We start from the raw sequence: 144,179 nt of genomic DNA, 5'->3' as shown, positions 1-144,179 counted from the left end.
TACACCCACCGGTCATTGCATCAATGGGATAATAAATAAGATGATGACATTGCTGTAAATAACGATATAATTTTTACACCAATTGAGAACATATCCAATGTAACATTTATTATTTACAGTGGATGTTTTGGCAACTCATATAAATGTTGGTCTTGTACATCGGTTATGGTAAATAACCGGTGATATTAATATGAACATCGGTAAACTGAAGAAATGAGCCTACTTCTTTCATTTTTATTCCCCTGAAATATTATGTTTGAAGTTGAAAAGTCATCATGTTATGTTACTGTCTATTTAACTAAGAACGCAACTATTCTTCTCCATCGTTTTCTTTGTTCATCTCCATCCCCTTCACAACGGTGAAGCACTAGAGGACCTTACGTGTTCGTCCACTATTCCCTCTTCCTCCTGCATTGCCTTCACCAACTCCTCCTCCCCTGCCTCGCCCACACCTCCTCCACTGCCTCTAGTACCATTCAATCAGTTGCTCACAAAAGTAGCAGCCACTGAATGTTGCGTCCGCCGTCTCGCTGCCGACCACTGTCCCCTCGATGCAAAGGTCAAACCTTGTTCTTGATGATAAGGATATCGAATATGATCTTATGGATAACCTTTCTTCCGCCTCCTCTGTTTCCTCTGGTTGAAGAGGAATACAAATGGGGTTTTTTTTTCCCAATATATATATATATATATATATATAAAGTAATCCTTTTTTTAATATATTTTGTCCCCCTACTAGTGATCCACGAAAAAAAATTATTTTGTGTTTATTGTGGCTGTCATTTTGTACTTTTTTTTGTTTATCTGCTAATGGATCCATCGAATGAAATCTGGATTTACTTATTTAAGAACAAGATGAATGAAATCTTGGTTTTCTAAGTTTTTACGTTCTAATTTATGAATTATCATACGTTAAGTTGCAAATAACATATTCACTAGATAAGGATTAAACTTCTGAAGTTCATAGGCAAATTTAGACTTTAACCCTTTATAAAAGTTATTCCCAACGAATTTGTTAAGAAAACCAAAAAGTAACTTTGGTAATGTTCCACTAATTAATTAGTTTTGAAAGATTGGTTTAAGTTAGTCTGATTCACCTCAGATAAGCTCTATTGGTTAGGTCTTTTCATTAAATTTTTTAAACTAAAATAATTTTGCATCTCGTGCAGAATTATAGTTACTAGCTCCCACTTGAAATTAGAGCTCAAAACACATACAGGTTGGTTCGTGAATTGTATGTGTTGAGGTGATCACCTTATGTATATCGTCAAGATATTTACGCTAATAATAAAAATAAATTGTCCCATCAATTGGATTATTAGTAGGTTGTTTCTTTGTCCCCATACTCTGTTTTTACCTTTTTCTGACGATAGATATGGAAAAGCATAATCTGAAATAGTTGTATTTGCTTACAAGAAGAGGCCAGGAAATAAAGATTGGAAAGAAATTAAAATTTACTTAGAGCAGAACATTTCAATAGAAATCTTACCTCTTTTTCATACGTTCCTGGCTGCCTATCAATAATCTCTGTGATATGAACAGAGTTTCTGTGTTCTTCAATGAATATGATAAGAGTCCTTTTATCAGATAGCGTAACCAATCAACCATTCTGAAGAGCCAAAATCAGGATATGGTTAGCCAAGGGGAAATATACAAGGACAATCGAAAAGAAGACTTGGAAAATTCTGATGACGTTAAGAAAGATGTTAAGCAAGACAATTTTAAGAATGTTTATTCTTTGAGGGGAGAAAAATTAAAAAAAGGTCAGTTTCTGCAGCTATTTTAGCAGAAAGCAAAGGTAAGAAGCCAAAGTTTGTGAGCTTGGAATGGTAACCTCGAGCATCTTGACAAATAAGGGCATTGTTTGTTCTTAGATTGGCATGAGGAATCTTTTGTGAAGGCAAAGAGTGATGAAGGAAGGCTAGACTTCTTGCTATCTCTTTGAATATAGCCAGCCTTGCGGACCGATGAAGAGGAGTTCATCCAACTCCTCTGCTATCTAGCATTAGCAGATCAGGAATATTAGGATTGAATCATGTTTTGAGGAGGAAAGGAAGGAATTAAACTAATGAAGTAGCTCAAACAAAGAGCAATTAGGGATAAACTGGGCATTTACAAAGAGATGACTTCAACCGGGCATTTATAAAACCTCTTCTCAGTCAAACATTCTATATTTTTGCTCAAACCAGTCTTGGCCTCTTTCCTGCTATTGTATATCTGAATGAAAAAGAATAGATGGGAATGGGGGTTCCATTAAAATCCTGCAATTTGATTTTTTTTATTTATATTTTTTTTCATTTCTCTCAAACCGGGGAATTTTGCATATGGAAGTTTTCCTGGGGTATAGACGAAAATTATCTTTTAGCCATCCCTTTTGTTTCCTTCGAGAATGGACTGGGTTTTGGTGCTTGCTTATCAAGTGATGACAGCGAGCACTCATCACTTGATACATTTGAATCGTCTAAATTTGATTTAAACAGTCCAGATTTAATATTTTTAATTAATTTTATATAAAAGTTTTTTTTTTTAAAATGACTGTTGAGATATCATTTTTTTTTAATTCTATACTCATTAAGATCATTATTTCCAAAAAAAAATAAAAATAGAAAAGAAATTACGGTCCAAGTCTGATGATGATGAGTTTGGAGGATGATGAGTACCCAAACTCATTCCCTTCTAACCCTTTTTCATTTTACTTAGATTCCCTCCCTTGTCTTTGCTTCTAAATTCCCAAACACACCCTGACCGTTCATATAAATAAATAGCATGTCACATGTCTCAGAGATGCCTTTCTCGGAGATTAATTTCTGGTTGTTTCTTTTTCTTGAACCCGCGGCTATGATTTAGCCCAACTTTATTGGGATTTAAGCCTTCTAGGCCCCTCTCTTTTTGTTTTCATGGGCCTAAAGTCAATTTCAGATTCCCCAAAGTCAAAAAGCGCTTTTCTTTTTTGTAACGAAAAAACTTGTTTCATGGGCTTAGGGTGTAGGCATTGCAATTTATGTGGTTTCCTTTTCAATGAGCTCTGCAATTGATTCATTGCTCAAAATAATAATGTTGAAACTCCAATACTTCATAAATTAATCAGGGATTCGATCAAACTTTCAAATTTTAAACGTTCTCTTGCAAAATTTTCAATTTAATTATGCATTTCATGTAAACTCCTTTGCTGATTTTTTTTCCGTGTAATGTTGACATATTGGTAATTAATTGGTTATATATTCTTAGTATTTATGTTTCCTAATTATTTTTCATCACTGTGCATAATTTGCTATCAAATGAATTTTTTTCTCGTATCATGGAATATTCGTCAACCTCTTCTCTTTCTTTTTTTTTTTTTGTGCTTTCTTGCTACGTGGATGTAACTGTCTAATTGAGAAAAATGAAATTCCAATAATTTAAGATTCTTAAGTGTAATTAGGTTTCAAAACTCTCCATTATATATATATATATATATGTATGTATATATGTATATCTGTGTGTGTATATTCTCAACAGAACGTATCGTTACTCGAGTCTCTTAAAAAAACAAATTGAACAAGGAACCAACTGATTTATCAAGTTTATTGACCAAGCTATGATCAAATTGATCATAATTAAATTAGTGCATTTTTAGTTTTACATATTAAATATGATATAAGAAGCGATGCTTTATGAAGCATTATCTTATAATGGACTGTATAAAACATATAAATTTATCCAACTTAGACTTTGTTACTATTAGTACTCGCAATTATTATTAATAATATACATTATTGATAAAATTAATAGCAAATCGTATTGTTTATATAAATTATAAATAGTAAAACACATTCATCAAATTTTACACCACATGATATTGTTGATAAATTTTTGCATTTTTTCTACGTTTATACGGACTCTAACCCAATATTCAATCAAAATTTAATTGGCAGAAGAGACACTAATGTATTCCTAAATGATAAAAGGTAGCAGCATTCAAAGCATGTAAGAGTCAGATAATTAATTTATAGATATTAAAAAAATTAGTTAAATTGGTTATCTATAACAAATAGACATTAGATTTTCTAAATTATCATATTTAATTATGTATATTAAAACTATCCCTTAATGAGAACTTTCTTAGCATGTACGATCAATAGGGATACTTTAAAAAAAAATAATTAAAACTTAAAAAAATAAAATATATTGAAGTATTATATTTATGACAAAATTCAAACCATAGTGAGCTCTTAAATTAAAAAGAGGAGGTACTGGTTGAAATTGTCGGCAATGAGTTAGGCTCCTTGATTTTAGGGTGAATTACCCTATGCCCAAATTGAAGGGCTCTGTATAGCCAGCCATGTATTGCTTCATTCTTTCCTAGAAGATTAGATATTTTTGTTGCCTATTCTCATATAGTTATTTTCATCCAACAAATGTGCCTAATTTTACATCTTCAACTTTGTCTCTTCTAAGATTCCAATGATATGATGCCCCACTTCCAAAAGCAAAAACAGGTCCAAAGTTGAATATTCCGAAATCCCAAGTTATATGGACTCCACGATGTTCATAGCGTCACATTCTTAAAAAATAATTGTCAATAGTATATTCAAAAGATATAAAGAAAATGAGATTATGAGAATAAAGATGAGATACAAACCCCTTTACTATATTATATGTAAATAAATGTAAAGGATCCAATCTTTTTGTTTCTATCAAATATTATCATAACTTTAATGATTTAAAATGGCAAAAGCCGTCCTAACATTCTAATCTTAATTATTCGTGTTGGATTAGGAATAATGGGACAAGGAATAACAGGTCTACTGCTCAAACTTGGTATTGGAAATGCAGTAATGGTTCGGACTTTCCTACATAGGCAACCTTATATTTATTCAAATTTAAACTCAGAATTTTACTCTCTCATTCTTCACTTTGCTCTTTCCCCTATATTAGTGTGTAATATATGTATATATATATATCTTTGATATTTTATGTAAATTACATTATTCATAAACCATTGAATAATGTATTTTCTTTCTACATATAATTCACCATTCACAAATTATATGAAGAATACAGCTCGCAACAGGATCCCTGCCCCTTTCTATTTGTCGTCATTATTTTCTATTTTTATCTATTTTTGTTTAAATTACAATCTCTAGATTTTGGATCAGTTGCATATAACCTTTCTAACATTTTAAAATTTAAATTAAACCCCAACTTTTTATATTTTTTCACCATGTCATTAAGTTACCATTATCTTCTTGACAGAAATTACTAGATTAATAGAAAACACGCGTCATCTATGTGGCATCCTATATAAGATATTAATTTTATGAAAACCCTAACTTTTTTTTTTGGTAGAAAAAAAGTTTAGGTGAGTTTGGTCCCAAGAGCTTATCAGGGCCAGGACATGTCTCCAGGCTCAAAGAGCACTTGCAGAGGTACTTATAGATCGTTCACCAACAAGGTCCTCACATTGGTAGCAGGATTCAAATTCACGACTTTGTGGGTTATGAGCCAACTCCTTACCAATTGGACCAACTCTTATTAGTAGAAAAACCATAACTTTAGATAAATTGTATATAACCCTCTCGACATTTTAAAATTTAAATTTAATATCATAATGTTTAGGGGGTTTTATGCAACTAACTTAAGTTCATGAGGATATTATAAAGTTATTAACTTACATAGGATGCTATGTAGGATGCTATATGTCTTTTATTTGTATTTATTTGTATGACATAATAACTTTTGTCAAAAAAGATAGTGGTCATCTAACAGTAAAGGTTTCATAATTTAAACTTCAGAATATTAGGAAATTATCATTACTAAGAAAAACAATTTTCACGACACTAATTTATGATGGTTAAAAATTAAAATGCTGTTAAAAAAAAGAGGTGGCATTTTTGTAATTAAATTATAGTAAATTTTGACCTTTTACGGTAGTTTCCTTAATAACAGTAGTGTAAAGTCAAACCCAATAATGGCCATGTAAAGTCAAACTGTGAGGTAAAAATCCAGTGTTGACATTTGAACTTACCACAACATTAACAGAGGTTAATTAAATAATTGTCGTGAAAAATATTTTTAATGGTGGTTGACTAAATAGTTGCCATTAAAAATCATTTCAAAATATTAGCCTACCCCCTCTGGCGTGATAGCTCTTACTTTTTCACAAAATGTCGTGGTTCCTCTCTTTGACCCACCATTGTTGAAACTTCCTCCTCCCACTATTTGTGACCAATGCCTGTCGTTTCCACTATCTTCTGCCATTGTATCGTCATGTTCCACCATTCGTCATTGATCTCAATGTTGAAAGAGGGCTTTTTTTTCACTCTCTTCTACCATGTTATTATGCTCTAACTTATTTGTCTTGGTTTTTTCGATCGTTTTGCTTGTTTAATGGTTGAAAGTACTTATATACTAAATGGGTTGCTTGATTTCAATTTTAAGACTTTCTTATTGCTTCTTTTGATTATTGTTGCTATTTGGATTGTTGAATTGCATTTTGAATTAATGTATATGGCATGTTGAGTGTGAAGACATAAATTATGTGATCCGCTATCTGAATGATATCATTGAGATAAGGGTTATTAAGAAATTAGACTAGGTAAATAGAAGTTACATTATAATTCTTCAATTTTTTCATTTTTTTGATTTAGTTGATTAATGACTTTGTTCTTTTTAATTTACAGGCATTTTGAGATAGTGTGGAATATAAACCCGATGAAATCAACTCAATAAGGGATGCTTTGCCAAGAATATTACTTGAGAATGTGGGTTAATAAACATTTTGAAGATCAAAATTTTGATACTAATAGTTGAATATAGGTTTTTTAGTTTATTGTTTATTAGGTTTAGTTGAACTATAGATTGGTTAAGTTGTTGATTGTTAGGTTTAGTTGAATAAGGATTGGAAACTTTAGTTATCTTAGAGTTACATTTGAGTTTTAACATTGAATTCATTGAATTTTAGTTTAAAGGAAATTGTATTTTAGCTTTAAATTGGTTTTGCGTTATTCTGGTCTGTTTTGTTGGCTGAACTTGGTATGTTTGTTTTGGTATTACAGAGAGGTTGCATACAAATTAAAATAAATTTATATAAAAACTTGAAATTTTCATGACGGTTATATATTTAACCGTCATGAAAAGAATTTTTTACAACAATTAAATATGTAACCGCCATGAAAGTGATCCCCATAAATGCTGTTTATTTAATACTTTTTATGGCGGTTATTTCTTAGAAACTACCATGAAAATTTAATTTTTCACGAGAGTTAGTAATCGCAATGAAAGGCTATTCTTTTTATGTTGATAGTATTTACTGTGTTTCCAAAATTGCCATGAAAAGTATTTTTTGACCATCGTAAAAGATGTTTTTCTGTAGTAGTGTATATACAACTAATCCAAAATTTATCAAATTTTATATAATTTAGCCTTCATTGTTTATCTGATAAGTAAGGACGAATTAAGTTTAAAGAAAAGTGCTATCGACACCTTAAAAATATTATGTACCACTTTCTTTTTCATTTTTTTTCTTGTACTCTAGAGGTCCATTCCCGCCACCAATAATCTCGGTGAATGAATAAAGGCATGCTTCATATTGGTCAAGGGAAAGGAATAAAGAAAGAGAGAGAGAAAGTAGAAGAAGCATGAATTAGATCAGAGCATGAGATATAATTCTTGTTTTATGAAAATATTCCTATTTCATTTACACATACTCATGCAAGGTTAAAAAAAAAAAAAGACTAGATTGACTGGTTCAACAAAAAATCTGGTGAACTGGTCTCTAGTTCGGCTAAGTCTAGTTATTGGGCTAAGGATTAATTGAACCAATAGCAAATCGGTTTAATCAGTAAAAATTGGTGTTAAACAGTGTAATCATTGCTTGGGATAGGTTAACTAGTTTAAATTTTTTTGCCTCCTAGATAGCCTAAAATGACATTGTTTAGTTTAAAATATAAAAAAAATCTTCCTTCCAAATCCCCTACGGCCCTCCCCCAAATCAAAAAATCGCCTTCCTTCTCCTCCTCTCAAACTCTAATCATTCCCTCCCCCGAAATCCCTAGCGTCATGGATGGCAAACCTCCAAACTCAGTTGTTCCCTAGCCTACTAGTCATAAATCTAAGCTCGCAAGTCTCCCTTAACCTCATCACGTCTTGCTTTGCCACTTGCATTTGCAAGTCACAAGTCGCAAGTCTAAGCTTGCAAGTCTCCCTCAAATCCAAGTTGATTCTATCCCTTCAGTGCATTGAGTTGTAGGTAAGCTTGAAACTTTCCCTTTTAGCTAGATTGTGTTTTTATGATTGAAGAGTTGCCTTTGTTCATTCTTTCTCTGTGGACTATCGAGAGGTTTGGGAAGGGAGGAGATGAAAAATTTTTGTTCTAAACACTTGAAGTATGAGAGGAAACTTGATAAAAAATTTTTTACTGAAATAATATAGATTTTGTTTCCTTTAAATTAAATTGATTATGAATAAATAAACACTCTCGAGCTTGAAATCGAAGAACCTCCAAAATTGTATGTTTCGAGTATTGATTATTTCTTGTGCCTACTATCTCTTATATCTATTTATGTTTGTAACTTCAAGCATTTCATCATGATTAACATACCGGTTTATGGTATTGCATTAATGTTGGGGCTTTATGCTGCTGTGTAGTCTTTGATATGTTTTCTTGTTATTTGCATAGTAAAGGACAAACTTACTTCTATAGCAAATCATGCTTCTATCTCTTATGCTGCTGTTTTTCTCCTTGTAATTACTCACATCAACTCTGGATAGATAAATTGATTTTGGATTAAATTGATTTTATATAGATTTTGTTTCCTTTTGAAGAGTTTGAAGATGCTCAATCTAATTTTTATTATTAGACAACTAGTTTTTGAATTGTTTATGAAAAACTTATGAAGATGCTCATATGTTTAGAGTTGGAACTGATCTAAAGTCTAACTGATTTTTTGGTTGCAAATTATCTCTTTCATTTAGTAGCGGTGATGATATTCCAAATAATTAGAGTTCTGAAAATGACAATGTCACTCCTAATACTAAATCTTCCACTTCCAATCCTCCTACACCTATTTCTTCATTACGTGCCAAAACTAATCTTGTATGGGCATATGTTGCTTACAAAAAAAAAAGGGCACAAAATGTATACACATGCCTTTTGTGGTAATAGCTATTGAGGAGGTGGGATAAATAAGATGAAGTAGCGTCTTGCTGGTCTCACCAGTCAAATATCTTCTTGTAAAAAAGTTTCATATGATGTACGTCATAGAATGATAGAGTCTTTGAAAGAATGTTCAAAGAAAAAAATTATTGAAAACATAGAAGAGGAAATTGAAGAAACTCATGTTAATCCACCAATTGTCATGCGTAGTATGAAGAAGAGGAAAGCTACTCAGAATATGGATAATTATTTTACTCCTAGAACAACTCCTGATTCCTAACTAGCTATTAAAGGTGGATTAGCAAGTAAAGAAGAAAAATGCAATATGAAGATGTTGATTGCTCAATGGGCCATTATGAACTGCATTTCATTTAAGGCATTTGATTGCCCTTTATTTCAAGAAGCAGTGAATGGTATTGCTTCAATTAGGCATAGGTTTAAAGCCCTTAGTGTTTATGATTTCAAAACCAATTTATTGAGTGATTCGAGAAAAGAATGTCAGTTACTTATTGATAGTCATTAAGCTAAATGGAAAAACAATGGCTGTATTCTCATGGCTAATGAATGGACTAATGTTAGACAACATACTTTGATACACTTCTTAGTGTATTCTACACACGGTATGGTATTTGTAAAGTTTGTTGATGTATCAGATCTAAGTCAAAGATGCTAAAACTTTATTTGTACTATTTTGTGATTGGTCCTAAAAATATTGTTCACGTAATGACTTTCAAAGTAGCCAATTATGTGGCATGTGGCTAATTGTATTATTGATCAATGTTGCTCATTGTTTGAATCTTGTATTATTAAAAGACTTTTCTAGCATGCCTTATGTGTCAGACCTTACATCAAATGCATTAAAGACAGCCACTTTTACATACAATCACACGGTTTTCTTATCATGGCTGAGAAGAAGACTAAGTTGGAAAGAAATCATGCATCCTAGTGTCACAAGATTTGCTACTATATTTATTGCATTGCACAACAAATATATGCACAAAAATGACTTGCAAGTTCTAGTTGTTAATAAGCACTTTGTGGACCACAAATTATCAAAAACTAAAGCAAGAAAAAGTTTTAGTGCAATCATACCAAATAACTAGTTTTAGAATGATTGTTATCAAGTTATGAAGATTGTATCTTCTTTCATAAAATTATTGAGAATTGTGGATTCATATGAGAAGCCTTCATTGCTTTATGTTTATGAAAGCATGTGAAGGGCAAAAATGGTGATTAAGAAAATGTTTAAAAAGAATAAAGAGCTGTATAACCCCTACACAAGAATCATTCGAGTTTGATGGTACATGCATTAGAAGACCAATCTCCATGCAACATCATATTTGTTGAACCTTGCAATCGCATATGGTCTGAGTTGCCTTGACAAGTCAAAGTTAATGATGACTTTAATTGATGTGGTAGAGTCTTACTCAGAAGATGTTGATGACTTCATAGTAACAAAATAATCAACTACTTATCGTGAATGTAAGGAATCTTTTAGTATACCCTCACATCAAAATGCTGTATAAACTATATGTATTTTATTATGTAGATGAATGGTAGGCGTATTATAGTTGGTTAGTTCTAGAATTGCAGCATGTTGCAATGTTTATTCTTAGTCAAACTTCTACTTTTCCTGGTTGTGAGAGGAATTTGAGCTTGTTTGAAAGAATTCATATGAAAAGAAGAAACAAATTAAAACATAAAACGTTGAATGATTTGGTTTTCACAAACTATAATCTATGATTGAAGCATGGGTAATCTTGGAAATAATTAATACTTTTAGTCTTTTATTTTAATTAATTTATATTTAATTGAAATTTAATTTGTTATTAAAGAAGTACGTTGAAGAAGAAGAAGGAAAATTATGATCCAATTAACTACAAAATTATTGACATGGTGGTTTTTTGAATAGTTGAAAAAGATCCCACTCCAGAGTTTCATGACAAAGATTGTGGTTACACTTGAAAGTGTCCTTAATAATAAAGACGTTGCAATTTCACCAACTCTTGAGAGAGATAATGAAGGTTTATATATACAACTAAGAATCTATTCATACAAATATAGAGTTATTTGCATAATCATTAATATTGATTATTGTCTCGTATAGTTGATGAAGATATTGATATTACTGATCCTTCATCTTTACATGATGATCTTATCACTCCTACTTTTCCTCATTCAATAGTTGATATCTCAGTCCATGCCAATGATCATAATAATGATTTTGTTTTTGCATAGTGATGAAGATATATATTTTATTAATGTTCGCTTGGTATAATTAAATATTTAAACTACTTTTGTAGCTCCCTATATTTTTTTTGAATGATTATTATTTATGAATTTTGTTCTATTTTAATGTTGTGAATTATATTGTATTACTTTAATATGATTGGTCTGACTCTGGTCCAACTAGTGATCATTAACCCACTACTATCTCGATCAGTTTAATTCCCAGTCCAGTTTTTGGTTCCTTGTGGTCATACACTTTCTTTCTTCTTTACCGCACAACTATGTCGGAGATCTTTGACTTTGACAAACTATTAGGTGAAAAAAAATTTTGTATCTAAATTAAAAAAAAACTACACGAATCTTGCAGTATTTTTTAAAAAAAAATCATAAAAAATTAAAAACTATATCATTTTTTCATAAGTTATCAAAATTTCACTCATTTTGTACAGAATTTAGTGATAAGAAAAACAAAAAAAAAATGGAAAGTAGAGAAAAATGAAGAATAGCAAAAGTAATAACTAAGGGGTTGCTGACATCCAAATTCATGTTTTCGCTTGTTGGCGTTGAATTCTGAGGGAATGGTAACCATCATGTCTTCTTGCGAAAAGCTTCCTGTGGCCTGTGATTTCCACCTTGCTCTATGGTAAGTCCATGCCAAAACCTAATTAGATTGGAGGTAATAAAAGTCATCTCTAATTAGATTTGGGATAATAATTAATTTCTGATTCAACTAAAAAAATGCCAATGCCATGATTTATGTTTGAATTTTGAAATGATTTTTCTATTTTATCATGACTAAATAGAAGAGTTATATGCATAGACGTTTGAGGGATTTTATTTATTATAAATACACTTAAAGACAATCATCCAATGTGAAGATCACAATTCTGCTTCTTGTAGGCCATTTGTTTGTTCAATGGGAAAAAGCTTGATCGTGGAGATTCTGTTCTGTATTAAAAGATTTAGGCAAAATTTCTAGTTGATACTTACTTTCTTAATTTTTTTCAATACGATTTTCTGAATATATTTCAATTGGAACTATGTTGCTCCTATATTTTGTGGGTTCAATTCACTGCATAATTCAGACCCACCAAAAAAAAGGTTCACCGCATAATTTCAATTTTGGTGTGAAGCATTGAGAAATAGGAATTGAGATTAAGATCGGATCAGATCAGAAATAAGAAAATCTACGAACAAAGTGTTTGGTATGAAAGGTTGATTGTTACTTATGATTGGATAAATTAAACCCATGTAAGTGAAATTTGAAAATACCATAAAGAGGTAGTATTACAAAATTTAATCATGGGATTACGATTTTTCAAATCAAAATGCCGTCCCTTCCTTTCGGATAACATAGCAAGGACTTTTTAGTAACAAAGTTGTTGTGATCTTTTTACAATCTATAATTAATTTACAAATTAAATTAATGCAATCATTCCTTCCAAATATTAATCCACACTAAACATTATTTTAACAGTCAATTCCATTCCTAATCCCACTTTCACACCCGATGTCATTCTTATTCCCAATCCATCAAAATTGAGACGCAGTACCAAACATGGCCTTAATGTCGCGCAAACGTCTTTTCCCCATATATGTACAACAAAAAACATAAACTACACTCGCACTCTTAAGTCTTAGTTCAAAGAAAAATATGTGTAGATCCTTTTTATTATTATTCTTATTAGATTCTTTACTATTATAAATTTAATTAAGCTTTAATTTTCTTTGTCCCCATATATAGAACCAAAAATGTATGTCAATTCTTTATTAATTATTAAGTATTATTTTTCCCCATAAAAAATATAAATGCAATCGGTAAAATATCAGTTAAGAGTGCCTGCTATGGCTGTAAATTATCAACTGTGGGGAAAAAATAGTGATTATAATATACAAACAAGAAGAAGAAATTTCCGCAAATAAAAAACATTATTAAATGAAAATATGTACTTAAAGAGACTAAACTCAAATTATTTTATTTATAACATATACAATTAAATTTATTTACCAGGAATTAAAATAAAATCTTTAAGTCTTTTAGATAAATTCCAATTTTTTAAAATAAAAAATGCATACAAAAGGGGTGATAGAAATACTTTTTTCTATAGGTTAAAAAAATCACTAGGTCTAATATGCCGTGCCTTTATCCGCACTTTTAAGCCAACATTCCCATTTTCTTTTAACTAACATTCGGCAAGGTTGGAAGAGTGTGGGAGGGGGAAAAAAATGGGAGAATTACAATCAAGTCCTATAAAGAGAAATAATTATTAAAAGATCCCAATAACAACCTCAACAGTCAATAATGACAAGTCCTATAGTGAGAATGATAACCTTTGGGACTTGTTTTTCAATTGTTTTCCTTGCTTTAAACCTCATTGTAATTCTCCAAAAAAAAATTCTAAACTAAAAAATTGAATCACATTCGCATTCTATCACTAGAAAATTCTCAAAAAAAATATCTCTAAAATCTTAAAATTTTAAATCAGGAATAACTATAAAGATGTGTTATCATTTACTTTTCAAATGTTGTCAATTGTTATCAAAATATAGTGAGCAAGACTGCTATAACAAAATTTTAAAATTTAAAGGTATTTTTTTGAAATTCTCACTTTTACTATTGTGTTCTTTCATTTTGTAAATGTACCAAAATCATTGTAAATTAAAAACTCACAAGTTTTAAAAATAAATAAATTACATATATTAAAATTATGAAGATTAATAAAGAAAAACATTGATTATTCCCACTATTGGGTCATAGACGGAATCTTTAAAAAAAAAAAAGTGTTTGGTTTAACCCAAAAACACTTTTAAAAAGTATTTTCATGTATATTGAGATAAAATTTCTCTCATATAATTATTTACTTCATATACCATAAAATCATTTTTAAAATCATAGTCTAACTTTTTACCTCAACACCTCCAGAATTTCAAAGAAAAATGAGTTAAATGATTTTAAGAAGCACCTTACTTTAATACTTAAATTAGACACCCCATTAAATTTTTAGTATAAATCTATTATTTTATCATTTATTTATTACAGTATAGATGATTGTTTTTTTAAAGGTATATATATATTAAATAAAAATAAAGTTAAAAAGTTGTTAGGTTTTAAAAAAGAGTTAATGTAGTTTAAAATTTTTCTTAATATATGTGAAATATGTTGAAAGTACTCTATAAATATGACTCAAAAAGTAAAGTTTAGTATCAATAAGTTCATTGAACTTCATGTTTTTCTATCTACATTATTTAAGTCAAGGGTAAGCTTGAAAAAATTATCAATTTAGAGTAAATCCACCACTTCAATTAATGGGGTAATTTATTGTTTTATCATGGTCGGATCCGCTAATTATGGATTTAGAGTAAATCCACCACTGCGATTAATGGAGTAATTTATTGTTTTATCATGGTGGGATCATCCGCTAATTATGGACTTCTTGCTGAGCATACGGCAGTCGCCTTTTTCAAAAACGCGCCCTTCGAGCCATTTTTACTTTTATAAAAGTTTTTTTTTGGAGGAATTGATGATTGTAGAATCTAAAATATTTATTATCATACTACTATTAGTTAGCTAGACCGCCTAGACTCCATTAGTTATTCATAGTCATACTACTCCCTCCTATAAACTTCAAAATAACTAATTCAATAATAATAATTAATTAATTAAAATTTAATTAAAAGTAATAAATAAGTTAAAAATATGTTTTTATTTTTAAATATGCTTCTATAATAAATAAGAAAAATGATGAAAGAAAATATGTAGAAAAATATGATAAGAGAGATTATGAGAAAGGAGAGAGGATAAATAGTTAAGGACACAATTTAAAAAATGTATTAAATATTAAGACAAATCCAAATTAAAACTTATAAAATGATACATTTTTTTAAATTTAAAGTTTGTAAATAGGACCAGGGCGAGTATCATTTACATAAGAGAGAGAGAGGGTTGGCCCAAAAAAAAAACATAAGGGAGATAGGAGTATTTTTAAAAACGTAATACTTATACCAAGTTATATGTATTATATCAAATTCTCTAATTAGACATAACCATGTGTCATATTTTTAAAATATTAGCATTTAATAGCTTTAACTATAAATTCATATGAAACCAAAAAAAAAAAACAAAAGGATACATGATCATGTATAGTTGAAGAATTTGACATAATGAATATAAGAATTTTGATTTAAAATTTTTTCCTTTTTAAAAATAATTTATATTTTTAATATATTCATTACATTAAATCAATTCTAATAATGTTTTACGTAATTTAATTATTTATATATATTATTAAGAGGACCTGATAAAATATTATTTTATGAGATCAATTAACTTTTCAATTAATTAGTTTTATGTTTAAGATTCAATCATTTATAGATGTGAGCATTCGGTTTTTCTGTTCAGTTATCAATGATAACCGAATTAACCGAATAGAGTAAATTTTAAACATCGAACTGAAACCGATTAATTGAACTAACTGAAACCGAATTAACCGAAAATTTCGATTTGGTTAACCGATTAACCAAAATATATAAATATGAAAAATGATTTTAAATTAAAAATAATAATAAAACGCAATTGCAACTATTAATTAATAAATATTTCTTAATGCATGTTAAAAAATGGTTTTTCGACACAAACTATTAACTTTATTTGACAAATATATAACTTTTTTCTCAAATAATCTCATTACTTATATACATTAAAATTAAAGATTAATTTATTGATTTTTTGACACAAATTATAAAAAATATTTTATAGCAATTAACATACCTTTATTACAAATAACTAATTTAATGAATTCTTTTAATCTCTATACATGAATTTTCTGATTTATAACAAGCAAATTTCTATTTCGGTTTTAGTTCTAAATTGCCTTCCCCCCCCCCCTTCAAGTCGCCCTGTGATTGTGTTGTTTGTAGTATCTTTTACATGATGTTGCAAATGAAACAATGGACCTTCAATGTAAAATCGTCTAAAGGACCCTCTGACACCGTTTCAAGATAGAAAGTCGTTCAGTGGATGTAGGCAAACCACACGCCAATCTTCTATAGGACCCTCTAACACCATTTCAAAACTATTTCTGATCATGATAGCCTCGATGACAATATGATCAATCTGAGGTTTCGGCAACAGTTGAACCTCATTATTTAGAGCTGAGAACTGCATGTGTAAAATTATTTCTTCCATCCAAAACAAAATGGTCATCAGGATCTTCAGTGTTGCCAGCCACGTTGTTAGTCTCTTCTTCCATGTCAGCGCGCAATGAAGTTGGTGAGTCTTGAAATGGAAAATCCGGATTCTGGCTTGAAGTATAATCTCTTAGTACGAGCTTAACTAATTGTATTCTTGTGCTTCAGTCGACGCGAATACTTGATAGACTGTGTTGACTTTAATTATTTGTCAATGTCATGCTAGTCTTTCTCTCTTTCTCCCATTAATTTTTCAGGGTCTTGTTGCATGGCAAAGAGGCAAGACAGAACTAAAGGTATTTGGTGAAAAGGCAATAAACCTCATATCCCAAAAAGGAAAAATGTCATCTTAGATAAATACATATAAAAAGCTTGGATGTCGAGAAATGATATGGTGGAGAGAGAGAGAAAGAGTGTGTGTTGACTCTGATGAGGAAAAGATAAATCTACTTAAAAGTGGGAATGAGTAAAAAGTAAACATAATATTTAGTGGGACTCAAAAGAATAAAGTTAACAAATGTTTATGAGACTTGATAAATTTTGTTGTTTTTTTTCCTCTTTTAAAAAGTTCATGTATGTTTTTATACCTAAATAAATTTTATAATGTCCGGTATCTATTAGTATTAGCCTAAGATGCACCTTAAAACTAATTTCGTAAACTCCATATATATAAACTAAAAGATGTTAACGATATTGTTATTTTTATCCCCTCTTGACAAGTTCAAGTATATTTTTGCACCACAAAAAACTTTGTGGTGCTCATTGCATATTGGTATAAACTTTGTTATTAAAATTACATGTTAACCCCTCCTTCTATGAGAAATCGTTTGGATTTGATCTGAACAATATGACAATGATGTGTGTGTGTGGACTTGAGGAACTTTATTGACAGCTAGGTCTACTGTGAAGGAGTATATGGAACAAGTTAATTTGTTTTGCCACTGCAATAGGTGTGATACTGCTAACAGGTTGGTAAATAAAGTGAAAAATAATGAGGGTTACACTTTAAAAAATGTGAACGTTGTAGATTGTGGCTGGGCTTTTGTCTATTCTGAGATATTGTTTAATTTCCTTCGCTTTGTCAGTTTAACCCCTTTCTAATTCTTATTAAAAAAAAGTACCATAGTTTTAATACTATACAAGGCATGTGAGAGGTTGGGATAAAGTAAGATGCAGACTAATTTCGATAGCGTGTATGATTTACTTGTGGGAAACTGAATTCTCACTAAATTGTTATATAAAAGTTATAATCTTATTCAATTTATGTTCTGTGTATATAAATAGCTCTCCAAATTCCTAATTATATGTAAATAATTAAGCCAATATATATGGTATAGATAGATTTAGAAATTAAAACTGAAAATTAAATTAAGAACTATATAATAATTTAGCAATTCAAATAAAATAACGGGAAAAAATAAAAGTGAAATCATTTTATATCATTTATGAGTACTAGGACAAGAAAACAGGAGGCGGGCGTAAGATTTAGAAAAGTAAAAGTGGATTATTTGACCAAGCGGTGACCTGTGAACCTATGGGCATGTGAAGAATATTAAAAATAATATGGGAATAAAAATGGTCATCATCAAATTTTTCTTTTCTAGTTTCCTGGCTGCTTGCGTGGTGGTCGTCGTCGATCTCCTTCCTGTCGCCTGCAACAATCTTGCTTTTAAATCTAACCCATTTCACTTCTACTTCCATTCTCCTTCCTCCTGCTCGCGTTTCCTCTCCACACACCACCCGTCTGCGTAGCTTCTTTTTTCTTTTCCTTCTCTTTCCGTAATACTCTGTTTCTTGGTTCAATCTTACACCCATTACTTGAATGGCTCCGCCTACATCTTCAGGTTTTTAATCTTCTCCCACATGTTTAATTGTTCTGTTACTGTGTAAGGTTTATGTTATTTATCTTCTCTTGAAGAAATTCATATATATGGATTGAAACTTGACGTCGTGAGCTAAAGATCGTGTCTTTTATGATTTTATTACGGGGGTTTCCTCCTCGTCGGCACAATACTTGTATTAGAATTTGTTTTTTGAATCATTTTGGAGATCTTTATTCTATATATTTATTTGAATTTTTTCCCTCTTGACTGAATGCGTCGTGTTTTTTGTTTGTAAGTATTGAATTCTTTGTGCGAATAGTAACCATCACGTCTTCTTGCAAAAAGCTTCTTGTGGCATCTGATTTCCGTCCTTGCACGGAGATAAACAGAACTATAACGTTAGGGTCTCTGACTACCACAAAGAACTTATCTCAGATTACTATTCGTGTCCTCCATGGATGTCGATGCCCAAACCTGAATGGATTGGGAGTAATAAAATTAATTTCTGATTAGATTTGGGATAATAATTAGTCTCGGATTTAACTGGGATGGTTGAAAAAACAGTTCGATGCATAAATTGAGTCTCGGTTTCGGGATCGAACGTTGTTGACAATGCAATGGGGAGAAGAGATAGGTAAATTGAAAACAGAACAATTTGAATGACTAACTTGTGTATGCTGTAGACTTTTAGATGATGGTTTACAAAATTTCACTTACATGCGTTATGTAGTTGGATGCCAATGCCATGCTTTATGTTTGAATTTTGAAATGATTCTTCTCTTTCATAATTAAGTAGCAGAGTTATATGCACGGATATTTGAGGGATGTCATATTATAAATACACTTAAGAAAATCATCCCATGTGAAGATCAAAATTCTGCTTCTTGTAGCTTTGTTTGTTCAATGAAAAAGAAAACATGATTGTGGAGATTCTGTTCTCTATTAAGAGACTTAGGCAAAATTTCTTGTTGATACTGATTTTTTTTTTTCAATATAATTTTCTGAATATATTTCAATTGGATCCATGTTGTTTGTATATTTTGTGTGTTCATTCCACTGCGTCACTTCACTTCCTCTACTCTTTAAGGGGAAACCATTTCAGTCTTCTTGAAGGATTGCTTTTGATTAGTTAAGAATATATTTTCAGTTACCTTGTGCACCAAGCTTAGGAAAACAGAACAATTTCTATAATGAACACCATGAAAATCAAGAAAATGTATCCCAGCAAGCTGTCTTCTGTAAAACAATTGGAGCCATATCACTGGCCTAATTACATAATAATGTGGCTTGAAATGACTATTGTTAATTCCTCTGCATTCAGTTATAATGCATTTATTTAAGTGGGTTTAACAGTACAGCTTTTGTACAGGTAACGGAGAGTGCAAGGACACTGGTTCACTGGTTGTTTGCTTTGGTGAAATGTTGATTGACTTCGTACCAACAGAAGCTGGAGTATCACTTGCTGAAGCATCTGCTTTTAAAAAGGCTGCTGGTGGTGCTCCTGCCAATGTGGCTGTTGGTGTATCTAGACTCGGGGGTTCATCTGCTTTTGTAGGCAAGGTATAGTTAGACATTCAAGTTTGTTGATCCTGTTGGTTACATGGATTCTTTTTGTATTTTCCTGTTAATGATTTCTTTGTCATAGGTTGCATGTTCGGGTGAATTTTTTTTTTCTTAGACGATTGTGTTTGTATCCCTGCACCCCCTGGAAGAAAAAAAGAAAAGAAACTCGAAAGGAGTCAATGGATGTATAGAGAAATGTATGTGTGCATGAGCTACTTGACTCAAGTTCAGACTAAAATGTATTGCTATTTGTCTTGTAGGTTGGAAGGGATGAATTTGGATACATGTTGGCTGACATTTTAAAGCAGAATAATGTTAATATAGCTGGCGTGAGGTTTGATGCTGATGCGAGAACTGCACTAGCTTTTGTTACTCTTAGAGCTGATGGTGAACGTGAATTTTTGTTTTTCCGACATCCAAGTGCTGATATGCTTCTTCATGAGTCAGAACTTGATCAAAATCTTCTAAAGCAGGTTTTTCTTCCTCTTTTTTAATGTCTCATTTAAATGTGGTCCAATATCTTTCATATATGTTTTGATATCTGCATGTTGTTTGTAGGCTAGGATCTTCCATTATGGTTCCATTAGCTTGATTGATGAACCATGCAAGTCTGCTCATCTTGCTGCCATGAGTATTGCCAAAAGATCGGGTGCTATTCTATCTTATGATCCAAATTTGAGGTTGGCCCTATGGCCTTCAGCTGAAGCTGCTCGAAAGGGCATAATGAGTATATGGGACCAAGCAGATATAATTAAGGTATAATATACGCTAATGTTTTCTTTTTCTACTTATATCAACACATAATTTGGATTGAAGAACATTTTGACATCTCACATCCCGACTACCAAAAAAAATATTACAGCTGATTTGGTGCTTTTATGTGCCTGCAGATAAGTGAGGATGAGATCACATTCTTGACCGGTGGTGATGATCCCTATGATGATAATGTCGTGTTGAAAAAGCTTTTTCATCCAAATCTTAAGCTCCTAGTTGTTACTGAAGGATCAGAGGGTTGTAGATATTATACCAAGGTAGACTCATCAAAATCAAGTGTCCCATAAGGGACAAAGCCAATAATTTATTCATTTGCTTTACTCTTTATCAGTGAGTCTTCTTGAATCTACATTGAGTTGACAATATCCGATGATGTATAGCATCTTCTATATGCTATCCTTATTCTGAGAAGTCGTGAGTGTGCTAATGTGATAATTGTGAGTTAAATGGAGCTAACTGATGTTAAGCAATATAATATTCTGTTGTTTGTTAATTACCCACATTCAACTAATTCTGATCACATTTGTTCAGGAATTTAGAGGCAAAGTTGCTGGTGTTAAAGTTAAGCCTGTTGACACAACAGGTGCTGGTGATTCATTTGTCAGTGGGTTGTTGTACAATGTAGCTTCTGACCCAAGCATTTTTCAGGTATCTCAAAAATTTAACAGAAATTGATTGTTAAATAATTCTGCTCTCACATGTCTCCTATACATTTGCACAACACCGTTGTTGTCACCACTAGTTTCTGGCTAATTTCTATTCATGGTGCTGTGGAAACCTGTATAAAAGTGAAGCAAATAGCTCTCAAAACAGAATCAGGGAAAGCCGCAAACTTCATTTAGTACTCAAACACTGTAACTTCACCACTCTCCTTTTCCTTATCTTCTGTCTTTCCGCCCATACCTTCGTTTACAGGGGAATTGGGGGGCCAAAATGAAGAAATCCAAAAAATTGAAGTTGGAGAAACTGTTTTAACTAGTATTGAAAATTAACGTTAATTTGATAATTAAAAAATTAAGGCAACCTGATAAAACCTCTAAACATGGTCCTGACGTGGCAACTCACCAATAGGAAGATGTTTGCTTGAGGTGAAGTTGTCTCAAAGAACAAATTGTATCATTTACATTTAAGCATATACATATATACATACACACACACACACACACACACACACACACACTCACAGGTACATAGAAAGAAAGGATACACAAAAGAATGTAATTGCTTATGAGGTCCACATCCCATCTTTATACCATCGTCTCTTCCTTGTCTGAATATATTGTGTGCATTCCCTTTTGTGAATGTAAAGAATCCGAATTGTTCAACATGATAAACACTGCAGATGTTTCTTTCTCTTTGGGGTGTTTGATGCAAGGACTTGAGATTCTTTCCACTTTCTGCAAACTTGGCCCTGGAGGAATTAACATATTTATTCCGTGTGGCAGGATGAGAAGAAATTAAGAAAGGCACTGTACTTTGCCAACGTATGTGGCGCCCTCACAGTAACACAGAAAGGAGCAATTCCTGCACTACCCACAAAAGAGGATGTTCTTCAATTCTTGCTTGAAGCAGCAACGATTTAGTACCTAGGAGAGTTTTTGTAAAACATCATTTGACTCTTTGATGTTCTTGTTAAGCTATGTAGGGCTTAGGTCATGCTGAGCTTCTTTGCATCTCTTTTTGGTTTAATCTGCATTTCTATTATGTAAGTTCAGTTCAGTTCAGTTTGCTGTTATGTCCTATTGAGGTATTCTCCAATTCTTTACATAAACTTTCAAGGCATAATAAGATATACTGACAAGCTTCCACTGGTTTTGTTTTTGTTTTTTTGGTGATTAAAATTTAAAATGAAATACTTGGCTTCTTGCTGTAGATCATGGTAGCACTCTGGGGAGGTTATGATCATACAACTATTTGAAGATCATGCTATAATCATTTGTGCAATCAAACTTTGTTCCAGATATTTCTAGCCTACTAATTTAATCTTCTATTACCAAGATACATGGCAAATGCTTAAAATAGAATGTAATTGAATTCCATCAAATAAATAATTATTGGTAAATATATTTCACAAATCTCACCAGAATTGATGGCGTGCGGTTGCAGAGCAAATAATTAAGAAAATAGTTGCTAATCATCTAGCTGCTCATCAAATCTAGAACATGAAGAAATATGAAAAATATTATTTGTTACTGATATAAATTATTCAAGAGTTAGAACTTCCAAATTTTTCAATCACCAAAAGTCACAGATTACAAATTAAAAATCCAATTTTTTTCAAATAAAAGATTAGATGAAGCAGATTATTATTAGGATCCTAACGAGTGAATTTTTTAAATTTGGAATGGTCAAGGCTCAAACGGCATAAAATTCCAGTGCTTCCAGAAATAAACACCGTCCTGGGCACATGTATAGACTTTGTGGCCTGTGGATAATACACGACTCTGATTTTCAACTGGGGTTTTTTAAAGCTTTCCGCCAAAAAGGCTTGGCTCTGCCATTTTGTTACCTTTTGTTTTGGTTCCTTTTGGGTATGGTTCAACTTTCCATTTTCAGCAGGCTCTCCACAGTGACCAGAAGCAAAATATGCCTCTTCGCTTGTGTTAGGCAACTTGACGTTTCCAAACAAACGTCCATTGGATTGGAATTGTCATGTTTGGGCCTAAGTCTAGGATGTCCATTTGAGGGAGGATCTTGAACCCTACATAGGATCGGATTAGTTAAAATTCCATCTCATTTCTAAGGGGTTCCCATGAAATTTCAAACTTGTCTTACTATTCGTAGACTTCCCCCTACCATTTCTGTTTTTTCAAAAAAGATGTTCTTTGACTTTAGTTTGACTTTACCCCATAGTTTTCTTTCCTATTAATCCCTTATCCAATAAGAATTTAAATTATTAAATTTTAAATTAAGTTAGGTTTTGGCAGCACTTGATTTACTAATATTATTCTCTAATACAGTTTTATGAATATTATGCGCATTTTGAGTGGGATACAACAACAACAACAAGCCTTATCCCACTAGGTGGGGTCGGCTACATGAATCACATGATACTATCGTGTTCTGTCAACAACCCAGTCCTTAGATATGTCGTTGATTGGGATAAGTCAAGTATATCAGTAGTGATCTAATTTTATTTATTCTAATTTATATATTAAAAATATAAATAAAAATAAAAAATTGACAAAAAATAGTGAAATTTAAGTACTTGTCCTATTTATAAGGCAGAATCATTATATTAAATTTTTAGCATGAATGTACTATTTTGTCATTTACTTATTATAGTGTAGATAGTTATCTTTTTTAAAAAGTATATATATATTAAATAAAAGTAAAGTGAAAAAGTTATTATATTTTAATAAAAAATAATATAGTTTAATAATTTATTTAGTCTATCTAAAATATATTGAAGGTACTTGTATAAATAGGATGTAAACTAATCCCACATATACTCCTCCGATCCTTAATATAGAATCTAATTATTGAGTTAATTTGGATCTTAAATATAAGACCTATTTCTCATATTTATCAGTTTTTCTTAAATTATTTATATGGATCTAGGAAAAGAAAAGAGGATATCAAGTAAAATGATTATGGTGTTTTAAAAAAACATATCATATTTTTTATAATTAACTAACTTATCTAACTAATTAAATTAGTTAAATAGATGATATATTAGGTACAGAACATTATATATTCCCGGTTCTTTGTTTTTCACTTTTTCTTTATTTATTTAGGCGAAACGGAGTCTGGTACGGACCCAATTCGTGCTGCGTCATTTTCTCTGATGAACGTGGTTGCAATGTGCAGAATGGGAGCGTTTCCGGAAAAAGACACAAACGTTCATAGCTAAAGCGAGGCCAATCCTTCTTCTCGACATTCACATTGTCAAATTTACAAGTCTGTTACTGGCCGAATTCAAAAGCCGACGACGCGTTTCCTTCTTCAGATATGGCTTCCAATCCTTCGCTTCTCCCTGAGATCGGACCCGATGGTCTCCCTAGAGAAGCTCCTGTCATTAGCTACACCGAGAAGGTTCTCTTCTTCCTCTCTCCCATTACTTAATTTCCTGAATCTTATGCTTCTCTCTTACTTACTGGATTCTATTGCAGATCATCGAGGCAGAGCAGCTTCAATTAAAGAAGTAACTTCTCTCTCTCTCTTTCTCGTTCTTCCTCTTCTTTCCCGCACTCTAGTCTGGATCTACTAGGTGTTCATGCTGGACTTTTATTCATTGTGTAGTTGCCTCTTGAACCTCTGATCTCTGTTCATATACGCTGATTAATCTACTCCAAATAAGAACCGCGCTAAGATTGTTTTGTTTTGAGAAGGAATTTCAGTTTGTCTGATTGTATCTTGTTCAATGAAGAACACGTCTTTAATTATAGTTGAATTATCGGTAAGCTGCATAAGTTCTCTATTATTTTCAGATACATTGAAGAGAACTACTCTAAAATTCGTGATGTGGAACGCGAGCTTGCAAATCTCACAATGGAGATGAAACTCACTGCTGGGCCAAAGAAAGCAGGTTTCTATACTATCATTGTTATGTGCTCTTTCTGGTGCAAATGATACAAATAATTCTTCACTGGTCGTTATAGAATTATGACATTGCTTCTCTTTTATAATGATGCATACTTTTAAGCACTCGAACTTCTGAGGAAGAAAATAGAGGCGTCAACGGAGAGAATTCGTGTGGCCAAGCAAAAGGAAGAACAAGCACGAAAGGTGTGCTACTTGTATACTCAACTCTTCCCCACAGTTGTCATATCATAAATGCCTTTAGTGGCATAGATGCCTATGCCAACAGCGCCACACAATTTTAGTGGGCAACTCCTGATCTTATGTTTACAGTTAACTCATTGATCGGACTCCATAACTTCTGCGTACATAAGTAGACAGAAAGGACAAAGGGAAATTTGGAAGTTATTTACTCCTCCGGTCCTATTTATAGGACAGAGAGAGAAGGTATTTTTTGGTCTTGTTTATAGGGCACTGAGAGAAATTTTTTGTATGGATGTACAATTTAACCCGTCATTTATTAGTGTTGACTTTGTTTATATGAGGTATAATGTATATTAAATAGAAATAAAATTGGAAAGTCATTAAATTTTAAATGAGAATTAATAAAGCTTAAAGTTTTTCTTGGTCTGTATGAAACATGCTGGAAGTGCTTTATAGATAAGACGAGAGGAGTAACTTCTTGTGTATATGCTGTCTGTATTTTATTGGCAGTCGAATTAAAAAAGTACTGAAGAATGTATTCAAAAGGAAGGCAATGAAAATTCATTGATTTGTATCTCCCTTGGCTTTTGAAGATTTATGAGTTAGATTCTGACTCATATTTCCTAAAGATTCCTTACCCTTTGAAACCTATGGCGGGAGGGAGTGAGATTTGAGAACCTCTTGCTGTAGTTCCTGTCATGGACTTGGGGTGAATCTGCCTTTCATGGTCCCCAAGAATCTGCTTCCCTATGATTAGAATTTTGAGTTAGATTCTGACTCTAATCTTGTATTCCTAACTTTTCTTCTTCTAAATCCTCTAATCCTCTGGTTTTGAATAATCATTTACCATATGTTAGAGAGAACTTCTTTTGCATTATAGCTAAACAAGAACTTCTTTGAGTTAGATTCTGACTCTAATCTTATACTCCTAACTCAAATCTTCGAAAGCTAAGGGAGAATCTCTGTACGAATCAATGAATTTTCATTGCCTTCCTTTTGAATACATTCATCAGTACTTTTATAATTCAAATGCAAATAAAATACAGACAGCACATACACAAGAAGTTAAATAACTTACTAATTTAGAGAGGAAGAGACCACTGTGTGTAAGAGTTCAGATATGAAAATCAATCTTCTATAGTAATGTAGCAAACATTTTCAAAACAGGGAGGATTTAAAAGCCTTTACAACATATTCTTAGCACTTTAACCACTAAATATTTCTCAAGAACCTGGCAAAATTGTCAAGAAAGAAATACAATTCTCATGAAAAGCTTCTCACAATGACTTCTTATAGAGTAGATATTCATTACAAGCTCACATGTTTATGAGAAAAGAAGAGAATATTTCAAAGTGGTGATTCCTCTACTCTTCTTTCTCTAATTCAGTCTTCAATGGATAGAGTAGATCTGGTGTTGTTTCAAAGACCGAAGCGTTGGAGAGTTGTTGGCCTCTTGAATGTCTAGTTCACTTCCCTGCCATATTCTGTATTGATTTGTCTCTGTAACCATATGTCAAATCAGGATGTATTGGGTGTTTGGGTTTTGACTGAGATCAGTTCTGTCATTGAGTCACTGATACAGTGTAATATTTATCAATGAGACATCAAAGCCCACGTTATCCCCTCAGTTGTTGCTTTCTATTATTTCCTTTCTATTGTATTTTTGTTTGTATTTTATGTGGGGTCCTATCAAATTTGTTGTTTACATTACTATTTAGGGATGGCAGTGCTGTGACGTAGGGGTGGGGTGTGCTTTCTTACTCCCTGTCCCTGCCATCAGTTGTCTTCCCTGTTCCCACACCCATTTAGAGGGAATTTTCCCCGCATCCACATTCCCTGCATGGCCGAATCCCCACTGATCCCATGGGGACTCTGGGGGCTACACAACCATAGATTCAGTGAAGAAGAGACATAATCGCATCTCTATAATGGAGGGAGGTCAAAGATCAAAGAAGGGGCTTTTACTATTAGGTGGAAGTTAACAAATATAATTTGACAAGGTTCTAGTAATCCAGTGTTCTTCTGTGTTTTAACATGAGAAGAGAATTTACTGATTCTAGTGGAGGATATGATCACATGATCCCTGCAGTGGGGTGGGGGAGGACCTGAATTGAGGTTCCTGAACTGGGCAGTCCCACCATGACTTCCTAAATTAAGGGACTTTTTGCCATCCTGTTGATAAGAGTGATGCAAAGATAGCTGAGGATTGAGGTTCTATTAAAAACCCAACTTGGTAATTAAATCATAATAATTCTCTATCCACATAAATGTTTTGCTCCATATTCCTAACACCTGTAACACTCCTTTCCTATAACCTCTTGTACCTATATCATTTTCCATCATGGTGTTTGCTAAAGGAGGAAGACTTTGTTCATAGAAATAAGATTTCTGAATCATGAGCTATCACAGCAATGCATATGTATCTTAGCTTCCCTTTAAGCGGATTAATATACTGATGTTATATGACTTAGATAAGGGCACTTTCTACTGTCTATAACCTTAATTTAGTTTATGAACATCAGAGCTTTAAATGTAATTAGAATGATCACTACGCTACTTCAAATGTAGAAATCTTGACTGCATGTGCTACAGGTATGGGAGTCAGCATCAAAAGTAGTAAAGGATGAAGAGGCTATTAAACAGAAGCTATGTGAAGACTTGAACAATCTGGTAGTTACATTGTTTAATGAATACCTGTTATGCTGCGTTATGATAGGCTGTTTGATACAAAAAATGGTTTACAGGTCCAAGAGAGCAGTAGCAGTCAGTTTTCTAGGCTGGAGGAATTAAAACGACGATTGGAAGCTTTGAATCCAAATAGAGCATCAACCACTCCTCATCATGTATGTTCTCATTTCTGCATACATCATCTTCAAATCTCTACGGTTAATTGCTTCAATAGACTTTAGTACTATGTAACTGTTGGCTAAATAATAGACTTTAGTTTTTGCCGATTCTCCCAAGGTGCCTGAATTTCATTTTTGTTTTCTGGCCTGCTTATTTAACGTAAGCATGCCTGTTTATTTAGTTGTAGATTAAATTTTGTGCCTTGTGAAGCATACCCTGCTGAAATGTGTCATGATCTAAAGGGTTATCGGTGAGCTGTGAGCCATTGAATTGAGTTGGTCATTCATATTACAAATCCTTAACATGGCCAATATAATTTATTCAACCAATGGAGGAAAAATAATAATGGAGCAAACTATTGCATTGCAGTATTTTTAACCTGTTGCAAAGGAATGCATATCATTAGGAACTCTTCTAAGACTGATCCTCTAAAGTCACTCTGGACCTGCTCTGTAAGAAATTTGTCTTCAGAGTACCTGGGGATGGGTTCATTCTCAGGTTGAATGTTCTATAATAGCACTAAATGGATCATCCTCCTATATGGCTTTCTCTTTTAACTTGAGAAGTATTCCAGTGAGCAATTGAGGCTTCGAGTGATTATAATTATACACACAGAAGAATTCCTAGTTATATTCTGAAGCTTTGAAGATGATATAATGAAAGCAGCCAACTAGGCAGGTAGTTCAAACCCAATTTTGTGAATATCCATTATAGGGCTGAATATTGTGTAATTTTGATAACTGCTTCAAAAAATACTCGTAGTATTGGGTGAGATAATTTGTGTGGAATTGTTAGTTAGTAATCTCTTTACATTTTACTGATTTGTTGGGCCAGTTGTATACCTATAAGCATAACCAAGGGGATAGACTCCTATAACCAGGGGCATGAATTGAATATTATTGTGCTTTCCCTTTCTTCTGTAGTAGTGTTTGCTCTTAACCTTCGATTGGTAGCGATATAAACTGGTTGGAACTACTGCTAACTATACCTTTTAATTCAAGAACGTAGAGATACAATTCAAATAAAATTCTAAAGTGAATGGATTGTTGTAGGCATAAGACCTGATCTCTATTCTGAATTTTGCGTTAAAATAAATAATTTCTTTTGGCTAGCTACTGAAATAATAATTGAAGATTACTTGGTGTCTGAGTTTAATATGCAAGTGAATGTGTTACTACCTCGAGTCCTTGATATAAGAGTTTGTTAACTAATTTGAATAGATTAAAAAAATTATTTAAGCTAGTTATTTGTAATAAATAGATGTTATCTTCCTTAAAATATCTTTGCTAGTCGTATATATTACCTAAAACTACCATCTGATAAAACCTTTAATATATGCAATTATTACAAAGACCATCTTAGAAAAAAATGGATAAATATGATAGACAAAGTAAATTGAGATCTTATATTTAAGATCAAATTAAATGTTAAACTGGTTTTTATATTAAGGATTGGAAGTAATATTTCATATAATGCTGTTATCCTTAATGCATGGATTTTGAATTAAGGTTTTTTGTGGCTAGCTATGAAGAGACTACCCTGGAAGCAACGAAATCAGTGGAAAGATTTCTATCCTAAAATTTGTCTTCCTTTGTTGCTGACTGTTGATTCTACATTATGTCATGTCTTGAATATACGATGCTCGTCCCCTGATTTTGTCATGTCATGTCTTGAATATATGCATGTCATGCCAGTAAAATTTAGAACCTTGTACTTGAATTTTGTTTGGATGAGAGATCAAGGAGTTCTTCTCAGGATGATACAATTAAAGATTTGTCCTCTGTTCCCAACACAAGGGAACCAAATGGGGGTTCAGCCGATAGTAGTTCCACCCAAAGAAACGAGCAGAAAGACCCAGGGACAAATGGACATAATCAGCAGCCTTCTAATGAGGGAGGAGGAAGAGGTAAAAAGAAAGCTAACTTCCAATTAAAAGGAAAGGGAATTGGTGCAGTGGTTAAAGGTCGACCGGCGGCCCCGGGCTGGACTGGGGCCGGATTTGATGTGGATGGTGGGACATGATGTCATGATCTGTCAGTAAAAGCATAGGGGATGAGAAGTCATTACTTTCCAGTACAAAATATAGTTTTATCCATTAACTGGGAAATTCCATCTACCTCAATTGTATGTAACTATGTACTGCTTACCATGACAGCTTGCTGATCCAAAAATGAGGGGCCTTTCTTGTGTCTTTCGTGCCAGAACAAATAAACATTGTAAGTTACATTTGCCCTCCCGATATGTTTAATCGCGTATACGTTGATTTCTTTGTTTAAGAACGATACTGAGGTAGTATCTCCCCCCCCCCCTCCCCTCCTTTTTCAAAACAACTATTGCAATGGTAGTCCTTTTAATGTTTCTTTTTGCGTGTGACCTGAGAATAGTTTAGTTGTGAAGAACTGTTCTACCTTGTTTCAAGCATGGAGATCGAGTATCACTATTGAAATATGATGCAAAAGATCCCCTTGTACTCTAGAAGTTAATATCATGGGCTAGTGTGGATCCCATGGATTGTATAGAGTGAAATAAGTTGCGCTCTTCATGTGACTATAAATACTGTACCTTGTTAGAGTTTTTATACTCCAATTTTTAGTGTAAGACTTAATTAATTAATTTGAATAGATTAAGGATGTTAGTTAAATTAGTTAATATAATTTTTTAAAAAAAATATCCTAATCATCTTTGCTAACTCATTCCCTTCTTCTGTTATTTGATTATTGTCGATGAAATATTAATGAGGTTAATTTGAAAAAAAAAATTGATAAACATATAAAATAGATCTTACAAATAAAACTAATGTCACCTCTTAAATTAGTTTTATATTAATAATCAGAAGAGTAGACACAGGTGTTCCTTTAGTGTTTTAACTTGACATGGTTTTGATCTCTTAATTTTATAAAGTATTTTTTTGTTCTTTCATCATAATTCTATTGACAAATAATGCTGACATTAAAATTTTAAATATTGACAAAACATATCAAGTTCAATTTTCAAATTAATAATTATTGTCACAAAATCATGGGAAAATTTCATTCAAGGACCGCTAAAGGCAATTAATTTTCAAGAGCCCTCAAAACAATCTGAAAAGCCACTACAGGACCATAGGGACAAATTGAAACTAACTTCAAAACCAAAAAGACAGTGTTGCCCCTCAAACTATTACTATGAAATTTGAAGTCTTTTCTCTCTCTCTCAACTCCCAATATTTGAAGCTCCTCTCGCTCACTCTCTAAAAAATCCAGTTCATCCATTGAAGGAGATCGTTCGTCTCACCGTTGCTACTGTTGTGGTAAGGAGAGACTTTGCCATCGTCATTGCTTTGCTGAGGAGAGCCTTCGTCATCGCCCTGCTGCTAGAGCCTCCATCGCCACCCTTGCAAGTGTTGGACAAGAGCCTTTTGTATAGATATGAAGCTGGTTAAACTAGAAAAACTTGCAGGAGCTCGAACTCTACATGACTTTATTGCTGGATATAGTTTGTTTTTGTTTTAATATATAGCTATTTTTATGTATATATGAACCTTAATATGTATTTTTGGAATGGTTCGTGAAGTGGCTATGACAACGCGTGAGTTGAAATCTATTTTGTATAGTGCTATGAATAGATGGAGAATTTCATGATGGTACTTAGAGGTAAACCGCCCTAAGTACTGAACTGAAACTAGCTAGCAACTATATATGTGTACGAACAAATTAATCGACTTGCAAATGGATGTATTTTTATTGTTAATGTATGTATCCTTGTTGCAAAGTTTCTAATTCCACTTGTGAATAGTCACTCCCAGAATTGTGAATTGATGTGTTCAACTTTTTGAATGAAATAATTCTACTTGCAAAAGGATGTATTTCTATTGTTAATGAGTATATCTGTGTTGCAAATTTCTTGATTTCACTTGTGAACCCTCACTCCCAGACTTGCGATAAACTTTTTCAATTGAACTAACTCACTTGCAAATGGATGTGTTATTCTTATTAATATACATATCCTATTTGCAAATTTCCTAATTTCAGTTGCAAATGATCCCTCCCAGATTTGTGAATAATCATGTTCAACTTCTTCAATTCAACTAGCTCACTTATAAATGGACAAATGCTTACTATGAATATACTTATCCTTCTTGCAAATTGCCTGACTCTAGTTGCAAATAGTCCCTCCCAGACATAAATTATCATGTCCAACTTCTAGAATTCAACTAGATCACTTGCAAATAGACAGGTTATTGTCATTAATATGATTATTCGTATTGCAAATTGCCTAATTCCACTTGTGATTAGTGCTCCTCAGACTTGTGAATAATCATGTATGACTTTTTTAGTTATATTAGTCTATTTGTAAACAGACGAGTTTCTCTTGTGAATCAATGTATTTTTATTGCAAATTTTCTAATTCAAATTGCCAATATGACAGGGAAATACCTATGACATCAAAGTGTTAATCAACATATCTTATTGCAAATTTTCTAATTTGAGTTGTCAATAGTACATCACATACTTGCAAGTTAGTGGGGAAAGACAGCAAGTTGTAATTAATTGACATGTAACATACTTATAGTATATTCCCTAAAACGGAAATTGTGCAAATTCTCCATACACAAATTTTAACACATTCTAAAATAGCTTAATTGAAATAAAAATATAATAATTGCTATGTCATTACTTTGGCTTTTGTTGTCTTTATCCGTTGAAGTAGTTTTGCAATAGCAGCTGTTTGTGTATTTCTTTTATGAGTAACTAATCACCACAACTCAAACTTTAGGGAAGTGTATTATTCCTATGGCATAACAATAAGTACTGACAATAGATTGACACAGGTGCATCAATGAAAACTCAAAATAATGAATGAACTCATGAGCAATAGAAAATGACTATCATACAAGGAATATTGTGATTAGTGCTCCCCAGGCAATTAGCAAGAAGGGCAAGTATATTGATAGTAAGAATTTGTCCATTTATAAGTGAGCTAGTTGAATTCAAGAAGTTAAACATGATTATTCACAAGTCTGGGAGGGATCATTTGCAATTGAAATTAGGAAATTTGCAAGCAGGATATGTATATTAATAAGAATAACACATCCATTTGCAAGTGAGCTAGTTCAATTGAAAAAGTTTATCACAAGTCTGGGAGTAAGGGTTCACAAGTGAAATCAGGAAATTTGCAACACGGATACATTCGTTAACAATAGAAATACGTTTTTTTGCAAGTAGATTTATTTCATTCAAAAAGTTGAACACATCAATTCACAAGTCTGGGAGTGACTATTCACAAGTAGAATTAGGAACTTTGCAACAATGATACATACATTAACAATAAAAATACATCCATTTACAAGTTGATTAATTTGTTCATACATTTATATAGTTGCTAGCTAGTTTCAATTTAGTACTTAGGGCGGTTTACCTCCAAGTACCATCATGAAATTCTCTATTTATTCATAGCACTATACAAAATAGATTTCAATTCACGCGTTGTCATAGCCACTTCACGAACCATTCCAAAAATACAAATGGAGGTTCATATATACACAAAAATAGCTGTATATTAAAACAAAAACAAACTATATCCAGCAATAAAGTCATATAGAGTTCGAGTTCTTGCAAGTTTTTCTAGTTTAACCAGCTTCATATCTACACAAAAAGCTCTCGTACAATACTTGCAGGGGCGGCGATGGAGGCTCTAGTTGCTAGAGCAGGGCAACGATGAAGGCTCTCCTTAGCAGAGCAATGACGATGGCAAAGTCTCTCCTCACCACAATAGTAGCGACGGCAAGGCAAATGATCTCCTTCAATAGATGAACTGGATTTTTTAGAGAGTGAGCAAGAGGGGCTTCAAATATCAGGAGTTGAGAGAAAGAGAGAGAAGACTTCAAATTTCAGAATAATAGTTTGAGAGGCAACACTGTCTTTTTGGTTTTGAAGTTAATTTCAATTTGTTTTGGTTTTGAAGTTAATTTCAATTTGTTTCCATGGTCCTGCAGTGGCTTTTCAAATTGTTTTGGGAGTTCTTGAAAATTAATTGTCTTCAGCTGTCCTTGAATGAAATTTTCCCAGAAATCATTGTTTGGGAACATGGGTGTTACGGTTAAAAGATTGAAAAGCAACTATGAAGTTAATGCCCCGTTGGCAGCATGGAAGTTGAAGTGGAACTCAAATTTTCACTTGCTTGGTGCCATGGAAATCAGTTCCTCATGAAACCCAGTTCCATAAAAAATGATGGAAGCGGGTTCCATCACCCCCCCCCCAAAGGATCCGAGTTCGAGTTCCTGGGAGCTGGCGGTCTCTCCATTTTGGCCTTTGACTCAATGGCGACCTTGATCCTCCCCCATCGACCGCGGCGACACTCCTCCACCATCAATTACGGCGGCGCCCCACCACCATCAACGGCGGTGGCGCTCCTCCACCTGCGCAGATCCTCACTACACCATCGATGGGATCGTCTGAGGAGAAATAGGGGGCAAGAAGGGACGAAGGCAGGTGACCCATGAGAATAACCTCCCACACTCCAGACCACAGCTTTGTTCGACGGCGACCTTGAAACCAGTTGCATTGTCGATAGCCAAAAGAGGGATGCTTGACGGCGATGAGAAGGTGAGAAGATAGACAATTGAGAGCAAGAGGTGGTTATTGGCTTCGGTGGAATTTTTTTCGATCTGATTTTCCGCGATTTTCAACTTGCTTTTTCAAAGAAAACCATCATCTTTGCTGGTCTGGTTTGTGTTTTCAGTGACAGTGGTTTTTGAAATCAGTAGCTTCAAGCCACGAATTTCATGGCCGCCATTCATGGCGGCGAAGCTTTGTTGGTGGTGGGGAACTGGGAAGAAAGAGTGTTCGGGTGATGGGTTTACAGTTTTGCCCCCTTTTAAGTTTAAGGGTATTTTAGTCTTTTTATACTGAAAATATATAAATTAAACGGGGCATAAGGATGAAACTGATTATTTGTTGTATTTATGTTTATTCCTTTATTAATGGGTAAACTGATTATTTGTTGTATTTATGTTTATTCCTTTATTTTAATTAAACTAGATCTGATGGAGAAAACTGAGAACTGAGAACATCGAAAATTGTTGGAAATTATTGGAGCTGGAAAGTACAGAATACCTTGTTTCTGTTCATGATTAATATACTGCGTTCAAAATTCTAAATGCTTTATAAAATATTTCCACATTTACCTATATTTTCCACGAAAATTGTTGGAAATTATTGGAGCTGGAAAGTAATAATATTAACATAATAAAACATTTAATTAGGGGTAAATTTTGAGCAAATATTTGAACCTAACTACCTTCTTTCGTCTCAGTAATTTGCAGTAACTGGTTATTATATTCAGGGATTGATAAAGTACAAAAGAAATCATAGAAGATTAGCTATTTTGAGAGCTACGAAGCAAATATAATTAAGATTCCAGAGAGTAGTCATTATTCCAGACAAATGGATAATCACATAATAGTTATATTATTTATCGTACTTTACTTTAGATATTCATTAATTAAGAGGGTGTCTTGTTCAGATAATACACAAATAAGGTCCAGAAATCATGCACTATTCTGGCAAAAAAAAAAAAAAATCATGCACTATAAACTATGGATCCCCATTCACAATCAGTATCATGTGCTGCTTGTAACAGCCCGTGACAAGTACACAATTATTTAATTTCAAAACAATAATTAATTTTTTAATGATCAATATAATAAAAAAAATTAACCAAAAATATTTAAATAATAACTGTGGTAGAAAGAATAAATCATATAATGAAAAACTACTATAGTTATAAAAAAACTCCACTAATTATTTTGAAAAGTCAATCATGGTAAAAAAAAAAAAAAATCAAATAGAAGTTTACCATGATTATTAACAATTCGCATCTGTAACAAAGCAGTAATCACTATTTTATAATAGCCAAAATGATTAATATGACAAGAAATAACCAATTCTTGATTTTCATGTATATGACAAATCCATCAACAATACTCTAAAATCTTAAAATACAACTAAAACCAGTCATAAATGGACTAAGGCATTTGAAGCCTATCAGAATAACAACCACTACCGCCCATAACAATTGCAACCAAAATAAAAGTCACATATATGTCTAAAAAGGTTCCACCCAACAGTACAAATCCAGAATGTAGCAGAAAAATTAAAAATATGTTAAGTATAACAAAAAGTCCTAAAGTTTGACAATATATATCAACCAGAGCATATATAACAAAACAGAGACTATACAGAGCAAAAGAGAAACTCAAGCTTTTCCAACGAGGGCGAGAGTGAGAGTGAGAGTGAGAGTGAGAGTGAGAGAAATAGTGAGTAAGAGAAAAAAAGAGAGTTTGCTTTGGTGCTCTTTTAAGATATTTTGGTAAGTTATTTTCACCCTCCCTCTTTCTATTTACATTCTTCTTATTATTTTTCAAGTTTTTGGTAGAAAAATAAAGTTTGTTAGGGTTTGATAAATTTTTAATCTTTGAGGTTTCTAACTTATTTTTATGATATTAATAGAGTTTATAAGGTTAGAATAGGAGTCTTATGATCTAGATTTTTATTTATATAGTTGATTTGAGGAAATGTAAATTAGGATTTAGTTGAAAAATTAGTTTATTAGTTAAATCCCTATAATTCGCTCACTTAACAAATGTTCTTTAGGAAAAAGATAAAAAAAAATTCATCTGTCCTTCCAAGCAATTCTTAAAACTTATCAACTCTATTTTCTTATTAAAATTATCAATAAGGATAACTCCTTCTAATAATCTAAAAATCCCCAAAAATTCTTACTTTAACTCTAAAAAAAAATTGCGATGCTTTAACCGTTCCTCAAAATCATTATTATAAATATTATTTTCTTCTCTCATTAATCATCTCTCACTCATTAGGATCATTGAATGACAATTATTTTCCCAATTTATTCAAAACATTCAACTTTGACTAGTTAAAGTTTTTTCAAAAATCATCAACATTCTTATTCTAACAAAATCCTCAAAACTCAAATATTGAATCTTCAATATGACTTCAAATGAACTAAAATAAGAGATCAATTTCAAAATTAATATCATCATTATCACAAATCACAATTTTCTAATTAAACCCTAACTTACATTTCCTCAAATCAACTATCTAAATAAAAATCTAGGTTATAAGACTCTTATTCTAATCCTATAAGCTCTATTAATATCATAAAATTAAATTAAAAGCCTCAAAAATTAAAAATCCATCAAGCCTTAACAAATTTTATTTTTCCGCCAAAAACTTAAAAAATAAGAAGAAGAAGGTAAATAGAAGAGGTTGGGTGAAAATAACTTACCAAAATATATTAAAGTAGCATCAAAGCAAACCTTTTTTCTTCCTCTCGCTTACTATTTCTCTCGCTCTCAGTCTTTCTTCCTCCTCGTTGGCAGAGAGCAAAACGGACCAGAGGCAAAGGAGAGTGAAAGAACCGGGAAGAGGCAAAAGGAGGAATCAATAGTGGGGGGCACGTGACCCCACTGTTGATTTAATACTGGCTAATTTTATTTTATTATTATTATTTTTTAATAAAAGAAAGAGGCACTAGGGGATTAACCGCTCCCTTCCCCTCCAAGCCAAACAGTGGGTGGCCACGTGCCACCCACTGTTATAATATATATATATTTTTTATAAATATATTATATGTATCTTTCTTTTGTTAACTATATATATTAATTATTATTTGACTATTATTTGTTAATTAAGGTTGGAACCCGTAATTAAGTAATTCAGATTAAATTTCAATGATAATTAATTAATCTCAAATATAACCTAAATTTTTTTTTTTAAAATTGGAATGTTACCCTGCTCAATGCCCTAATACAATCTAAACCATTAATTCAGATTTATAATTTTTAATCTATAATTTTTTAATAATAGATTTATTTTTAAATAAATATTAGTCATAAGGTCATTTTTATTTAAATTTTGCATCTATTAAAATAAAAAATTATTTAAAATGTACAAAATATTTAAATTAAATATGAATCATGCAAAATTAATTTGAATGGTTGATATTAAGATGCGCAATGTGCTCAATTATATATGTCAAAGCTAATGAATTTGGACCATTCGTAATTGTATATCAAATATGGAATGGAGCTCCTGTCACATCCTAAATTTTATGTTTAGAAGTACCGGAATTAGCCTAATATGGACAGGCTATCAGACTTTTTTTGAAAAAAGTCCCAAAAATTTTGTAAAAGGCAAAGGGATTTCCAGGAACTAAATCCCAAGAGAAAATTTTTTGAGACTAAAAAAAGAAGAAGTTAGAGACTATTCGGACGAAGTCTCATGGTCTAGAAATAAGAAATAAAATAAATATAGGTCAAAGGTTATGTTAGAGGCCTCAATGAGGTGAATTATGGGGTTAAGCTGAACCAAGGACAAAATCATAATTTTGCAAAGTGTTGAGTTATAAGGGCAAAAATAGAAATTATACCCGAAAATGCCAGAAAAATCTCAAAAAATCAGAAATGGTATGTTAAGGCCTGTATATGAAGTTTTGAAGCTCAGTATAAGAAGTTGAGTTAATCAAGGGCCAAAGATTATACTATGAATCTTAGTAAGAGGATTCCTGATGTTAAACCTGAGCTGGGACCTAAATGCAAATTTTGCCAAAAAGGACAGTGATAGAAAGTAAGCTTGAATACTTCAAAAAAATTTCAAAAAAATAGGAATGAGGTCTAGATGCCTGTATGAGGCTAAAAATGATGAAAATGCCCCAGGAAAGAATTTGTGGAATTCTAAGGGTTTTGGCTAATTATGAATATTAGTATAAATTGAATTATTTAAAATACAGGGAAGCCTCAAATAAGTGGAAGAAAATGGGAGAAAATACTTGAGAAATTATCACAGATTTTAAAAATAATTTCATCCCAAAAACCGAAGAGATTGGCTTTAATAAAATTTAAAGCCTATTTATATATTATCCGGAAAAAGTCAAAGTCAAATGTTTAGAGGTTGACTTTTGACTTAAGAAAAATTAGAAAAATTTCCCATGTTGAATAAATAGTATTGGTACTTAGAAACAGATTCTCGGAGTCCTAGATCGGTAGAAAGAATTTAGTCAAGTTCACTCTGAAATCAATATTATTAATTATTTTAATGGAAGAACAAGGGAAGAGTATCACTTCCTCTTTCAACATATTATATAATAACATGTGGACTTATTTGAAGTGAGAAAATGGTGCCATAACATGCTCCAATGGTCACGGGTAAGTCAGGACCCAAAAAAGTATCCATATACGGTGTAGAATGGTAAGATAAGTGGAGGAATGCCTAAAGGTTGTATTTTGCACGAATTTTAGATTAATTTCCCCATCTTAATGCCAAAATGATGAAAGGACATGGAAGAAACAAGTGTATGATTAGATGAAAAAAAAAGTGTACAATTGGATGAAAAATACTTATACGGTCGGATGCAAGACATGTGTACGATTAGATTAAATACATGTAGTTTGATGATGTAAGCATGATGTCATCAAGATAATATAAGCATGATGTCATAGGGACATTTGTCACCACAAGACAAATAGGAAAATCGGACGGTCAAGATTAAGCCACATATTTTCAAAATCAATAGCTAGGAATTGTTCTTAAACTCTATAAATACCCCTCCCCTCCCCTCCCCTCCCCATTTCGTCCAAGTTCAAGGAAACCATAGGAAAACTCTTACAAAATGAATTCTAGAGAGAGAAAGAAAGAAAGAGAAAGTCCAAGTAATCCCATGCAAAATCAAGCTTTAAAACAAGGTATGTTCATGGTTTTTGATGTAATTTTCACTACTTTTATTGTTATTAAGCTTGGTTATGGATTTTAATAGTTTTTGGGAGCTTGAAACCCTTGGGGGGTATGCTACACAAAATTCTTAAGAGTAGCGAAAAGTGAATTTGATGTTAGAATAATGTTTAAAGGCTTGAAAGGAACAAAATCAAGTGGCTCTAGCTTTTTATTAATTGAATTCTATGACTTCGGAACCAAAGAGGATGCCACAGCCTAACTGGTTCTTGTGCCTAAGATGTGATTTTGTTGATTCTAAGGCTTCCAATAGATTTAGAATGGAAAATTGTGTAGGAACAAGATGAAAGAATAAAGTTGGAAGCATTGGAATTAAAACTGAAATTTAAGTGGTAGATTTTAGTTTTGGCCTAGAACTAGGGGAAGGAGTTGGATTTTGATAAATCTAAGCTCATATTTAGATTCCTTGGGAAAATTTGTGTAGGATTAGCCTAAGAGAACAATTTTTACAAAGCTGGAACACTATATTATAAATTAAGGAAAAGAGATTAAGTTTAAGAGCATAAGTCTTCCACATTATGTAGTTCTTTGTCCTAGTGAGTAATGTGACCCTTATGACTGTGATTAGGATCTTGAGATATCCAATACAAGGTTTAGATATGGTTGACTAAAAGCTAGATGGTTGGAAAGCTTAGGGAGCAAGTTGAAGAACAAGAAAAACTTATAGTGCAAGGTAGTGAACTTACCTCTTTATGTACGTGCTTGATGTGGTATGCTTATGTGTTAGTTTGTATATGTTGCCTATATGATGTTGTGACATGATGATTGTTACTGGAAATGCTATTCTTAATGTTTTTTCATGGCCATGTATTTTTATACCAAGCATAAAGTATGATGGCATGTCACTAGTGAACTTAAGTTTATGAAAAATTACATATCATACATTAGCATCTATCTTGTACATGTACGTGGTAATGTTTACTATTAAAATTTTCTCGAATCTCACTTACCTTAGCCAACCATAATAAGTGATAATGATCAAGTAAAAAATGCATGAAGTGGAAGCAAGGAAAAAGGAAAAGAATTGAGGAAATTTATTGAATTACATTGTATAAATTGTATGTTAATATATGATATGAACATGCCATTAATGTTATATGATCACAAATAATGATGATGGCATGTATAATTGACTATAATAATGTATGAGAATAGTTTATGGATTGATGTAATGGTATTATGCAATAAAAGAAATAATCATGAATTGTTAATACAAGTTAAGGGAAATAACTATCCCTAATTGAGTAATAAAATTGAGACAGAGTAGAAGCGAAGTAAACGATGGGTTTTGCCCATGAAATGTGATATGATTAAAGTACACATCCTGAATTTTAAAACAAATAGTAGATCACCTAAAATAGATGTGTATTCTAAGAGTTATGCTTGATCAAAGTTAAGACAGAAAAACTGGAACATACAGTTTTGACCAAATAAATAGTAAAATTCAACAAATAAACTGTATAAATTGGTAAGGGTTAAGTCTGGTTTTATATTTTTTCCCTGTGGAAAATTGAAAGAGTTTCAAATAGAATTTTGAACCACCTCAATATGATTTTTCTACAATTAGTTATGATTTTTTAAAGTTGTACCAAAAATTTAGAATTTAACCAATGAATAGTAACCCGAGAATCAATTGTAAATTTTTAATCTACGGGCTTATTTCGTAAATCGCTTGAACCGTAATATTTCTAAACGCGTCTTCTGAAAGGTTAAAGAAATGATGTTTCATCTCCACTCATCAAATATATCTGTCTTTGGAATTTGAAACCAAAGATTATTAAGATTCAAAATACTTTGTCGTGGGGGTTGAAATTCATGAGACTGAATAATGGAAGCATCATAGTACGAGATTGTTCTTTTTCCAAATGAATAAAAGTTCAAAGCTGGGTCATGTATGGATTGGTTTGTCGCAAACTTATTCACGGTAAGTGTCATTATATTGTATGATTGCAATTCCTGGGGAATCCGCAGTGAAGAACAAGACAAGTGGGACAAGACTCATCAAATTTTCCATTTAGTTTGGATTTTTCTACGCTTAAAATTTGCTTCAGACATTTATTTAGAGCTCCAGGTAAACCATATTATTTATGTTCTCTAAATAAACTTTTTAACTGGAAATCTTAATTTTTTTTTCAAATTTATATTCTTTTTCGCAAACTCTTCATATCAATTGCACATACTAAAAAAAATATTTTCATATGTGCTGGTTTCCATTGTAAACAAATAAAAAATGTCTCTTAAGAAAGTTAACTTATATTTTTACAAATAACTATTTCAATTAATTTTTTTTAATTCTTATAGATTCATTATTTAGATTTTAATCATCTTATGTTGGCAAACAATTATTTAGATCTTATATTTAGGATTGGATGTAATATATTTTTATTTAGTTATTGAGATTTTTTTTTACATCTAACCAATTAGATCACATCCTATCTATCTAATGGCATTACAGGATATGATTATATGGATTTAATTTACAGAGTTTAAATCCTCTTATTATTATTATTAAAAATTAACTTTTTGCCCTGAAATTTTATATTTTTTGAATTACGCATATATAAGAAAAATAATTGAAAAACACAGGAAGTGAAATTTGAATAGTCCAAGGAGTGTCTTAAACATCATGTGTAGCACACAGATCTAAAATAGTTTGGGGAAGGATTGACTTCGTTCTGCTTCCATTGTGAGTATTGCAATTAAAATCATCTGCCTTTCTGAAACTAAATCTCAGTGACTCAGTAGTCACAGTCTCAGCCTGCTCCTTCTGCGTCAATGGATCCCTCTCTTTACCCTCACTTTCAGCACCCTTCTCTCTCTCTCTCTCTCTCCCCCCCCCTTCTGTAATTTCCATCCATACTCTGTATTGAGTCACATCAATTGAGTCACATCTGAAATTATTATGTGTTGCACATAAGGTTGTATTCTGGGGCCCCTTTGTACAGAACTAGAGATGATAATGTAGAAACTTTAGGGTTTTCGTATTTATTCAAATGGTTTTGGAATTATTTCATTTTAGCTACAGCCAATTATATATTGTCGCTATCAATTGAAATTGAACTACCTAATAATGATTTTTGGAGTAATTTGTTGCCCCCTTTGTACAGAACTTGAGATGATAATGTAGAAACTTTAGGGTTTTCGTATTTATTCAAATGGTTTTGGAATTATCTCATTTTAGCTATAGCCAATTACATACTGTCGCTATCAATTGAAATTGAACTACCTAATAATGATTTTTGGAGTAATTTGTTGCTTCTGCAGTGCAAGAATTAATAATACAAGAAAAATAATACAAGTCTTAATTATTATAAACTGTAAACGGTTTAAAACGACCGTCAACATTAATGATTATTGTATTGGCGTGTCATCACATAATTTGTCGAATTTATTAAAGTTCAAAATGTTGAATACAGGGATGAGATAGGATTTTCACACACACAGTAAGAAAAATTTTAAATTGTATTAACTCTTTATTAAAATATAATAATTTTTTAATTTCATTTTTATTTAATATATGTTTTTCTGGTCTTATTTATAACTCACTTTCAATATATCTCACATAGATCAATAAGAATTTTTAACTTCATTACCTCTTGTTTAAAATTCAACAACCTTTCAATTTTATCACTATTTAATATACAATATATCTTATATAAATTAAATCAACACAATAATAAATCAAGAGTAAAATTATAGATTCATATGAATATTTTCTCTCTACCCTATAAATATGATCAAAAATTTTCTTCTTTCTCTGTCCTATAAATAGGACTAGAGGAGTACACCTTTAAAAATAAATAAATGTTTGCACTATAATAAATGAAGGGCAAAATAGCACATTCATACTAAAAATTTAATGAAGTGACTTATAAACAAGATAAAAAAAATCTTCTCTCTCTGCCTTATAAATAGGACTAAAGGAATATTTATATATATAGGGACGAGATTTTCACTTCTCAATTATTTAACATAAGATTTTCATAATAGCAGCGATGTCATGCATAAATTTAGATGCTATATGTTTTCATTATGGTGTAATTTGTTGCTTCCGGAGCACGAGAATTTGAAATACGTCTTAATTATTATAACTGTTTAAACACCTGTTAAATTACATTAATGATTATTGGCGCCCCATCACATAATTTCTCGAATTTATCTAAAGTTCAAAGTATAACGTCTAACATATAGGGACGAGATTCACTTTTCAATTATAAAACAAAATAACATGAGATTTTCATAACAGCAGTGATATACCATGCATATAAATTTGGAAGCTATACTTTTTTTCCCCTAGTTATAGGACAGTCAGTATTTAATTATTTTTATTCAATAAATTAGTATTTTTAGTAATTATTTAGAAAATTATCATTTTACAAACAAGTGATAAAATCACAAAATGACCCATTACAAAACTTTTTATTTCACTGTCCCATGACTCATGGTAATTGGGCCAGGGTCAACTAACTTATTAGATACCTGTTGATGACCTTATGGTCTAATAACATGAGATTTCCTCTGTAAGTGAGAGGCCGCGCTGACTTGTTAGTTCAATCCAATTTGTAACTTTAGTCGTTAATTAGTGGTTGTTTTATTAATTAATTTAAGGAAAATAAATTTCATTAGATCTGTAAGTTTTTGTGATTTTTTTTTTTAAATTGCAATTCTCCTCTTCAGCCTTATTGGTTAGGTGATGGAACTAAAGATCTATGTGCCTGATGAGTTGTTTGTTTTATTTTGATTTTCCTCTAATGACTCGAAAGGGTTTATATTATACGGTATGGAATCAAACAAAGGATAAAAGGAGATAGATAGAAACGCACAGAACGAAAAAGATTGAGTTATTGCACTTTTCTTTTCCTTTTGTATCCAAAGTCATGTCAGCTTTTGTTGTGAGACCCTTTTCTCCCAATCAGTTCATCAATAATTGACTCTGTGTGTGTGTGTGTGTGTGTGAAGGACTTTCAAATATATAAAAGAGATATCGCAGAACCAGAAAACTCACCAACTTAGATCACAAACCCTAGATGGAAAATAAACTCAACAAACCAACAGATAGAATCATTTAATAGCAAGTCAGCTCTCTCACCACCTTCACTTCCCATTACTATAATTTTTATCATCTTTCCTCTTCCTATTACCATTATGGCACACTTACTTAAGCTGCATGTGTTGTGCATTAATTAATAAGCTGATGTACTTGCTTTATATTTTATACATATATATATTATTTGCTTGCTTCCTGTGTTTGAATTTCCCGCTCTTTCTTGAATATTTGTCCTTGTTCTTTAGTTTGTTATACAAAGTTGTTGTAGGGTGTAGCCCCCATATGGTTTCTTTCTTTCTTCTATGCTCCTTTTTCAATTTTTGCGTTATCCACGTCAACTTTTAATTGTTCAAGTATAATATTTTTTTTAAGCATAAAAAGATGTATCAGTTAAATATAATATATGAAACTTGTATAGAAAGTCATGCTGTATGCATAAAAAAAGTCATGCTATTCAGAATTATAAATAGCGTTATTAACATTAGACTAGAGCACTAGACTCTATACAAAAGTTAGTACAAACAAATGTATCTAGTTGACAGTACAAAAAAATGCATCTAGTTGAGTTTTTTTTTTGATATAAAAATAGGAAAAACTGGGGGAAAGAAAATAAGAGAAAAATTTGAAAGGAAGTACCTAGTATTGAAAGGTATCTAGCTACAAAACAGATTCAGAAACCATCAATGCACATTATTCTTGAAGATCTCTTAAAAATCATTGCAGATTTGTTGGAATCTGCAATGACCCTTCAAGCGTTGGTTCTTCCTCCCAAATTTACAATCATTTAGGGAGTGTTTGACAAAACTAAAATCAAGGTTTCAGAATCACTTTTTCGTAAAACGAAATAACTTCCTTCACATATTTACTTCGTAATCCGTAAAAGCACTTCTGAAACCATGGTTTGGTTTCTGTCCTTTTTTTTCCAATTTCCCGATAAAAACATTGGAGAATAAGGAAGGGGAGAGAAAAGCATGATTACATTTATCTCTTTACTGCCAATGGTCTAATAACCCAGTAATATAAATTTTTTTTTATTAGATTTATCTCTTTACTGCCAATGGTCTAACAACCCAGTAATATAAATTTTTTTTTATAAGTAGGAGCTTGCAAATTTAATTTTATTTATAGTTCTAAGAGTGCCTGACTTATTAATTTTTTTGAAAGGTAAGTTTACCTTATTCCTTCGATATTCATTGTACAATAACTAAGTTGCTGAAGATATTAAATGAAACAACTTCCTATTCATACACCCGAAAAAAAAGGTTCCTAGTCACTTTCTTTTCACTTTTACTCCTTTTCTTGCCTTACATTGACACCTGCGAAAGTGTCTTTCTTCTTTTTTTTCCCCCTCTATTTTTGATTCCAACAGAGGAAAAGAAAAAACATTCAAAAAGTCGTACGAATCTAGCTTCTGAAAACCCTAGGTTATGGATTGAATTTCTAATAAGCACATTTTTTTTATTTAGAGTTTCTCGTATTAATTACTAGTATTGAAAAAAAAAAGGTTGTGTTTTTTTTTTTAGGGTTTCAAGGCGCTTTCATTTTGTTATATTCCAGGAACAGGGAAAATGTTTGTGCTGGTAATTGGAGTTCATGTTTCCATGCAAAACCAACTTTATGAAAATTAAAATGATTTGCAGTCTTGTTCTTGTGCTACCTGACAATCTCAAAATTCCATGAAGTAAGAACCAAATTATAATATGATTCTCTCTGACCATCTTCTCTTTTTCTTATCCTAATTCAAAAGCTGATGTAAGCCTATCATTTTTTTTAATCACAACTCCCCAATTCATATTCGAATTCACTTCATGGTCACACCACTTTTTAGAATGATAATAATTAGAAGCCTATCGAAGTTAAGGTGTTTTATCACACCTAAATATAGATAATATATACAGAAATAACCAATTATTTGCATTAAGGAGGAAAGAAAGCTGTGTTTTTGGGAGTGAAATTACTAGAACCAGTAAAAAGGACCGTAGGATGATAATAATTACTTCCTAGGCTTGCGTCAATTTTTTTGGCCAACTAGTTTTATGTACCTAACAATCTGCTTAATTGGTGTTTATACCTCTGTATAGCCGAAAAGTAATTTGGTTGAAGAAAAAGCTCAGCATTATAAAGAATCAAATTTATGAAAGATTAATGATATTTGAGAATTATCTTCACCTTAGGTGCTCAAGCTCTTATGACTTGTTAATGTAATGGTACGGATATTATCTTTATCATTCTAATATTTTCTTTACATTTTCATTCTTAATTAAAAACTACTAATATTATAACAACAAAAATGACATTTTTGAGTAAAAATCACTAGAAAAACAGCACCAATGACTAAAAGAAGAAGAAATGATGAAATTTCCTAAATTTTCACAAGGTATGACCTATACATACATGATTATAAATAGTTAAATTGAATACTACAGGGGTCACAAAAAAATGAAAAAAAAAATAGTAATAACTGATAAACAATATTCTAATGGCTAGTCTATGTACGAAGCTCAACGAGAGAGAATTGGATTCCTCTGCCCAATCTTGTCTTTTAATAAATAGCCAATCAGAAAGCGAGCTGTGTCGGGGGAAGGGTCAAAATTTAGGGTTCAAAATGACGGGTCCCGGTGGGCCCCACTCGCCACGACCCCAAAAAAGCCATCACGTGAACCACCCACGTGACATGTCCCCCTCCCCTCCCCTCCCCCCCTCTCTGCTCTGCTAAACGGCGTCGTCCTCGTCCTTCCTTCCGTACCACCACCACCAACAGCCACACTCCGTAACCATCCTAACCGTCTCATGCAGCAACGTGTCCATGATGTTCCCTTCAATTTCTGCCATCAGTGCCTCTGCACTTTTCATCTTCATCATCGTCTTCCCCATATCTTCCATTTCTACTAAAGCATCTATGTCTTCTAGAACCTCACACTTCTTATTCAGAAACCTCCCGGTTATCCTCTCCCACACCATTTCTTCATCGTAATAAGGCCCTAAACCCTCCAACAATGTTTCATTAACCAGATCAAACAGTAACCTTCGGTTACTTCGTACACCCAGATCATACTTAGGCCTCAAGTTTCCATCTTGCGAGGAAGCTGAGAAAATATTTGAAGTGGGGTTCTCATTCTGGTTCTGGTTCTGGAATTGTTGCTCGAGATGGTGAAAAATTGAAGGGTCCAAGGGTTGGGTTGGGGAGAGCCATTGACGGAATAAGGACACTGACACTACTGTGGTTCTGGTGCTGCGGCCTTCTTTTTTGACTGCTAAGCCAGTACGGCTTAGGATGCTTGAGACGTACTCAAATTCTGGACCATTATAATTAAGCATGGAGCCACTGATCTTACGTTTGTCTAATTCGTCGACGTTGCTTTCTCCAGTAGTAGTAGTGCTCAGTATGCACGACGAAGACGTCGCTTCCTTTGTGTACGTCTGGCTCGAACCGCTAAATAACTGTGAGCTGCAATATTTCGCTTCTCGTGCATCACATACCTGTGTCTTTTAAAGAAGAGTAAAAAAGTCAAAACGGGGAAGTTCATTTTTTTACCAGAGATATATTGAACCGTACTGGAAAGACAGGTGTAAATTTTTAGTAACAGTAAAAGAAATTGAATTGAACACGCAAGAGATAATTGAGAATAGTAATTCAAACTTCTGAATATACCTGTTTCTGAGGTATTTTGGTGTTGACTGCTGCAGGAAGAGTATTACTGTTTATATTTTGGACTGTGTTGAGGTTGAGAAGCTTGATCAACAATGGATGATTTTTCTTGCTTTTACTTGTACTCTTTATGTCACTGGCTCTGTTAGGAGATGATAATGGTCGAACAAACGATTCATCTTGCTTGTTTCGAATGATAGGTTTCTTGAGCCGTGGACTGAACTTTTCATTCGCTGCTTTCTTACACTTTGGGACTGACGATTTCTGCGTCTGAAACTGAGCTTCTTGTTCTTCAAATAATATGGGTTGAGGCTTTGCCTGAGCCAAAACGCTTGAAACAGCCTGTGGTTGATTATCCAACTTGACTACTGGCTGTGGTGAAATTTGATCCTCATTTCCTGTCGTTGACACTGTGCTTAACTTGTTCTTGGGGTCCATGAATCTGAGCCTTGGGGAACAAGATGGGTTATTTGAAACCTTGCCTGGGCTGCTTAATTCATTGCCTGCAACTTTACTCACTGATGAAGTTGTCGGCGTCCTGGGAGATTTCTTGCTCCTCATGAATTGGCCCACAAATTCACCTCCTCGTTCTTGCTCCCCTGATCTCTTGTTGTTTTTCACAGTGTTGGTGACGTCAATCCCTACTTTCCTGCTCATCATACTCTCTTTCATCTGTTTCACAATTTGCTTAGCGTAATGCCTTGGACTTTTATTATTGCTACTGTGCTGCTCTTCAAACTTCTTGACTTTTGAAAATGAAAACCGAGGTAGCTCCAAATTTTCCCCAACACCCATATTCTCTTTGTTGATCTGAAGAGACAGTCTGTGTTCAACATCTGATCTTCTTGCTGATGATATTCGAGGAGTATCAGGTAAGAAACGAGAGGCTGCAATACTGTCATCCATGCTATGTCTGGGTTTTGTTATTATAACGTTGTGTTGCCGAGGTCTGAGGTGGCGGTGTTGGTGTTGGTGGTGATGTAGATGTGAGTTAACCTGAGACTTTGTTGCAGAAAGACATGAAGAAGAAGTGGTAGTGGTTGAAGAAGATGAAGGAGAAGAAGAAGAAGGAGATTGAGCGTCTGGAAGAAGATCAAGACCCATTAATCTGGCCACCAAAGTTGGAGTCTTGGTTCCTGGGGAAAGATCATTCACATTTGCCAGTTTATTACCGTTGCTGCTAATTCCCGCACTTGTTTTGATGAATAATTTACTATTCTTCTGGATTTTCAAAATCAAAAACAAAACCAAACTGGTGGTCAAACATACACACCATCATCATCACTATATCATTACTCACTTTTCAGAATAAACAAATTTAAACATGGAAACAGGTGAAAGTGCTGTGAACGAGTTTAACTTACTGGGATTTTTAAATTTTCTTCTTTTGAAGAAATGGAAGAGACCATTAAGCCCTCCTCTGATTCCAAACTGTTCCTAGGTGCTTCAGTGCCTGAAACACCATGAAACTGTGAACTCCCAGGAAGAGAGAAACTTAAAAGGAAAACGAAAGAGCCAGGGAGATTCATACCTTTGGGGATAGTGACAGTGTCGTGGTGGCAATTAGAAGAAGCTTGTGGTTGGTGTTGTAAGGAGAAGTGAAAAGGGTGGAAATCAAACAACTGAAAGAAAGCAGAGATGCAACCAGAAGGAGTTTCTGCTTCAGCTCTCTTGGAAGATCTTCCTCCCCAATACCCACCTTCTTTTCCCATAATTGGCAAACAAATTACGTCTTCCTTAAGACTTCAGAAACAAGACCTGTTTATATGAGAGATTTATGAAGCAACAGCATGGGAGAGAGAAGGTTTGAAGAGTCCTTGGGAAGAGAGAGAGAGAGAGGTGGGTGAGAGGAGTTAAGGAAGGAGGAAGAAGATGATGACGATGATATGACCACGCAGCTCAGAGAGAGAGAGAGAGAGAGACAGATGTGTACACTCTTCGCCTCTGCGCCCTGGTCAGAGGCTCCTCCCTCGCCCTGCAATCTGATTCCTTCTCTTCTTATATTTTCAAAACCAAGTCCACGTACGATCGCCTTTTTTGGTTTTCTGATTTTTGTTTAGAATAGTTCAAATATGAAGCAAATTACGGATAAGGTCGAAAGAAAAAACTTATTTACACATGATCCCCCGAATTTGCCAAACTATTGGTTTTTAATACAAGTAAAGTAAACAGGCCAAAATTCATTTCTCACCCAATTGAAGTTAACCAACAACATTTTGAGGGTGTTTAGATTAACATTTGTAAAAATAATTTTTATTCTAAATAATTTTTAATAACTAAAATTGGGATAAAAATAAATTAACGTAATGCAAAAAAATCAATTTGACAAATTAAATTTTATTAAAAGATAATTAAAAAGTAAATTTAAATATAAAATGAGTAAAAAGGTACAAGTTCTACATAATTATATATCTATGTTATAGGTATTCCTCCAATGAAAAATTAATTCACTTTATCCTTTTTCAGCTTCAATTAATTATATATTTCTCATACATATTTTCTAGAAAAAAATTCTTAAAATGACATTTAAATAACCTAATTTTTTTATTGTCTTTGAATTTGTCAAACTCCTAATAAGATTACGCAACCCAAAGAATCATTGTAAAATTTTATAAAATGACTCTAATATTTTTATTATTAAAAACTAAAAGAGAATTTCAAATTAACATATTTTATTTCACAGTTAACACGTTTGAATTTTTAATTTACAACTTTCTATGATTAGGATGAAACTATTGGTATTAAGTTAAGAAAATTTAATATAAAAACTAACTTACTGTTGCCTCCTTAATAGATTTTCCATCTTTGTAATGATAGATACCAAGTTTTCTTTGTCCACAGCTCTTATGCAATGTGAGAATAATAAAAAATTCCCATCTCTCTAGGTTTTTGGGGTATTAGGGTCAATTTTCCAAAAATTAAAATTATTTCTTTTTGGGTCATGTGATTTAATTAAAACTTTGACAAATTCAATTATTCAAATAAAAATTTGAGTTATTCTAACATCTTTTAGGGATTTTCCCTCTTTCTTCCCTCATTTATTTTTATCTTTTTTCTCCTCATAATATTATTAATATTTTTGATAAAATAAGATATTATTTTTAATCACTTATTGGCGCCGCAGCCGATGATGGTCCAGCCATGGGCAATAATGGCCCCGGAGCCGGTCAAAATTTGGTCAAAAGCGTTGATTAAAGGATAATTTAATTTACTTTTTTTCACGGGTCTAAAATTACACTCAAGCCGCTTAGGAATTAGCATTAGTTATTTAGCAAATTAAAAATATATAATTTATAAATAAGCTTCTCATCTCTTAAACTTATTTGTAATTTTCACTCTAAACATTTGAATTTTTTTTTTTAACCAAGAACTTAAAATATATGATTTGATACGCATATTGAGAAACAAAAACATATGATACCACACGGGTAACCATAATACCCTCCCAACGATAAATGTAGGAGTCGGTAAATAGATTTATTTTAGTTTTATATGTAAGATCACAATATATTTTATTTTTTCAATCTATAATTTATTTTTTCAAATTACCTATATATATATATGTCGCACTTACTGGGGGAATTTCCATCCCAGATTGCGAATGCCAATGATTAAAAAAATATTTTTAAAAAACCAACATATATATCTTATAAATGGCTATCTTAACTAACTCTTTTGATTCCTATAAACTGGGGATATAACTTTTATATTTATAACTGGAGCAATGTAGCACTTTTTTAATTTTTTGTCACAAAAATTATCTGGCTAAAATTTTCATAATATATGTAATTCATTTTATACTTCAATTGGGTAAAAATTTTATAATAAAAAATTTTAGACTAAAAACTCAACATTTTTTGTACATTGATTGTAGCATGAAATAATTGATTTTTTTTTTGTTTATTTCTCTTCCGTTAGATATATTTGATTTTTTTTTCAAACTTTCGTTGCTACTTGCATTTACGTTAATCTTACTATTTTGGCTGGTCGAAATATTAATTATTTTAATTACAAAAGAAATTTGACTTGGACACAATGGCCTTTGAAAATTTCAGGAGCAAAGAAGTTTGGATCTGCTTTGCCTTTATTCCGATTATATGCTATTTTCTCAGCTCTTAGCTCTTTTAAATTCTAACGTACTTTATAATAGAACAAAATAGAGTTTTAATTTGTTCGGTAACTCAAATACCTTTTTTTTTTGCCAAAATAATTTTATTTTTAATTATATTTGGATATCTCCATTATTGGATTCCTCCATCTGTCTCTATTCTAATGTCTGGTAGTTAAAACTTAGATTAAAGTCAAGTATTATCTAAAAGGCTATATATAATATATGCATTATGTTGTGGCAGGTCCACATATGATATGCGGGTGCTGTGTCTATCTGATATTTGAAAGTGTCTACTGGCGGCATAAATATGCAATATTATTCGTTGTTTCTATTTTATTTTGATTGGATTGCAAATCTATGAAAAAACATTGGTTCGGAACAATATCAGATTTTAACAGTTAGAAATATAGAAAAATATGAGAGAATTTTGTTAAGTTTACGCAAAAGAGAATACAACTAGAAATTTAGAGAAGGGAAAACTTGGAATCACAATCCGTATAGCCAAAGTTTTAGGAATTCCTTGATAATTGGAAGAGATCTGTAGACCATGCTTAATATTAATTAGTAAACATATTGCTACTCCGATTCCTAATATAAGTTATTTGTAGAAAAAAATTTGCCAGTTCTAAATATGAGTCATTTAAAAGGTTATTAATAACTGTCTTCCAAATTTACTCATATTTAATTTTAGTTGGAAAGAGACAAAGAGAAGAGAGAAATGATAATGATTTGTGAATATAGAGAAAGAAAAATTTTGATAAGAGCAAATTTAAAAAATTTTATGATATTAAAACACATTGAGTCACTCACTTATCATTTTTTTTCAGTATGTGAGAAAGAGTTACAACTTACAAGTGACTATTAATAAACATGAAAATGGTATTTATTAGAATATTACTAATTTGATGATATATCTTTTTTAACAAAATTATTTTCATTGTCCCAGATTCAACCGTGTGATTACCTTGGGCAAAGCCATGACTGTTTTCTTGAGTTAGTGAGATAAATAATCATTCTAATCAATCTTATTTGGAAGAAAGGGAATCTCTCCTTGCATCATAGATAGAAACATGATCCACAATGAGTGGTCAAAGAAATACTTCATGCAATCAATTTCTCAAATCTTGCTTTTCAATAGGATTACCAGCAGGATGATTGTCCCCAGGCTATTAGGAAGCCAAGAGATCCCATTTGGTACAAGGTATTGAAAATGAGGGATGAGAATTGATATTGCAATTGAAAAAAAATCATTATAATAGTATTTAGCATGAGTAATTGTTTGTTACATGAGATTAGGTAAACTTATAGAAGTAGGATTGGGGAATACCATTTCCTCCCATTGTATTTCCCAATACCACATGTATGGGTTTGGTTAATCCTATATATCAAACGATCTCTTATGCTAAATACTTTTTTAATAGATTTTCTCAATCTCAATCCTAATTCCAATCCCTAATTTTTAATACTTCCTACCAATGAGGACCAATAGTTATCAAGAAATCTATTTTCGCCAATTCTGGCTGGTTGATAATTATTAAAAAAGATGTGCAAAATATGAATATGTTATCAACATCAACCTCTACAAAGATTCCTTAGGAAGAGGAAGAGAAAAGGATGCTTCTTCTTCCTGCTGAAATGTCGTCTATGGGCATGCCTGAGTTGGATAACAAGCAACAATCTATTGGCTCAATCTTCACACTCAACTCTTCAGAATGCTTGTTACAAAAGTATACCTCCCAGGTGCTTTCGTCATATGATAATGCTCATAATATGGTTTTTCTAGATATTATCCTTCTTTTAAGAATATTTCAATATGTAAATGTAATCTTAGTTGATGCTTTCTCCCAATCCTTGCAACTTTCTCATTATTATCTAGGCTAGGATTTTATGTATTAACCCCATTTTATTAACGTAATTGAACTTTTATTCCAAAAACCAGTGCGATTACCTTTATTCAACATTCAGATCGAAGGATATTCAATGGAACCAAGGACATGTGAAGTCATTCATTTCGTCATTTCTCGGAGACAGAAACCTATTCATTATGGATATGGATATGGCTTTCAGAGACAAGGGACAATGACAGACGAGATCCCGCAGTTGCAATTATTTATGATAAAGACCGTAAGCAAAAATCAAAATTATTTAACTAATTGTAATATATGTTCAAACCTAGCTAGTAGTGTAGATTGAAAAAGAAAAATCACACTGCGCATATTTAGTTTGATCCTACAATAATCAAATTTGACTCACGACATACAGAGTTGGCTAAAGAAATGTAATTATTTAAATTTAAATGGTTTCAAGTGCACCCCCTTTTTTGGCCAACCAAAAAAATGGCTTCATGGACCTAATTCTTGTATGAGTGGACAATAATGGCCTTAGGTATAAACGACTTTTACATTCATTACCTTTTAGGCAGCTAGTTCGTTCGTTCCTTTCTTTCGAGGACCTAATTTTTATATATTTATTACTTTTAATTAATTTTAACTATTTTTAAAAACGTATAATTTAATTAAAATAATCTTATAATAAAAGATCAAAGGGAATATATCCACACCTTCTTAAGTGTTATTTACTATTCCCATCAACCTTAAGTATAAGGGCTAATTAAAAAGATATAAGTCTCTAATTTATTTTGTCTCTAAAATTTATAATCTTATTTAAACTATTTCTATTGATCATATATATTAAAAAATTATTTTCATATGAGAGTAGTTTTTATTGCAGACGATTAAATGGGGTATCTAAGGAAAAACTTACATAATTTTTTAAACAAATATCAAACTTAATTAATTTTTTTAATCATTGTAAATTAATTATCTAGCCCTTATATTTAAAAATGGAGGAGGTATTATTATAATCAACTCTAATGCTTGTTTCAGGTTTAAGCAACGGAGAGGAAAATAAGGAATGTTTGATATGTTTGCATATATAGCACAAAACCAGTTGATTTGACCATAAATAATTGAATTTACATTCACACGTGTACGTGAGAAAAGAGAACTAAACAAGTATTATGTGGAATCAATTCATGACCACCCGAATTTGTTGGGGAATCTTTGCCATTAGGGCAATGTCCCAAGTAGAATTAAAAATTCACATTTTCAATATGGATATATCAAAGCATTTTAAGTATCTCGCTTAGTATACATAAACATAATACACAGACCTTTTTATTTATAGAATGCATTGATCATTACATATTTCTCACACCCATTGGCATCTACGTCTCATTAATTTGGAAAAATTTTGAATGCATGTGTGTGCCTGTATTCTTTTGGTATCATTAACATCTTCTAGCTTGTACAAAACATTCTAGCATGCTCATACCTTTGGGTGCGATTTGGGAAAATTACTTTTCAAGGGGAAATAAGTCTCAAAAGGCTTTGTGCAACATTAATGGATATTTTGTTATTTTCAGAAAAATTAGGGACTCGAGTAGGAGGCTCAGTATAATTATAATAGGAATCATATATCTGACAAAGTAAATATTTAAGAAATCAAATCACACCCATAACTAAAAAAAAAAAAAAAGAAATTTACGACGCACTATTATTCTTTCATAAATGACGGTGTGTTACAAAATGTTGCACTCAATTTATGAAATTTTCATCATTAAATTCATTTAGAAAAAAGAAATTGTACCGGGTAGATTTTTGGAATTGATTTGTAACAGATTAATTTTGTGATGAAAAATTTTCCTTCTTATGTTATATCATAACATTTTTGTTTTGTTGAAATATATAAAAATATGCATGTAAGATTATGCTTGTGCCAAGAGTTGAAGTACGCTTCAAGTTTGATGCAATCAATATACCTTGAAGATCATGGTGTAAGGATAACACAATTGATAAATTTAATTAGCATAAAATGATTTAAGTAATAATCTTGATGGAATATTATCAAATAGTGAGACAAATTCCAATGGGCATGAGAAAATAATTATCAATATACGTATGAGCAGACCCTCTGAAGGATCAATATATGTATGAGCAGACTTTCTAACAAGTTTATATCTTCTTCTGATCATATTCTCTGCCTCAGTTCTCTTATTTTACCGTCATACTTGTGAAACTCAGCTTTAAAACATCTAACAATGGTGCTCATTTGAAATCATTTATATAAGTACTCTTAAGCCTTTTTTTTAACCTAAAACTCTCGTCATGTATACTTATCTCGCAGTCCATAAATCATATATTGTTATCCATGCAACCTGTTCTTACTAAATTTGAATTGGATATAGAAATGCAAATGGCTAGGGATTGGAGGGACCGGTGGAAAGTTTCAACTGCTAGTCTACTAGCTACCTGAGGTCTGGTTGCTAAACGTCGTAACACAACGTCCTCATAGTCACACAGAGAGAGAGAGAGAGAGAGAGAGAGAGAGAGAGAGATTGGTTGAAGCTAGGTAGTCTTTTCAACAGTAAAATGGAACTCAGAGAATGTCGAATAAGAGCCACCCAAATCCAAATAAATTTAAATAATAATCCATCAGGTCTGAAGTCTGATTCATATGTTGTTCCACATAAAATGGAACACACACCGATGTCACATAATACAAAGTAATGCATGTCAGCCCCAGCATTATTAGAAACTAAAGCATACCAAGATGCTCATCCTGTACTTCATTCACTGCTACCCTTACCCCTTGTGTCCTCTAGTTTATAACAAGACACATTTTTCACTGCTTTGCATCATAAACATACATCACATGCATGCATGTTCCTACTGATCATTCCCTCATTAAAATATTATATATATTAATCATTTTGCCACCTATATTGCTCATTCCAAGTTGAACTAAGCTAGCTCGCTCGCTTAAACGTTTCTTATATGTAAAAAGAAAAACTATGGATGGTTAAAAATCGACTTGCTAATACATTCATGTTATTGTAACATTGCATGCAAGTGACGCTCATAATAAGCCGGGCAAGGCCAGAGTTACGACCAAACCTAACTCGACCAGATCATTCATATACACCACTGAAACATGTTCCTTTGGTGGGAATCATAATATGACTGAGCAAGACATTTCGTTTTTACTGAAACCTTTTGCTCTTATTTCTTATGAACGATGTTCCTACTTTCTATTCTTTTTTATCCTCTCGTCTTTGTTTTCTCCCTTCTAAGTGATAACCGAAGAGACCTTTTATATTAATACCATTACCGCTGAACATTTTGACATTTTTCTAGAAAAAGAACCAGACAGAAGAAAGTTACGGAGCAATTAATTAGATAATAATGTAAGTAAAATATTTTCTTATTTTTCCTCCCCTAGAAACCAAAAATTCTAACTGATCAGGCGTTCAGGGCGTCATTAATTTCTCACCAATGAATCAAATTTAGGACAAAGGACGAAATTAACTATATAGTTTTAATTCGCATTACGTCTGCACTATTATATGTTTAGTTTTTTTTTTTTTGCCTTTTCGCTTTTTGGGAAGAAATGGTTATGAAAATCATTAGGGTTACGATTGTCTTGACCTAATCAAGAGCTAACAGGTAGACACTAGATAATCTATCTAATTCAGATTTAAATATCGTCCAATCCCCAGCAAAAAATAATTCGTCTGATAATGTTTTTCCTATCTGCAAAATTCAAACACAAAACCTTCTCTAACAGCATTAATGGAATTGAAATCTCTTATCCTCATTCCAACTGTAAACAGCCTTATTGTTTATGACAACAGAGTTAAAAAGGATAGAAGTGATTCGCAATTTGCGGAGACATTTGTGTCAGAAAATTAACAATTTGATTTTACACTTTACCTACTGATTTTGAGCCTCTCTTATCTCTGAACCATCGGTTCATTTCTATTCACCTCCTACAACAAATTACACCTAACAAAGTTCTATGCCATTCAATGTCTTCAGTGAACTTGAGTGTGCAACCTCTGTGATAACTCATCTCAGCCCCTTTCACTCTGCTCCAATCAAATCCACTCACAACCCTCATTATCTCTTCCTCATACCAAACCCATCAACCCCACGACTTTAAATTGAATCAAGATGACGACTTGTGAACCTGTGGGGGCAAATACATGTGAAGAGGGTGACTCTGTGACCAAGTGTTTGATGATTTTCCCGACAAGTGAAGCTGCTGGAAAAATCACCCACTCTCTGTCAGATAAGTAAAATCATACATCACTTAGATTTTTGGTGACTTTCCTGGTAATCATGTTGAAGGGACCACATCCGAATGTCTTCAAATGTTTCTATCGTCTATCTTTCACACGGCATTAGTATTTTCCTTCAAATGAGGTGTCATTTTCGAAGGTGAATGGTTCCGATGGTCCCATAATCAGTCTGCAAATTAAGAGATTTACTGTTAGACTCACCCATCGGCCTCCACTATTATTAATGCAAGTTGTAGCATGTAAAACTTGTTTATTAGGTCTTTCACTATCTATAATTTAATGTTCAAGTCTCTCAAATTTTTAGAACCTTCAAAACTGAGCACTCCAATCCATGCAGCTAAACCGTTTTTTTTTTTGGCACCGTGTAGGACGTAATACTCAATATCTTTACAAGATATGAACATAGCAAATAATCAATCAAGTTCATAAGTAAATCATTGACCTCTATCTGGTTACAAATTTCTGTTGGTCTCTTTATTTATTTATTTATTTTAAATTTTTGTTTTCCCTATTGTAATAAAAAGGCATCGATACACCATGCAGAAAGAGCAAAACAGGGCCAGACAAAGTAAGTATGCTGATCATCTAACTCCAACAACTCCCTATATCCGGGTGGATATCTAGCATGCAGCCAAAACTGATTATGGAGGTTATGTGCAGATCTGGCTAACCAGCAAGCACATTCACACCCCAATTTATGTTGAGGTTAAAACTATTTATCAAGATCAAGATGTCTCGGTGCTTCGAGGAGGCTCTACATGCACCCATCCTTATCTCTGTAGTTGTCTCTGACATAATGTGCCTTTCTACCTTTTTCAAATCATTGGAAAGGGTACAGTGAAACTAACACATAATGAATTATTAGAATAATTTTATCATATCGGCCAATAAATATGAGATTTCATATTTTTAAAGATCATTGTTATCCTTTACAAATTAACATTGTCGATTGAGCCAAGCATGAGCAATTGTTTATAAGATGTTGAATGAGAGCCCATGAGGTCATCTTCAGGTAAAGATTTAGTTTTCACGAAAAACTTGGTGAGATTCCTCTTATATTTTCCCTCAGTTCTGACCCTCTCAGCTCCAATTTCTATGTTATAGGCATTTGGAGATTAACGAGACACACACAAATTTGTGTTTGTGTGTGTGTGTGTGGCGAGAAGGGAGGGGGCACACAGAGAGAGAGAGAGAGAGAGAGGGCAGTGCTTCAAATTTTGAAGTGGTCCTGCTCGCTAGGGGGTTTAAAAATCTCAAAATGATACTGTATTGGAATCAGTGTTCGCGTGAGTGCCTACCATATGATTTCAGATGAGCTAGCATATATTCCCAGAATTTTCTTCTTCTTCTTGTATTTTTTTTAACCGTTATAATTATTTAATTATCATGCTTGGTCTGTTCCTTGGCCTGTAAAACTTCCATTTCAAAATGATGAAAACCTTAGAAGAAGCCAAAATAGATAAAGGGTAACTAGCTATTAGGCTACGGTAAGAGAAAAAATGACACCTATACATAAAGAGCTAAGTAGCGTTCTAGATGTGTACAGAAAACAAGGAGACAAGAGAGGAAAAGATAGGTAAGGGGAGCGTCTCTTATGGATATGTGTGTAGTATGAAAGAAAAGCCGGGTAGGGACCTGATACTTGATGGAGTAACCTGCTCCTTTAAACATAAAGATGCACTATATTTTCATTACATACAGATTTTGATGGAGCATATTCACGCTTGTTAGTATTGTCTAGGCATGTAAAAGTTCAAGCTTCAATTTCAGGGTACTAAAAGCAGTCATTATTGAGTATGGGAATGAAAATACACAAATTGCCAGAGGCCCCATCCTCTGTCTGGTCATGCAAATTACCAAAGAATATAAAATCAATAATGAGAGACACAGAAGAGTGGGGCCTTAGAGAGAGGGAAAAGAGAGGGAGGGAGGGAGAGAGTCACTGACCCCATTTTCATTGCGTTTGAATTATATAGCTCTTCCCAGGTGGTTGTATTATCAAAGTTAGCTTACTAATATCAGGTCAGTATCACAGAATTTATTCATTGAAAGCCTCAGATGCAAATTTTAAATAGTTTTCATGCTTTCTGGAAAAACAAGCAAGGGAAGCTTGCAAAACTAAGGAAGAAAATAAGGAATAAAACTTTCTCAAGAACTGTTCTATGAATCACAATTATTTCTTATTTGATCATATAACACACACAACCCTGTATCTGCGAGATTAAAGATTCCATTTCATGTCTTTTCATTCATTCGTACATCATACACACACACACACACATTAAAAAAAAAATGTAAGTCTAGTTACTCTAACTGGATTAACAGGGATTTGATTTTAGGTAGAATTTTCAAGTAGAATTCTTACAAACAGACAAACTGATGTTGGTCCATCAATAAATTAATTAGTGACCAGATCCACTCTATTTCACATCATCAATGCTTCTCTGGCAGTCCAATTTGTAATTCCTTTTCTTTCCTTTTTTTTTTTGGACAAAGACGAATTCAGTCTCTACACCTTAGCTTAGGCTGCTCTTACTTGAACTCTGTTGTGGTATTTCTTTGTGTTTAGCCATTGCTGCAGCAATAGTTGTAGCACAAGAAAATTTTACAGCCTATAGATTCTGGGCAAAGTGATTGGCCAGGCTTTTTGTAAATTGGAGTATCTGTCCCATTGTAATAGGGACAATAAAAGCTACTTGGTATATGGTTTAGCTTTGTGGTTATCATGAGTTTGAACCTTAATAGAAGTGACAAGACAACAAAAGACATACATCTTATCAAATTATATACTCTTCCGTTCCTTAATATAGGAATTAATTGTTGAGTTTATTTTGGTTCTAAATATAAGACCTATTTATCATATTTATCAAATTTTCCTAAATTAATCCTATTGGTAATCTTTCAACCATAACCAAGTAAGAAAGAAAGGGAGGATATTAATAAAGATGATTATGGTATTTTAGGAATAACATGTTTATTTCTTATAATTAATTAACTTACGTAACTTTCTTAATATAATCAAATTAGTTAAATAGGTCTTATATTAAGAACGGAAGGAGTATTATGTTTTAGGATATTCTAAAACACCATACATGGAACAGAAGGAATGAAAAAGAAGCAAGTAGTGCATCCAACTTGTATGAGAACCAAGTGCTGTGTCCACTCCCCCCATGCACACAAGTTCATATAATTAAGATAAGAAAATTAAGAGTGATCAATGACTAGTCACAGTATTTTGCATGCTTAAACTGTGAAAAGGATAAAAGGGGCACGGGTTGTTTTTAGGTTTTCCTGATGATCACAGGGTAAGCCAACCTTATGTCCTCGTAGAGCAGCTAGGTTCTTGAGGCTTGCGGACAAGCTAAATTTGGACAAAGGCATTCTTATAGATGTTAGTAAGAAACACGAGTCATTATGCTGAATAAGAGACTTGCAGTCCACAGTGAACTCTATTTGAAATTATGCTGAAAAAGTTGCCATTTTGTGGTTGCTACAAGTTATACACTAAAACCCTGTTTTGGACGTTTGCATGAATATTGACTCTAAATTGGTCCTTGAAAGCCTTGTTATCCAAACCAGCCCCTTCACTAGCAGTCCAGTAAGTTTGCCAAGGGATCTAGTGACATGGCACAATTTCAATGACGCAACATTGTTAGATTCCAACCAAACTGTCTCAGTGCTAGATTTGTTAATAAAGTCAACAGCTAATGAATTAGATTTGATGAATTTTGAAGTGTAAGGAGATAAATTAAAAATGAAAGCCTATCATTGGTAAAATATTGCAAAACACAGGCTACAAAAATGGGCCAGCGAACAAACCCAAACATATGCCCAATAAATGAAGACAAAAAAAACGTAATCCTGCTACATGGAGCAATACCCACTCCAAAGTGCCGAAAAACGCATGGGGCAATATCTGTTCTTTAATGAAGGGGGCTGTTGTGTGGGCTCAGATTTGTACCTAATGTCATGGAACCTCCAAGACGGAGAAAAAGAAGCAAGACAGAGAGATAGAAAAACGTAGTATTCTATTGATACGAGAAATTAATTGCTTGATTCCAGCATGCTTAAAATAACATCATCAACATAGATTTGCTACAAGAAAGTCAAGGTGGGCTAGGTTTTAAAAATTTCGTAGTCTGGAATTCAGTTAAAGTGGCCGAATAAATCTCTAGGCAGGTAAGCAGACACACTATGGGTAACGTGGAAAATGAAGTTAATTTGAAAAATGCTGATTTTCTGGCATACCAAATCAAGCAAGACACAAGTTGGCATTGGACAAATCAGACCCTTTTGACCTAATGATACTAAGCATCTCCCTTTGTGTGACTAAGTGATGTTGTGAGTCCAACCTTTCCATCGATATGATAGGTGTGTGAATTCTTTCCGCAACTGAAGGTTGTCAAAAAAAAAAAAAAGTTGGCATTGGACGAAGCTTGTGAAGCTTAGGGACAAAACACCATCAGGCTTTCACGGAGGAAAAGTAATTCAGGAGGGCAATGTAATTGACATAAATGACTATTTAGGGATAAACTTTTTACATAGGGGCTAAGAATTACTTGGGGGAAATTGAATATACCTAAGCACTCTTGTTATGGTGGACTGCAAAAATTTCAAGCACAGGCAGATGACTGTAAATCCACTGTGTGAGACGAAGAGGAAATAAGAGAACATTTGCTCTTCCATGGCAGCTGGTCAATGCAACTTCTTGGACTATTTGCAAAGCAGCACGATTGCTTTGATTTACCAACCGATTATAATAGATGGATTGGTTTTTATATTTTTGCGTACAGGTATAGTAAGAATCAAGAGAAATGTTCTCCGGTTTGCTGTTGCAGCAACTATTTATCATGACATTTAGAGCTGAAAAGAATGAACAAGATTAAGGAGAAAATATCTATCACCAAAATTTCAGAAAGAACAAATTTGCTAGAATGACCTGGTTAAGTAGTTTAACTTTTAACTTCCTAGTTTTTTTTTTATAAAAAAAATAGAAAACCGTATATCATATAATCAACAAGAAACTATATTCCCCAGTCAACCGCCACCTCTTGTCTAACAAGTGGGAGTAGATCGTAGATACAAAAATTTGTCTACACATGATGAGAGGACCGAGCTAAGTAATCAGCCAAAAACAAGTTTTTCCTAAAGGAATGTCTCACAAAAACCAATCTGTGTAAGCCTAACCTTCCTCAATAATGTCTCTGAAGGGATGACCGGCATCACATCCTCGTTTACCTTTCGGTTTTTGTAGATCTCTTCTTTTGCCCCCAGTAGTTTTATAAGAATAAAATACTTTGTAGAAGACGTCTATTCCTCAAGTATTCCCTTGATGTCGTATGTACGAAACTTTCTCAGAGCTACTCAAGAAGTCGGAATCTGATGAGTGATGACTAGTAATGCATCTTTAAAAGTGAGCCATACACTGCCAAGAAAGTTCTTGTAACAAGTGTTGTTTCTTCAAGTACCACCTTTTGAACTGAAAGATTAAAACAAATGCACACTAGTTTCTTCTTGGATCATAACACACGCAATATTATATGTATATATATATATGCAAAAGTAAGGATTGCATTTCATGTATTTTCATTCATTCGTACATCATAGGTACACGGGAGGAGAAAAAGATAAGCCTAGTTACATTGATTGGACTAATAGGATTTTGAATTTAGATAGAAGAATTTTGAAGCATAGCTTCTGGCAAACTGATTTTGGTCCACCACTATTGTAATTAGTGTAGTGAGCAACTCAGGTCTCTGGCAGTCCAATCTGTAATTCAGTTTGCACAAATGAGCTTAATCTGCTTTTACTTGAACTCTGTTGTGCTACTTCTTTGTGTTTAGCCCATTGCTGCCATGTCTTTTCTCCGAGCTGCACCAACAGTATTGTAGGACAAGAAAATTTTACAACCTATAGATTCTGGACAAAGTTATTAGGCTTTTGTAAGTTGGAATGACTGTCCCATTACAGATTGTGGGGACAATACAAAGCTCCTTGCCATAACTTATTTTTGGGAATGAGCTTTGGTGCTAAGCAAACAGATGAACACCAGTAGCTCATCATCACTATGCACTGTTCAAATCTAGTTTGGATGATTAAATTAGCTTTTTACTTTTATTTTTTTAAAAAAATATTTTAATGCATACAAAATCTAGAATATAAATTATATCTTAAACTGCCAGTTTTGCGAAAAAAAAAATTATATAAAACGATGGTTGAATATTTTAAATTTAGGCTGTTGAAACTAATTTGAATCGTGCAGATCTCACAATACTAATCAGCATTGAAACTGATTCCTTACTTTACAAAGAGACTCTCACTCCACAATCCAACTTCATTACAAATGAATGAAATTCATGTTCTGCATAATGGCATTATTTGCTGAGGAAACATTTGAAATTACGCTGAAAAAACAATTGCCGTTTTGAGTTAGCTATTAGTTATACACTTAAACCCTATTTAGGATCTTCACATGAAGATCGACTCTCAAATTGGTCTTCGAAGAATTTTAACTCTCCTAGGCCTAATAATCCTTTCATTTTTCTACTTTTGCTAAGCACAGGTATCTTCTTATTAGAGACAGTCCTGTTCGAAATACTATTGAGTACTAAATGTGGGTATCTCTTCTAACGTGGATTCAAATATTAGTTCATCATATTATAAGGAAATAACCCTTTCTGCTATTGCAAAAGAATAAAAAAGAAAAAAAAAATGAAACCTATTAAGAATCAAGCGCAGATCTGGTCTATTTTGAATGATGATCATAGTCAACTACTGCAAAAAAACAAAAACAAAAACAGTAAACCCAGATACAAGCAGCCTAATAGATGAGGCCCAAAAAGGTGAAAGAGAAAAAACTTTGTCGCAAATATTAGTTGGGACAGTATCTTTTGTAACAATGGGGAATATGATGTGGGTCTGGTGTTGTGGGCTAAGATTTCGTCCCTAATCGAGAAACAGAAAACGAACCAGCACAAAGAGGAAAAAATGGGATGTTCTATTGATGCGAGAAGTTGATTGCTTGATTTGTGACAGATGATAAATCTATTATTAACCTTATGTATAAAAGAAATACTACCTATTATCTTTAATATAAGAGTTACTCAACTAATTTGGATATATTAAAAAAAATTAGTTAAACTAGTTATTTGTAATAAATATGAGTTAAAGTATCTTTTTTTTTTTTTTTTCTAAAGTATCTTTTTAATCATGACTCACTTTGGATAAAACCCCTTAATATGTGTAATCGATAGGGATACCTTAAAGGATTTGGTAGATAAAATGAATTAAAATCTTATATTTAAGACCAAACCTAATTCCCAGCTAGCTCTTACATTAAGAACCGAAGGTGGTATAATGACTATAATCTCTATAACCATGATGTAAATTTTAAGGTTTAAAGACAAATAGTTTAACCCATAATTACCAACACCTCTAACTTATCCATTCTCAATTTTCACTCTTAATATTCCTCCTAGTACTAGTCTTAGAGGGACTAGGTCCAACATTTAAATTTCCCAGTATTAACTATGGACAAGTTTTTTCCCCCCTTTTCAGTAAAAATGTACAAGGCTAATTGATACCAAAATACATATAGTTTCACCTTGTAACATGACTTAAGACAATTAATGAACATGAAGCAATAACAGTTTTATAGCTTGTACAGTGCAGATGCCAAATTCTCAATTTCAACACCTTGACTATCATCAGGAACTGTTGTAAGATGAATTTCAATATCGCTTGACTATAAGACATACTTGATGCTTTTGAGAGGAAAAAAGACATTTTCATCCAATCTGACAATGATGACCTTTTTCAGAGATATTAAGAGGTAACTGAAATTAGAATTTGCATATTTTCATTGTTGTTCAAATTCAAAACACTAGTTCAATTAAGCTCCTATATATATAAAACCTTGATCAGTAGACCTTATGAAGATCATCCTTCACACGTTAAAAAATCATTAGCTTCAGTTGGTCTGCATATCTAAGAAATCTCACGAGTAAAGCTCTCAAAATCCCAGGTCAGAAGCAGTTAAAAAAAACAAAAAAAAAGCGCCCAGATAATATCTTAGAGAAACGGAAAAAAACCAGGAGATAAAAAAACATTGTGATAAGGGGATATAGAATGGGTTAGCTACGAATTGGTGGCCTTGTAATAGTTGCTTTCAATCATGATGAGGAGACAAAATCCGAAGAAATCTGTTAGGACCTGGTTTTGACTATGGAGGTTGGATTACTGGCTATGGAAGTAAGCTATAATGGTTGAATGAAGCAAAACAGTTCATCAAACATGTCATAGGCAGTGTGAAGATGTTTTTAAAGACTTTACAACCTGTAGAAGATAAATTGAAGACAGAAGCCAGAGGGTTTTAATTTTATAGGACGAAATTCATGTTCAAGATTTACTTTGAAAATCAGCTGGAATAAAAGTTAATTATTTTCACAAATGCTAATCCAAAAAAACCCCTTAAATAGTTTATATTAAGGTCAGTAACGTTTTCGAGCTTTATTTGGGGTAAATTTTATTCCAGAAATTGCTCGAGAACAACTGAATCTGGTTTGACATGAGGGGGAAAAAAGGATAATATCCTCTCTTGCTGATTTCCATTAGTTCATGTTGACTACTACATTGTAATACTTTGAAGTTTGAAGTCCCCAATCGGGGAATGAATTTCAATTCAAACAAGATGATATAGGGGGAGTTTGGCAACTCATATAAGCAAGGGAAATGAATTTCAATTCAAACAAGATGATATAGGGGGAGTTTGGCAACTCACATAAGCAATTAAAAAAAATGCTTTCACACAAGTCAGCACAAAACTCTTTACCCTGAATCCAAAAAACTATGCAATAATTTTAAACTGCATCGTTTCTCTGAGGCAAAAAAGTATGTGATAATTTGATGGAAACAAGCGGTTAGTATTCTATTTACATTTATTAATTTCTGTTAAAAAGCAATATATCAAGCATGCATGTATATCAACTAGATATACAGAATCTATTTTTTATCTCCTGATGAGTTCCGGAAAAGAGAGCATGCATGCATAAATAACTTTTATATAACACATCAGTTGCAATGTACTCTCGTTAGTATGAGAAATAGCTGGGAGGTACCTCATTTTTCAGTTGCTCACGCTGCTCCCTAAATAGCTGATCCTGCAAGAAAAAAGGTATAAATTAAAAATAAAATTATGATTTCCCCAGTAACGGCAGTTTCATGTAGACATCAACAGTAAACCAATTAATTTAGTTTCTTTCCTTTGGCTTGGGTAATTCATTGGCTGATTAGTATTAGAGTATAATTTGAAAGCATAGGATCTAAAAGCTACTATTAGTTTGTATTTTTTTCATTGTACTTGTATTTGGTTTCCAGGGTGGGAGGAAATGGGAGGAGATGGAAAGGCACTACAAATAATGGAGGATTTGGAATTTGGGATTTCCAGCCCATCATTGTTGTATTGTGCCTACTAGACCTTTAACACTCATTTGGATATGCTTATTTAAGTGCTCAAAAGCACATTTTATGTGGGTTGAGACAAAATTCCTTTCATATATTTACCTTATATTCTGTAAATCATGATTGAAAAGTAATTTATAAGCTATTCTAAATGAACCCTTAGGCTCAGCTTGTCTCCAAGTCTCAACATCTTGGCTTCTCTAGGTTAATACAAAGTATGCCTATGTTGTATTCACCTAAAGATACTAGGAGAGAAGGGGTTAAAAAAAAAAAACTAAAACATGTCCTAGTGCTTTAGGATGGCCCAACTCAACTCACCCAACTTAGAAAAGAAATAAGAACTCAATATTTGACATGATCAAAATTTTCAATTCATTGTTCTTTGATATTTTTGATGCGGGGTCCAAGCCAAGCCAATTAATTACACTAATTTTGGTTCGAAAGCTGGGATTTGGAAGTTTCTAAAAAAGATGAAATTTCGAAGGAGGAGCAGACCTTCACATTCTCAATCTCCCCTATTTTAAACGCAGATTCATAAAATATTTATTTATATTTGTTACCTTTATTTATCCCGCTAGTTATTTTCCTTCTGCTACTACTGCTGATCAAACTCCATTTTTCCAACCCTTTCATGCCAAACCAAATTATTCTATTCTCAAAACCTTTGGTTGTTCATGCTATCTCTCTTTAAGATCTTATAACAAACATAAACTCACCTATATAGAACTCTGAATGTATACTTCTAGGATACTGCACCAATTATATTCTGGTTACATGTGCTTAGCTTCATTTGGTAGAAAATATTTTTCTCCAAATGTGCTGTTCAATTAATTGCTGCCACTTCCTCAATAATGCCAATTATTGCATGGTCTATATCTGATATGTCTCCGCCCTTCCGTAATCAAAATTACCCTTAGTATGTGCACCTTAATCTCATCCAGATAATATTTCACCTCCAATCACATTTGATGGTTTTTCCTCTTCATTACAAACAACCTTTATCTCACCAGAACTACCATTTAATCCCCAATCTACATGTTCTATTCATCCTATGATAACAAGAGCTAAGGTGGGTATTCTTAAACCAATGCTTTACGTAACATCCCAAACACTTTTATTAAAGTAATTGAAGGAGATAACGACGGATTAATTAAGGCGACTCTCTTAAGGTGAGAGTTGAAGTAATTCGAAGGAAAAAATGTAACAACACAAATAAGTAAAGTACCTTAGTAATCAGAGATAATTTGTTTAGTGGATTAATTGAAGGACCAAGTGAAATTACTCAATTAGAATGAGACTTCTAAAAATTGAACCATAGAATAAATTATGAATTTTTAAAGTTTATTAAATATCACATCTGGTCTTTAATATAAGAGCTAGTTAGAGAGTCAATTTGATTCTAAATATTAGACCTCAATCCACTTTGTTTGCCATTTTTATCTATTTCGCCCTCAAGTAATCCCTATGACGATTGCACATGTTAAGAAGTCTCCATCAAGGAGTAGTTTCAAGGCACATGATTAATAGAGTATTTTAGGAAAGACAACATTCTTTTATTACAAATAACTAAACTAATTTTCTTAATATTCAGAAATTAGTTATCTAGGTTCTATATTAGAACTGGAGGTAGTATATTTGTTTGCAACTGAGGGCAGACATAGCTGTATGTGTTACATCCATGGGCAGACATGCAGTCAGACTTGGATGTGTCATATGCAAAATGACATATTGTATGGAAAGAAGGAAAAACCGAAGGAAAAATGTTTAAGGCTCTGCTAGGGCTTGAATTTTCATCCACTAGGGTGCATTTTCAAGCTTCCAAACACATAAGTGTTAACTCTTAGAAATTCTTGCCATTTCAGCACATTTTCACCTATTTTTTGGGAATAACTTTTGCAAAAGAAATTATGCATGGAGAAATGTGTAAAAGATTATTGAGAATTTCACTATTTTTAAATTGTGATTGAAGGTCCAAATGTAGTGGTTAAAAGCCTTGAGAAGATGGAAGGAAGAAAACTAGAAGCAAATTGGGGAAAGAAGTAGAAGAAGCGAAGTGAGAAAGATCTCTATTTTGTCCTTCGCTGTAGCAAAGGATATCATTTGCTATTTCACTATTTTTAAATTGTGATTGAAGGTACAAATGTAGTGGTTAAAAGCTTCAAGAAGATGGAAGGAAGAAAGCTAGAAGCAAATTAGAAAAGAGGTAGAAGAAGCAAAGTGAGAAAGATCTCTATTTTGTCCTTCACTATAGCAAAGGATATCATCTGCTATAACCAGAGTTATGCAATTCTGTGCTCTCTTGTGTCATTCGTTATAGTGAATGTGCATGTTTGCTATACTGTACAAGTAAAAAATGCTGCATGCGTTTTGGTTACTGATGCGAAAATAGGGTTGGATAAAAGGGAAAAACGCAAAGAGGGCCAACATTCTTGGTTTTCAGAGTGTTTGAACAGCAAAAAGAAGCTTGGAAAAGAGGAATTTGAAGACATCGAAGCTAGGGTTTGTTTTGAAGAAATTTGGGACTCCCAACTTGGTTTTCTTTCTTTTTTCTTCTTCCTTTCGTTTGTAATCTGATATGGACCGAAGTATTTGCTGTATTTCTGGTTTCTTTAGGATTATGAGTAGCTAAACTCCTTGCCCTAGGGTTATTTCGAATTATTGTATGGATTGAGACTTGATTTCTCCTCTCTTTTAGCTATTAATGTTATATATGTTAGTTTTATCTTGTGCTTCAAGCTCCTGAAGGTTTGGCCACCATTTAGGAAGTTTTGTTTATCTAAATTTGACCTGAGAAAGCTTATTTTGATAAACAACTTGGACAAAGTTGAGATAGACTTAAGATTTGTGGTTTGAATAGATAGTTTGTTGGTAACTTAGAGATAAAGTTACTAACCTAACATTGTCATATTAAGGTTGGGTTTTAAAAAGGATTTTCATTGAGTGTTTCAAGAGATTGAGCATTTTGATGAGAAAGAAAATTTAATTTTGACTTGAAAAAGCTTAATCACATATTTGTTAACTTTAGATAAACAAATGTGTTCATTGAGAAACTAATTAAGAGGAGTTAATTAAGTCTTTCGAAGTACAAGGGGGAGAAGTAACCCTAGGTTCTTTCCATCTTGAAATCAAAGTTTACAATCTAGTTTTCATTTAAATCATAATTCTTTTAACTTTTAATCAATTGTTTCTTTTAAACAATATTCTTTTCAAATGTTTTCACTTAATCATAAACACAATTGTTATTTTTAACTTGTCAGGCCTTAGTCTCTAAGAGAACGATATCTTTATACTACTTGCAACCTGTGCTCTTGCAGATAAATCTAAATGGTGAACAATAAGTAATCCACACTTGAATTTCTACCCCTTCGGGTATATTGGAATTCTGAGTTATAGAGATATTCCACCAGTTAATTTGTGTTTAAATGAGTTTATCGAATTAGATTAATTGTCTAACTGATGCGGATCTTCTTTATTACATGATTTTGAGGTTAGAGCTATAATGTGAATGTGAGGAAATATATTCAATTTAGAAGTATACCGAACCACACAAAATTCCAATTTATCAGATAGTTCACTGATGAAATTTGGATCCACTTTAAAAAACAATGATGACAGCTCATGAAATTTGGTTATACTTACCTTTCTTATTCTGATGTTTAGCAAACTTCTTTCAAGCTGGCACTCAATTGCTTGAAGTTCCTCATGAGAACAACTTACGCTATGTCCCAACAGTTTCCTATATATATGATCATTTAAAAAAAAAAAAATCAGCTAAATCAAAAACTGTACGTAATAGTAATCTCAATTTCCACACAAATACTATCAGAAAGAGTCAATTCTAGGACACAAGACAAACAAGCAAGGTATAAAAACAAAGGGGCAACCTTTGAGAAAGTTCTAAGAGCTCAATTTTCCTCGCCATACTTGCACAGCTAGACCTCATTTGCTGCATGTAATACCAGTTATCAATTAAATTTGAGTTATATCTAAATAGCATTCCATTTAACAGGTTATTTTGTTCAAACTACGTGTAAATGTAATGAATTATAGCATAATTACAATGAACTTTACAATATATAACATCCTTTAAACATTACATAATGTATCAATCAAAACTAGCGTTACAAATATTTAAAATACTGACAAGAACGCGAGAAAAAGCTGGGTAAGAATGAAATGTAAAAGATGAAATTTAGTGAACACGTGGTACCCGTGCTCTTCAACCATTGACCAAGCTTTTACATGGCTCAATAGATGAAAACTTATTCACAAAACTAAAGGATAAAATCAAACAACACCAAGTGCCTCTTTAAGGTTTTGTGATCTGAAGGGTATAATGAGTGGATGAGTTATGGCAAAAAAACAAAACAAAACAAAAAACAAAAAACGGGTTAACTGTCTTACAATTAATAAGAGACTCTACTGTGACAAAACTAAAGAAAATTTGGTCAACACACATGACTCTACTTATCCTTCCGTTTTTTAAAAGGAAGAAAGAAAGAAAGAAATATTCGCAGCACAAAGCATATATGTGTGTTAATAAATAAAAATTCTCATAATTTCGAAGTTCTACAACCGTAGGAAGGGAAGTCTAACCTGGATAAGTTGTTCCTCTTCCAACTTGTTGATATCAACATTTTTGCCAGATTTAACATATCGGTCAATGATGTTTCTGGTGTTGAAGCAATCGAAACAAATCATAATTTATATATAAGCTCTGTGTGCACAACCATCTGCAACTGCGTAGCTAAAATAATACTGTTCTTCATCCTCAAGCACAGAAAATGCATTTCCTATATATATATATATAATATATATATATATATATATAAAAACTAACTTGAATTCACTCTGAAAAAAGAAAACAGAGAAGAAAAGTGGAAACACAAACAGGTAAACTGAGATAATTAAATATTCACAATGTGTTTGGCTCTATGCTTGTCACAGCATCATCAAAACCACACCATCTATCAAGGTTCCTGGCTCGGTGAATTTTAATGAAAATTCAGCAATGGGATCCATATATGAAAATATAGATCTTGAACAGGAAAATATACAAATGAATGTATATCAACAATGTTAATGAGGTGTGTGTATCTTATCCCTCTCTCTTTTCCCATTTTTCAGGTGAAAATTCAAGTACGTCCAAGGACAAAGAACTGGCGAAGTGAATATTAATTCCACCGATATAATATGAGACTCCTTTATTAGTTTCTTTTTATTTGATCACTTAGGATTTGCATACATATGATATATTTGGCAAATGTATAGGTAACTCATTACTTCTGGCATTTATCATGTAGCGTATAATATAGTTTACATCTGTTGGTGTTTTCTGATTGGTTCTTGGAACAAGACTTTTTATGTAATTGAATATTTGATGAAATGAAATTAATAATTGTATCATTCACTTGTTGATGGTTTACTGTGTTTAGTGTTTGATCACTTTTCTTGAACCAAAGGCTCACCATGTGTATTGGGAAATTTTATCACTTGAGCTTCTTATGGTTCAGAAGGATTGCGGGGGTTGCAGTTTGATGGTGATAGAGGAGAGGACCTCTGAAAACGGGGTTCTAAAAGGTGATATTTTGATCCATAAGTTTCTGGATTTGAGTTGATGCATTTTTGTGGCATATTAGGCTATTGCAATAAGATTGAATTGGTCTTGGGGAAAATTCATCCCAATCATTTAAGTTTCGAAGTTTGTTTTCATATTGTGAGCCAAAAATGTGCCATTTCAGTTCCGTCATTCCATTAAGGCTTCAATGACCCTAGTTCTGAGTAAAATTAGCATCATTGGTTAGTGTTCATCTCTACAGCTTCATGTAGGAACTTAGACCATTATCTGGCAGGTCTGGAGTCAAGATATAGAGTTTAGGATTGGAAATTATTATTGATCACGGTCTGTTAATATAGATTTCACCACGGCACAATATAAGGGTTAGTTGTAACACGAATACTTGTCAGATGAAAAAGTTGTTAAGAGATAAATTTCCTCCTAAAGGAATTATCCCGAAGGGTGGACATTTCATGCTTATCAAGAAAATAAATAAGAAGTGTTCATCATCAATGTAGACAATCCAGATTGATCTTGATTTGATTTTATCATTTGCCTTTTAATTTTTTATTTTAATACATACATGATTTAAAATAAGAATAATTTCATAACTGTAACTTTTTTTAAAAAAAAACTAAATTTATTATATAAAAAATATAGTTTAAAAATTTTGAACTGTTCAAATCTAATTTGAACAGTTCAAATGTTATCACAATGATAAGCATGTAGTGCTTATCGTTGTGAGCATTGAATGTAAACCTGTGATAAGCTTTCGGCTCATGTTGACATTTTGGCCTCTTTTCTTACAATATTGTAGAGTTGTTTTGGGCTTAGACATATTTTAATTTGTCCAAATTCTTCCAAATTATATATATATTCATCCATATTTTGACTTCAACTACATTACATTGTTCCACTTATACTCTCTCTAATCCTAAATTTACAAATTCCAAACAAATAAATAGTTTGATCCAAAATGTAGGGCAACATATATAGTGTTAACAAATTTGGTTTCCATTTACCCCTTTTCTTGTTTTTCTGGTACATTAGTGTTTATTGTGTCTCAGTTTTCAAATTGATGCCACAATTCTCTTAACCAGAGGATCCAAACTTTAATGAATGAGATAGAGGTGTTTAGAAGAATTTAAAGAAACTTTTGACATTAATGCAGTGTGTACTTAGAAACCAGTTTTTTTTTTTGGGATGGTTAAAGATAACGTTAACTTTTCCCCCCCAAAAAAGGGTGAATTAGTTAAAATCGTTCTTTTCTTTATGCCAAAACTGAAAATGGTTCTATGACTTATTTCAATACAATGCCAAGGAGAAAAAGAATAATTTATCATTCTATTATTAAAGCATCCAAGTCCTAGCAATAACGAACAGCATATAAAATTGGAAAAACATCATATGCACACACTCAAGCCGTCAAGCGTACACACATACATGTGAAACATAACGAGAAATAAATAAATAAATAAACATATTAAAATAAAATAATTTAATTTTCTTGTTCATCGTATCATTTATTTATATTCTAAAACATTTGCTGGCAAAAAAAATTAAATTCAAAACATTTATTAGCATAATTACGTACTCTCCTATGTTTTTTAATAAGATCCTTTCCTATAGTTTTTAATGCAAGGCATTTCGTTTTAAAAAAAAAAATATAACTTTTTCTAACAATATCCTTTATTTTAATATTCACTAACTAATTAATAAACTCTTGACTAGTTAATTAATTAACCTCTTCTAATTAATGGAATTCAATGAATGTAATTCTAAAATTTTAAAGGTTTTAACTAGCCTTTCCTTAAATAAACTTTACTTTGAAATTCCTTAAGTAACTAAACAAGGTCCTAGTTAGCTAACTAAACAACATCTTCTAACTAATTAACTTCAATAAGGGCAATTTTGAAATTTTATGGGCTTTATCGACTTTCAATTAAATTTCTTCCTTTTTTACTTGCATATAGGTGTCCTTTTATTAGAGACAATCATATTCAAAACACAATATAGCACTAAATATAAGCAGTTCTACTAATAATGATTTGAACATTAGTTTACCAAGTCATGAGCAACTAGCTGCTTATCATCACATGTATCAGGCTCAGGGATAGTGAATAATGTGCATTCTCAAAAGATTCTCAACAATCCGATGAATTGAAAAGATATTCATTAGACACATAAGACTTTCTAATGCGCTCCACATGGATCATCCAATACGATGAATGCTGAACACTAGAACTTGAGAGTTCACAATTGTCATTAAAAATCTAAGTACTTCCAAATATGAAGCATTACGTCTGCCGTGCAATTTACTAATTTATCGTACCATATATGAAACAATTTATAAGTGAAAGCTCAAAATAGTTATTTCTTTTAAAATTTCAATACAACAAAAAATTGGCAACCTTTTATTGTATTTCTTAACAAATAAACGTAATTAAAAGCATACATCCTCTTATATATAAGCGTTTTGACTATTACAGATCTGTAAAGGTTTCAACATGTAATTATAAGTTCTTGGGGTATCGGCGTAACTCGGTATGATTTTTCATTAACTAACAGTTAGAATATAATTAAGAAGGACATTACACACACACACACACACACACACACACACACATCTCAAAAGAATACGTGCACACCATGATCAAATTGGTTGTCATCTAGACGTATCAGAATTTTTTTTTCAACTCATGCAAACTAATTAATTTAAAATAAATAAAAAATTGGATGCAACTTAAATTAAAAAAAAAATTCATTGGAACTATAAATCTAGAGCATACATATAGAATTACTCGAATATACTATAATGAGTATGTCAACTGAGAAATTAAGGGAAAGAGGAAAATTCTGCGAGCAAGAGCTTGTAATGAATCAATCAGGTGTGTCACGACTTGAATGTTTTGTCGGTTAATCATGCCCTTAGGTTATAAAATTTGCTACCTCCTGTTACTTTTACAAGCCATTTGTAGGAAGGATACTTGATTTTTATTAGACGGCATCAGAAAATAATAATAAACCTTAAAGTTTATATTTAAATATGGGTACAATTGAAATATAAAATTGGAATTGGAATTCTAACTATAAAAGACAAACACTTAAAAAAACAAATTTGTGAACAATAATTAATAGTAATATTATTTTACTAAACCTAGTCATTATTGTTGATGAGAGATGGTTATAAAAAGAGATAGTCCTATTCTAAAAGCTACAAGTTGAAATAACGGAATATGAGATTAACTAGATTTATCTTATTTTACCTACAAAACTAAACACCTATTTGGAGATTAAGAGATTAGTTGAACTAAACACCTATTTGGAGACTTGGGAGAATTTGTAGGTAAATGACTACCCTTGAATGGCATAATCCATTGAGAAGCAAATATAATCAGGTGTTTGATTGAGTATGGTCTTGAGGTGCAAAGGGATACATAATTCTAAGCCTTAATGCATCCATAGAGTCCTTATTAATCAATTTCAATGTTAAGCATCTTTATTTTACATTTTAGACGCCAATCATATGTTGGGTCTGTTCGCAGTTCCATACACAAAATCTTTTGCTTGGCTAAATTTTTAATACAAATCTTCGTGAGAACAATATTTTCTTATCACTAAACTATTTCTTACAATTCATGCACTCTCAATATACCAGGCCGAAATAGTGTCAGGCTTTTTTGATCAATGGATTGAGATTGGTGTTTAAAGTTCTCTCCATCCACTTATAAAAAAAACTAAATCCCACCCCCAAACACACATTATATTATATATACATAGAAATATAATCTAGATTTTGTCTCATTTTATTTTTTTTGTTGAGCTTTATTTCCCTAATTTAATTTTACAACTCTTTCGTCGGTTTGGCTAATCAGCTTAAAGCACACATATAGTTAAACTTTTGAACATTCATTTTAATGACAACTAACAAATTTTCACTAGAACGTTACTTTATTCATCATTGTCCTTGTACGCAAGCTTTTATAGCCCAAGTGCCCAAAAACCTACTCATCATTATGGTGGAAGATGTGGCCGCCAAATGACTGTAGAATCAATTTTAATTTGGACAATTCAACTATGCAAGATTGCAAGTCCTCCATTTTCCCATAGTTCTAGAAAGTACAAAATGATTACGAATGTTCAGAAAGTTAAAAAAAAAAAAAGAATGACACGACTTCACTCGTTATTGACAAAATCTTTAGAAATATTACCTCCAGTTATTAATATAAATACTAATTAGTTAATTTAAGTAGATTAAAAAAACTAGTTATGTTAATTATTTAAAATAAATAGATACTGTTTTTTTTAAATATCTTTGTTAATTAAATGTATTGACTAGAACTATTATTATTACAAGAACTATATGGCTAAATATAAAAGATAAAATGAATCGAGGTTTTATATTAAGAACCAAAATAAAAACCAATGAATCCTTATATCACAAATTCGCCAAGAGATATATACGAAGGTACCATGCAGAGAACAAGACAAGAAAGAAAGCATGCTTGACGTGGGAAGCAAGGCAAAATCCAAGCAAAGCATTTAATGAGGAAAAGTAAATTAAAGTGCAGATTGGAAAGAGAATTTACTCAGAACTGAAGAACTCATAGAGCCTGCCTTGTTGAGAAAAGACAATCACAGCTACTTGGGCATCACACAGAACCGACAGCTCGTAGGCCTTCTTCAGAAGCCCACTTCTTCTCTTTGAAAATGTCACTTGTCGGCTATTTGCGTTTTCAATTCTTTTAATCTCAATCTTCCCTCTTCCCATCTCCTAATGAAACACCAAATATTGATTAGATTCCCATCTCAAACCCTAGAATAGACAAACACCAAGCGAATCTAATTCAAGAACAGTTTCTTTGTTGGCGTAAAAAGGAACAATAATCATATAGAAAATGAAAGGGAAAGATTAGAAGATTTCCAGGAATCGATATGTTCCCCTATTGTTCTGCTCAAACCCACAAATGAGAAATCACAGAACCCGATCTCACAGAAAAAAAAAAAAAAAAAGATCATTCCCAGTCTAGCAGATGGAGCCGGATTGGTTATATATAATAGCCACAAAAAAGGCTCGGATTCTTTAGGAGAAATTAAACATGGTACTCATCCCAGACTTTTCGATCGGAGATGGACAAAGAACTGACCGCAAAGAACTGGAATATTATAAAGAAGACTTACAAAGCTTTGGAGTCTTTAGAATCCCCTACGGAGGATAAATATTTCGCCGGACTATCGACAGAAGAAGCCGGAAATTAAAGCCTAAAGAGTTGATCAAAAGTGAACATCTTTTTTTGGGAAAAAATAGTAGTTTAACTTGAATGGTCTGCAGTTCAGGAGGAAAATATTTGGAAAACCCTAATGATTCAGAGCTGCAGCAGCTTTTGGGTTCAGTCCTCCAGCTCTTTATTCTATGGCCACAGTAGCTCAACTGTTTGAAAAGTCGACGATGGGACCTCAAACCCACCAAAGCGTAAAAAGTGGAAACGGGGGAGAAAAAGAGAGCTTGATTATTGATTATTGGACTTACGAAAATGGTAAAGTTTCTAAAATCTATTTATGTTTGTTATAGGAAAATTAAGAAAGAGCTGTTAAAGCGTGCGCTGGCAAGGTTCACGCATAACATTAACAGCAACGAAGTGCGAGCCCCACCTGTGAGAAAAGCCGGTCTTCGTCAATGCTGGTCCTGCCCGCCCCGGAATCGTGGGTCTGGTAAATAAATTAAATAAGAGTAATTAACAAACATTAAAATATATTATAAGAAACTTATATTAAGGACTAAAACTTTTTTTTTTACAGGAATGACTTAAATTTAAAATCAGAATGGTATTAAATAATAAAGCGAGGCACATAATTCCGATGGTTCAGCTTTCGAGTGCTTAAATTTGTGAGGTTTAACCTTTAATACCCCTCGCTCACCTTACCTTTTTATAACAAGCTTTTTTTTGGGCTAATCTCGTAACAAACTTATTAAGTCTCTTGAATTGGAAGAGAATTTATTTTCCAAGTGATTTTAATGGAACTATGAACTAGACAAATTTTATATGGCTGTGGCATGGCAAGCAGCCAGCTATAAATGAAATGTTGTTGAGGAAATATACGATTACATTAGATTTTTTGTAGCTGCCCCACTCATATAACCATTGATTTGATTATGCAAAAACAATATATATAACTTAATCGACATGTTTATTTACACCATTTAAAAACTTTCATGTGTAATTTTGTATTATTTTTTTAATTGAAATGTTTGTTAAATGGTTATATTGGTAGACTTAAGTGGTAACTTATTTGTTCCATTTTGGAGTCTTCATGTATATTTTTACGTTCAAGGAAACATTATACTTTTCTGGTCCTATTTGTAAGATACTTTCAGCATGTTTTATACAAATAAAAAAAACCTTAAAGTTCATTAATTCTTATTTAAAATTTAATAACTTTTCAACTTTATCCTTATTTAATATACATTACACCTTATGTAAACAAAGTCAACATAATAATAAATGAGGGATAAAATTACACATCCATACAAAAAATTTCTCTCAGTGCCCTATAAATATGACTAAAAAATGTCTTTTCTTTCTGCCCTATAAATAAGACCAGAGGAGTGTATCAAATGTGCATGTGAAAATGTTTTATGTATATATTTGTACCTAAACCCTTCTTTTTATTCTAATGAAAAGTTGGGCAATTAATGTGGATTTAATGCTTTGCACACTAAATGTAGGGTAATTTTTACTTGTACTTGGTTCTTAGATTTTTTTAGCGGAACTAGTTTTCCTTTTTTGGGTGGTTACCCTTTTTTCTAAAATGTAATGCTATTCTTATTATGAAATATTTCTAAACATCTAATTTGATCAAAATCAAGATGAGATTATTAACTCATTAAATTTATATGGAAATAAAATAAACTTTCAAATTTACCTTTATTTAATACACAATGAATTAAATTTAATATAAGTTACAAAAGTTACAATTAATATAATTTTGAAAAAAAATATAATTAATATTTCATTTGGTAACTTAGAACCATCTATTTCTTTTGAAAAAAATTAAAATAGATAGCATCAAAAGCATCAAAATGGTATTCTGGACAGGAATCTGGCTATCAAAGTCTGTAAAAATGTTTTTCCATATCCTGAACATAAACATGTAAGAGCTTGATTATAGTAACTTATAAGCAGCTATTCAATTATTTTTTTAATTATGATTTACAAAATATGAGGTAAATTACGTGGAAGAAATTATTTTAGTTTACATGAAAGTGCTTATAAGAATCACACAAATCCTAAATAAGCAACATCTTTAGATAGTACATTATGTTGTTGCTGACATGAAATAAGTTGTTTTAGTGACTAAATTAGGAAATATGTAAGGAAAAATCGGGTATAATAGTTTTGAAATAATTTCAATTTATTACATTATTAGTTCCTAAAAAATTGAATTTTATAATTATTTCTATAATTTAAAATTAATAACTAAACTTCTATAATTTGGAATTTGGTTCCAAGCATGAAAACATGATAGCTGCATCTTTTAATTTTTATTCAAAAAATATGTAGTTAGAATGTTAGATATATAAAGAATTTTATCTAGATTTTGTCAAAATAATAATTACCAATAACAATTTTATGTTACTCCCTCCGTCCTTTTTTATAAGCAACCTTAGATTCTATTACATGGATAAAAAAGTTAGTTAGAGACAATAAATGAATAAAAATTAGGAGTTCTTTCTCTAAAATATTGTAATGACCCAGAAATTTGAAAATTCTTAAGATCTTCAGTACTCATTAATTGATCAAGTAATTTTTTTTAAAAAGGTATGATTTAAATTTTATAACAATGGGTATAGTTGAAAGTAAGCCCATCTTCAAAGAAAGAAAAAAAAAACATAAAAAAAAACAGAGATAAGAAAAATAATAATTGTAATAATCTTGATAATGTAATTATAAGTTAGTTAATTCTTTTATCATTTATTGTGGTCCAGTGATCAAGAAAAAAATCGGGGGCTAGGTAGCAGTGGAGGTTGTTGAGTATGCATTTGCTTCAAATCTTGGGTTTGCTAAAAAGGGGAATTTTATTATTGTTTTCCAAATTAAATTACAACATTTCCCTTAAAAAAAATGAAAATGAAGATTTAAGTTTAAATGAGATTTTATTTTATTTTATTTATTTATTTTTCCTGCCACTGCCTATGAGGGCATCGCGTGGGGGTGAAAAAAAAAGGGGGAGAAAGCTCCGGAAGTGAAGAAAACCTCAAATCCCTAACCCCATCTTGTGATTCCATCGCTCCTTCCACTGCCTTCCCCTATCCGTGCGTTCGTCGACGGCGTGTGTGCTGTGGGTGTGCCGGTAATGCTGAACTCTGCGTTGCTTCCTTCAAAGCTTTGTCATTCTATTTTTCCTTTGCTCTTCGGTGCCTTGGTAGCTTAGAAAGGATTGAGCTTCATTCCCGTTTTCCTCTTCCATCTTAGTTGCTACTATTAGGGATTTAGGTAAGCTCAAATCCTTTTTTTTTTTTATCTTGAGTAGCAGTGTATTTGAGAGAAGTTTTCCCTGTTCTTCTCTCCCCTGTTTTTGCTGCTGCTGTTGTGGGGAGTGGATTGGAGATAATTTACTTCTGTTGTATTTAATCTTCTACTCTGATGAATGGGAGTGTGTGGAATTGTATTGAGATTATATATATATATATATATTCAGTTGGCGCTGATGTACGGTTTGGCCCGGGGGGTATTGCGTTGAGCTTTGATGAATTTTGGTTTAATGGATTTGATGAGTTTATTTGAATGAGGGTGCCGAAACATATGTGTGTGTTAATTAGCAATTAGCAATGCTTCACTGTTGCCAACTTGTGGATTAAGAGGTTTGGTTGTTGAGTTATGTCGAATGCCTATAAGGTGTTTGACGAACTGTGTGAATGAAGAATGAGACTTGGAGATTTTGTTTGGTTTAGACATGAGGGGATGAAGTATTTGGATATGTTTATATTAATATTGTGATGATTGCAAAAGTAGAACTTTGGAATCTAGTTACTTATGTTAATAATGTTGAGAAATTAACTTGTGTAGCTTCATGTTGTATTTAGGGTGTTGTAGTTGCTTGTCTAGGAGTAGAACGCGATAATGAAGATGTTGTAACTAGTTATTTGGACGCTCAAGAGCAATATGGTTGTTGATTTTTATAGCCTGATATTTATTATGTGAGTTGAGCTAAGATGTGCTTGGAATAGCTGTGCAATCTTGTGGAAGAATTTAATTAAACTAAGATTAATGGACATTTGCAAATTGATTTATGGAATGGTGTAACAAAGGAGTTGGTTTATTGTGCAGTATTATTGAGCTGAATTAGAAAACGTTTTTTTGAAAGGTTGATATAATATCCATGTATGAAACTCCACAGAAATTTAAATAAAATCCCTTGAACGTTGGCATTGAGTGAAATATTTATATACATAAGCTCATTTTTATTTATTGAGACTTGCTGAAGAAGAATAATCAACTAAAATTTCATTGAATAAATTGTTATGAAAAATTCTTTTGGTTCTGTGACACCAGGAGATTTAGGAGTAAGCACATTACATAATTGTATAAACGAAAGTAAGTAGTATGATTGAGATAAGTAGCTGTTTAGTGAATAGTGCTTCATGATAATTTTTATAAATGATATGTTTTTCAATGTCATATTTGTTTATATCATCAATATTTTTGTTTTAAATATTATTTGATTGAAAACAGATTTGTTGGAACTATAACATTTGTTTATTGATATTTGTATGCCCGGACGAAATAATGCTTTTGAATAATGATATATATATTTTAAAAATGTCCCTGTATGAACTTATACTGTTTGAAAAGAATCCTTCCTCAGTGACTAACGAAATTTGAAAGAAAGTTTTGAAAATGTTATTTGAAAACTTTCATGCTGGGATCATTTGTTATAAAATATTCTTTCTTTATAAGATTTCATTATGGGATACAGATATCTTTCGTTTAATGGTATATTGATCCCATGCATGCTTGAAAAATGTTTTTTTTCCTGAGGACTGAATACAGAACGCTGGTTGCTAACAGCAGTACTGTTAGCTCTTGGTGCACCATGGTTAATATCGAGCTCGCTTGTTATTCGTGGCTTCAGCTGCGCTTGTTATCCGTGGGCATTGTTCTCACGCTTGTTATTCGTGGCTTCAGCTGCGCTTGTTATTCGTGGGCATTGTTCTCATGCTTGTTATTCGTGGCTTTAGCTGCGCTTGTTATTCGTGGGCATTGTTCTCACGCTTGTAATTCGTGGCTCCGGCTGCGCTTGTATTTGTTGCTTCGATCGAACTTGTGATGGTGCGCCATGGTTAACATCGAACTCGCTTGATATTCGTGGGCATCGTTCCCGCGCTTGAATTTGTGGCTCCAGCCACGCCTGTTGGTTACTTACCCTCGTGGACTGTGTGTCCACGCTTGTTACTCGTTTTGTTGAAGTCCTCAACTGAAAAGAGTTTTTGACACTATTTCGTGATTTGAATTTATAAATAAAGTTTTTTTTTATATCAAAACCTCTTTATATATTTTATTTTATGTTTTCATGGCTTATTATGAATTTAAAAGCAATGGTAAATTATTTATTTTACATGATTATATTGCATAATTTGTTCTTGTAGCACTTCTTTTACCTTATTTTTATTAATGGGAACTATTGAGTTGAATAGCAAAGACACTCATTATTAATCAAAGCTTGTAGATACGTTTCCGAATATCTTTTAATGATGTAAATCTAAGCGTACATTTAAAAACAAAGGAAAAAAAAAACTTACTATTTTGACAATAAGAAATACATATATATATATATATGAACTAGAAATAACGGATGAACCCTTGAGATTTTTTGTAATTTTTAGGGCAAGCATTTGTTTGTATGTCTTGAAGGCTTTAGGAATGTGAGTTCTCATATTCCGTGCCGGTCACCCTTTAATTTTCAGGGCGTGACAAATATAATAAGAAAATTATTATAATAAAAAGAATTATGAAAGAGAGAGAATGTGTAAAGGAGAGAAATGATAGTTTGGAAAATGAGATAATAAATATATTGAGTATTAAAATAAGTAATTAATGGGGGTAAAATGGGAAAATTGCTACAAAAATCTAAGAAAACTTGTTGCATATATTTAGGGATAAGAAGAAGACAGTAGTTGTTGTTTATAAAAAAGAACAAAAGGAATACATAATGCGAACCCCAGTGAGACTTTGCTTTGAAAAAATTGGGTTGGGGCCTGGGGGTGGGGGGTAATGCTAGGAATACGGGCTGGTCTGAAATTTCAAAAATATTACATTTTGTCAGGCATGGTCCTTAAGTTGGTGGGCCCCGGGCTGGTCAGCGGGCTTTTGGCCCATTTAAGAAAAAATACAACTCTTTATATTTCCTATATATTTTATAAAAAAAAATAAAAATAAAGCAATAAAATTACTAGTAAAAGAAATAGATATAAATAAAATTAAGTCACAAACAGAAAATATTATCATATTTAAACATCTATTAATATTTAAGAACATCTAAAACATAGACAACATTTAAAAGTTCCATCAAGAGTGTAAATATGTAATAGACAACCACTATCATCAATTTTTTGAAACTTCATCATCATTTCATCATTATGAGTATGCCCTTCTTTGGTGGTAAAGATATCAAATTTTTCTCTTAGAAATTTCACTTTTAAATTTTGCATTTTAGTGATAACCTCTCAAAATTCCTACTGAATTAAGCTGATTTAGCGCTCTTTTATTGGGTTTGAAAGTCAATTTTGCAGGAAACAAAGCCTGAGGAGAGTAAGAAATTGAGAAGAGCTAAAAAGAAGTCATCCGCCGCGGCATCTGGGAGAAGACGCCACGGCGGCTCAAATAGAGAGGGAGGAGTGTGTCTCTGTAAAAGGCGCCGCGGCGCCTTACTGAATCTGCCGCGGTGCCCAAGCTGTCTCGGAGGAAGCTTGTTTGGTATGATCCGCCGCAGCGCCTGAGCCTCGAAGGAAAGCCATTCTATAAAAGGCGTCGCGGCGCCTAACCCCTCGCAGCTGTGCGTTTTATGTTGTAACTTAAAAAATTAGGGCATATAGAGGGGGATACTCGGTTTTTGAAAAAAAACTTCGACTTTGGAGTGATTTTGGAGGCTGGCTCTGCTAGGGTTTGGAGTTTTGGAAGCTTGGAATCTTTGGGCTTGAAGCTAGAAGAAATTCGAAGTTTGTAACTTGATTTTTCTGGGTTTTCTTCTTCTTCCCTTCTTGTTTCTGCTATGACTACTAGCTACTCTTATAGTTGTAGTTCTTTTCTCGATATGTATAGCTAAATCCATTTTTCTAGGGTTATTTTGATCTATTGTATGGATTGAGACTTGGTTTTACTATCTCTTGAGTGTTAATGATAATGTTCAATTGTTTTTACTTTGAACTTAATGCTTCCTTATGTCTGGCCATCATTTGGAATGATTGTTTGATTAGTCTAACTTGAGAAAGTTAAGCTAATCTGTGAACTTTGGTAAAAACATGCTAGTCCGGAAATTTAATTGAGTAAATAGACGGTTTGTTGATAGAACATAGATGTATCTGTTGACCTAGCATAGACTAAATGGGTTTTGGTTTTTAAAGTGCAACCTTTTCAAACAAATGCAAGAGATTGCTGTGTTTTAATCGTGATTGCAAACATTTGGTTTTGACTTGAGAAAGCTTAATCAATTCTGCAAACCCAGGCTAACTGAACTTATTGTAAAGCACTACTTGAGAAGTGATTAATCCAGTTCATGAAGTACTTTAGTGAAGAATAACCCTAGTCTCTTCATTGTTTCAAGGTCAAGTTGATTTTATACTGCTTTAAACCGTTGTTTTCCTAATTTCATTTCTCCAACTCTTTTATAACAATTGTTTCACTTAACCTAATCAAGTACACAATTATGATTTTCAACTCATCTAGCCTTAGTCTCTGAGGAAACGATACTTTTTATATTACTTGTGACCCGTCTACTTGCGGTTTAGTTAATCGGTGAACAAGTTTTTGGCGCCGTAGCTGGGGACTAACGGTGAGAGTGTTTATGGTTGATTGACCTTATTGTGTGATTGGTTACGCTTAAGTTTCAGTTAGCATTTGTAGTGATAGTTATAGGTAGTAGTGGTAGTATTTATTTCGTTCATTTCTCTTGATAAGTTTGATACTTTTATTTTCGATTTGAATGCGCAGGTAACCCCTGACGCATGCAAGGAAGATTGGAAGTTATTTTGGAAGAAGTTACCGAAGAAGAATCCAGGTCGGGAGAAACTGAAAACACACCGGAGATTCAACAACAACCTTAGTTACTTCTACCACCACCACCTGAATCAGAATCAGAAGAAAACATGGCGGAGGAAGATGAGAACGACGTGTACACTCTGGATGACTATTTGGATAAAGAAGGATAGACTTTTCACTCAAGTATCCGGCTACCAGACATTCAAGCCACGAATTTTGAAATCAAGCTCGTTATGATTCAACTACTGGGGGTGATGGGTACTTTTGAAGGAAATTTTAATGATGATCCGAATGAGCATTTGACCAAGTTTATAGAGGTATGTGAGAACTTCAAACAAAATGGGGTTACTAAAGATGCACTGTGATTGAGATTGTTCCCCATGTCGTTGTCTCACAAGGCGAAAACATGGTTGAATTCTTTACCATAACACTCCATTAAGACTTGGGATGAGCTTGTATCTAAGTTCAAGGCCAGATTTATTCCAAGAGGCAAACGTGCTACATTAACGGGTGAATTGCTTTCTTTCGAGCAGCATCCAGATGAGTTATTCTACGAGGCTTGGGAAAGATTCAAGGATATGTGGAGAAATTGTCCAAATCATGAGCAAAAGAAATATGTTTTAATGGAAGCCTTCTGGAATGGGTTGAATGATCAGATAGTGACAATGCTGAATACCGCTTCAAATGGAAGAATCGAAAAGATGAAGGTTAATGAGATATATGAACTGTATGAAGAGGTGGCATCTAGCACTATGCAATAGTATAACAAGAGAAGGCAAAGTTTTGGGAGATATAAGGAGCCTAGTTCTTCATCATCAAGGGATATTGCATCGCAACTCGAAGCAATATCTAAGAGATTTGACAATATGGAATTACAGATTAAGAAAGGAAATGCTGTGGGAGTTCATGCACTTCAGGCTCCGGGATACACTTGTGACCATTGTAATGAGGAACATCACTCTGATCAATGCCCATACACTTGAAGTTAACTTCCCTTAATTGTCGCTTTGGAGTTACTCCAAAAATTAACCGAATTAATGCAATATAGTGCACAATCCGGGTCGTATTCACTTTGAGGAGCCGAAAACGAAATTAAATCCTAGTAAATAAATGCAAGTAACCTAAATTATAAAAAGGATTTTTGATTTGAGAATTTCTAATTAAACACCATGAATTAAATTGAAATTAAAATACTTTTTTTGTTTTTATGTAAAAATGATTAAAATGAATGAAGATTAAAGAAATAAAAATGAGACACACAAATAACAATGATGATAATCAATCCTCCAATTCAACAACGCAGGCAATCATCACTCTAAAAGATGTGGAAGTTAAAACAATGAATTAAGAATTATAATTAAGCTTTTAATCCAACAACCGAGCCACCTCGAATTGTCACAAAATATTTTCCCAAAATCCTAATTTACTAACTGCAACCAGAATAGTAAAATAGAATTAAGGATGCTAAAAACTAATGCTTAATTAAAATTCTTAAATCCAAAATAATAGAATTAAAGCTAGCAAGAGACAATATGATCCAAGATTCCAAGCCACCTCAGAAAATCACAATATATTAACTCCAAAATTAATACAAATGTCATAACCACAACATCATAATTGAAATCAAAGCTATAAACAACCCAATGTCAAATGCTAAACAATAATCCAGCCACAAAAATCTCCACAGATAATCAAATTTAACAATACAAAATTTTCTAATAATCAGAATAACTATCCTAAGACCTAGGAATTGTTAAACAATTATTAGACAGGAAATTAAAGCAACTAAAACTCCCCTTTGATGATCCAAGCTCCTGCCATTATTGTTGAATTAGAGGATTATTCAGCTCTAGCCACGCATAATTTCAGAATCTACTTCAATAAGTTTCCTCATACGGTCGGCCATGGCAGTGAAGAAGACGGTGGTGATGAAGGTCCTGTTCACGCTTCTGGTCTTGCTGTCACTGGTTCTTCTTTCTTCTCTCAACCACCGTCCCAGCTCTGTTTTACTACCAAGTCCCTCACGCCGTCACTGGTCGTCCAGCGCGTCTCGCCTCACGTCGCCCCGCGTTGATTCTCTCCACCACCAGAAAGATTCAACGGAGAAGATGATGAATGGTCTCCTCGCTCGCCGCCCAGCTCGCTCGGCCAGCTTGCTCTGTTTCGTATGCGGCTCCGTTCAGCTCTGTTCCAGCCGCGCCTCGCGTCTTCTGTTGCCTCTTTCTTTCCGCTCGCTGGAGATGATGATTATTAGGTTGGGGCAAAACGTTGCGTTTTGCCCCCACCTTATTATTATATATTTTTTAATTTAATTTTTTTCTTTTTTTCTTTTTTATTTTTTTATTTTTTATTTTTGAATCTTCCAAGAACCTGCAAGCAAAATTTAAGGATAAGGTAGCATTAATTGTCCTTAAAAATCAATTAATCATAATTAAATCAAAACATGAAAACTTTGCCCCTATAAAATAATAATTCAAAATAAAACAAAATAAATCAATTAAGGCAAAAAGGGATCAATTAAGCTGACAAAACTCATATAAAAGACACCAAAATATATAAAAATAATTGAGTTTGTCAACCTTGGAAACAGTCAATTATATGAATAATGCACAGCGAAGACCACAAGGAAGCCCTTACTCTCAAACTTACAATCCAAATTTGAGAAATCACCCAAATTTCTCCTCGCGAAATGGGCCAAGTTTGAATCCACCACAAATATTACCATTTGGTGCTAAACAAATGGGGCCTCCTGGTTTTCATGGTCAACCGCAACAACATCAACTGCAATAGCAGCATCCTCAAAAGGAGGAATCCAAAATTGAGAAGATGTTTGCTCAGCTATTAGCAAATCAAGAATCTGCAAGGATTGAGAATAAGGCAACATTTTCTCTCCATGAAACTGCTATCAAGAATCTTGAGGTTCAAATGGGTCAACTGGCTTCACAAATGAATGTACTCACAAGAAGCAGCTTACCAAGTGATACCATTCCCAATCCAAAAAGGGATGGTAATGAAGAGTGCAAAGCTATCAGTTTGAGAAGTGGAAAGCAACTACCTGACATTCAGAGGCCTAGTAAGACCGACAAGGACATCACTAACAGTATGGTGACTGATCTTGATACAAATGAGCTTTCAGAAGAAGGTGGTATAGTAGAAGAGGAAGAAACCAAGAAAAGGAAACAAACAAAAGAAAATCTCAATGATGTGGTTCGAGGAAAAAATGTAGAGGGTAAAATGGTTGATGATAAAAAGAGGAAGACAACTCCCCCTCCTGCTACACAGATGCCGCCACTTCCCTTTCCTCAAAGGTTCAGGAAGAAAGATGAAGATGTCCAGTTCAAGAAATTTGTGGACATGTTTAAGCAATTACACATCAACATCCCGTTTGCTGAAGCATTAGAGCAGATGCCTAAATATGCTAAGTTTCTTAAGGATGTTCTCTCCAAGAAGAAGAGATTTGGTGAATTTGAAAGAGTAGCCCTTACTGAAGATTGTAGTGCCATCTTGCAGCGAAAACTCCCACCCAAATTGAGAGATCCAGGCAGTTTTTATATTCCATGCAACATAGGCAAACACTTCAATGGAAAAGCCCTATGCGATTTGGGAGCAAGTGTTAACCTGATGCCTCTAGTTGTATTCAATCGATTAAATTTGGGTGAAGCAAGGCCAACAACTGTTACATTGCTCTTTGCTGACAGAAGTATCTCATATCCAAAAGGGATTGTAGAAGATGTCTTGGTGAAGGTAGATAAATTCATATTCCCAACTGATTTCATTGTGTTAGACTGTGAGGTAGATTGGAATATCCCCATTATTTTGGGACGGCCATTCTTAGCTACCGTAAGAACCCTCATTGACGTAGAAAAGGGTGAGATCACCATGCGAGTAAATGATGAGAATGTGATATTCAACATGAATCAAGCCTTGAAGTTTCCATATGATTCTGCTCACTGTAATTGTATCGATGTGATTGATTCTACAATGCAAGAGGAGTTGATTAACTCTTTGACCAAAGACCCATTAGAAGCATTGTTGATTGGAGAAACAAGTAGTATTGATGGCAAGGTTGAAGCGTATGCAGAAATGATGAGTATTGAAGCATTTCCGTATCGAAAAGCTAAGACTTTTGAGCGTCTGGATGTGACTAGTGCTTTAAACTCTCCTCTAAAGCCTTCTGTGGATGAACCGCCGATGTTGGAGTTGAAGACTTTACCGTCACATCTCAAGTATGCCTACTTGGGTAATTCTACTACATTACCTGTGATCGTTTCTTCTTAGTTGTCCACGTTGCAAGAAGAGAAACTGTTAAGGGTCTTGAGACACCACAAGAAAGCTATTGGGTGGTCCATAGCTGACATCAAAGGGATCAACCCTTCTATTTGTATGCACAAGATTTTATTAGAGGATGGTCACAAACCTTCCATTGAGCATCAAAGGAGATTAAACCCGGTTATGAAAGAGGTAGTCAAGAAAGAGATCCTTAAATGGCTTTCTGCTGGCATAGTATACCCTATTTCTGATAGTTCATGGGTGAGCCAAGTTCAATGCGTCCCTAAAAAAGGCAGTATAATTGTATTGGCTAACACCTGAAATGAGTTAGTTCCAACTCGTACTGTGACTAGGTGGAGAATTTGCATGGACTATCGAAAGTTAAATGCAGCAACCAAAAAAGACCATTTCCCATTGCCATTTATTGATTAGATGTTGGATAAACTTGCTGGGCAAAAATTCTTCTGTTTCTTGGATGGATATTCAGGATACAACCAAATTGTAATAGCCCCAAAAGATCAAGAGAAAACAACATTTACTTGTCCATATGGTATGTTTGCTTTCAAAAGAATGCCATTTGGTCTTTGCAATGCTCCAGCAACATTCCAAAGATACATGATGGCCATCTTTGTTGACATGATTGAGAAAACAATTAAAGTGTTCATGGATGACTTCTCCGTTTTTGGAGATTCTTTTGATTGTTGCTTAGATAACTTGGCGGCTATTCTGCAAAGATGTGAAGAAACTAATTTGGTTCTGAATTGGGAAAAATGTCACTTCATGGTACAAGAGGGCATTGTCCTTGGTCATCGAGTATCCAAACAAGGCCTAGAAGTTGACAAGGCAAAGGTATCTGTTATTGAGCAATTGCCTCCACCAACAAGTGTTAAGGGTATTAGAAGTTTCTTGGGTCACGTGGGATTCTACCGTCATTTCATTAAAGATTTCTCTAAAATCACTAAGCCTTTGTGCAATTTGTTGGAGAAAGATAGGGAGTTCAAGTTTGATGACGCTTGTATGAACTCTTTTGAGGAGTTAAAGAAGAAGCTCACCTCAACACCAATTTTAGTGGTACCTAATTGGGAGCTACCCTTCATCATTATGGCAGATGCTAATGATTTTGCCGTTGGAGCAGTGCTTGGACAAAAAGCAGAAAAGGTCTTCCATCCCATCTACTATGCAAGTAAAACCCTGGATGATGCCCAACTTAACTACACTACTACAGAGAAAGAATTGCTTGCAGTGGTGTTTGCTTGTGAGAAATTTCAGTCTTATATTGTAGGCACCAAAGTGACTATCTATACAGACCACTCTGCCCTAAAGTATCTGTTTACCAAGAAAGATTCCAAAGCACGCCTGATTCACTGGATCCTTTTGCTTCAAGAATTTGACTTGGAAATTGTTGATAGGAAAGGCACTGAGAACCAAGCGGCAGATCATCTATCTCAATTAAGTAGTGAAACTCAACATGATCATTGTCAAGAGATCATTGCAGCTTTTCCCGATGAATGCTTATTCTTTATGGATGACTCAACTACTCCATAGTATGTAGATCTGGTTAATTATCTGGTTTGTGGAACTCTGCCACTAGATCTTAACTCCCACCAAAAGAGGAAATTTCTTCACGATGCAAATATGTACTTCTAGGAAGAACCGTACTTGTTCAAAAGATGTGCCGATCAGATGATAAGAAGATGTGTTCTGGAAGTTGAGTAGCAAGATATTCTAGAGTGTTGCCACTCTTCAGCCTATGGCGGGCACTTTAGAGGAGAGAAAACTGCTGCTAAAGTCCTTCAAAGTGGTTTTCATTGGCCTTTACTATTTAAAGATGCATATGCCTTTGTGATCCGATGTGATCGGTGTCAACGAGTGGGAAACATATCAAGAAGGAATGAAATGCCTCTGAATAATATTCTGGAAGTTGAACTCTTTGATGTATGGGGGATTGATTTCATGGGCCCATTTCCAAAGTCTCTCAATCAAGAGTACATTCTGGTTGCTGTGGACTATGTCTCGAAATGGGTTGAAGCTACTGCATGTGTAGCCAGTGATGCTAAAACGGTGATCAAATTCTTAAAGAAAAACATCTTCACTAGATTTGGAGCACCACGGGCTATCATTAGTGATGGCGGTTCTCACTTTTGCAATCACCAATTTCAAGCTCTGATGAAGAAATATGGTGTAAAGCATAGGGTAACTTTGGTTTATCATCCTCAGTCAAATGGCCAAGCAGAAATATCCAACCGGGAGATCAAAAGTATTCTTGAGAAGGTAGTAGGTGCAACAAGAAAAGATTGGTCATTAAAACTGGATGATGCTCTTTAGGCCTACAGGACAGCATATAAAACTCCGATTGGGATGTCTCCCTATCGGTTGGTGTTCGGAAAAGCATGTCATTTGCCTGTAGAATTGGAACATGGAGCTTACTGGGCCATAAAAAAGCTCAATCTTGACTTTCAAGCTGCTGGTGCAAAAAGGCTCCTTCAACTAAATAAATTGGAGGAATTTCGCCTTAATGCTTATGAAAGTGCAAGGCTCTATAAGAAACGGACCAAGAAGTATCATGATCAGAAAATTATCCCTAAGGTCTTTAAAGCGGGGCAAAAGGTGTTACTTCATAATTCAAAATTGAGATTATTTCCAGACAAACTCAAATCACGCTGGTCAGGGCCATTCACTGTGGTACAAGCTGCTAACCATGGTGCGGTGGAGCTGGAAAATGAAAAGGGTGAAAGATTTCATGCAAATGGCCATCATTTAAAGCATTATTGGGGTAGAAAGGTGGATCGTCAAGTCTCTACGATCTACTTTGCTGAACAATCATAACAGAGCTGAAGAGTCAGGCTGAAGACTATAAACCAAGCGCTACTTGGGAGGCAACCCAAGCTCTAAACTTGCCTTTGATGTGTTTCTTTTTATTTCGGTTTTGTTTTGGTAGATTTACGTTTGATCTTTGTTTTTGTAGGCCTTTTGGTTTATTCCTCAAACTTTGGAGCTCAGTAGGAGTGGTTGATTTCTAATTAGCGTAACCAGAGAAGTGCACCTAACCTTAATCTCCAGCAATGGCCTTAACCTTGATTGGTTTGAATTTGTGTTAAATTGAGGCTTGTGGGTTTTGTTTTTTATGTGGTTGTTTGTGTTGTGTTGGTTTTTAATATTTGTGCTTGTGTTTAGTCTTGTTTTATTGTGTGTAGGGTGTTTGATTGTGGTAGGTCCAGTTAGTGTTTTTTAATTTTTCATGTTAGGCCTTCTCTGTATGAGGCGCTGCGGCGCATTTGATAAGAAGCTGTGGCTTCTCATCTGTTTCAGAATCTTCTCCCTGTAATAGGCGCCGCGGCCCCTGCATTAATCCGCCGCGGTGCCTTCGTCCATGGTTTTCAGACCGTCTTGGTAAAAACTGCCGCAATGTTTGGGCATAGATGCCGCAGCGCGATTACTTTAACCAGCGTCTGCAGTTTTGTAAAAGGCGCCGCGGCGCCTTGGTGAATCTACCGCGGCGCCTTCTCGCAATTTCTGAACTCCTTCTTTGTGTTCCCCATTTTAACCTTACTCATTTCTCTCAATACCCAATTTGCCCTTGTGTATCTGACCGGTTTTGAGGGTAGATTCGTTGTTTTAATTTTAAAACCCTAACCCTTTGGTCTTTTCACTCTCCTTACCACATTCAAACCCCCCTTTCCTATTCGAAATTACCCCCTCCTTCGATCCATTCAAAACCCGCAGATCATTCTCTCCCTCTGTCACATCCAGTATTATGATAATTGGAGACAAGAAATATTCTCAAATTATTGAGGATTAAAAGTAATAAGGAAAAGTCAAAGAATTTTGGTAGAAAATAATTACAGTAATTTTCCAAGCCAATTATAGGAAATTGACTAATTAAAGAAAATTGGTCAAATGTAAATAAGGAAAAATATTTTCGAGCCATGAAAAATTAAGGAAAAATAGGGATAATATCCTTTGAGAGTTATATGAAATTATAAAGTTGGTTTTATGACCAAATTACCCTTAGAGAAATTATAAGAGAATTTAAGGGTGATTTAGGCTAATTGAGGGATTTTATTTGGAAAATTCCAAATAAATATTTTAAGAGGAATAAAATTCCAAGAAAATTCCTATGAGATCCCAAGGAATTATAAGGAATTATGGAATTAAATGGAAACCCTCAAGTGTCCAAGATTTTTCCAAATAAATGTGAAAAGTGGAAAAATCCCTAAAGAGAAGGAAATTAATTTTCCTTTTTATTTAAATATTAGGAAATTAATTTTGAGACAAAGAGGACAATTTGGGAAGACAATAATGAGGAGAATAAATTAAGGATCTGATAGAAAATAATTACAGAGACTAAGTTACTGTAATTATAAAAAAGAAGTTAAACTCAGAGCCTAAAGTATACCGATAAAGCAAGATTGGTGTCTTGCAAATCCAAGGGATCCTATTGAGCCATGTGTCAAGCTCTTGAAGGAGAAGATTTGAATTAGCCAAGTGTCATTCCATGAATGGAGAGGATTTTGACTTTAGTAAATAATTTCATTTGGAATTATGTTAATTAAGAGAGAGGAATCAAGACTTAGTAGGGTAATGACACTTGGACTATCATTAAAGAAGGTGGTTGGGATATTTTGAAGCCTTAATCAAGCTCTTCTCTCCCCATTTTCAGATGTTCATTTCGTGCAAGGGAGAAAAATAGAGAAAAAGAGAGAGTTTGAGAGGAAACAAGGAGAAAGGGAGCACTTTTGATCATCCTAGCAAGGTTTCAAGGTTAGATCTTGGTCCTAGAAGTGTTCTTTCTTTGGTTTCTTTCATTTTTATGGTTTAAAATCTGTCTCTTCCCTCTCTTAATGTGGACCAAACTGATTGATAAAAAGGGAAAAGAAGTTTTGATCATAACACTTGCTAAGACACAGCAACACAAGCTAGATCCTAGTGTTGGCAGGTGAGTTTAAGTGATTTTAAAGCATTTTTCATGGTTGTTGTTGTGAGAGTTATTTTTGGCCAAGTGAAGAACTGGACCCTAGGATGAGTTTTTCATTGTTTTAAGGCTTCCATGATGCTTAAAATGAGGAATGGTGTAGGGTAGACTAAAAGAAACAAGTGTTGGAAGCCTAAAAGCAAAGCTGAAAATTTTGGGTCAAAACCTCTAGTGGTTTGGTCGGTTTGTGGCTGGAAGAATCAGTTTTATTTTCACAAATCTAAGCCCATTTTTGGAATCTACATGAAAATCCATGTAGGAACAAGTTAAGGAGTGATTTTTAGGGTTAAAGAGAACCAAATCTAAAACTAGTGAACAAAGGAGGGAACTTTATGGTTCAAGAATCATTTTGATGTATGTTCTTGCTTTTTCATGGTTGGATAATGATTCTTGCTGCCATTTTTGTTGAATCACATGGTTAGGGTTTGATATTTGCCAAGGGAAAGAGGAGAAGGAAGAAAGGCTAAGACTTTTGAAGCAAGGTAGTAAGTTAAACCTAGCTACTACCACTAACTAGCATTGTTGATTATTGTATGGTTAATTGCTATTATTGTGATTGAGCTCTCTTGATTGTTATGTGGCTGCTCTTTATAGTATCTTGCTTTGGCCTTTGCATGATTGAGTTTGCCAAATGATAAGCATGTTAGTTCATCCATAGTAGCTAATGTGATCATGCATAATAATGATGCTTGCTTGGTGATATAGTTGGTTAATTTACTACTGGGATTTCCAAAAATCTCATCCCCCAAGAATCATGTAACATTTTAGGGCCTGAATCTTCAAAAGGGAAGCTGCAGATTGAAGGTTGATTTGTGGAGTTTAGCCACAAAATTTGTGAGCTTATTTTGGTTATGTAAATATTAAACTAACAGTGCTGGAAGCACACTGACCCTGACCGGTTCACGTGACTTTTTGATTATGTTTCCAAACGCATTAAATCGTAAAATTTGGCATGATGAAAGATGACATCCTGAGCTTCAAATTGATATCTAATACGTTAAAAATGGACCAGTATACGATTTATAATGATTTTTCAAAGTTAATGGTCAGAATCTGGACATCAGGGTTTTTGGCAAATGGACAGTGTTGTTTTCTCAAAAACCTGACGCTTTCTCATAAATAATTGGACAATGAGATTATTTTTCCTTGAAAGAGGACTTAAAGAGCTTTAAGTAGAATTTTGAACCACCCAAATTGGATTTTTTTAGAATAAGTTATGAATTTTTGAAGTTGGGCCAGAAAAACTGGATTTTTACCCGATGAACAGTAAAAATCCGAAAATTAGCGTTTTTATGGTAAAAAGTGAGCCCAAGACCATCCAATGTGGTCAAAAATGATTTTGAAAGGAACCTAAGTCAATATTATAGTAAGGTGTGACACCCTCTCCCTCGCTGAACAATTTTTTCCACTTAGCTGCCGCCTGTCATCTATTTCTCCCTCGCCGCCATTCGCCCTTCTCTCCCTCATCGTCGGTGCCAATCTTCTATTTCCTCTCACCGTTGACCCCCATTCCTATCTCCATCGCAATATCTCCTCCACACTCTCATTTTTGGCGCCTCCTTAACCCCTCTTCAGCACCGCCGGTTTTTCTACTTGAGTGTTTCGGCGCTTTCCCTCCCTTGTTCGTCTGCTGGAGGTTTGTTCTTTCTTGCTCTTTTATTTATTTTATTTTAGTTTAGTTTCACTGGAGATGGGTATTGCTAGGGTTGTGCATTGTGGTTAGATGATTTTTGAACTCTAGATGGGGGCATTTTGATTCTCTGAGGTTGCATTGTGGTTAGGTGATAATTCCACATTGCCTAACTACCTGTGAACATGTACTGATGAAAATGTAATACTTGTGAAATTGAGTGATCATAGCTTGGAACTGATTTGAGAAAATGAGGTGCTTGTCTAAATTTTCAAATAACACCGGTTCATTACCCAAGTTATGTTATTCTTTTTCACTTGTAACTGATTTGGAAATGTTATTCTGATTTAGTGAAAATAGTTTAAATTGGCAGCTACTGATGGTTGTCTGACTTTGAAACTATTTGATAAAAGAGAACCTTTGTGAACTTGGTTTGAATTGAGGGTATTTTATGACTCAGGTTTAGAAAGGGATTAAGTAATGGTGAGATTGTGTTCTGGCTCTTTGATTTAAGTTTGGGGGAGAGATTTTCTTTGTTTTTAGGTTAGTTTTCTTCTTTTTTCTTTGTCGATTGTTTTGTGATTGTGGTGTGTTATTTGCTTAGTTTGTGTGTGGTGTGCTTTGCTTTCTCTTTGCAGGTAACAATCAAATGGCCCCGAGGAAGAAAGCCCATGCTACCTCCCTGATCCTCCAATCAAAGAGCCTATTGAAAGAAGAGGGTTGCATCAAGAAAGAGAATTTCCATGCACAAACAAATTTGGGTTTTATAAAAAAGCAAGGAAGCTCAACTTCTTAAATCTGATTGGTCCCAGAAGCGAAGGGAATGAGAAGCTGGTCAGGAAATTCTATATTAGGGTGGCAACAAACTTGAGTAATGAGATGTTTATACGATACCAGCGTGTCCTCATTACTCCAGAGCGCATTAGAGATCACTATGAGCTTCCCGAGGTTGAAAAGTGCCAATATCAGTGGTATCTTAGCAATCAAAAGGAGATTCCTCTTGATGCAATCTCAGCAACACTCACCGGTTTTGATGAGATGTGGGTGAGACCTAAGAGGGGCCAAGCATATATTATACGGAAGGACATGATACCTGAGGCCAGAATTTGGTTGCATATTATCACAAGGAACATTATGCCGCCACTCATCTCAGTGAAGCCCCACGGAATCTGGCACTTCTGATGTATCTGTTTATGATCAAAGCTACTGTGAATGTAGGGAAATTAATTTTTGATGCCATATGGGATGCTAGCAGAGCCCACAACACAAATCTCGTCATGCCTCATCTCATCTCGGATCTGTTAACTAAAGCGGAGGTACAATAGAAAGAAAAAGATCAAAAGTTCAAGCCTGTTTCACCATTCAACTACTCTAATTTGGTTCCTGAACGAGAACAGCAAAGGATCACTGAAGCCATGTATGCTGAACAGTTTCCCGAGGAATATAGGAGGGAACAGGAAGCTCAAGCCAGTGCTAGTGTCAACCCTACCACTCGAAGCTTGGATCTCCTCCACGAGAAATTGGATAGAGAGATACGTCACAGGAGACGTAGACAAAAGTGCATGGAAGAACTGTTAGTCTAGATGGCAAGGAAAATGGACATTGACGCGTCGGATATGGAAGATACCAGCACGGAGGCTGAGTCACCGATAGGGGTGTTCAAGGCCGGCCCGTCCCGGTCGGCCCGTTCCGGTCCCGGTCTTATTGGGACGGGACGGGACAAACCGGGACGAGACAAAAAAGGGACCGAGACGGGACGGGACACGGGACGGGGTCGTCCCGTCCCGGTCCCTTTTTTAAAAAAAAAATTTAATTTTTTTAACTTTTTATATAATATCATTTTTTTCATATTTTTTTAAGATTTGAGACTATTGTATGGAACTATGGATATATTTATTTAGAGTTTTTATATTTGTTAATGATTTGAGATTATTGATGATTAGATTTTTTAGCAAGTTTTTATTGTGTTAAAAGCTTTTGTTTAGAGTTTTTAATAACTATTATATGTAATATTTTGAGCTTTTGTTTAAGAGTGCCCAAACAAATAAAAAAGATGTTTTTATAAGATTTAAGCTCAAAAAAATATAATTAAAAAATCAGATTTTTTTAAAAAAATTAAAAAAAATTAAAAAAATTAAAAAAAATTAAAAAAATATATTTCGGGATGTCCCGGTCCCGTCCCGGATCTGTCCCGTCCCGACCGGGACCGGGACGAGCCGGGACACGGGACAGAAAATCTGTCCCGTTACTGTTCATCGGGACGGAACCATGACGGGCCTGTCCCGGTCCCGATCCGTCCCGTGAACACCCCTAGTCACCGAGAGAGGAACATGAAGCTAGAACTTCTGGGGCTGGTATTGGCTCGGGCGATGATATGGCCGTTGATCCATTTGCAGAGGGTGATGAGGATCAGGGGGGTCAGCAGTCCGAGGAGGAGGATGATAACTAGCTGGGGCCGTTTCTGCTGCTGTTGTTGCTTTTGTTTTTATGTGTGTTTTTGCATTTTCTAGGGTTTTGATCTATTTTGTGTGATGTTGTTTGCTTCTATGATTCTGAAAAGGCTACTGATGGCCTGTTGAACTGATTGTGACTCTTGAACAGTATCTATCACTGTTGATATTAACTGCGTTAACTGCTGAGAAATGATTGAAAATGTGGATGGTTAACGAATCTTTTGATTGATTGATTTGTGGATGCCTTTAGTAATTGATGATTTCATTATGGTTATCTGATGGCGATACTATTGATAGTTGTGCATATTGCTATACTTGTACAGAAAGAAAAGCAAAATTTTGACCTTTCATGCAACGAATATATTGTTTTTTTTTATTATGCCTGCATGCCCTGATCTTTACTTCCTCTTGTTGACAGTGAGGACACTGTCAGTTTTAAGTTTGGGGGTGAGGACTGATTTTTGTGGATAACAGGGTTAAATTTCAAAATTTTTGAAAGGTCGCTTTGTTGAGTAAATTTTGAAACAGTTGAAATAGTAGAAATTTGTCAGCTTAAATTTTTACTCGGTTGATTTTATTAAAGATGAGCTGAAGTGGCAAGTTGTTAGTTGAGAATGTATGAATGGTCCAATGATTGAACAAAGTGCTTAGTTACTATGCTTGATAGGAAGTTTTGAATTGCTCTTTGATGCTTGAATTGTGATGTTAAAACTTGTGTTTCTTTAATTTTGAAGAAACTAATGCACTAAAAGGGTCAAGACATTTCAAGTGGTTATGTTGAGGTTGAGTGGATAATTTAGCCTCTATACTTTTGTTTCAACTAAATTGTTTCAGAACCTTCTTCTGATTTCTCAAAGTTTATGGTTTGTTCTGTATGAATTTGAAAAAGGATTAGGGCAATTCTTAAATGCATTTGAGCCTTTCAGGCTGACCTTATAGATTTTGTCCTTTGAACCCATACTTTGAGCCGAAAGGAAAAAAAAAAGTATATATGTTCAAGTTTTGTTTCAAATCCTAACCTCTTCCTAACCCAAAACCAATTGAGAAAAACCATGAAGTCCCTAGCTTTGAGATAAATGGAAGTTGGAAGGATAAGGAGTTTGATGAAATGTGGAGATTTTGAAAGGTTGGCAGGGTTAGTCAATTATTCTGAAAATTTAAAGTGTTAGGAACTAAGCTGTAAGTTATTGTTTTCAATGTCCTTTAAAAAAAACCAAAACAAAAAAACAAAAAAACAAAAAAAAGAAATATATATATCTATATATAGATAATTGTGGTAGAAGTTTGGGAGAATGAAAGTGGTTATGATTATTGAATATCTATTTATCTCAAAGTATTTGTATACTCTACTTTCCCTTTCTTTCCTAAGCCATTACCTCTTGGCCACGTTATAAGCCGAAAAGTCCCTTTGATTTCAAATGTATATGGGGTGAGTTGTAGATAGAAAGAGAGAAGAAGTTAGGCTTATGAAAGGATGCGGTTGAAGGTTAGTATGTTGGCTAAAGTCTCCCATTCCGCTGAGACAGTATCATAAGAGATGCTCATTGACTCTACACACACTCACACTCCAAAATCATTGAAAGTTTGTTTTAAGCTCATGAAACTTGTTTCTTTGGGTAATTCAGTAATTTCCTATCCTGCATATTTTCTTGAGCATTTGATGAGGATATAACTGTTCCTACAGTCTTTGATGTGCAAATTGTTACTTAGTCACTGGTTTGTTGTTTTACTCGAGGACGAGCAAAAGTCTAAGTTTGGGGGTGTGATAACTTCTGAAAATTCCTACTGAGTTAAGCTGATTTAGCGCTCTTTTATTGGGTTTAAAAGTCAATTTTGCAGGAAACAAAGCCTGAGGAGAGTAAGGAATTGAGAAGAGCTGAAAAGAAGTCATCCGCCGTGGCATCTAGGAGAAAACGCCACGGCGGCTCAAACAGAGAAGTAGGAGTGCGTCTCTGTAAAAGGCGCCGCAGCGCCTTATTGAATCCGTCGCGGCGCCCAAGCTGTCTCGGAGGAAGCCTATTGGGTATAATCCACCACGACCAATTATCACATGCGCCGCGGCGCCTTAGCCTCGAAGGAAAGCCATTCTGTAAAAGGCACTGCGGCGCCTGAAGGAATCCGCCACGACGCCTAACCCCTCGCAGCTGTGCGTTTTATGTTGTAACTTAAAAAATTAGGGCATATAGAGGGGGATACTCGGTTTTTGAAAAAAAACTTCGACTTTGGAGTGATTTTGGAGGCTGGCTCTGCTAGGGTTTGGAGTTTTGGAAGCTTGGAATCTTTGGGCTTGAAGCTAGAAGAAATTCGAAGTTTGTAACTTGATTTTTCTGGGTTTTCTTCTTCTTCCCTTCTTGTTTCTGCTATGACTACTAGCTACTCTTATAGCTGTAGTTCTTTTCTCGATATGTATAGCTAAATCCATTTTTCTAGGGTTATTTTGATCTATTGTATGGATTGAGACTTGGTTTTACTATCTCTTCAGTGTTAATGATAATGTTCAGTTGTTTTTACTTTGAACTTAATGCTTCCTTATGTCTGGCCATCATTTAGAATGATTGTTTGATTAGTCTAACTTGAGAAAGTTCAGTTAATATGTGAACTTTGGTAAAAACATGCTAGTCCGGAAATTTAATTGAGTAAATAGACGGTTTGTTGATAGAACAGAGATGTATCTGTTGACCTAGCATAGACTAAATGGGTTTTGGTTTTTAAAGTGCAACCTTTTCAAACAAATGCAAGAGATTGCTGTGTTTTAATCGTGATTGCAAACATTTGGTTTTGACTTGAGAAAGCTTAATCAATTCTGCAAACCCAGGCTAACTGAACTTATTGTAACGCACTACTTGAGAAGTGATTAATCCAGTTCATGAAGTACTTTAGTGAAGAATAACCCTAGTCTCTTAATTGTTTCAAGGTCAAGTTGATTTTATACTGCTTTAAACCTTTGTTTTCCTAATTTCATTTCTCAAACTCTTTTACAACAATTGTTTCACTTAACCTAATCAAGTACACAATTATGATTTTCAACTCATCTAGCCTTAGTCTCTGAGGGAACGATACTTTTTATATTACTTGTAACCCGTCCACTTGCGGTTTAGTTAATCGATGAACATTTAGCTACTAATTGAACAAATTATTGTCCAAAACCAAATGAATCGAACTATTTTATGAACTTTAATTCCAAAATAATAACTAAATATCTAAAATATTATTAACAATAAAAAAACCAATATTATTAAAATTGTATAAAAATTTTTTAAAAATTATAAAAGGGCCTCGGCCGTACAGGATTAGCTCTTTTAAGCTCGTTTCTCATTTTAAGGGAAAAATTTCAAGTCTTGTTCTCACAATTTTTAGGCCTAAACTGGCTCGGCTTATTTTTCTGGCTCTAAAGGATGCTATAGGGTATTATTGCCAGTTAGAATTAGCAAGCCGAATGCTATTAGTGCATTGGAATCTATTTTTCTGGTCCTATTTATAAGATGGAAAGAGAAGATATTTTTTGTCATATTTATAGGGCACTGATGAGAGAAATTTTTTGTATGGCTGTATAATTTTACCCTTTATTTATTAGTGTTAACCTTGTTTACATAAGGTATAATGTGTATTAAATAAGGATAAAGTTAAAAAATTGTTGAATTTTAAATAAGAGTTAATGAAATTTTAGATTTTTCTTAATATGTGTGAAACATATTAAAAATGACTTATAAATAGGACTAGAAGAGTATGTTTGAGTGCTTACCATATGAATTCGGATCAGCTAGCATATATTCCCTCATAATTATAGATCCTCTTGTCTTTAATATAAAAGCTAGTTGATTAATTTGAGTAGATTAAGAAAGTATGTTAAATTAGTTATTTCTAATAAATATGTATTGTCTTCTCTAAAATACCCTTGCTAATCAAATACGCTCTAACATTTGATAAAAACCTTTAATATTTACAATTATTACAAAGACTACTTCAGAGGAAAAAATATAAATATGAGAGACAAAGTAAATTAGAGTCTTATATTTAAGACTAAATTAAAAGTCAAACTCTTATATTGAGTATCGGAGGTAGTATTTATATTTACCATTATATGTTTCTGTATATTTTCATGTTTGTTGTGTTTCTTAGCCCGGAAAATTTGCATCTCCATTTTCAAAATGATGAAGAACATAAAAGAAGCCAAATAAAATAAACAACGCATGCGGCCATTATAGGCTACGGTAGGAAGGGGAATATCTAAGTAGCCTTCGAAATAAGATACTATACTATTACATCAAGACTTTGCTGAAGCGTGTTCCCGATTTTTTGATGATGTTTTGGCATGTAAAGGTTCAAGTTTCGACTTCATGATACTAAGGTGTGTTTGGTTTCACCAAGTCACCCTTATTTCCACGCATATATATGTTATGTTGCTTAGGTAGATATAGTGGCTTTTTTACTGGTATACTATACACAACAACAAAAAATACTAAAATACTACAATTTCAAAAGTATTTACCAATATGCTAAACAATTTTCAAATTGTACATAAGTTGTTCTTGCTAAGTTGTTTTTGCTAAGAACGATTTGTATGTTATCTAACAAAAAGTGAAATTATTCTTTAGGTGAACGATTTCACTTTTTGACCGTAATATCCCTTTACAATTTCCTTCCCCTCACTTCTCTCACTTGTCAACTCAACTTATCCTCCCCATGCAAACCCGTGAAGCTACATCAAATGTACATGCTTTTATATATTCCACTTCTTCAACTTTGATTTCTTGCTTTTATATATTCTATGTCTTTCATCCTGAAATTCACTTTTTTTCTTATTCCTCTTTGTGGTTTATTTGCTCCACTTTTATTGTTTTTTTACTTTGTTATTTCTTCACTCTTACTTCCAAACACTTGACAAGTTCTTTTACTGCTACTAGAGGTATATTGTTTCTCTCCTCTCTCTCTCTCTCTCTCTCTCTTTCTCTTTGTTTTTTTTTTCAAATTTGCAACTATAATATACAATTTTATTTTTCATCTCTACTATCCTTGATGAACTAATATTTTATTATTCTAATTTTCAGGAGGTGAGTAGTGAGTTTAACGATCCGAAATATGTACACTCTTTCTAAGCTAGGTGCCTCTTATTTTGATGGTAAGACTATCATATGCTATATTGTTTTAAGATGTTAAGTGAGGGGATATGAAAGAAATAATTATGATTTTATTATATTTCTAGAATATTTGAATTATTTAGGATATTTAGATTACACTATAAAAAAACAGGGTATTAATGAAGGAATTTAGTGACGGAATTTTATTCTGTCGCTAGTCCCTCACAAATTCCGTCACTAAAATTAGCGATGGAATTTAGTGACAAAAAATTTTCGTCGTTAAATTAGTGAAGGATTAGTGACAGAATCTTATTCCGTCACTGTCACAAGTTCGTCGCTAATTTTGTTTTAAATTATTAGTGACGGAATTTTTCCGTCACTAATTTCCGTCACTAACTCTCATTTTGTGATGAAAATTAGTGACGGAATTTTTCCATCGCCAAGATGAGAAATTGCAGCTTTATGATTCTTGAATATGGAAAAAGAATAATAAATTAAATCCAATTGATGTAATTATAAAATTCAAAAAGATGCTTGGAAGTTTAATCCATCGAAAAAGCACGCACAGTGAAAGAACAGAAATGGGGATCTCGGCCCTCTTAAACTTGTTGCTGTTGAATCATTGAGCCTAAACTCAACAAATATGACTAATGGTCAGTGATTCCCCACTATGCCTCCATATTAGCCTAGTGGAACACATAAAGAAGACCAGTGATTCCCTTCAACCAGAGATGAGATGATGGGGGAGGCTAATTAAACAACTTATTTGTTGGCAAGTTTCTCCCAATACCTATGGATTAGAATCAAATGTGATTGAGCTTACAAGTCCAATTCCAATACAACTGCTGTTGGAAGTCTTTCTAATGACGTTTTATGTAACTGGTTAATCAGCACTTATAATATTGGTACTTGTAGCATTATTCATGTTGGTTGGTCGAGTCAAACCAAACCTCCGACTAATAACCTTCAGGACCAGTTAATCAAGTCTAACTTGGTGTTTGCATATATTGCATTGTCTTTTTAATAACATATACTCTCTCAAGTGTTAAATGTAAGAGCTTGTAGTAGAGTTTTCTTTGATATTATATTTAAGACATCAATTCACTTTGTTTTTAAATGTATGATTTTTTTTCCTAAACTCTTCTTATTACTAGCATCGTTTTGCTTTTCATATAAACTTTCCCTATTAATTGCACATATTAAAGGAAGTCTTTCATCAAGAGTGCAGTTTCCAATACAAATGATTGAAAGGGATACTTAAGAAAAACCAAGGCATATTTTTTTACAAATAACCAATTTAATTAATTTTTTAATCACTACAAATTAGTCATTTGGTTTCTGTATTTAGAATTGAAGGGAGTATTATATTATACTAACTTTTTTTCCTAGATGATACATTATGATTTGCCCATTTTCCTTTTGCTTAAATTTTTTTTGCCTTTTTGCACCTAAATTGTGGATATTTTGTAAAACATATTTCCTCCCTTGGTCTCCATAGTCATCCCTTTCCCCTTTTTTTTCCCTTCCAAATTACAAATTCCTTCCAACCAAGTAAGCCCCATAGAAGCACCACATTTTTCTTTGGCAACTAAGAAAAAGCATTACCTTTGATTAAAAATAATACAAATACCTTTGATTAGTGTAAGAACTAGATAACTAATTTAAAAATATTAAAAAATTAGTTAAACTAATTATTTGTAATAATAGGTGTTGTCTTCTCAAAAATATACTTGTTAAAAGCTTTTAAGATGTATAATCATCATAAGGGCTATTTTAAAAAAAAAATAAATAAATAAAAAAAATAAAATTAAAATCTTATGATTTTGAACTAACTCTAATCTTTAGGACGGGAGGTAGCAAGTGCTATGAAAACCCATTTCTTAGTGTATTAACCTCATATAACCACGTCAAATACCTATTGTTAATTATGTCTCCTGATCAATTATACTAGAAATTGTAGATTTGTTTTCTAGGGAGATGCTAATTCTTATTGTAACATTATAATTATTAGAATCATGGATCATGAATGACATTAAGAGCAAGTGAGAAAAGGAAACTATTATTAGTTTCATAAAAAATGTTAAGAGAAATTATAATCCACCTTTTCACGCCTTGGAAGGTCCTTAAAGTTCTAACTTTATTTGTATAATTTAGCTTTATAACTCTTTCCATTTCCTTTATTTAGATTAAAGAGTACGTAACTATAATATTAGCAATTAAAAATTAATTTAGTATAATCCATCCCCACATGTATAAAATCATTACGAATATTTAGAGGTATATTCTCTGTCCCAAAACTTCAGAAAAGCGAGTCATATTTGGACCGTGAGAGAAAGATAAGGATGAACGAACCATGCAAATTTATAAAGACCATGACAAGAAATCAAATCTATCCCTAAGAAATCACGCCACATCTCAAAGAACGCACACCACATAATGCCAAACTCGATTGATTGCCTACTTGACGTTCAAAGCAAAGCATTTAATAAGGAAAAGTAGAGCGCAGAATTCTGCAGATTTGAAAGGAGAACGTACTCGGAACTGAAGAACTCATAGAGTCTGCCTTTTTGTGAAAAGACTATCACAGCTACTTGGGCGTCACATAGGACCGATAGCTCGTGGGCTTTCTTTAAAAGCCCATTTCTTCTCTTTGAAAAATGTCACTTGTCCGGTAGCTGCGTTTTCAATTCTTTTCATCTCAATCTTCCCTTTTCCCATCTCTTCCTAGTAGATAGATGCTGTTAGATTCCAGTCTTAAGCCTGGATATTGCACCAGACAAATCTAATAAAAGAACTTAGAAAAGAGAAGAGTGGGGATTATAGATTTGTTCAACCCGATTGGCTGAGAAATCCTACAACTAGAACTTATTGATATGAAAAGCTTCCCAGTCTAGCAAAAGGGATAAGATCGGACATACTGTTCAATCTTATTATTCTTGTTCTCACACTACCTCCAACAATTGTATTTCATCTTCTACATCATTAATAAATTATCCCCCTATATGACGGTAACAGAATAAATGCTTCCCACTTGAAGTTGCCATCCTTCATATCAACTTGTCACAAGCACTTGTTAATAACAAGTCATACAGTTATATCAATAACCTTCAATGTAATCATTAACAAGACATTTAACCATCGCATTACAGGGGTTATGACAATAAAGACCTATCATTTTCATTTATTTTCATTAGAAATAGAGCATCAATTGCTATTTGATGAATTAAATAATTACAAGCAAAAATAATAAAATAAAAAACTTGAAATGGCCTTGAGAATAGCTTCTTGAGGAAAACCTTGATTGTTATGAGAGGACCAAGACGACCGCGCCTCTTGGTGAAACAGTGGAGAGGTCATGTTGCATAATGGAATCAGCGAGGCTCAAATTAATCATCAACCAAAATAATCTTCACACAAAAAAATTCAAGCTAGCTAAAGTAAATTGATTGAAGTGTTGCAAGAGTGAATTGACAGATCAAAGTGATTACAACTGGATTAAGGGCCTGTTTGGCCAACCTTCAAAACCATGGTTTTGGTTCCAAACTTGTCAAACAGGGGAAGAAATTGACAAATCATGGTTTTAGATCAAAACCATGGTTTGGAGCTCAAAACCATGGTTTCAGAAGAAATGAATTCATTCTGCTTCTTACTCAAATTAGAGAATATGATTGTGGCTGTTAGAGTAGATTTCAACAATAATATGACTTTAACATCCCTCAATTATTTTTTTATAAACATATTTAATCTTATATCTTATAAATATATACACATATTAATTATTTATTAATTATATTATTTTATGTATTATTAATTATGCTGGTAAAAAATATATTATTAATAATTTTATTCCTTCAAATTAAAATATATCATAAAATCTATCTTTTATGTAATTATCATATTAACTTATGCTTTTTTTTAGTAATTTGTATATATAAAAAGTGCTTCTGATAACAACTATCCAAACACTCTCACTTCTCAGAATCACTTTTTTTCAAAATCTATTCTCCAGAAGTTATTCTCTAAACTATGGTTTGGTTTTATCCAAACACCCTTTGAGGTGCACGTGAAACTGAGGGCTGCGGGAAGGGGTTGGAGGTCTAAATGCCTATGTAATGTTGAGTGTGGAAAAGAACAAGCCATTGATTATTCATCAATGATATCAAGATTTGGGGCTGAACTTTGGAAAGAAATGTAAAGGTACATGATTAGAGTGGGAATGCTGATGGAGTAGGAGACAAGGGTTGAAGGAGGAGGGTGGGATTCAAACATATGGATGAATTTTTTTTCCTTTTTAATCATTAATGGCAAATTCGTAATTAATCATTTCAGATTATTAACACTTAGGTCCCTAGGGATTCAGATTTGTTTTGCTATTTCATAGGAGCTTTTAGCAGTAAAATATTTTCTCTGGGTCTCTACAGTAATTTTCCCATAATTTGATTTTTTTTTCTACGGGTCTAAAATTACACTCAAGCCACTTAGCAGTTATCACTAGTTATTTAGCAAATTAACAATATATAATTTATAAATAAGCTTCTCATCTCTTAAACTTATTTGTAATTTTCACTCTAAACATTTGATTTTTGTTTTACCAAGAACTTAAAATATTTCATTTGATACGCATATTGAGAAACAAAAACATATGATACCACATGGGCAACCACAATACTCTCCCAACGTTAAATAGATTTATTTTAGCTTTATATATAAGATCACAACATATTTTATTTTTTAATCTATAATTTATTTTTCAAATTACCCGTATATGTCGCACTTACTGAGGGAATTTCCATCCCAGATTGTGAATGCCAATGATTAAAAAAATATTTTTAAAAAACCAACATATATATCTTATAAATGCCTATCTTAGCTAATTCTTTTAATTCCTATAAACTGGGGATATAACTTTTATATTTATGACTGAAGCAATGTAGCACTTTTTAAATTTTTTGTCCAAAAAATTATCTGGCTAAAATCTTCATAATATATGTAATTCATTTTATACTTCAATTGGGTTAAAATTTTAAAAAAATATCATAATAAAAAATTTTAGACTAAAAACTCGCAACATTTTTTGTACATTGATTGTGGCATGAAATAATTGATTTTTTTTGTTTATTTCTCTTCCGTTAAATATATATTTTTTTTCAAACTTTCGTTGCTACTTGCATTTACGTTAATCTTACTATTTTGGCTGGTCGAAATATTAATTATTTTAATTACAAAAGAAATTTGACTTGGACAAACTGGCCTTTGAAGATTTCAGGGGCAAAGAAGTTTGGATATGCTTTGCCTTTATTCCGATTATGTGCTATTTTCTCAGCTCTTGGCTCTTTTAAATTCTAACGTACTTTATAATAAAACAAAATAGAGTTTTAATTTGTTCGGTAACTCAAATACCTTTTTTTTTTTTTGCGAAAATAATTTTATTTTGATTATATTTGGATATCTCCATTATTGGATTCCTCCATCTGTCTCTATTCTAATGTCTGGTAGTTAAAACTTGGATTAAAGTCAAGTATTATCTAAAAGGCTGTATATAATATATGCATTATGTTGTAGCAGGTCCACATATGATATGCGGGTGCTGTGTCTATCTGATATTCAAAAGTCTCTACTTGGGGCATACATATGCAGTGTTATCCGTTGTTTCTATTTTACTTTGATTGGGTTACAAATCTATGGAAAAACATTGGTTCGGAACAATATCAGATTTTAACAGTTAGAAATATAGAAAATATGAGAGAATTTGTTAAGTTTGCGTATAAGAGAATACAACTAGAAGTTTAGAGAAGGGAAAACGTGGAATTACAATCCGTATAGCTAAAGTTTTAGGAATTCCTTGATAATTGGAAGATATTTGTAGACCATGCTTAATATTGATTAGTAAACATAGTGGTACTCCGATTCCAAATATAAGTTATTTGTAGAAAAAAAAAGTTTGCCAGTTCTAAATATGGCTCATTTAAAAAGTTATTATAACTGTTTTCTAAATTTACTCATATTTAATTTCAGTTGGAAAGAGACAAAGAGAAGAGACAAATGATAATGATTTGTAAACATTGAGAAAGAAAAATTTTAATAAGAGCAAATTTGAAAAATTTTATGATATTAAAACACATTGAGTGACTTACTTATATTTTTTTTAAGTATGTGAGAAAGAGTTACAACTAATTACAAGTGACTTATAATAAGTATGGAAATGGTATTTATTTGAATATTACTAATTTGATAAGATATCTTTATTTAAAAAATTATTTTCATTGTCCCATATTCAACCGTGTGATTACCTTGTGCGAAGGACCGTTTTCTTGATTCAATGAGGGAAATGATCATTCCAATCAATCTTATTTGGAAGAAGGGAAATCTCTCCTTGCATCATAGATAGAAACATGATCCACGACGAGTGATCAAAGAAATACTTCGTGCAATCAATTTATCAAATCTTGCTTTTCAATAGGACTATCAACAGGATGTTTGTCCCTAGGCTAGGAGGAAGCCAAGACTCTGGTTCGTTTGGTATGAAACATTGAAATTAAATATAGAGATTGAGATTATAATTGAAAAAAGTTATTATAATAGTATTTAGTATGAGTAATTGTTTGTTACATGAGATTAGGCAAACTCATAAAGATGAGACTAGGGAATACTACTTCCCTCCATGGTATTCCCCAATACCAAATGCGTAAGTTTAGTTATTCTATATATCAAGCAATCTTTTATGCTAAACACTCTTTTAATATATTTTCTCAATCTCAATCCCAATCTCTACTCCTAATTTTCAATACTTTTTACTAAAAGGGACCTATAGTTATCAAGAAATCTACTTTTGCCAATTTTGGCTGGTTGATAATTATTAAAAAAGATCGGGTGTGCAAAATATAAATCTGCTATCAACATCAACCTCTACAAAGCTTCCTTTTGGAAGAGAAAGAGAAAAGGATGCTTCTTCTTCCTGCTGAAATGTCGTCTAAGGGCGTGTCTGAGTTGGATAACGAGCAACAGTCTATTGGCTCAATCTTCACACTCAACTCTTCAGAACGCTTGTTACAAAAAAATACCTTCCCAGTTGCTTTCATCATATGATAATGTTCATAATATGGTTTTTCTAGATATTAAATATCCTTCTTTTAAGAATATTTCAATATGTAAATTTAATCTTAGTTGATCCTTTCTCCCAATCCTTGCAACTTTCTCATTATCATTTAGGCCAGGATTTTATGTATTAACCCTCATTTTATTAACGTAATTGAACTTTTGTTGGTAAAAACGGTACGATTACATTTATTCAACATTCAGATCGAAGGATATTCAGTGGAACCAAGGATATGTGAAGTCATTCATTTCATCATTTCTCGGAGACAGAAACCTATTCATTTTGGATATGGATATGGCTTTCAGAGAAAAGGGAAGATTACAGACGAGACCCCTCCGCTGCACTTATTTATGATAAAGACCTTAAGCAAAAATCAAAATCATTTAACTAATTGTAATATATGTTCAAACCTAGCTAGTAGTGTAGATTGAAAAAGAAAAATCACACTGGGCATATTTAATTTGATCCTACCAATAATCAAATTTGACTCAAGATATATAGAGTTGGCTAAAGAAATGTAATTATTTAAATGTAAATGGCTTCAAGTACCCGCACCTCTTTTTGCCAACCAAAAAAAGGGCTTCAAGGACCTAATTCTTGTATGAGTGGACAATAATGGCCTTAGGTATAAACGACTTTTACATCCATTACCTTATAGGCAGCTAGTTCGTTCCTGCCTTCCTTTCAAGGACCTAATTTTTATATATTTATTACTTTTAATTAATTTCAACTATAATTTAATTAAAATAATCTTATTAAAAAAGATCAAAGGGAATATATCCACACCTTCTTAAGTGTTACTCCTCTAGTCCTTAATATAGGACTCAATTGTTGAGTTGGTTTTGGTCCTAAATATAATACCCATTTCTCATATTTATCAATTTTCTCTAAATTACCCCTATGAATACTCCCTTAACCATAATTGAGTAGAAGAGGAAGAGAGGATATTAAGAAAAATGATTATAGTATTTTAGGAAAAACATGTCACATTTCTTATAATTAACTAACTTATCTAACTTCTTTAATCTAATCAAATTAGTTAAATAGATCTTATATTAAGGACCGGAAGAGTATTTACTATTCCCATCAAGCTTAAGTATAAGGGCTAATTAAAATGATACAAGTCTCCAATTTATTTTTTCTCTAAAATTTATAATCTCATTTAAACTATTCCTATTGATTATATATATTAAAAAATTATTTTCATATGAGAGTAGTTTTTATTGCAGACGATTAAATGGGGTATCTAAGGACAAACTAACATAATTTTTTTAAACAAATATCAAACTTAATTCATTTTTTTAATCTTTGTAAATTAATTATCTAGCATTTATATTTAAAAATGAAGGAAGTATTATTATAATCAACTCTAATGCTTGTTTCATGTTTAAGCAACGGAGAGAAAAATAAGGAATGTTTGATATGTTTGCATATATAGCACAAAACCAGTTGATTTGACCATAAATAATTAAATTTACATTCACATGTGTACGTGAGAAAAGAGAACTAAACAAGTATTATGTGGAATCAATTCATGACCACCCTAATTTGTTGGGGAATCTTTGCCATTTGGGCAATGTCCCAAGTAGAAGTAAAAATTTACATTTTCAATATGGATATATCAAAGCATTTTAAGTATCTCACTTAGTATACATAAACATAATACACAGACCTTTTTATTTATAGAATGCATTGATCATTACATATTTCTCACACCCATTGGCATCTATGTCTCATTAATTTGACAAACTTTTGAATGCATGTGTGTGTGTGCGCGTATTCTTTTTGTATCATTAACGTCTTCTAGCTTGTACAAAACATTCTAGCATGCTCATACCTTTTGGTGCGATTTGGGAAAATTACTTTTCAAGGGGAAATAAGTCTCAAAAGACTTTGTAAAACATTAATGGATATTTTGTTATTTTCAGAAAAATTAGGGACTCGAGTAGGCTCAGTATAATTATAATAGGAATCATATATCTGACAAAGTAAATATTTAAGAAATCAAATCACACCCATAACTAAAAAGAAAAAAGAAATTTACCACGCACTATTATTCTTTCATAAATGACGGTGTGTTACAAAATGTTGCACTAAATTTATGAAATTTTCATCATTAAATTCATTTAGAAAAAAGAAATTGTACCGGATAGATTTTGGAATTGATTTGTAACAGATTAATTTTGTGATGAAAAATTTTCCATCTTACGTTATATCATAATTTTTTTGTATTGTTGAAATATATAAAAATATGCATGTAAGATTATGCTTGTGCCAAGAGTTGAAGTACGCTTCAAGTTTGATGCACTCAATATACTTTGAAGATCATGGTGTAAGGATAACACAACTGATAAATTTAATTAGCATAAAATGATTTAAGTAATAATCTTGATGGAATATTATCAAATAGTGAGACAAAAATTCCAATGGGCATGAGAAAATAATTACCAATATACGCATGAGCAGACTCTCTGAAGGATCAATACATGTATGAGCAGACTTTCTGACAAGTTTATATCTTCTTCTGATCATATTCTCTGCTTTCAGTTCTCTTATTTTACCGTCATACTTGTGAAACTCAGCTTTTAAGACATCTAACAATGGTGCTCATTTGAAATCATTTATATAAGTACTTATAAGCCCTTTTTTTTTTTTTTACGTAAAACTCTCTTTATGTATACCTATATCGTACTGTAAATCAGGGTTGAAAAACTATTCTTAAAAACAACAATTATCATTCCAGACGAACCCTTCTATCGTTATCCATGCAACCTATTCTTACTAAATTTGAATTGGATATAGAAATGTAGATAGCTAGGGATTGGAGGGACCGGTGGAAAGTTTCAACTGCTAGTCTACTAGCTACCTGAGGTCCGGTTGCTAAACGTCGTAACACAACGTCCTCATAGTCTCACACACACACACACACACACACACAGAGATTGGTTGAAGCTAGGTAGCCTTTTCAACAGTAAAATGGAACTCAAAGAATGTCGAATAAGAGCCATCCAAATCCATCAGGTCTGAAGTCTGATTCCTATGCTGTTCCACATAAAATGGGACACACACCGAGGTCACATAATACAAAGTAATGCATGTCAGCCCCCGCATTATTAGAAACTAAAGCATACCAAGATGCTCATCCTGTACTTCATTCACTATTACCCTTACGCCTTGTGTCCTCTAGTTTATAACAAGACACATTTTTCACTGCTTTGCATCATAAACATCCATCACATGCATGCATGTTCCTACTGATCATTCCCTCATTAAAATATTGTATATATTAATCATTTTGCCACCTATATTATTCATTCCAAGTTGAACTAACCTAGCTCGCTCGCCTAAACGTTTCTTATATGTAAAAAGAAAAACTATGGATGGTTAAAAATCGACTTGCTAATACATTCACGTTATTGTAACATTGCATGCAAGTGACGCTCATAATAAGCCGGGCAAGGCCAGACTTACGACCAAACCAGACTCGACCAGATCATTCATATACACCACTGAAACATGTTCCTTTGGTGGGAATCATAATATGACTGAGCAAGACATTTCGTTTTTACTGAAACCTTTTGCTTTTATTTCTTATGAACGATGTTCCTACTTTCTATTCTTTTTTATCCCCTCGTCTTTGTTTTCTCCCTTCTAAGTGATAACCGAAGAGACCTTTTATACTAATATCATTACCACTGAACATTTTGACATTTTTCTAGAAAAAGAACTAGATAGAAGAAAGTTACAGAGCAATTAATTAAGTAATAATGTAAGTAAAATATTTACTTATTTTTCCTCCCCTAGAAACCAAAGTTCTAACTAAGCAGGCGTTCAGGGCGTCATTAATTTCTCACCAATAAATCAAATTTAAGACAAAGGACGAAAGTAACTATATAGTTTTAATTCTCATTGCGTCTGCACTATTATATGTTCAGTTTTTTTTTTTTGGGCCTTTTCGCTTTTTGGGAAGAAATGGTTATGAAAATCATTAGGGTTACGATTGTCTTGACCTAGTCAAGAGCTAACAGGTAGACACTAGATAATCTATCTAATTCAGATTTAAATATCGTCCAATCCCCAGCAAAAAATAATTCGTCTGATAATGTTTTTCCTATCTGCAAAATTCAAACACAAAACCTTATCTAACAGCATTAATGGAATTGAAATCTCTTATCCTCATTCCAATTGTAAACAGCCTTATTGTTTATGACAACAGAGTTAAAAAGGATAGAAGTGATTCGCAATTTGCGGAGACATTTGTGTCAGAAAATTAACACTTTGATTTTACGCTTTACCTACTGATTTTGAGCCTCTCTTATCTCTAAACCATCGGTTCATTTCTATTCACCTCCTACAACAAAATAACACCTAACAAAGTTCTATGCCATTCAATGTCTTCAATGAACTTGAGTGTGCAGCCTCTGTGATAACTCATCTTAGCCCCTTTCACTCTGCTCCAATCAAATCCACTCACGATCATCATTATCTCTTCCTCATACCAAACCCATCAACCCCACGACTTTAAATTGAATCAAGATGACGACTTGTGAACCTCTGGGGGCAAATACATGTGAAGAGGGTGACCCTGTGACCAAGTGTTTGATGATTTTCCCGACAGGTGAAGCTGTTGGAAAAATCACCCACTCTCTGTCAGATAAGTAAAATCATACATCACTTAGATTTTTAGTGACTTTCCTGGTAATCATGTTGAAGGGACCACATCTGAATGTCTTCAAATGTTTCTATCGTCTATCTTTCACACGGCATTAGTATTTTCCTTCAAATGAGGTGTCGTTTTTGAAGGTGAATGGTTCCGATGGTCCCATAATTAGTCTGCAAATTAAGAGATTTACTGTTAGACTCACCCATCGGCCTCCACTATTATTAATGCAAGTTGTAGTAATGTTCAAGTCTCTCAAATGTTTAGAACCTTCAAAACTGAGCACTCCAATCCATGCAGTTAAACCCTTTTTTCTTTTGTTTTTGGCACCGTGTAGGACGTAATACTCAATATCTTTACAAGATATGAACATAGCAAATAATCAATCAAGTAAGTTCAGAAGTAAATCATTGACCTCTATCTGGTTACAAATTTCTGTTGGTTTCTTTATTTATTTGTTTTTTTTAAATTTTTGTTTTCCCTATTGTAATAAAAAGGTATCGATACACCATGCAGAAAGAGCAAAATAGGGCCAGACAAAGTAATTATGCTGATCATCTGACTCCAACAACTCCCTATATCCGGGTGGATATCTAGCATGCAGCCAAAATTGATTCTGGAGGTTGTGTGCAGATCTGGCTAACCAACAAGCACATTCACACCCCAATTTATGTTGAGATTAAAAATATTTATCAAGATCAAGATGTCTCTGTGCTTCGAGGAGGCTCTACACGCACCCATCCTTATCTCTGTAGTTGTCTCTGACATAATGTGCCTTTCTACCTTTCTCAAATCATTGGAAAGGGTACAGTGAAACTAACACGTAATGAATTATTAGAATAATTTTAGCATATCGGCCAATAAATATGCGATTTCATATTTTTAAAGATCATTGCTATCCGTTACACATTAACATTGTCGATTGAGCCAAGCATGAGCAATTGTTTATAAGATGTTGAATGAGAGCCCATGAGGTCATCTTCAGGTAAAGATTTAGTTTTCATGCAAAACTTGGTGAGATTCCTCTTATATTTTCCCTCAGTTCTGACCCTCTCAGCTCCAATTTCTATGTTATAGGCATTTGGAGATTAACGACACACACACAAATTTGTGTTTGTGTTTGTGTTTGTGTGCGTGTGCGTGGCGAGAAGGGAAGGGGCACAAAGAGAGAGAGAGAGAGGGAGAGGGCAGTGCTTCAGATTTTGAAGTGGTCCTGTTCGCCAGGGGGTTTAAAAATCCGCGTGAGTGCCTACCATATGATTTCAGATGAGCTAGCATATATTCCCTGAATTTTCTTCTTCTTCTTCTTGTTTTTTTTTAACTGTTATAATTATTTAATTATGATGCTTGGTTTGTTCCTTAGCCTGTGAAACTTCCATTTCAAAATGACGAAAAGCTTACAAGAAGCCAAAATAGAAGAAGTGTAACTAGCTATTAGGCTACGGTAAGAGAAAAAATGACACCTATACATAAAGAGCTAAGTAGCGTTCTAGATGTGTACAGAAAACAAGGAGACAAGAGAGGAAAAGATAGGTAAGGGGAGCGTCTCTTATGGATATGTGTGTAGTATGAAAGAAAAGCCGGGTAGGGACTTGATACCTAATAGAGTAACCTACTCCTTTAAACATAAAGACGCACTATATTTTCATTACATACAGATTTTGGTGGAGCATATTCATGCTAGCTTGTTAGTATTGTCGTAAAAGTTCAAGCTTCAATTTCACGGTACTAAAAGCAGTCATTATTGAGTATGGGAATGAAAATATACAAATTGCCAGAGGGCCCATCCTCTGTCTGGTCATGCAAATTACCAAAGAATATAAAATCAATAATGAGAGACACAGAAGAGTGGGGCCTTGGAGAGAGGGAAAAGAGAGGGAGGGAGGGTTAGTCACTGACCCCATTTTCATTGCATTTTAATTATTTTATCTGATAAGTAATTTTTGTAATTGGGTACATATAATTATTTATGAAAGTCATATAGCTCTTCCGAGGTGGTATTGTCAAAGTTAGCTTACTAATATCAAGTCAGTATCACAGAATTTATCCATTGAAAGCTTCATATGCAAATTTTAAATAGTTTTCATGCTTTCTGGAAAAACAAGCAGGGGAAGCTTTCAAAACTAAGGAAGAAAATAAGAAATGAAACTTTCTCAAGAACTCAATTATTTCTTATTTGATCATATAACACACACAACCCTATATCTGCGAGATTAAAGATTCCATTTCATGTCTTTTCATTCATTCGTACATCATACACACATACATACAAACACCTACATTAAAAAAAAATGTAAGTCTAGTTACACTAACTGGATTAACAGGGATTTGATTTTAGGTAGAATTTTGAAGCAGAATTCTTACAAACAGACAAACTGATGTTGGTCCACCAACAAATTAATTAGTGACCAACTCCGCTCTATTTCACATCATCAATGCTTCTCTGGCAGTCCAATTTGTAATTCAGTTTCTTTCCTCTTTTTTTTTTTTGGACAAAGACGAATTCAGTCTCTAGACCTTAACTTAGGCTGCTCTTACTTGAACTCTACTGTGGTACTTCCTTGTGTTTAGCCATTGCAGCACCAACAGTTGTAGCACAAGAAAATTTTACAGCCTATAGATTCTGGTCTAGGCTTTTTGTAAATTGGAATAGCTGTCCCATTGTAACAGGGACAATAAAAGCTACTTGGTATATGGTTTAGCTTTGTGGTTATCATGAGTTTAAACCTTAGTAGAAGTGACAATACAACAAAAGACAGACGTCTTATCAAATTATATAGTTTTTCAGTCCTTAATATAGAACTTAATTATTGAGTTAATCTTAGTCTTAAATATAAAATCTATTTCTCATATTTTCAGTTTTTCCTAAATTAGCCCTGTTAGTAATCTCTTAAGCATAACTAAATAGGAGAGAGATAGAGGATATTAAAATATTTTAAGAAAAACATATCATATTTTTTATAATAATTAACTTACCTAACTTTCTTAATATAATCAAATTAGTTAAATAGGTCTTATAGTAAGGACTGAATGAGTATTATGTTTCAAGATATTCTAAAACACCATACATGGAACAAAAGGAATGAAAAAGGAGCAAGTAGTGCATTCAACTTGCATGAGAAATAAATGCCGGGGGGAAAATGCACACAAGTTCATACAATTAAGGTAAGAAAATTAAGAGTGATCAATGATTAGTCGCAGTATTTTGCATGCTTAAACTGTGAAAAGGATAAAAGGGGCACGGGTTGTTTCTAGGTTTTTCTGATGACAACAAGGTAAGCCAACCTTATGTCCGCCTAGAGCAGCCAGGTTCTTGAGGCTTGCAGACAAGCTAAATTTGGACAAAGGCGTTCTTATAGATGTTAGTGAGAAACACGAGTCATTATGCTGGATGAGGGACTTGCAGTCCACAGTGAACGCTATTTGGAATTATGCTGAAAAAGTTGCCATTTTGTGGTTGCTAAAATTTATACACTAAAACCCCGTTTTGGACCTTTGCATAAATATTGACTCTAAATTGGTCCTTGAAAGCCTTCTAATCCAAACCAGCCCCTTCACTAGCAATCCAGTAAGTTTGCCAAGGGATCTAGTGACATGGCACAATTTCAATGATGCAACATTGTTAGATTCCGCCCAAACTGTCTCAGTGCTAGATTTGTTAGTAAAGTCAACGGCTAATGAATTAGATTTGATGAATTTTGAAGTGTAAGGAGATAAATTAAAAATGAAAGCCCATCATAGGTAAAATATTGCAAACAACAGCCTGCAAAAATGGGCCAGCAAACAAACCCAAACATATGCCCAATAAATGAAGACAAAAAAACCTAATCCTGCTACATGAGGCAATACCCACTGCAAGGTACCGAAAAAGGCATGGGGCAATATCTATTCTTTACTGAAGGGGTCTGTTGTGTGGGCTCAGATTTGCACCGAATGTCATGGAACCTCCAAGACAGAAAAAGAAGCAAGAGAGAGAGATAATAAAACGTGGTATTCTATTGATACGAGAAATTAATTGCTTGATTCCAGCATGGTTAAAATAACATCATCAACATAGATTTGCTACAAGACAGTCAAGGTGGGCTAGGTTTTAAAAATTTCGCAGTCTGGAATTCGGTTAAAGTGGCAGAATAAATCTCTGAGCAGGTAAGCAGACACACTGTGGGTAAAGTGGAAAATCAAGTTAATTTGAAAAATGCTGATTTTCTGGCATACCAAATCAAGCAAGACACAAGTTGGCATTGGACAAATCAGACCCTTTTGACCTAATGATACTAAGCATCTCCCTTAAGTTTTTGTTAAAGCGTGACTAAGTGATGCTGTGAATCCAACCTTTCCATCGATATGATAGGTGTGTGAATTCTTTCCGCAACTGAAGGTTGTTAAAAAAAAAAAATGGTTGGCATTGGACGAAGCTTGGGAAGCTTAGGGACAAAACAACATCAGGCTTTCACGGAGGACAAGGTATTCAGGAGGGCAATGTAATTGATATAAATGACTATTTAGGGATAAATTTTTTACGTAGGGGCTAAGAATTACCCGGGGGAAATTGAATATACCTAAGCACTCTTGTTATGGTGGACTGCGAAAATTTCAAACACAGGTAGATAACTATAAATCCACTTTGTGTGAGATGAAGCGGAACTAAGAGAACATTTGTTCTTCCATGGTAGCTGGTCAATACGACTTCTTGGACTATTTGCAAAGCAGCATAATTGGTTTGATTTACCAACTGACTATAATAGATGGATTGGTTTTTATATTTTTGCATACAGGCAGGGTTAAAATCAAGAGGAATGTTCTCTGGCTTCTTGTTGCAGCAACTAGTTGTCATGATATTTAGAGATGAAAAGAATGAACAAGATTAAGGAGAAAATATCTATCACCAATATTTCAGAAAGAACAAATTTGCTAGAATGACCTGGTTAAGTAGTTTACCTTCTAGTTGTTTTTTTTTTTCTTCAAATAGAAAGTGTATATCATATAATCAACAAGAAACTATTGTCCCTCATCAACCGCCACCTGTTATCTAACAAGTGAGAGTTGATCAAGGATACAAAAATTTGCCTCCACTTGATGAAAGGACCTAGCTAAGTGATCAGCCAAAAACAAGTTTTTCTTAGAGGAATGTCTCAGAAAAACCTGCCAATCTCTAAGCAAGGCTAACCTTCCTCAATAATGTCTCTGAAGGGAAGACCAGCATCATACCCTCGTTTACCTTTCAGTTTCTGTAGATCTCTTCTTTTGCCCCCAGTAGTTTTATAAGAATAAAATACTTTGTAGAAGGCGTCTATTCCTCAAGTATCCCTTGATGTTGTATGTATGAAAATTTCTCAGAGCTACTCTAGGAGTCAGAATCTGATAAATGATGACTAGTAATGCATCTTTAAAAGTGAACCATACACTGCGAAGAAAGTTCTTGTAACAAGTGCTGTTTCTTCAAGTACCAGCTTTTGAACTGAAAGATTAAAACAAAGGCACACTAGTTTCTTCTTGGATCATAACACACGCAATATTTTATATATATATATACACACACACATATATGCAAAAGTAAAGATTGCATTTCATGTATTTTCATTCATTCGTACATCATAGGTACATGGGAAGAGAAAAAGATAAGCCTAGTTACATTGATTGGACTAATAGGATTTTGAATTTAGGTAGAAGAATTTTGAAGCATAGCTTCTGGCAAACTGATTTTGGTCCACCAATATTGTAATTAGTGTAGTGAGCAACTCAGGTCTCTGGCAGTCCAATCTGTAATTCAGTTTGCACAAATGAGCTTAATCTGCTTTTACTTGAACTCTGTTGTGCTACTTCTTTTTGTTTAGCCCATTGCTGCCATGTCTTTTCTCCGAACTGCACCAACAGTATCGTAGGACAAGAAAATTTTACGACCTACAGATTCTGGACAAAGTTATTAGGCTTTTATAAGTTGGAATGCCTGTCCCATTACAGATTGTGGGGACAATACAAAGCTCCTTGTCATAATTTATTTTTGGGAATGAGTTTTGGTGCTAAGCAAACTGATGAACACCAGTAGCTCATCATCACTATGCACTGTTCAAATCTAGTTTGGATCATTAAATTAGTTTTTTACTTTTATTTTTCAAAAAAATATTTTAATGTATACAAAATCTAAAACATATAAATAATATCTTCACTGCCAGTTTTGCCAAAAAAAAAACATTATATAAAAATGATGGTTGAAAATTTTAAATTTAGGCTGTTGAAACTAGTTTGAACTGTGCAGATCTCACAATAGTGATCAGCATTGAAACTAATTCCTTACTTTTGTAGTTATCATGAATTTACTTTACAAAGAGACTCTCACTCCACAATCCAACTTCATTACAAATGAATGAAATTCATGTCATAATGGTATTATTTGGTCAGGAAACATTATTTGAAATTATGCTGAAAAAACAATTGCCGTTTTGAGTTAGCTACTAATTATACACTTAAACCCTATTTAGGATCTTCACATGAAGATCGACTCTCAAATTGGTCCTTGAAGAATTTTCACTCTCCTAAGCCTAATAATCCTTTCATTTTTTACTTTTGCTAAACACAAGTATCTTCTTATTAAAGACAATCATGTTCAAGACACTATCGAGCATTAAATGTGGACTGCTCTTCTAGGATGGATTCAAACTTTTGGTTTACTAAATTGTGAGGAAATAGCCCTTTCTGCTATTGTAAAAAATAAAAGAAGGAAAAAAAATGAAAACCTATTAACAATCAAGCGCAGATCTCGTCTATTTTGAATGATGTTCATACGTCAACTACTGCACCAAAAAAAAAAGGGTAAACTCAGATACAAGCAGCCTAATAAATGAGGCCCAAAAAGGTGAAAGAGAAATATACTTTTTGTCGCAAATATTAGTTGGGACAGTATCTTTTGTAACAAAGCGGGCTATGTGGGCCTGATGTTGTGAAAACGAACCAGCACAGGGGGGGGGGGGGAAAGGGATGTTCTATTGATGCGAGGAGTTGATTGCTTGATTTGTGAAAGATGATAAATCTATTATTAACCTTATGCGTAAAAGAAATACTACCTCTTATCTTCAATATAAAAGTTACTTAACTAATTTGAATATGTTAAAAAAATTAGTTAAGCTAGTTATTTGTAATAAATATGAGTTGATTTTTCTAAAGTATCTTTTTAATCATGACTCTCTTTGGATAAAACTCTTCAATATGGGTAATCAATAGGGATACCTTAAAGGATTTGGGAGATAAAATGGATTGAAATCTTATATTTAAGGCCAAACCCAATCCCTAACTAGTTCTTATATTAAGAACCAAAAGTAGTATAATATCTATAATCATAATGTAAATTTTAAGGTTTAAAGACAAATGGTTTACCCGTAATTATCAACACCTCTAACTTATCCATTCTCAATTTTCACTCTCAATATTCCTCCTAGTACTAGTCTTAGAGGGACTAGGTTCAACATTTAAATTCCCCAGTATTAACTATGGACAAGCCCCCCCCCCCTCAGTAAAAATGTACAAGGCTAATTGATACCAAAATACATACACTTTCATCTTGTAACATGAGTTAAGACAATTGATGAACATGAAGCAATAACAGTTTTATAGCTTGTCCAGTGCAGATGCCAAATTCTCAATTTCAAGACCTTGATTATCATCAGGAACTGTTGTAAGATGAATTTCAATATTGCTTGACATAAGACATACTTTATGCTTTTGAGGGGAAAAAAGACATTATCATCCAATCTGACAATGATGACCTTTTTAAGAGATAGTAAGAGGTAACTGAGATTAGAATTTGCTTATTTTCATTGTTGTTCAAATTCAAAACACTAGTTCAATTAAGCTCCTATATATATAAAACAGTGATCAGTGGAACTTATGAAGATCATCCTTCACACGTTAAAAAATCATTAGCTTCAGTTGGTCTGCATATCTAAGAAATCTCACGAGAATAAAGCTCTCAAAATCCCAGGTCAGAAGGAAGGGGGGTGGGGAAGCGCCCAGGTTATATCTTAGAGAAACAGAAAAACAACCAGAAGAGAGAGAGAGAGAGAATAACATTGTAACAAGAGGACATAGAATGGGTTAGCTACGAATTGGTGGCTTTGTAATAGTTACTTTCAATCATGATGAGGAGACAAAATCCGAAGAAATCTGTTAGAACCTGGTTTTGACTATGGAGGTTGGATTACTGATCATGGAAGTAAGCTATAATGTTCGAATGAAGCAAAACAGTTCACCAACCATGTCATAGGCAGTGTGAAAATGTTTTTAAAGACTGTACAACCTGTAGAAGATAAAATGAAGACAGAAGCTAGAGGTTTTTAATTTTATAGGACGAAATTCATGTTCAAGATTTACTTTGAAAATCAGTTGGAATAAAAGTTAATTATTTTTACAAATGCTAATTCAAACAAACCCCTTAAATAGTTTATATTAAGGTCAGTAACGTTTTCGAGCTTTATTTGGGGTAAATTTTATTCCAGAAATTGCCCATGAGAACAACTGAATCTGGTTTGACATGAGGGGGGAAAAAAAAAGGATAATATCCTCTCGCTGATTTCCATTAGTTCATGTTGACTACTACATTGTAATACTTTGAATTTTGAAGTCTCCAATTGGGAAATGAATTTCAAGTCAAACAAGATGATATCAGGGGAGTTTGGCAACTCATATAAGCAATTAAAAAAGGTGCTTTCACATAAGTCGAGACAAAACTCTTCTTACATATCCTGAATTCAGAAAACTATGCAATAATTTTAAACTGCATGGTTTTTCTGAGGCAAAAAAGTATGTGATAATTTGATGGAAACAAACAGTTAGTCTTCTATTTACATTTGTTAATTTATGCTAAAAAGCGATCTGATCAAGCATGCATGTATATCAACCAGATATACAGAATCCTTTCTTTTTTTTTTCCCCTCCTAATGAGTTCCGGAAAAGAGAGCATGCATGCATAAATAAATGTTACATAACACATCAGTTGTAGTGTACTCTAGTTAGTATGAGAAATAGCTGAGGTACCTCATTTTTCAGTTGCTCACGCTGCTCCCTAAATAGCTGAGCCTGCAGGAAAAAGGATATAAATTAAAAATAAAATTATGATTTCCTCAGTAACGGCAGTTTCATGAAGACATCAACAAAACCCATTAATTTGGTTTATTTCCTTTGACTTGGGTAATTCAATGGCTGATTAGTATTAGAGTATAATTTGAAAGCATATATAGGATCTAAAAGCTTCTGTCAGTTTGTATTTTTTCATTGTACTTGTATTTGGTTTCCATGGTGGGAGGAAATGGGAGGAGATGGAAAGGCACTACAAATAATGGAGGATTTGGATTTGGGATTTCCGGCCCATCATTTTTGTATTGTGTCTACTAGAGCTTTAACACTCACTTGGATATGCTTATTTGAGTGCTTAGAAGCACATTTTATGTAGACCGAGATAAAATTCCTCTCATATGCGTACCTTGTATTATGTAAATCATGATTAAAAAGTTACTTATAAGCCATTGCAAATGAGTCCTTAGGCTTAGCTTGTCTCCAAGTCTCAAGATCTTGGCTTCGTTAGGTTAATACAAAGTATGCCTATTTTGTATTCATCTAGAGATACTAGGAGAGAAGCGGGGAAAAACCTAAAATTACATGTCCTAGTGCTTGAGGATGGCCCAAGTCAACTCACCCAACTTACAAAAGAAATAAAGAACTCAAATATTTGAGATGATCAAAATTTTCTATTCATTGTTCTTTGATACTTTTGATGCTGGGTCCAAGCCAAGCCAATTAATTACACTAATTTTGGTTCAAAACCTGGGATTTGGAAGTTTCTAAAAAAGATGAAATTTTGAAGGAGTAGACCTTCACATTCTCATTCTTCCCTATTTTAAAAATAGCTTCATAAAATATTTATTTATATTTGTTACCTTTATTTATCCCGCTAGTCAAGTGGGGCCACCCACCATGAGTCTATCCCTTCCTTCGACCTCATTTTGTGCTATTAGGAACATGCATTTCTCAGTACTATGTACTCTATAAGTTATTTTCCTTCTGCTACTACTGCTGATCAAACTCCATTGTTCCAACCCTTTCATGTCAAACCGAGTTATTCTATTCTCAAAACCTTTGGTTGTTCATACCATCTCTCTTTAAGATCTTACAACAATCATAAACTCGCCTATATAGAACTCTGAATGTATACTTCTAGGATACTGCACCAATTATATTCTGGTTACACGTGCTTAGCTTCATTTGGTAGGCAATATTTTTCTCGAAATGTGCTGTTCATTTAATTGCTACCACTTCCTCAATAATAACCATTATTGCATGGTCTATATCTGATATGTCTCCGCCTTTCCGTGATCAAAATTACCCTTAGTATGTGCACCTTAATCTTATCCACATAATATTTCAAGTCCAATCACATCTCCTAGTTTTTCCTCTTGATTACAAACAACCTTTACCACACCAGAACTACCATTTAATCCTCAACCCACATGTTCTATTCATCCTATGATAACAAGAGCTAAGGTGGGTATTCTTAAGCCAATGCTTTAAGTAACATCCCAAACACTTTTATTAAGTTTTTTTTTTTGGTTATACACTGCCCGGTAATCCGGCGCCTTTGGCAACCGACTAATCTAGACTCGAGGGGGAGAGTGCCGCCCACACAGGCGAGGTTAGCCCCTCTCCCAACGAGAGCGCTTCCCGGGATTCGAACACATGTTCTCATCCTTACGGGGGTGAGCCCACTTACCAGCTCGACCAACTGCTCGTTGGTCACTTTTATTAAGTTAATTGAACGAGATAATGAAGGATTAATTAAGGTGACCCTCTTAAGGTGAAAGTTTAAGTAATTCGAAGGAAAAATTGTAACAACACAAGTAATTAAAGCAAAGTTCCTTAGTAATCAGACACAATTTGTTTAGTGGATTAATTGAAGGACCAAGTGAAATTACTTGATTAGAATGAGACTTTTAAAAATTGAACCAAAGAATAAACTATGAATTTTTGAAGTTTATAAAATATCACATCCAGTCTTTAATAAAAACCAGTTGGAGATTCAATTTGATTCTAAATATAAGACTTTAATCTACTTTGTTTGCCGTATTTATCTATTTCGCCCTCAAGTAACCCTATGATGATTGATCATGTTAAGAAGTCTCTATCAAGGATTGGTTTCGAGGCACATGATTAATAGAGGTATTTTAGGGAAAACAACATTCTTTTATTACAAATAACTAACTAAACTAATTTTTTTACTATTCAGAAATTAGTTATCTAGCTCCTATATTAAGGACCGGGGTAGTATAATTGTTCACAACTGAGGGCAGATATAGCTGTATGTGTTACAACCATGGGCAGACATGTAGTCAGACTTGGATGTATCATATGCAAAATAACATAAAAATGTAGGGAAAGAAGGAAAAATGTTAAGGCTCCACTAGGGCTTGAATTTTCATCCACTAGGGTGCATTTCCAAGCTTCCAAACACATAAATAAGTGTTAACTATTAGAAATTCATGCTATTTCAGCACTTTCCATTGCATTCGCCTATTTTTTGGGAATAACTTTTGCAAAAGAAATTGTGCATGGAGAAATGTGTAAAAGATTATTGAGAATTTCACTATTTTTAAATTGTGATTGAAGGTCCAAATGTAGTGGTTAAAAGCTTCAAGAAGATGGAAGGAAGAAAGCTAGAAGCAAATTAGAGAAGAAGTAGAAGAAGCAAAGTGAGAAAGATCTCTATTTTGTCCTTCACTATAGCAAAGGATATCATCTGCTATAACCAGAGTTATGCAACTCCAAAATGTGCTCTCTGTGTCATTCGTTATAGTGAATGCGCATGTTTGCTATAACGAACAAGTAAAAAAATGCTGCATGTGTTTTGATTATTGATGCGAAAATAGGGTTGGATAAAAGGGAAAAACACAGAGAGCCAACATTCTTGGTTTTCAGAGGGTTTGAACAGCAAAAAGAAGCTTGGAAAAGAGGAATTTGAAGACACTGAAGCTAGGGTTTGCTGTTTTGAAGAAATTTGGGACTCCAAACTTGTTTTCTTTCTTTTTCCTTCTTTTTTTTCGTTTGTAATCTGATATGGACCGAAGTATTTGCTGTATTTCTGGTTTCTTTAAGATTATGAGTAGCTAAACTCCTTGCCCTAGGGTTATTTCAAATTATTATATGGATTGAGACTTGACTTCTCCTCTCTTTTAGCTATTAATGTTATATATCTGTTAGTTTTGTCTTGTGCTTCATGCTCCTAAATGTTTGGCCACCATTTAGGAAGTTTTGTTCATCTAAATTTGACCTGAGAAAGCTTATTTTCACAAAGAACTTGGACAAAGTTGAGATAGACTTCAGATTTGTCGTTTGAATAGATGGTTTGTTGGTAACTTAGAGATAAAGTTACTAACCTAGCATTGTCATATTAAGGTTGGGTTTTAAAAAGGATTTCATTGAATGATTCAAGAGATTGAGCATTTGGATGAGAAAGAAAATTTAGTTTTAACTTGAAAAAGCTTAATCAAATATTTGTTAACCTTAGATAAACAAATGTTTTCGTTAAGAAACTAATTAAGAGGAGTTAATTAAGTCTTCTGAAGTCCAACGGGGAGAAGTAACCCTAGGTTCTTTCCATCTTGAAATCAAAGTTTACAATCTAATTTTCATTTAAATCATAATTCTTTTAACTTTTAATCAATTGTTCCTTTTAAACAATACTCTTTTCAAATGTTTTCACTTAACCTAATCTTGAACACAATTGTTATTTTTAACTTGTCAAGTCTTAGTCTCTAAGAAAACGATATCTTTGTACTACTAGCGACATGTGCTCTTGCAGATAAAGCTAAACAGTGAACAATAAGTAATCTATACTTGAATTTTTACCCCTTCGGGTATATTGGAATTTGGAGTTATAGAGATATTCCACCAGTTAATTTGGGTTTAAATGAGTTTATCGAATTAGATTAATTGTCTAACTGATGTGGATCTTCTGTATTACATGATTTTGAGGTTAGAGCTATGATTTGAATGTGAGGGAATATATTCAATTTAGAAGTATTCCGAACCACACAAAATTCCAATTTATCAGATAGTTCATTGATGAAAATTTGGATCCACTTTAAAAAACAATGATGACAGCTCATGAAATTTGTTTATACTTACCTTTCTTATTCTGATGTTTTGCAAACTTCTTTCAAGCTGGCCCTCAATTGCTTGAAGTTCTTCATGAGAACAACTTACGCTATGTCCCAACAGTTTCCTATATATATGATCATTTAAACAAAAATCATTAGCTAAATCAAAAACTGTACGTAATAGTAATCTCAATTTCCACATAAGTACTATCAGAAAGAGTCAATTCTAGGACACAAGACAAACAAGCAAGGTATTAAAAACAAGGGGGCAACCTTTGAGAAAGTTCTAGTAGCTCAATTTTCCTCGCCATACTTGCACAGGTAGACCTCATTTGCTGCATGTAATACCAGTTATCTATTAGATTTAAGTTATATTTAGATATCATTCAATTTAACAAGTTATTTCGCTCAAACTACGTGTGAATGTAATGAATTATAGGCATAGCATAATTACAATGAACTTTACAATATATAACATCTTTTAAACATTACATAATGTATCAATCAAAACTATTATTACAAATCTTTAAAATACTTGTGGAAGAATGAAATGTAAAAGATGAAATTTAGTGAATACATGGTACCGGTGTTCTTCAATCATTGATCAAGCTCTCACATGGCTCAATAGATGAAAATTATTCACAAAACTAAAGGATATAATCAAACAACACCAAGTGCCTCTTTAAGGTTTTGTGATCTGAAGGGTATAACAAGTGGGTGAGTTATGGCCAAAAAAAAAAAAAACCAAAGAACGGGTTAACGGTCTGACGATTAATAAGAGACTCTACTGTGACAAAACTAAAGAAAATTTGGTCAACAAATATGACTCTACTTATATAACCTTCCTTTTTTAAAAGAAAGAAAGAAATATTCGCAGCACAAAGCATATATGTGTGTTAATAAATAAAAATTCTCATAATTTCGAAGTTCTACAACCGTAGGAAGGGAGTCTAACCTGGATAAGTTGTTCCTCTGCCAACTTGTTGATATCAGCATTTTTGCCATATTTAACATATCGGTCAATGATGTTTCTGGAGTTGAAGCGATCAAAACAAATCATAATTAATATATAAGCTCTGTGTGCACAACCATCTGCAACTACGTAGCTAAAATAATACTGTTTTTCATCGTCAAGCAGAGAAAATGCAGTCCCCCCCCCCACACACACACACACTAAACTAACTTAAATTCGCTTTAAAAAAAGACGACAGAGAAGAAAAGTGGAAACACAAACAGGTAAACTGAGATAATTAAATATTCACAATATGTTTGGCTCTATGCTTGTCACAGCATCATCAAAACCACACCTAGCTTCTATCAAAGTTCCTGGCTCGGTGGATTTTAATGAAAATTCAGCAATGGAATTCATATATGAAAATGTAGATCTTGAACAGGAAAATATACAAATGAATGTATATCAACAATGGTAATGAGATGTGTGCCTCTTATTCTTCTCTCTTTTCCCATTTTTCAGGTGAAAATTCAAGTGCGTCCAAGGACAAAGAACTGGAGAAGTGAATAATAATTCCACTGATATGATATGAGACTCCTTTATTAGTTTCTTTTTATTTGGTCACTTGGGATTTGCATACATATGATATATTTGGCAGATGTATAGGTAACTCATATTACTTCTGGCATTCATTATGTAGCATATAATATAGTTTACATTTGTTGGTGTTTTGGGATTGGTTCTTGGAACAAGACTTTTTATGTGGCTGAACATTTGATGAAATGAAATTAATAATTATATCATTCACTTGTTGATGGTTTACTGTGTTTAGTGTTTGATCACTTTTCTTGAACCAAAGGCGCATCATGTGTATTGGGAAATTTCATCACTTGAACTTCTTATGGTTCAGAACGACTGCTTGTGGTTACAGTTCGATGGTGACACAGGAGTGCACCTTTGGAAACGGGGTTCTAAAAGGTGATATTTCGATCCATAAGTTTTTGGATTTGAGTTGATGCATTTTTGTGGCATATTAGGCTATTGCAATGAGATTGAATTGGTCTTGGGGAAAATTCATCCCAATCATTCAAGTTTCGAAGTTTGTTTTCATATTGTGAGCTTTGAGTAAAATTAGTGTCATTGGTTAGTATTCATCTCTACAGCTTCATGTAGGAACTTAGACCATTGTCAAGATATAGAGTTTAGGAGTTGGAAATTTTTATTGATTACAGTCTGTTAATATAGGTTTCACCACGGCACAATATAAAGTTTAGCTGTAACACGAATACTTGTCGGTTGAAAAAGCTGTTTTTCCCCCCTAAAGGAATTATCCCGAAGGGTCCACATTTCATGCTTATAAAGAAAATAAATAAGAAGTGCTCATCATCAATCTAGACAATCCAGATTGATCTTAATTTGATTTTATTATTTGCCTTTAAATTTTTTTATTATAATACAAACATGATTTAAAATAAGAATAATTTCATAACCATAACTTCTTTTAAAAAACCAAATTTATTATAAAAAATATATACAATGATAAGCATGTGGTGCTTATCACTGTGAGCATTGAATGTAAACCTGTGATAAGCTTTTGGTTTGTGTTGACATTGTGGCCTCTTTTCTTATAATATTGTAGAGTTGTTTTGGGCTTAGACATATTTTAATTTGTTCAAATTCTTCCAAATTATATATATAAATTCATCCATATTTTTATACATTGTAGCTAAGCAATATTAAAGGTTATTAACTTTCACTTAAACCTTTGACTTCAACTACATTACATTGTTACATTTATACTCTCTCTAATCCTAAATGTACAACTTCCATACAAATAAATAGTTTGATCCAAAATGTAGGGCAACATATGTAGTGTTAACAAATTTGGTTTCCATTTACCCCTTTTCTTGTTTTTCCGGTACATTAGTGTTTATTTCGTTTCCGTTTAGAATAATTTAATGAAACTTTTGACATTAATGCAGTGTGCACTTAAAAAACTAGTATTTTTTTTAATAAGGTTAAAGATAACATCAAATTTTTCCCCCCAAAAAAGGGTGAATTAGTTAAAATTGTTCTTTTCTTGATGCCAAAACTGAAAATCGTTCTATGACTTATTTCAATACAATGCCAAGGAGAAAAAGGAATAATTTATCATTCTATTATTAAAACATCCAAGTCCTAGCACTAACGAACAGCATATAAAATTAAAAAAAACAACATATGCACACACTCAAGCCGTCAAGCGTATACACATACACGTGAAGCATAACGAGAAATAAATAAATAAATAAACATATTAAAATAAAAATAATTTAATTTCCTTGTTCATCATATCATTTATTTATATTATAAAACATTTTCTGGCAAAAAAAAATTATATTCAAAACTTTTATTAGCATTTGGCCCAAAAAAAAACATTTATTACGTAATTACGTACTCTCCTATGTTTTTTAATAAGATCCTTTCTATAGTTTTTAATGCAAGGCATTTTGTTAAAAAAATAACTTTTTCTAACAATATCCTTTATTTTAATATTCACTAACTAACTGATTAATAAACTCTCGACTAGCTAATTAATTAACATCTTCTAATTAATGGAATTCAGTGAATGTAATTTTAAAATTTTAAAGGATTTAACCAGTCTTTCCTTAAATAAACTTTACTTTGATACTCCTTAAGTAACTAAACAAGGTCCCAGTTAGCTAACTAAACAATAGCTTCTAGCTAATGAACTTCATTGACGGCAATTTTAAAAGTTTAAAGGGTTAACAAATTCCTATTTAGATAACCAGACAACATCTTCTAAATAATGAATTTCATTGAGGACAATTTTGAAATTTTATGGGCTTTATCGACTTTCAATTAAATTTCTTCCTTTTTTAGTTGCATATAGGTGTCCTTTTATGACAGAAAATCATATTCAAAACACAATATAGCACTAAATATAAGCAGTTCTACTAATAATGATTTGAACATTAGTTTACCAAGTCATGAGCAACTAGCTGCTTATCATCACATGTATCAAGCACAGGGATAGTGAATAATGTGCATTCCCAAAAGATTCTCAACAATCCGATGAATTGAAAAATATTCATTAGACACATAAGACTTACTAATGCGCTCCACATGGATCATCCAATACGATGAATGTTGAACACTAGAACTTGAGAGTTCACAATTGTCATTAAAAATCTACGTACTTCCAAATATGAAGCATTACGTATGCCGTGCAATTTACTAATTTATTCGCACCATATATGAAACAATTTATAACAGAAAGCTCAAAATAGTTATTTCTTTTAAAATTTAAATACAACAAAAAATTGGCAACCTTTTATTGTATTTCTTAACATATAAACGTAATTAAAAGCATACATCGTCTTATATATAAGCGTTTTGACTATTACAGATCTGTAAAGGTTTCAACATGTAATTATAACTTCTTGGGGTATCGGCGTAACCTGGTATGATTTTTCATTAACTAACAGTTAGAATATAATTAAGAAGGACATTACACTCACACACACACACACACACACACACACACGCATCTCAAAAGAATACGCGCACACCACGATCAAATTGGTTGTTATCTAGACGTATCAGAATTTTTTTTTTCCCAACTTATGCAAACTAATTAATTTAAAATAAATAAAAAATTGGATGCAACTTAAATTAAAAAAATTTCATTGGAACTATAAATCTATAGCATACATATAGAATTACTCGAATATACTATAATGAATATGTCAACTGAGAAGTTAAGGGAAAGAGGAAAATTCTGTGAGCAAGAGCTTGTAATGAATCAATCAGGTGTCTCACGACTTGAATGTTTTGTAGGTTAATCATGCCCTTAGGTTATAAAATTTGCTACCTCCTGTTACTTTTATAAGCCATTTGTAGGAAGGATACTTGATTTTTATTAGACGGCATCAGAAAATAATAATAAACCCTAAAGTTTATATTTAAATATGGGTACAGTTGAAATACAAAATTGGAATTGGAATTCTATCTATAAAAGACAAACACTTAAAAAAAAACAAATTTGTGAACAATAATTAATAGTAATATTATTTTACTAAACCTAGTCATTATTGTTGATGAGAGATGGTTATAAAAAGAGAGAGTCCTATTCTAAAAGCTACAAGTTGAAATAATGGAATATGAGATTAACTAGATTTATCTTATTTTATCTCAAATATATTTAGGATTTTTGTTTTATTAGAATTGTCTTTTAGATTTAATTTGCATTAGGATTTGATCTGAATAAATGTAATCTTTTATTTAAAATTTAACTATTTGTTTGAATTCTCTTTTATTTCCAGGGCCATGATCAAAGCTCTAGATTATGTCATTTCAACACATTTTTCTTGAATTTTTGGTGTTTGTATGTATTTTTAATATTCACGATAAGAAAATGTATAGTTTGTTTTGATTTCAGGTGTAATTTCTGGTTTAATCGTTGTTATCTTGTTGGTAGGGTCAGGTCTGGTTAAGGAATCAAGCCATTCTAGAACTTTAGAAGCTCTTGGAAAGAAGAAGAACGACAAAGAAAGAAACATGAGGAAGGTAAATTTATGCAGAAGTGAGAAGGGGGACAGAATCACTTCCTGACTCTAGCACTCTAAAGAGGTTCAAATTAAAGTCATGACTTTTGCTATTATATTGTGTTTTATAACCTAAAGTCTTTTACCCACAAAACTAAACACCTATTTGAAGATTAAGAGATTAGTTGAACTAAACACCTATTTGGAGACTTGGGAGAATTTGTAGGTAAATGACTACCCTTGAATGGCATAATCCATTGAGAAGCAAATATAATTAGGTGTTTGATTGAGTATGCTCTTGAGGTGCAAACGGATACATAATTCTAAGCCTTAATGCATCCATAGAGTCCTTATTAATCAATTTCAATGTTAAGCATCTTTATTTTACATTTTAGACGCCAATCATATGTTGGGTCTGTTCGCAGTTCCATACACAAAATATTTTGCTTGGCTAAATTTTTAATACAAATCTTCGTGAGAACAATATTTTCTTATCACTAAACTATTTCTTACAATTCATGCACTTTCAATATACCAGGCCGAAATAGTGTCAGGCTTTTTTGATCAATGGATTGAGATTGGTATTTAAAGTTCTCTCCATCCACTTATAAAAAAACACTAAATCCCACCCCCAAACACACATTATATTATATATACACAGAAATATAATCTAGATTTTGTCTCACTTTATTTTTTGTTGAGCTTTATTTCCCTAATTTAATTTTACAACTCTTTTGTCGGTTTGGCTAATCAGCTTAAAGGACACACATAGTTAAACTTTTGAACATTCATTTTAATGCATAACAAATTTTCACTAGAACGTTACTTTATTCATCATTGTCCTTGTACGCAAGCTTTTACAGGCCAAGTGCCCAAAAACCTAATCATCATTATGGTGGAAGATGTGGCCGCCAAATGACTGTAGAATCAATTTTAATTTGGGCAATTCAACTATGCAAGATTGCAAGTCCTCCATTTTCCCACAGTTCTAGAAAGTACAAAATGACTACGAATGTTCAGAGAGGAAAAAAATGAATGACACGACTTCAGTCGTTATTGACAAAATCTTTAGAAATATTACCTCCAGTTATTAATATAAACACTAATTAACTAATTTAAATAGATTAAAAAAAACTAGTTATGTTAATTATTTAAAATAAATAGATCCTGTTTTTTTAAATATCTTTGTTAATTAAGTGTATTAGCTAGAACTATTATCATTACAAAAACCATATAGCTAAATATGAAAGAAAAAATAAATTGAGGTTTTATACTTAGAATCAAAATAAAAAACAATTAATCCCTTATATCACAAATTCACCAAGAGATATATACGAAGGTACCATGCAGAGAACAAGACAAGAAAGAAAGCATGCTTGACGTGGGAAGCAAAGCAAAATCCAAGCAAAGCATTTAATGAGGAGAAGTAAATTAAAGTGCAGATTGGAATGGAAAGAGAATTTACTCAGAACTGAAGAACTCATAGAGCCTGCCTTGTGGAGAAAAGACAATCACAGCTACTTGGGCATCACACAGAACCGATAGCTCGTAGGCCTTTTTCAGAAGCCCACTTCTTCTCTTTGAAAATGTCACTTGTCGGCTATTTGCGTTTTCAATTCTTTTAATCTCAATCTTCCCTCTTCCCATCTCCTAATGAAACACCAAATGCTGATTAGATTCCAATCTCAAACCCTAGACTAGACAAACACCAAGCGAATCTAATTCAAGAACAGTTCCTTTTTTGGCGGAAAAAGGAACAATAATCATATAGAAAATGAAAGGGAAAGATTAGAAGATTTCCAGGAATCGATATGTTCCCCTATTGTTCTGCTCAACCCCACAAATGAGAAATCACAGAACCCGATCTCGCAGACAAAAAGATCATTCCCAGTCTAGCAGAAGGAGTTGGATTGGTTGATATAATAGCCACAAAAAAGGTTCGGATCTTTAAGAGAAATTAAATATGGTACTCATCCCAAAACTTTCGATCGGGGATAGACAAAGAACTGACCGTAAAGAACTGGAATATTATAAAGAAGACTTACGAAGCTTTGGAATCTTTAGAATCTCCTACAGGAGGATAAATATTTCGCCGGAAGAAGCCGGAAATTAAAGCGTCAAGAGTTGATCAAAAGTGAAAATCCTTTTTCGGAGAAAATAACAGTTTAACTTGAATGGTCTGCAGTTCAGGAGGACAATATTTGGAAACCCTAATGATTCGGAGCTGCAGCAACTTTTGGGTTCAGTCCTCCAGCTCTTTATTCTATGGCCACAGTAACTCAACTGTTTGAAAAGTCGATGATGGGACCTCAAACCCACCAAAGAGTAAAAAGTGGAAACGGGGGAGAAAAAGAGAGCTTGATTATCGATTATCAGCCTTACGAAAATGGTAAAGTTTCTAAAACCTATTTATGTTTGTAATAGGAAAATTAAGAAAGAGCTGTTAAAGCGTGCGTTGGCAAGGTTCACGCATGACATTAACAGCAACGAAGTGCGAGCCCCACCTGTGAGAAAAGGCCGGTCTTCGTCAATACTGGTCCTGCCTGGAATCGTGGGTCTGGTAAATAAATTAAATAAGAGTAATTAAATAACAAACATTAAATATACCATAAGAAACTTATATTAAGGATTAAAAGACCAAAACTTTTTTTTTACAGGAGTGACTTAAATTTAAAATCAGAATGGTAATAAATAATAAAGTGAGGCACATAATTCTGATGGTTCAGCTTTCGAGTACGCTTAAATTTGTGAGGTTTAACCTTTAATACCCCTCACTCACCTTACCTTTTTATAACAAACTCTTTTTTGGGCTAATCTCGCAACAAACTTATTAAGTCTCTTGAATTGGAAGATAATTTATTTTCCAAGTGATTTTAATGGAACTATGAACTAGACAAATTTTATATGGCTATGGCATGGCAAGCAGCCAGCTATAAATGAAATGTTGTTGGGGAAATATACGATTACCTTACGTTTTTTGTAGCTGCCCCACTCATATAACCAGTGATTTGATTATGCAAAAGCAATACATATAACTTAATTGACATGTTTATTTACACCATTTTTGTATCATTTTTTTAATTGAAATGTTTGTTAAATGGTTATATTGGTAGACGTAAGTGGTGACTTATTTGTTCCATTTTGGAGTCTTCATGTATATTTTTACATTCAAAAAAATGTTATAATCTTTTAGTTCTATTTATAAGGCACTTTCAGCATATTTCACACAAATAAAAAAAAACCTTAAATTTCATTAATCTCTTTTAAAATTTAATAACTTTTCAACTTTATTCCTATATTACATCTCATGTAAACAAAGTCAACAGAATAATAAATGAAAGATAAAATTACACATCAATACAAAAAATTTCTCTCAGTACCTTATAATAGAACTGAAAAATATCTCCTCTTTCTGTTTTGTAAACCAGAAGAGTGTATCAAATGTGCATGTGAAAATGTTTTATGTGTCAATTTGTACCTAAACCCGTCTTTTTATTCTAGTGAAAAGTTGGGCAATTAATGTGGATTTAATGCTTAGCACGCTAAATGTAGGGCAATTTTTACTTGTACTTGGTTCTTAGATTTTTTTTAACGGAACTTTTTTTGTTTTTTTTAACCAGAGATGTTTTAACGGAACTAGTTTTCCTTTCGCAAGGGAAAAAAAAAGGACTTTTTTGGGTGGTTACCCTTTTTTCTAAAATGTAATGCTATTCTTATTATGAAATATTTCTAAACATCTAATTTGATCAAAATCAAGATGAGATTATTAACTCATTAAATTTATATGGAAATAAAATAAACTTTCAAATTTACCTTTATTTAATACACAATGAATTAAATTTAATATAAGTTACAAAAGTTACAATTAATATAATTTTGAATAAAAATAATTTTAAAAAAATATAATTAATATTTCATTTGGTAACTTAGAACCATTTATTTCTTTGGGAAAAAATTAAAATAGATAGCATCAAAAGCATCAAAATGATATTCTGGACAGGAATCTGGCTATCAAAGTCCGTAAAAATGTTTTTCCATATCCTGAACATAAACATGTAAGAGCATGATTATAGTAACTTATAAACAGCTATTCAATTATTTTTTTAATTATGATTTACAAAATACGAGGCAAGTTATGTGGAAGAAGTTATTTCAATTTACATGAAAGTGCTTATAAGAATCAAACAAATCCTAAATAAGTGATATCTTTAGACGGTACATTATTTCGTTGCTGACATGAAATAAGTTGTTTTAGTGACTAAATTAGGAAATATGTAAGGAAAAATCAGGTATAATAGTTTTGAAATAATTTCAATTTATTACATTATTAGTTCCTAAAAATATTGAATTTTATAATTATTTCTATAATTTAAAATTAATAATTAAACTTCTATAATTTGCAATTTGGTTCCAAGCATGAAAACATGATAGCTGCATCTTTTAATTTTTATTCAAAAAATGTGTAGTTAGATATATAAAGAATTTTATCTAGATTTTGTCAAAATAATAATTACCAATAACAATTTTATGTTACTCCCTCCGTCCCTCTTTATAAGCAACCTTAAACTCTATTACATAGATAAAAAAGTTAGTCAAAGATAATAAATGAGTAAAAATTAGGAGTTTTTTCTCTAAAATACTATTATGTATGGGGGAGAGAAAATGTAAGAAAGAGAATAAGAAAATTATTATAATAAAAAGAATTATGAAAGAAAGAGAATGTGTAATGGAGAGCGATGATAGTTTGAAAATGAGATAATTAATATATTGAGTATTAAAATAAATAATTAATGGAGGTAAAATAGGAAAATTGCTACATAAATCTAAGAAAACCTTGCAAATGTTGCATATATTTAAAGGATAAAAAGAAGACGGTAGTTGTTGTTTATAAAAAAGAACAAAAGGAATACATAATGCAAACCCTAGTGAGCCTTTGCTTTGAAAAAATTGGGTTGGAGCTGGGGGTGAAAATAGGTCAGGGAGCCTGCTAGGGGCTTGTGGCTTGGCCTATAAATGGCCTAACCTATTTAGACATCAGAACAAGCTTGGGTTTGTAGAAAGGCCTGTTTACTTTATCAGATCAGGCTCAGGTTTAATAATAAGCCTATTAAGCTTATCAGACGACCCGAGCCTGTTTTTTTTTTTAAGGTTAAAATTATAAATGGGCTTGGTTTACTTATAATTAGTTATTAGTTTGAACTAGTCATATTTTGGTCCAAGCAGGCCAGCACCCTTTTGCCTCTTATATTTTTGGTATGCGCACCCCTATGTTTTAATTGATACATACAGAATAATCTCGGTTTATTTTCAGGTCCCCAGTCTTTTACAAGCTCTTTTTCTTTAGGGTCAAGGTGTAAAAATACCCCTAACCTTATACCAAAAGTGCACCCATCACCATAACCTTTTTTGTGGGACAAAAGTACTTATAAACTTGCAAAATCAGAGCAAAAATGACATTGCATTTAAATTTGACAAACAACCGTTATATTTTGTAGTAGGGCCCACACTGATATTATGAAAATACCAAAATGTCCTTAACTCGGGAAAACAAAAAAAAGATGAAGATGCTGAAATATCTATAAACTTTTAAAAAAAGTGTGCCCAATACTATATATCTTTTCACAGGTGCAAAAGTACCAATGATCATGCAAATAAATTAATTCTTTCAGTTTTAGCAAAACTCTTCTAAATTTTATTATACCATTGTAATACTAATAATTTTACGGTTGATATATATATTTAGTCTTCCAAATTTACATCAACTTTCAATTTAGCCCCTTAAATTTATAAAATGTATTTTTAATTCTCGTGGTGTTAACACTATTAGTTTCATTAACAGTAAAGTTTGATTTAGCAAATTTAAATGGTAACTTTGTAATTAAATATTAAAATATTAATCTTTAGTCTAAAAATTGTAAATCGAAAAATATTTAAAATAAAACCTAATAAAGATATAGAATGATTTTTAACATCAACAACCATCCTTCAATATATAAAAAATTAATAGACTAAAAGTACACTTTATATTTTTAAGAAGTTAAAATAAAACTTGACACAAATTTTGAGGTCCAAAAGTATAATAGCATAATACTTTTTTTAAAAAAAATGAAATAATCAATTTATTTACACATTCATGGTTACTTATGCAGAGTCACTGTTTAAATTTATTGGGTTAGTATTTTCTATTAACGAGACCAATAGTGTTAACATTTAGTAACTAAAAATATACTTTATATATTTAAAACTAAGTTGAAACTCAGTAAACTTAAAGGACTAAACGTATAAATTAATCATAAAATTATTAGTATTATAATAGTATGATAAAATTTAATAGATTTTTTTTTTACTAAAACTGAAGGAATTAGTTTATTTTCACTATCATTAGTACTTTTGTACTTGTGAAAAAACATGTGGTATTTAATGTATTTTTTTCAAAAGTTTATAGGTATTTTTGCATCTCGTCTTATTTTGTTTCTTTTATTTAGGGGCATTTTGATACTTTAATAACATTAGCAATGGCCCCACCATAAAAAGTAACGATCATTAGTCAAATTTAACGGCGATGTCGTTTTTGTTCTAATTTTACAAGTTTATGGGTATTTTTGCACCTCAAAAAAAATTATGATGGTGGGTGCATTTTTTGTACAAGTTTATAGATATTTTTGTACCTTGACCCTTTTCTTTATTGTTCTTTTAGCCATTTGGCTATCGACGTATATATTACATAAAAACATTAAACCTCTTCCATGGTACTCTCGGTGTATCGTTGTGAAAGGCTTTTTGTTCAGTCTAAACCTGGCCTGTAATTAGACCTAGCCTGGCTTGTGACTTGTTAAGAGGCTTGTTTTTTAACAAATTTCAAACACATATAAATCAATTCAAAATTACAATAATTCAACCCAATTTACCTAAAATACAAACAGAAAATACAAAATTATCAAATTAACACAATTTGTTTTTGCTAGTTGCTACAATTACAACAAACCATCAAACCGCAAAGCATTAAATCTTCAACACAATTTCTTTTTCTTGTTCAAACACCTGAGAATTTACATGGCTATTTACCAACTAGAGGTGAAAACAGACCAGGTCAAGCCAAACCTTACCCTTAACAAGCCTGCCCAAAATTTCAAAAATATCTCATTTTGTTAAGCATGGTCCTTAAGCTGATGGGCCCTAGGCCAACCAGCGGGCTTTTTGTCCGTTTAAAAAAAAATACAATTTTTTATATTTCTTATATATTTTATAAAAAAATAAAAATAAAGCAATAAAATTACTAGTAAAAGAAATAGATATGAATAAAATTAAATCACAAATAAAAAAACATCATCATATTTAAATATCTATTAATATTTAAGAACATCTAAAACATCTACTAATGAGACAACAACATTTAAAAGTTCTATCAAGAGTGCAAATGTGTAATAGAGAAATACTATCATCAATTTTTTAAAACTTCATCATCACTATCATCATTATGAGTATGCCCTTCTTTGGTGATAAAGATATCAAGTTTTTCTCTTAGAAATTTCACTTTTAAATTTTGCATTCTAACTATTAATTGGACAAATTATTGTCTAAAACCAAATAAATCAAACTATTTATGAACTTTAATTCCAAAATGATAATAATAACTAAATATTTGAAATATCATTAACACTAAAAAAAATCAGTAATATTAAAATTATATAAAAAATTTAAAAAAAAATTATAAAAGGGTCTAAAGGGGCCTCAACCCTACAAGATTAACTATTTTAAGCTCATTTTTTATTTGAAGGGAAAAATTTTAAGCCTTGTTCTCACAATTTTTAGGCCTAAACTTGCTCGGCTTATTTTTCTAACTCCAGGGGATACTATAGGGTATTATTGTCAGTTGGAATTAGCAAGCCAAATGCTATTAGTGCATTGGAATCTACCCTGTTGGTGATATTTAGGGTAGAGAGAGAAGATATTTTTCAGTCATATTTATAGGGCACTGAAAGAAATTTTTTGTATGGATGTATAATTTTACCCTTCATTTATTGTTGTGTTGATCTTGTTTACATGAGGTATAGTGTATATTAAATAGGGATAAAGTTGAAAAATTATTGAA

At 32.9% G+C, this 144,179-nt stretch overlaps 7 protein-coding genes across 9 annotated transcripts; 4 read left to right on the top strand and 3 right to left on the bottom strand.

Annotated features, from left to right (window-relative positions):
* The first annotated feature begins 18,194 nt into the window (after nucleotides 1-18,194).
* On the top strand, nucleotides 18,195-22,533 carry LOC114726150 (probable fructokinase-7). The gene is made up of 7 exons (XM_028912715.1): nucleotides 18,195-18,396; nucleotides 19,745-19,935; nucleotides 20,199-20,411; nucleotides 20,497-20,694; nucleotides 20,829-20,969; nucleotides 21,244-21,360; nucleotides 22,158-22,533. The coding sequence occupies exons 1-7, from the start codon at nucleotides 18,375-18,377 to the stop codon at nucleotides 22,293-22,295; spliced, it is 1,020 nt and encodes a 339-aa protein (XP_028768548.1). The 5' UTR covers nucleotides 18,195-18,374; the 3' UTR covers nucleotides 22,296-22,533.
* A 1,933-nt stretch (nucleotides 22,534-24,466) lies between these two features.
* On the top strand, nucleotides 24,467-30,560 carry LOC114726135 (uncharacterized). 3 transcript variants are annotated; one of them, XM_028912702.1, is made up of 8 exons: nucleotides 24,467-24,747; nucleotides 24,825-24,856; nucleotides 25,143-25,240; nucleotides 25,358-25,440; nucleotides 28,030-28,107; nucleotides 28,182-28,280; nucleotides 30,013-30,190; nucleotides 30,440-30,560. In XM_028912702.1, exons 1-8 carry the CDS (start codon nucleotides 24,664-24,666, stop codon nucleotides 30,445-30,447), a joined length of 660 nt encoding a protein of 219 aa, XP_028768535.1. In that variant the 5' UTR covers nucleotides 24,467-24,663; the 3' UTR covers nucleotides 30,448-30,560. The 3 variants fall into 3 exon arrangements, with proteins under 3 accessions (XP_028768535.1, XP_028768533.1, XP_028768534.1); XM_028912700.1 differs by having other exon boundaries at nucleotides 24,469-24,747; nucleotides 30,013-30,560; XM_028912701.1 differs by lacking the exon at nucleotides 24,825-24,856 and having other exon boundaries at nucleotides 24,469-24,747; nucleotides 30,013-30,560.
* Nucleotides 30,561-47,807: 17,247 nt separating this feature from the next.
* LOC114726162 (uncharacterized) lies at nucleotides 47,808-50,481 on the bottom strand. Its single transcript, XM_028912728.1, has 4 exons — nucleotides 50,301-50,481; nucleotides 50,134-50,222; nucleotides 48,773-49,990; nucleotides 47,808-48,606 (listed from the first exon to the last, which is right to left on the bottom strand). Exons 1-4 carry the CDS (start codon nucleotides 50,479-50,481, stop codon nucleotides 47,833-47,835), a joined length of 2,262 nt encoding a protein of 753 aa, XP_028768561.1. The 3' UTR covers nucleotides 47,808-47,832.
* Nucleotides 50,482-64,767: 14,286 nt separating this feature from the next.
* LOC114726161 (MADS-box protein SOC1-like) lies at nucleotides 64,768-78,806 on the bottom strand. Its single transcript, XM_028912727.1, has 6 exons — nucleotides 78,625-78,806; nucleotides 73,075-73,150; nucleotides 72,363-72,424; nucleotides 72,118-72,214; nucleotides 68,136-68,177; nucleotides 64,768-64,890 (listed from the first exon to the last, which is right to left on the bottom strand). The coding sequence occupies exons 1-6, from the start codon at nucleotides 78,804-78,806 to the stop codon at nucleotides 64,768-64,770; spliced, it is 582 nt and encodes a 193-aa protein (XP_028768560.1).
* An 11,311-nt stretch (nucleotides 78,807-90,117) lies between these two features.
* Nucleotides 90,118-91,569, top strand: LOC114726160 (uncharacterized). The gene is made up of 2 exons (XM_028912726.1): nucleotides 90,118-90,436; nucleotides 90,518-91,569. The coding sequence occupies exons 1-2, from the start codon at nucleotides 90,118-90,120 to the stop codon at nucleotides 91,567-91,569; spliced, it is 1,371 nt and encodes a 456-aa protein (XP_028768559.1).
* A 2,349-nt stretch (nucleotides 91,570-93,918) lies between these two features.
* LOC114726159 (uncharacterized) lies at nucleotides 93,919-95,046 on the top strand. Its single transcript, XM_028912724.1, has 2 exons — nucleotides 93,919-94,353; nucleotides 94,870-95,046. The coding sequence occupies exons 1-2, from the start codon at nucleotides 93,919-93,921 to the stop codon at nucleotides 95,044-95,046; spliced, it is 612 nt and encodes a 203-aa protein (XP_028768557.1).
* Nucleotides 95,047-102,435: 7,389 nt separating this feature from the next.
* Nucleotides 102,436-137,734, bottom strand: LOC114726158 (MADS-box protein AGL42-like). The gene is made up of 6 exons (XM_028912723.1): nucleotides 137,553-137,734; nucleotides 131,544-131,619; nucleotides 130,862-130,923; nucleotides 130,617-130,713; nucleotides 126,477-126,518; nucleotides 102,436-102,759 (listed from the first exon to the last, which is right to left on the bottom strand). Exons 1-6 carry the CDS (start codon nucleotides 137,732-137,734, stop codon nucleotides 102,436-102,438), a joined length of 783 nt encoding a protein of 260 aa, XP_028768556.1.
* Between the last annotated feature and the right edge of the window lie 6,445 nt (nucleotides 137,735-144,179).

This window comes from Neltuma alba, unplaced genomic scaffold, assembly GCF_004799145.2.
Source record: "Neltuma alba isolate B1F8T4 unplaced genomic scaffold, ASM479914v2 tig00012343_pilon, whole genome shotgun sequence".
NCBI classification, from domain to species: Eukaryota; Viridiplantae; Streptophyta; class Magnoliopsida; order Fabales; family Fabaceae; genus Neltuma; species Neltuma alba.
The sequence above is the reverse complement of the archived record's forward strand: the minus strand, read 5'-3'. Positions and strand labels throughout refer to the sequence as shown.

Bases quoted from the DNA above. Each gene is read 5' to 3' on its own strand.
- LOC114726150 (XM_028912715.1), top strand. From the start codon at position 18,375: ATGGCTCCGCCTACATCTTCAG. The intron at 18,397-19,744 runs GTTTTTAATCTT...GCTTTTGTACAG, and splicing joins GGCTCCGCCTACATCTTCAG to GTAACGGAGAGTGCAAGGAC. The intron at 20,970-21,243 runs GTAGACTCATCA...ACATTTGTTCAG, and splicing joins GTTGTAGATATTATACCAAG to GAATTTAGAGGCAAAGTTGC.
- LOC114726135 (XM_028912700.1), top strand. From the start codon at position 24,664: ATGGCTTCCAATCCTTCGCTTCTCCCTGAGATCGGACCCGATGGTCTC. The intron at 24,857-25,142 runs GTAACTTCTCTC...TATTATTTTCAG, and splicing joins GAGCAGCTTCAATTAAAGAA to ATACATTGAAGAGAACTACT. The intron at 25,241-25,357 runs GTTTCTATACTA...CATACTTTTAAG, and splicing joins TGCTGGGCCAAAGAAAGCAG to CACTCGAACTTCTGAGGAAG.
- LOC114726162 (XM_028912728.1), bottom strand. From the start codon at position 50,481: ATGGGAAAAGAAGGTGGGTATTGGGGAGGAAGATCTTCCAAGAGAGCT. The intron at 50,223-50,300 runs GTATGAATCTCC...ATGGTGTTTCAG, and splicing joins CACTGTCACTATCCCCAAAG to GCACTGAAGCACCTAGGAAC. The intron at 48,607-48,772 runs GTATATTCAGAA...CTTCTTTAAAAG, and splicing joins CCAAAATACCTCAGAAACAG to ACACAGGTATGTGATGCACG.
- LOC114726161 (XM_028912727.1), bottom strand. From the start codon at position 78,806: ATGGGAAGAGGGAAGATTGAGATTAAAAGAATTGAAAACGCAAATAGC. The intron at 72,425-73,074 runs GTTAGACTTCCC...TATTACATGCAG, and splicing joins AAGAGGAACAACTTATCCAG to CAAATGAGGTCTAGCTGTGC. The intron at 68,178-72,117 runs GTAAGTATAACC...TTTTTCTTGCAG, and splicing joins TAAACATCAGAATAAGAAAG to GATCAGCTATTTAGGGAGCA.
- LOC114726160 (XM_028912726.1), top strand. From the start codon at position 90,118: ATGTTTGCTCAGCTATTAGCAAATCAAGAATCTGCAAGGATTGAGAAT. The intron at 90,437-90,517 runs GTATAGTAGAAG...GAAAAAATGTAG, and splicing joins TGAGCTTTCAGAAGAAGGTG to AGGGTAAAATGGTTGATGAT.
- LOC114726159 (XM_028912724.1), top strand. From the start codon at position 93,919: ATGTCTCCCTATCGGTTGGTGTTCGGAAAAGCATGTCATTTGCCTGTA. The intron at 94,354-94,869 runs GTCTCTACGATC...CATCTGTTTCAG, and splicing joins GTAGAAAGGTGGATCGTCAA to AATCTTCTCCCTGTAATAGG.
- LOC114726158 (XM_028912723.1), bottom strand. From the start codon at position 137,734: ATGGGAAGAGGGAAGATTGAGATTAAAAGAATTGAAAACGCAAATAGC. The intron at 126,519-130,616 runs GTAAGTATAAAC...TTTTTCCTGCAG, and splicing joins AAAACATCAGAATAAGAAAG to GCTCAGCTATTTAGGGAGCA. The intron at 102,760-126,476 runs GTACCTCAGCTA...TAAAACGCACAG, and splicing joins GTGAGCAACTGAAAAATGAG to CTGCGAGGGGTTAGGCGTCG.